Genomic DNA, 115,282 nt, shown 5'->3' with positions numbered 1-115,282 from the left:
TAGAGTTTGGGGACTTAAGTTATCTATTTGAAGGGACAGGACGTAGAGTTTGAGGACTTTAGTTACCTATTTGAAGGGACAGGATGTAAAGTTTGAGGGCTTTAGTTACCTATTTGAAGGGACAGGACGTATAGTTTGAGGACTTAGTTACCTATTTGAAGGGACAGGACGTAGAGTTTGAGGACTTTAGTTACCTATTTGAGGGGACAGGACGTAGAGTTTGAGGACTTTAGTTACCTATTTGAAGGGACAGGACGTATAGTTTGAGGACTTTAGTTACCTATTTGAAGAGACAGAAGGTATAGTTTGAGGGCTTTAGTTACCTATTTGAAGGGACAGGATGTAGAGTTTGAGGACTTTAGTTACCTATTTGAAGGGGCAGGACGTAGAGTTTGAGGACTTTAGTTACCTATTTGAGGGGACGGGACGTAGAGTTTGAGGGCTTAAGTTACCTATTTAAATGGACAGGACGTAGAGTTTGAGGACTTTAGTTACCTATTTGAATGGACAAGACGTAGAGTTTGAGGACTTTAGTTACCTATTTGAAGGGACAGGACGTAGAGTTTGAGGACTTTAGTTACCTATTTGAAGGGACAGGACGTAGAGTTTGAGGACTTTAGTTACCTATTTGAAGGGACAGGACGTAGAGTTTGAGGACTTTAGTTACCTATTTGAAGGGACAGGACGTAGAGTTTGAGGACTTTAGTTACCTATTTGAAGGGACAGGACGTAGAGTTTGAGGGCTATAGTTACCTATTTCAGGGGACAGGACGTAGAGTTTGGGGACTTTAGTTACCTATTGGAGGGACAGGACGTAGAGTTTGAGGACTTTAGTTACCTATTTGAGGGGACGGGACGTAGAGTTTGAGGACTTTAGTTACCTATTTGAGGGGACGGGACGTAGAGTTTGAGGACTTTAGTTACCTATTTGAAGGGACAGGAGGTAGAGTTTGAGGACTTTAGTTATCTATTGGAGGGGACAGGACGTAGAGTTTGAGGACTTTAGTTACCTATTTGAGGGGACAGGAGGTAGAGTTTGAGGACTTTAGTTATCTATTGGAGGGGACGGGACGTAGAGTTTGAGGACTTTAGTTACCTATTTGAGGGGACAGGACGTAGAGTTTGAGGACTTTAGTTACCTATTTGAGGGGACAGGACGTAGAGTTTGAGGACTTTAGTTACCTATTTGAGGGGACGGGACGTAGAGTTTGAGGACTTTAGTTACCTATTGGAGGGACAGGACGTAGAGTTTGAGGACTTTAGTTACCTATTTGAGGGGACAGGACGTAGAGTTTGAGGACTTTAGTTACCTATTTGAGGGGACAGGACGTAGAGTTTGAGGACTTTAGTTACCCATTTGAAGAGACAGGACGTAGAGTTTGAGGACTTTAGTTACCTATTTGAGGGGACAGGACGTAGAGTTTGAGGACTTTAGTTACCTATTTGAGGGGACAGGATGTAGAGTTTGAGGACTTTAGTTACCTATTTGAAGAGACAGGACGTAGAGTTTGAGGACTTTAGTTACCCATTTGAAGAGACAGGACGTAGAGTTTGAGGACTTTAGTTACCCATTTGAAGAGACAGGACGTAGAGTTTGAGGACTTTAGTTACCCATTTGAAGAGACAGGACGTAGAGTTTGAGGACTTTAGTTACCCATTTGAAGAGACAGGACGTAGAGTTTGAGGACTTTAGTTACCCATTTGAAGAGACAGGACGTAGAGTTTGAGGACTTTAGTTACCTATTTGAGGGGACAGGACGTAGAGTTTGAGGACTTAAGTTACCTATTTGAGGGGACAGGATGTAGAGTTTGAGGACTTTAGTTACCTATTTGAGGGGACAGGACGTAGAGTTTGAGGACTTTAGTTACCTATTTGAGGGGACAGGACGTAGAGTTTGAGGACTTTAGTTACCTATTTGAGGGGACAGGACGTAGAGTTTGAGGACTTTAGTTACCTATTTGAGGGGACAGGATGTAGAGTTTGAGGACTTTAGTTACCTATTTGAGGGGACAGGACGTAGAGTTTGAGGACTTTAGTTACCTATTTGAGGGGACAGGACGTAGAGTTTGAGGACTTTAGTTACCTATTTGAGGGGACAGGATGTAGAGTTTGAGGACTTTAGTTACCTATTTGAAGAGACAGGACGTAGAGTTTGAGGACTTTAGTTACCCATTTGAAGAGACAGGACGTAGAGTTTGAGGACTTTAGTTACCCATTTGAAGGGACAGGACGTAGAGTTTGAGGACTTTAGTTACCCATTTGAAGAGACAGGACGTAGAGTTTGAGGACTTTAGTTACCCATTTGAAGAGACAGGACGTAGAGTTTGAGGACTTTAGTTACCCATTTGAAGAGACAGGACGTAGAGTTTGAGGACTTTAGTTACCTATTTGAGGGGACAGGACGTAGAGTTTGAGGACTTTAGTTACCTATTTGAGGGGACAGGACGTAGAGTTTGAGGACTTTAGTTACCTATTTGAGGGGACAGGACGTAGAGTTTGAGGACTTTAGTTACCTATTTGAGGGGACAGGATGTAGAGTTTGAGGACTTTAGTTACCTATTTGAGGGGACAGGACGTAGAGTTTGAGGACTTTAGTTACCTATTTGAGGGGACAGGACGTAGAGTTTGAGGACTTTAGTTACCTATTTGAGGGGACAGGATGTAGAGTTTGAGGACTTTAGTTACCTATTTGAGGGGACAGGACGTAGAGTTTGAGGACTTTAGTTACCTATTTGAGGGGACAGGACGTAGAGTTTGAGGACTTTAGTTACCTATTTGAGGGGACAGGATGTAGAGTTTGAGGACTTTAGTTACCTATTTGAAGAGACAGGACGTAGAGTTTGAGGACTTTAGTTACCCATTTGAAGAGACAGGACGTAGAGTTTGAGGACTTTAGTTACCCATTTGAAGAGACAGGACGTAGAGTTTGAGGACTTTAGTTACCCATTTGAAGAGACAGGACGTAGAGTTTGAGGACTTTAGTTACCCATTTGAAGAGACAGGACGTAGAGTTTGAGGACTTTAGTTACCCATTTGAAGAGACAGGACGTAGAGTTTGAGGACTTTAGTTACCTATTTGAGGGGACAGGACGTAGAGTTTGAGGACTTTAGTTACCTATTTGAGGGGACAGGACGTAGAGTTTGAGGACTTTAGTTACCCATTTGAAGAGACAGGACGTAGAGTTTGAGGACTTTAGTTACCTATTTGAGGGGACAGGACGTAGAGTTTGAGGACTTTAGTTACCTATTTGAGGGGACAGGATGTAGAGTTTGAGGACTTTAGTTATCTATTTGAGGGGACAGGACGTAGAGTTTGAGGACTTTAGTTACCCATTTGAAGAGACAGGACGTAGAGTTTGAGGACTTTAGTTACCTATTTGAGGGGACAGGACGTAGAGTTTGAGGACTTTAGTTACCTATTTGAGGGGACAGGACGTAGAGTTTGAGGACTTTAGTTACCTATTTGAGGGGACAGGACGTAGAGTTTGAGGACTTTAGTTACCTATTTGAGGGGACAGGACGTAGAGTTTGAGGACTTTAGTTACCTATTTGAGGGGACAGGACGTAGAGTTTGAGGACTTTAGTTACCTATTTGAGGGGACAGGACGTAGAGTTTGAGTTATTACCTATCTGTTGAGTATGAATACCAAGCATGAAGCATTAATCAAACTTCATCAATTTAATCAAAAAACCATGTAGCGTTGATCTTTATCATCGTAATAGACAGTTTTTAGATAAATTGCAGACACTAAAGCAGGACAAAATATGTCTCATGTGTATGAAAAAGGGATATAAAAATGTCATCGGTGCGTTAAAGTCATTAAAAGGTTTGTTTCTGATCGACTCTGGAACCATAGAGTATCAGTAGAATTCTGCTTTATCCTCTACGAATGATACCGTCCCTTTATGGTTCCGTATTAAGACAAATCTGCCTCACCTCAATGATTTTTTCTTACCCTCCATTGTTTCATTGTATGACAGTTGGGCCTAACAAACCCACCTGGCAGTTTTCTAAAGCGTTCTTTATTACTTTAAACCACATGGTTTATCAGTATATAATTACATGTACAACAAGTTCTCACAGTCCTCACAAACACTCACACACCCACACTGATCCACACCCACCCACTCACACTGATCCACAGACAAACTCTCACACACCAATCCACACATGTACACTACAGCACATACACACCTATACCCACACACTCACACTGAACCACACATATGAACACCGGTCGGTTACATCTAGAATAGTGTAGAGGAATATCTCTCACACTTCAATAATTAAGTACATTGTTTTCACAAATTACAAATTCTGCCATGGAAATTACAAAAGTGCATAGGGGATTACAAACATGTTGTAGTTATATATTCTAGACATTTATATATCAATTACATATATATTAGCAAATTGCTCAATACTAAGTAATTTCGAAAATACATACAACACTATTCAATATTCAGCCTAACATTGTAACAGGCGGTCTCGTTTCTTATTACACAGTAGTTTAATAAATTTATACATGCTTGGTCTAGTAAAATAATATTTTTTTATGAACTTACTTCTCAACTCTTTAAAGCATTGACATTTGATTATAAAATGAAACTCATCTTCTATATCTCCGTTATTACAAACATTACATTTCCTAAGGTTACGTGATATATTATTATAACGTTCAACCTCTACTTTTAACTTATGTGATGACATCCTTATTTTAATTATTTCTTTTAAATGTTTTGAATCTATAGGCTTGCTAAGTATTTTTGTAGACAAAAATTATCACTCAAATGCATATACAAAGCACACTTGGAAGAAGATTCAATCTTTTCTCTGCACTCTTGTTGAAAAATATCATGTATCTTAAATTTAACAATATCGAAATCTCTATCACTCATACTGTCTTGATACCACATATATCCTAATCCCATTCGGAATAGTTCATTTCTGACGTATTCACATATCCCATTCTCATTATATAACGTTTCTTGATAACAGGCTTGTAATATACAATTGTCTGATTTTTTTAATTTAAACCAATATTTGATAATTCTTAACTTGTGAATATTACTTATTGGTATTCTTCCTAATTCATTATATATCATACAATCTGGTGTGCACTTCTTGACTCCTAATAAATTCTTACATAATTTCAAGTGTAATTTTTCTATATCGGGTGCTTTGTGCATTCCCCATACTTCGCAACCATAGTTTAAAATACTGGCAACATATGTATCGAAGACGTGAAGCTGTGTTTCAACATTGAAATAATTTTTCCTACATACATTGGCTACAGCGAAAAGTGCTTTTTTACCTTGTTCGGCTAACTTTTCTTGAGTTTTTCTGAATTTTCCGTTGTAATTTAACAAGACACCCAAGTAATTAAAGTTATCAACGTTATCTAATTCGTGACCATTATAAAACCATTTGTCACTTGACCTTAATTTCCCCCGTTTCTAAAAACTAACACCTTAGTTTTATCTGTATTCACTGTTAAACCCCATTCATTGGTGTAATTTAGCAATGCATCTAACATTTGTTGCAAGCCCTCGGGTGTTTCAGCTAACAATACCATATCATCAGCATACATTAATAAAAATAGGTTTAATGTTTGTAATTCGATAGAAGGGCATTCATTCGTTAAAAAATTCATTTCACAGTCATTTACGTACAAGGAAAACATAATCGGAGACAAACTTTCCCCTTGGAATAATACATTTTTACAACTGAAAAATTCTGTCATGATGTTATTATATTTCACACAACATTTCACATCATTGTACAATGACCGTATAATATTCAACATTTTCCCTGTCACGCCTTCTTTGATGAGTTTAAGCCATACATTTTGCCTGTTTACAAAATCAAATGCTATTTTATAATCTATAAAACAACAATATAATTTCTTTTTGTTTCTAAGCGTCTTGTTGATTACTGTCTGAAGAGCAAATATAGCATCAACTGTTGACATACATTTTGTATTTCTCTTAAAGCCAAACTGAGCGTCACTAATCATCGAATATATCATATCAAAATCTATAAGGCGTTTATTTAAAATTGATGTAAAAGTTTACCTAAGCAACTAATTAATGTGATGCCTCGATAGTTATTTGTATCATTCCTGTCGCCTTTTTAAAGACCGGAACTATATTGCCAACAGACCAAGATTTTGGATACTTTCCTGACTTAAAAATATTATTAAACAATTCGACTAAACATGGTATAAGTACATCCTTACCTTTAAGGAAATATTCGTTAATGAGTAAGTCCCTACCACAAGCTTTGGAACTATGCAGATTATTAATAGAATTTAAAATTTCTCCTTCAGTAAAGTCACAGTCTAATTCTTGATACACAGAACCTGCAATATCACCATCAAAATATGTATCTAAAAAATCGGTAACCATTTTATTATCAGGTAATTCAGTGGAAGATAATTCATGGAAATGCCTGAAGAACGCTTGTTCGTCTAAGGAACAATTGGATTTACTTGTTTTATTCCTTTTCTGAAACGTTTTGTAAAACATTTTTGGATTACTCCTTCTCATGAAGTTCATCATATTGTCCCGCTGAGTTTTGTATTCTCTTTTCAATTTGTATTCTAGTTTTTTATATGCTCGTTTTTTACATAAAAGAATGTATCTATTCCCCTCTGATTTGTTCGAATTGAAAATACTCAATGCCAGTTTATATTCATTATATCTTTGTTTGCAAACATCATTAAACCATGGTTTATCTTCCGTTTTAACCTTAATTCCTGATCGTGAACGTGATTTACGAGTACACGAATATAAAGGTAACAACAAATTATTCAAAGTATTAGTAAATTTGTCAACACAATAATCAATTCCTTTCTGAGTAAACTCACAATTCATACAAACATTTAATAATTCGTCTCTGTTACATTCTAATATATTCAAAAAAAATTCCGTATGCGCTTCACTCCACTTTACACTTGGACATTTTATGTTATGTTCTAAGTTTTTGTTCTCTGACTCATTGCTGACCTCCTGAGTTCGTAGAGAAATACATACTGGTGAATGATCAGAAAAAAACATTAAAAACTCCACTCTCAAAACAGGCAATGCTATCATAGCTATCATCAAACGTCATTACATAGTCAATCAGACTTGATCCTATATGATTATAAAATGTAATACTTCCATTGGGATCGTCTTTATGCCTTCCATTGACAATTCGTAGGCTAGTCGATTTACATAAAGATAAAAGCTGTCTGCCAAACTGATTAATTACTTTGTCCGAACTGTTACGTTTGAAATTATTTACATCTGGAGCGTAACATGATATATTTGACATAACATTCACAGGATCATGCCCTATAGTGTCATCTCGGATAAAATCGTCCTTACAGGAAGTCCTACTATTAAAATCACCGAAAACAAATATTTTACCAATACCTTTATACAAAGCAACCATTTCTTCCAAAGTCACGAACAGGTCAGTATCACATTTTTCATAAAAAGTGCTATTGATTGGAGGGAAATAGCAAGAAAATATATACACATCAGTGTCATCATTAGTACTAGTTTTAACGCGTTAAGTGTTTGACATGAACGGCCTTCTATACCTCTGCCTCAACTTCCGTACCTATATTTCAGTTTTTCGCAGAAAGTTGGTCATATATTGAACAACCGAAGAGAGTCACGTCTAATGGAGGTACATGTAATATAGTATATATAGGATGCACACTACTGATTTAAATGCGATTAAAATTTGGATGCGATACGTGACTTCACCATACAGAATTTCTATAACCGTGACTACAAAGGTGTTAAATCTGCGTAGGTTTTCTTTCTGAAAATTGTATTTATTAACACGGCTATTTTGAGCAAATGCATTCAACATCATATATAGAAGCAGGGGAGGCCACTCTTACTTATTTCGCATGAAAACCGAGCTTAAACCAGCAAAACCCTTGAAATTATCACAATCAGATATGCACGTACACTTGTACAACGCTCTAAGGTGTTTATGATATTGATGTATAAGCAATTACTGAGAAATTGAACCGTACTTGCTCGTTATCTCTTTTGTTCTATTTTCTACAAGATTCTTTGCATACTTTTTTTAAAAGAGGTCAATATAAATATATATACATGGCAAACAGGGTGAGATAGTAGTCGTATAATGGTGGTAAAAGTGGTACACTGTGTAATGTTATTGTATATACACTATGTAATGTTATTGTATATACACTGTGTAATGTTATTGTATAAACACTGTGTAATGTTATTGTATATACACTGTGTAATGTTATTGTATATACACTATGTAATGTTATTGTATATACACTGTGTAATGTTATTGTATATACACTATGTAATGTTATAGTATATACACTGTGTAATGTTATTGTATATACACTATGTAATGTTATTGTATATACACTGTGTAATGTTATTGTATATACACTATGTAATGTTATTGTATATACACTATGTAATGTTATTGTATATACACTGTTAATGTTATTGTATATACACTGTGTAATGTTATTGTATATACACTGTGTAATGTTATTGTATATACACTGTTTAATGTTATTGTATATACACTGTGTAATGTTATTGTATATACACTGTGTAATGTTATTGTGTATACACTGTGTAATGTTATTGTATATACACTGTGTAATGTTATTGTATATACACTGTGTAATGTTATTGTATATACACTGTGTAATGTTATTGTATATACACTGTGTAATGTTATTGTATATACACTATGTAATGTTATTGTATATACACTATGTAATATTATCGTATATACACTATGTAATGTTATTGTATATACACTATGTAATGTTATTGTATATACACTGTGTCATGTTATTGTATATACACTGTGTAATGTTATTGTATATACACTGTGTTATGTTATTGTATATACACTGTGTAATGTTATTGTATATACACTGTGTAATGTTATTGTATATACACTATGTAATGTTATTGTATATACACTATGTAATGTTATTGTATATACACTATGTAATATTATCGTATATACACTATGTAATGTTATTGTATATACACTATGTAATGTTATTGTGTATACACTGTGTAATGTTATTGTATATACACTGTGTCATGTTATTGTATATACACTGTGTAATGTTATAGTATATACACTGTGTAATGTTATTGTATATACACTATGTAATGTTATTGTATATACACTATGTAATGTTATTGTATATACACTATGTAATGTTATTGTATATACACTATGTAATGTTATTGTATATACACTGTGTTATGTTATTGTATATACACTATGTAATGTTATCGTATATACACTGTGTAATGTTATCGTATATACACTGTGTAATGTTATTGTATATACACTGTGTAATGTTATTGTATATACACTGTGTAATGTTATTGTATATACACTGTGTAATGTTATTGTATATACACTGTGTAATGTTATTGTATATACACTGTGTAATGTTATTGTATATACACTGTGTAATGTTATTGTATATACACTGTGTAATGTTATCGTATATACACTGTGTCATGTTATTGTATATACACTGTGTAATGTTATTGTATATACACTGTGTAATGTTATTGTATATACACTGTGTAATGTTATTGTATATACACTGTGTAATGTTATTGTATATACACTGTGTAATGTTATTGTATATACACTGTGTAATGTTATTGTATATACGCTGTGTAATGTTATTGTATATACACTGTGTAATGTTATTGTATATACACTGTATAATGTTATTGTATATACACTGTGTCATGTTATTGTATATACACTATGTAATGTTATTGTATATACACTATGTAATGTTATTGTATATACACTATATAATGTTATTGTATATACATTATGTAATGTTATAGTATATACACTATGTAATGTTATTGTATATACACTATGTAATGTTATTGTATATACACTGTGTGATGTTATTGTATATACACTATGTAATGTTATTGTATATACACTGTGTAATGTTATTGTATATACACTATGTAATGTTATTGTATATACACTGTGTAATGTTATTGTATATATACTGTGTAATGTTATTGTATATACACTGTGTAATGTTATTGTATATACACTGTGTAATGTTATTGTATATACACTGTGTAATGTTATTGTATATACACTGTGTAATGTTATAGTATATACACTGTGTAATGTTATAGTATATACACTGTGTAATGTTATTGTATATACACTGTGTAATGTTATTGTATATACACTATGTAATGTTATTGTATATACACTGTGTAATGTTATTGTATATACACTGTGTAATGTTATTGTATATACACTGTGTAATGTTATAGTATATACACTGTGTAATGTTATAGTATATACACTGTGTAATGTTATTGTATATACACTGTGTAATGTTATTGTATATACACTGTGTAATGTTATTGTATATACACTATGTAATGTTATTGTATATACACTATGTAATATTATCGTATATACACTATGTAATGTTATTGTATATACACTATGTAATGTTATTGTATATACACTGTGTCATGTTATTGTATATACACTGTGTAATGTTATTGTATATACACTGTGTTATGTTATTGTATATACACTGTGTAATGTTATTGTATATACACTGTGTAATGTTATTGTATATACACTATGTAATGTTATTGTATATACACTATGTAATGTTATTGTATATACACTATGTAATATTATCGTATATACACTATGTAATGTTATTGTATATACACTATGTAATGTTATTGTGTATACACTGTGTAATGTTATTGTATATACACTGTGTCATGTTATTGTATATACACTGTGTAATGTTATAGTATATACACTGTGTAATGTTATTGTATATACACTATGTAATGTTATTGTATATACACTATGTAATGTTATTGTATATACACTGTGTAATGTTATTGTATATACACTATGTAATGTTATTGTATATACACTGTGTTATGTTATTGTATATACACTATGTAATGTTATCGTATATACACTGTGTAATGTTATCGTATATACACTGTGTAATGTTATTGTATATACACTGTGTAATGTTATTGTATATACACTGTGTAATGTTATTGTATATACACTATGTAATGTTATTGTATATACACTGTGTAATGTTATTGTATATACACTATGTAATGTTATTGTATATACACTGTGTAATGTTATAGTATATACACTGTGTAATGTTATTGTATATACACTATGTAATGTTATTGTATATACACTGTGTAATGTTATTGTATATACACTGTGTAATGTTATTGTATATACACTATGTAATGTTATTGTATATACACTGTGTAATGTTATTGTATATACACTGTGTAATGTTATTGTATATACACTATGTAATGTTATTGTATATACACTGTGTAATGTTATTGTATATACACTATGTAATGTTATTGTATATACACTGTGTAATGTTATAGTATATACACTGTGTAATGTTATTGTATATACACTATGTAATGTTATTGTATATACACTATGTAATGTTATTGTATATACACTATGTAATGTTATTGTATATACACTGTGTAATGTTATTGTATATACACTGTGTAATGTTATTGTATATACACTATGTAATGTTATTGTATATACACTATGTAATGTTATTGTATATACACTATGTAATGTTATTGTATATACACTGTGTAATGTTATTGTATATACACTGTTTAATGTTATTGTATATACACTGTTTAATGTTATTGTATATACACTGTGTAATGTTATTGTATATACACTGTGTAATGTTATTGTATATACACTGTGTAATGTTATTGTATATACACTGTGTAATGTTATTGTATATACACTGTTAATGTTATTGTATATACACTATGTAATGTTATTGTATATACACTATGTAATGTTATTGTATATACACTGTGTAATGTTATTGTATATACACTATGTAATGTTATTGTATATACACTGTTAATGTTATTGTATATACACTGTGTAATGTTATTGTATATACACTGTTTAATGTTATTGTATATACACTGTGTAATGTTATTGTATAACTGTAATGTTATTGTATATACACTATGTAATGTTATTGTATATACACTATGTGATGTTATTGTATATACACAGTGTAATGTTATTGTATATACACTATGTAATGTTATTGTATATACACAGTGTAATGTTATTGTATATACACTGTGTAATGTTATTGTATATACACTATGTAATGTTATTGTATATACACTGTGTAATGTTATTGTATATACACTGTGTAATGTTATTGTATATACACTGTGTAATGTTATTGTATATACACTGTGTAATGTTATTGTATATACACTATGTAATGTTATTGTATATACACTATGTAATGTTATTGTATATACACTGTGTAATGTTATTGTATATACACTGTGTAATGTTATTGTATATACACTATGTAATGTTATTGTATATACACTGTTTAATGTTATTGTATATACACTATGTAATGTTATTGTATATACACTATGTGATGTTATTGTATATACACTATGTAATGTTATTGTATATACACTATGTAATGTTATTGTATATACACTGTGTAATGTTATTGTATATACACTATGTAATGTTATTGTATATACACTGTGTTATGTTATTGTATATACACTGTGTAATGGTATTGTATATACACTGTGTAATGTTATTGTAGATACGCTGTGTAATGTTATTGTATATACACTATGTAATGTTATTGTATATACACTATGTAATGTTATTGTATATACACTGTGTAATGTTATTGTAGATACGCTGTGTAATGTTATTGTATATACACTATGTAATGTTATTGTATATACACTATGTAATGTTATTGTATATACACTATGTAATGTTATTGTATATACACTGTGTAATGTTATTGTATATACACTATGTAATGTTATTGTATATACACTGTTTAATGTTATTGTATATACACTGTGTAATGTTATTGTATATACACTATGTAATGTTATTGTATATACACTATGTAATGTTATTGTATATACACTATGTAATGTTATTGTATATACACTATGTAATGTTATTGTATATACACTGTGTGATGTTATTGTATATACACTGTGTAATGTTATAGTATATACACTGTGTAATGTTATTGTATATACACTGTGTAATGTTATTGTATATACACTGTGTAATGTTATTGTATATACACTGTGTAATGTTATTGTATATACACTGTGTAATGTTATTGTATATACACTGTGTAATGTTATTGTATATACACTATGTAATGTTATTGTATATACACTGTGTAATGTTATTGTATATACACTATGTAGTGTTATTGTATATACACTATGTAATGTTATTGTATATACACTATGTGATGTTATTGTATATACACTGTGTAATGTTATTGTATATACACTGTTTAATGTTATTGTATATACACTGTTTAATGTTATTGTATATACACTATGTAATGTTATTGTATATACACTGTGTAATGTTATTGTATATACACTGTGTAATGTTATTGTATATACACTGTATATGTGTAATGTTATTGTATATACACTGTGTAATGTTATTGTATATACACTATGTAATGTTATTGTATATACACTATGTAATGTTATTGTATATACACTATGTAATGTTATTGTATATACACTATGTAATGTTATTGTATATACACTATGTAATGTTATTGTATATACACTGTGTAATGTTATTGTATATACACTGTGTAATGTTATTGTATATACACTATGTAATGTTATTGTATATACACTGTGTAATGTTATTGTATATACACTGTGTAATGTTATTGTATATACACTATGTAATGTTATTGTATATACACTGTTTAATGTTATTGTATATACACTGTTTAATGTTATTGTATATACACTATGTAATGTTATTGTATATACACTGTGTAGTGTTATTGTATATACACTATGTAATGTTATTGTATATACACTATGTAATGTTATTGTATATACACTGTGTAATGTTATTGTATATACACTGTTTAATGTTATTGTATATACACTGTGTCATGTTATTGTATATACACTGTGTAATGTTATTGTATATACACTGTGTAATGTTATTGTATATACACTATGTAATGTTATTGTATATACACTATGTAATGTTATTGTATATACACTGTGTAATGTTATTGTATATACACTGTGTAATGTTATTGTATATACACTGTGTAATGTTATTGTATATACACTGTGTAATGTTATTGTATATACACTGTGTAATGTTATTGTATATACACTGTTTAATGTTATTGTATATACACTGTGTAATGTTATTGTATATACACTGTGTAATGTTATTGTATATACACTGTGTAATGTTATTGTATATACACTGTTTAATGTTATTGTATATACACTGTGTAATGTTATTGTATATACACTATGTAATGTTATTGTATATACACTGTGTAATGTTATTGTATATACATTATGTAATGTTATTGTATATACACTATGTAATGTTATTGTATATACACTGTGTAATGTTATTGTATATACACTGTGTAATGTTATTGTGTATACACAGTGTAATGTTATTGTATATACACTGTGTAATGTTATTGTATATACACTGTGTAATGTTATTGTATATACACTGTTTAATGTTATTGTATATACACTGTGGATTGTTATTGTATATACACTGTGTAATGTTATTGTATATACACTATGTAATGTTATTGTATATACACTATGTAATGTTATTGTATATACACTGTTAATGTTATTGTATATACACTGTGTAATGTTATTGTATATACACTGTGTAATGTTATTGTATATACACTATGTAATGTTATTGTATATACACTATGTAATATTATCGTATATACACTATGTAATGTTATTGTATATACACTGTGTAATGTTATTGTATATACACTGTGTCATGTTATTGTATATACACTGTGTTATGTTATTGTATATACACTGTGTAATGTTATTGTATATACACTGTGTTATGTTATTGTATAAACACTATGTAATGTTATTGTATATACACTGTGTAATGTTATTGTATATACACTATGTAATGTTATTGTATAATCACTATGTAATGTTATTGTATATACACTATGTAATGTTATTGTATATACACTATGTAATGTTATTGTGTATACACTGTGTAATGTTATTGTATATACACTGTGTCATGTTATTGTATATACACTGTGTAATGTTATTGTATATACACTATGTAATGTTATTGTATATACACTATGTAATGTTATTGTATATACACTGTGTAATGTTATTGTATATACACTATGTAATGTTATTGTATATACACTATGTAATGTTATCGTATATACACTATGTTATGTTATTGTATATACACTATGTAATGTTATTGTATATACACTATGTGATGTTATTGTATATACACTATGTAATGTTATTGTATATACACTATGTAATGTTATCGTATATACACTATGTGATGTTATCGTATATACACTATGTGATGTTATTGTATATATACTATGTAATGTTATTGTATATACACTATGTAATGTTATCGTATATACACTATGTGATGTTATTGTATATACACTGTGTAGTGTTATTGTATATACACTATGTAATGCTATTGTATATACACTATGTAATGTTATCGTATATACACTATGTACGTGATGTTATTGTATATACACTATGTAATGTTATTGTATATACACTATGTGATGTTATTGTATATACACTATGTAATGTTATTGTATATACACTGTGTAATGCTATTGTATATACACTGTGTAATGTTATTGTATATACACTGTGTAATGTTATTGTATATACACTGTGTAATGTTATTGTATATACACTATGTAATGTTATTGTATAACTGTAATGTTATTGTATATACACTATGTAATGTTATTGTATATACACTGTGTTATGTTATTGTATATACACTGTGTAATGTTATTGTATATACACTGTGTAATGTTATTGTATATACACTGTGTAATGTTATTGTATATACACTGTGTAATGTTATTGTATATACACTATATAATGTTATTGTATATACACTATGTAATGTTATTGTATATACACTATGTAATGTTATCGTATATACACTATGTAGTGTTATTGTATAACTGTAATGTTATTGTATATACAGTACTGGGAGGGTGATTTGGTACTCAAACCCGGCGGGAGCGACGAGCGGCGGACGAGCGGTGGTGATTAAAATCACCCCGCGATGTCGCCCGAGCGATCTCGCGGCGACATCAACCCCGCAGCAATGACTTGAGCGATTGGTATTAACGATACGTGTATCGATGTGTTTGACCGCTAGCAGTTGAGACGATTGGTAGAATTTGTGACTTACATGCAAGTGTTCACTATTCCAAACGTAAGACTCGAGTTCAAAGTGATACGCTTCTCCGTGATGACCATGCGTATAACTAAATTAAAAAAACATCTGGATACCGTATAGTGAGTCTACGAAACTGGCGTAACGTCTCAATTGCTGCCGTTGTTAAATGATGTAGTTTAATGATCTGCAAATCAATGATTGTACAGTATATAGGCCTATGCATTTAGTCACTTAAGATTTAGCTGACCTGTTTATAGATGGCGCTTTGTACATGACCTCAGATGCCATGACCTCTGGGAGGCCACATAAGGGGTTCGTTTTTTTGAAAGATCACGGACTTATTTCTATGTGATCTAGCAAAGTTCTTGTTTTCATAGTTTAGTCATCACATATATCTGAAGTATCTAGCTAGTAACATGACTGTTTGAGAAATTGATCCATATACATGTACGACCCGTGAAGGAAGAAAAAACGTTAAAAATCAGATCATTACTTTTTGTAGCGGGTTTCATAGACTGTAACATTTGAACTTTTCGAAGTTTAAATAAAACGGCTTAAAGACGTTGCGTTTTTCTTACTATCATTATTTATGTTGATATGCTACTTGCGGTTTACAGGGACGGTTCTGGTGTGGCTAATAGCATAGACATGATACACTTCGGTGCGTTTATATAACCGGTAGATATCGAAATCCGTGTTCATATTTTCCAAACTTTATATATAGTAGTTTATCAATTTGAAAATCGATTGATTAATTAATTAATTGATTTCATGTGCTCTCCTTTGGTCAGCAAAGAAATAGTACAGCCTCCAATTACATGGCAGGATTGATCTAAGTGTGTATACTTGATATGTTCTCTTTTTATTGTGAGAAAAACAATACATTGGTGTCATCTGGCATGTGTATGTAATAAAAAAAATCTATAAAATACATTTTAACATATTTGATTAATAAGCATAATATAAGAATCTTTCCCGTCCCTTTTATTTTGGAAGCAAAACAAAATAACGTACTAACAAAGACGTCACCATTACGATCAAGACCTACCGTCCAAACAATGTGAACTATTTCGTCCTTCCTTTACCAGTCTATTTGGAACGATGATCTCCAACAGCAATGGGACATTACCTACAACAGCGAACGTGCATGGCTGAAACATCGCGGTAACGGACCACATCGACGTAACTTGAAACAGATATTTTGTCATGAACACCGGAAGTTTGACCGCCTAAACTGGAAGTGTAAAAGAAAATATCAGTTAGAGGAGCAAAATCGACTACACACCCTACTAACAGAAAACAAGTCACGAGAATTATGGAAAGAAATCGGCAAGCTAGGGATGGCAAACGAAAGAAAGTCACATATCCCGATGGAAATAAAGGATGAAGAAGGAAATATAGTGTATGATCATAGTAAAGTTCTACAGCATTGGGAAATGAAATATGAATCGTTATATAACGGTCACCTCCAAGATAACGATTTCGACGAACAACACTTACAGTACGTTAAGGGCTCCCTCCTTGATGTTAATACGGAACCCATGGGCAGAATTGACGTTTTTCCATTAAATACATGTACTCCAATTACGCGGGATGAGGTATCTAAAGCCATTTTTCGCGCCAAACTTCGTAAATCTACAGGGATAGACAACATCCCGACAGAGGTTCTCCGTAATGACGCGTGTATTGATATTCTTTTACAACTGTTTACTACCTGTTTTAAACAAGGTGTTATTCCCCGAGAGTGGACCTCGGGCATTATCCATTCTATACCAAAAGCGGATTCTAAGGACGCAACGGACCCACTCAGTTATCGCGGGATTTCGCTATTATCGGTTCCATGCAAGATTTATACGGATGTCTTAGGTCAACGTCTATCTTCTTGGCTTGAACAACACAATCTTCTGGCAGATGGACAGAATGGATTCCGAAAGAAAAGAAGCTGCTTAGACCATATCAGTGGCGTAGGAAGCGGGGGGGCAGGGGGGGGGCAATTGCGCCCCCCCCCCCCCCCCCACTTTTTACAGTGGGGGGGCAAACATATCTTTTTGCCCCCCCCCCCCCCCCCCCCCCCCCCCCCCCCCCCCACTTTTTGACATCGAAAATCTAAAAAAAAGGGGGAAAAACACGAATTTATATATTCATTTCGATAAATATCTGTATTACTATATTTTCGAACCGATAATGTTTTCTTGAAGGCAACGATAAAAACTTTATCTTGTACATCCGGAACATTCCGACTTTTATACTAGTATATCAATCCTCAGACCTGTGTGTCGGTCGTCTGCACTAGCCTGGTAAGTCAATATTTATATCTTAATACGAAATTTTGCTTAACTTCATCACATAGATTCAATAAGTTGATGATAATTTGTGAAGTTAATTGAGTTCATAATGAGAACAAGACAGAAACACAACATGAATAAGAATGCGCAGTTTTAACGTGAATCGAGTGATACTATTTACCAACAGGTACGAGGAAATACAAAAAAAAATCGGTTCGCGCCTACGGCGCTCGCTTTATCACTAAATTACTGCCCCCCTTTCGATTGCAGATCCGCAGGGGGGGGCTTCGCCACCCTGGTACCCGCTTGGCGGCCCCCAGACCTCTCGCAAAAAGGGGAAAAAAATCGACTCGCGCCTACGGCGCTCGCATGATCACTTCATTACTGGACCCCCCTTTCGAAAACTCCTGGATCCGCGCCTGATCCCGAATTATTGGAAATGTGCTATATTTCATTTTCCGCGGAGGGCTTCGACCCCCTTGAACCCCCTATCAGGGCGCTGCCCAGGACCCGCTGGGCGGCCCCTCAGACCCCTCGTTAAAAAAAATCGTCTCGCGCCTACGGCGCTCGCATTATTACTAAATTACTGGACCCCCCGCCCTTTCGAAAATCCTGGCCGGACCTGGTGATTCATGTTTTGCCATAAATGATATATCCTGATTTGCGTAAATAACTTATTTTGTACTACATAAATTATCAAAATCATCATAGGATGTTGAAATGATAATTATTGGCTAATTTTGCGGAGATGGCATACGATTTGTTTAGTGCGTAAAATTTAAGGTTAAAAAAATTTTGCCCCCCCACTTTTTGATGACTTCCTACGCCACTGTATTGTATATACACTATGTAGTGTTATTGTATATACACTGTGTAATGTTATTGTATATACACTATGTAATGTTATTGTATATACACTATGTAATGTTTAACAAATATTGCATGGCACTGAGGGCAATATGGGAGTTTATGGACTGGTCAGTCACCCAAATATATGTATATGGACCGAAGCGAAGCTGAGGTCCATATACATATATTTGGGTGACTGACCAGTCCATAAACTCCCATATTGCCCGAAGTGACATGCAATATTTGTTATATTATACCGAATATGACCAACATGACATGGAAAAAATATCGAAACAAGTTCGGTTTCGTCCAAGGACGCAAATCTATCACTGCCAGACGCCATTTCGCTCAGTGTCTGAAATGATGACGTCATAATATGACGACGTCAACTTGGTATTATGACGTCATTTTCATATAGCGTCGGCCCGGAGTCAAGGACTTCGGCCCTTGACTCCGGGCCATATACTATATATGGACCGGAGCAACTACTAGACTCAAATAGGCACTTAAATGAATGAGGTATAATATTATTGTATATACACTATGTAATGTTATTGTATATACACTGTGTAATGTTATTGTATATACACTGTGTAATGTTATTGTATGTGCGATATGTACAGTTGAATAAAAATGGTTTCGCCACGAAGTGTCAAAAATGATCATGACACCTCAATATTGAAATGCAAGTGAGAAGAACCTTTTGCATTTTTGTAAATCTTTATTTTTCTATAAACTGTAGCAATTAATACATATAATGATATTCTGGAACAAAACATGTAATCATAACGAAAACTGGTTATTTCTGAGAGAAAAAATCACTGTTTGTTTTACGCTTCGTGTTCTTTAAGATATATATCAAATGGGCATAACACATATTTTACTAGTTTCTAGGACAAAGCATGGTTTTAATCATACTCAATTTTGTACGCAAATATGATTACCAATATCATATAATGCTTTTAAAATGTACTGAGTTATCTTTGAAGTAGGAATCGATCGCTAATCACTGGTAGGTAATTTGTGTTGGTAAAACGATAACTCGAAATGCTATGTTCCTTGGTAAGCTTATCAGCATTGCGATCAGTCAGTGTGTACTAAACAGTTATACAGGTTCTTACAATCAGAGGGATGTTAAGTCCTTTATGTCAATGTCCGACCTTTTATCGACTAGACAGGACATCAGCGAAGATGTTTTGTGTACATCTTTGAATTAAACATAACTCCTTCATATATAATACGAACACATAAAACGCCTTTTGTGAAAAAAGTCACAGATCAGAATATACATGTGGGCAGGAACGTATTCATTTTAGTCATTCACGCAGTTTATGATAATGTGTGAATGGCTGGCGTGAATACATTCCTGCCCACCGCTATTTTCTGCTCTGGTGCATGTTGATGGGGAAAATGTGTCATTTGTCAGGAGTCCTTTGAGGCCCTTAAAATACGACACTGCTACACAAAGACTTATTCAAGTCATGAATATAGATTTAGTATGAACCAATATGTATATACTTAATATGATAGGAAACACTCATAAAATGCTACCCCCTGAGGAAAAGATTTCAAATCAAACGTCAGACTACATTTGAAGTACGTTTCACTTTGGTCATTAGTCTGATGAAGGTTACAGTGTAGTCATCGAAACGTCACACTCTAAAATATCATATATTGGTTGTGTCATATAACGTCTAACATATTTACTTTACCATCCTGAAGAAAGTGTTCCAGTTATAGGGACTATTTTCGTACTCTATTCATATAGTCATCAGTTAGGTCTGATGGTCATTTTGAGCTCAACTATAAAGAGAGATTTTGTTAATTGATGAAGTTTCGCATTCTCAGAAATGTTAAATTTTAGTACAGCTACTTTGATGCAAGACGAATTTCTAACTGCTTACCGTCTTTTTGTCTCGGAGTCGAGTGCCGAATTCTGGCATAGCGTTCGAATGTTACTGTACCGTGCACCCGTGATGTCAAAGCGCACGTCATCCAATATGGCACCACCCGATAGTAAACTGTCATATTCTTATCTACATTATCATACATTATTACAACTCATAAGATGTATGGACATAATATAGGTTCATACAATAATATATATATAACCTTACATGTATATTTAACTGAAAACGACTATTTTTTATAATAATGACATCTGAAATACGATAGTTCAAAATGTACCCATAATGGATTACCAGAGCAAACCAGTCTTTACATAACAGACGGAATAGGAGGAAAGTAGAGGAGGGAGATAGAGGGTTAGACGGAACGAGAATAAAACAGGGAAACAGAAAGAAGGACGCCATGAATTGAAAAAAGAGGGTGACATAGAGATATACGAAAAGGGAGAAAAATATAAGGAAGGAATAGATACATGGATTGCCAAAAGAAAATAGAGAGGAGAAAAAAGAGATAGATAAACTGGAAGGAAAAGAGAAGAGAAAAAAATAAAGAAATAAACAAAAAAGGAGGGAAATAGAGCAGAGACATAGCAATAGATGGAAAGAGAGCAAAAATATGAGAGAGATAGAAGGAATAGGAGGAAAACGGGGAAGACAGGGATAGACCAAAAGGAAGTAAATACCGAGAAGGCATAGATATAGACGGAAAGGGAATTGGGGTATAGGGAGAAACAGAAAAATAGACGGAATGGAAGCAAAACTGAGTGGAGACATAGAAAGATAGACGGAAATAGAAGAAAAGATGGAGACATACAATTGTAGATGTCAAGGGAGGAACAATTTTAAAAAAAAAGGCAGAGAGGTAGAAGGAAAGAGAGAAAAATTCAGAAGAAATATTAAAGGACGGACAATAAGAGAGACGGAATGGAAGGAAAATGTAGGGAGAAAAATAGAGAGATAGTCGGAATAGTATGAAGATGGAAAGGCGATACAGAGATAGATGTAACTGTAGAAACATATAGGAGAAAGATTGAATGATCGACAAAAGAGAGAAAAACAGATGCAAATGTAAAGGGAGGAAAATGAAACAGAGGGGAGATAGAGATAGACGGAATGGAAGGACAATAGTTATCGTTATTTTCCAGTACAAGAACGGAATAAGTTCATCTATACTGACTGGACTATATTTGTATTCTAAAATTTGTGTTTAAAGTTCATTTCTAGTCATGGTTGACTTATGATTATATGAAATATCCTGATTTTTCCATATTTCATCTATTTATTTTATTTTTGAAAGTGTTTGTATTCTTAGCAGTTACAAAAGAAGATTGTTCCATATTTGCACAGTTCTAATGGCGAAGAATTTGCTTCTCAGCGTTGTCCTTAATTGTTGAGGAAAATTACAACTTTGATTTTCCTCGGCCGCTTAACATTTTGTAGAGTTTGATCAAATCTCATCTTACCCGTGTGTACGATATCGTTGAAAGTTTTAATTTCCTAAGCCTTTCTGTATATGATACGTCGCTCATTCCTGGTAAACATTCGGCTGCCTTTCGTTGTACTGACTCTAACCTATCAATATACTTTGTCTTCCATGGAGCCAAAACCAAACTAGCGTAATCCAGCTGTGGTCGTACTAAACTTTAGTAAAGTAAATGAAGAATTTTATCATCCATGAAACTTCAATGTTCTTCGTAAAAGTCTAAAATTTGGTTAGCCTTATTAACTTTCTCTCTAATGTCGTTTAGAAAGGCAAGTTATCTATCTACTGTTTCGCCAATAGCCTTTTCCTTGTATGTTTTTCAAGGTTTGATTCCAAGTAATTTGTATTAACCAGTTGTTCCTTCCATAGTGTCTTGTGTGCGTCCGGTATGCATATGCTTGCATTTTTTTCCATGTTCATCTTTTAAATCTGGTAAATAATCCGTCTTCCTTGTATCATCCGACGCTACTTTAAATGTTTCCTTAGTCATTGGCCTCAAATTCTCCCTACCCCTCCGGCACAAATACAACATTACTTCGAACCACACCTTCTTTTGAAGGCCATAAGGAGTGTCAACATAGAACACTTTTGACTCGCCACTGTATAATCGTCCTCCTCTGAAATAGGAGGGTGGTGATCTATTTTCCCCAAACCCTGACGTTTGAAAACATCTGGGAACTCGACTTAAAATCAGAGTCGCTAATTATATCAGTGTTCATTTTATCCTTTGTATGCCTGTTAATACCATAACGAACGTTTTGCATCGCCGATTATTTTAACATTGACCCATCTGTCTTTCTAGCTCCACAAAAAAAACGCCTTCATAATGGCTGTGTGAAGTTAGCTCAACATACGACATACGACATACGACATTCAAAACTTCATATCTTGTGTTTTTACCAGCCAACGAGGTAACTTTTGAATGTTCAGCGGCTGAACATACGACATACGACATTCAGATTTTGAATGTTCAGCCGCTGAACATACAAAATACGACATTCAGATTTTGAATGTTCAGTGGCTGAACATACGACATACGACATTCAGATTTTGAATGTTCAGGGGCTCGACATACGACATACGACATTCAGATTTTGATTTTGAATGTTCAGCGGCTCGACATACGACATACGACATTCAAATTTTGAATGTTCAGCCGCTGAACATACGACATACGACATTCAGATTTTGAATGTTCAGCCGCTGAACATACGACATACGACATACGACATTCAAAATTTCATATCTTGTGTTTTTACCAGCCAACGAGGTATATTTTGAATGTTCAGCGGCTCAACATACGACATACGACATTCAAAACTTCATATCTTGTGTTTTTACCAGCCAACGAGGTAACTTTTGAATGTTCAGCGGCTCAACATACGACATTCAGATTTTTTAATGTTCAGCGGCTGAACATACGACAAACGACATTCAGATTTTGAATGTTCAGCCGCTGAACATACGACATACGACATTCAGATTTTGAATGTTCAGCCGCTGAACATACCACATACGACATTCAAAACTTCATATCTTGTGTTTTTACCAGTCAACGAGGTATATTTTGAATGTTCAGCAGCTCAACATACGACATACGACATTCAAATATTGAATGTTCAGCCGCTGAACATACAAAATACGACATTCAGATTTTGATTTTGAATGTTCAGCGGCTCGACATACGACATACGACATTCAAATTTTGAATGTTCAGCCGCTGAACATACGACATACGACATTCAAAATTTCATATCTTGTGTTTTTACCAGCCAACGAGGTAACTTTTGAATGTTAAGCGGCTGAACATACGGCATACGACATTCAGATTTTGAATGTTCAGCCACTGAACATACAAAATACGACATTCAGATTTTGATTTTGAATGTTCAGCGGCTCGACATACGACATACGACATTCAAATTTTGAATGTTCAGTCGCTGAACATACGACATACGACATTCAAAATGTCATATCTTGTGTTTTTACCAGCCAACGAGGTATATTTTGAATGTTCAGCGGCTCAACATACGACATACATTGTACGACATTCAAAACTTCATATCTTGTGTTTTTACCAGCCAACGAGGTAACTTTTGAATGTTCAGCGGCTCAACATACGGCATACGACATTCAAATATTGAATGTTCAGCCGCTGAACATACGACATACACTTGTACGACATTCAAAACTTCATATCTTGTGTTTTTACCAGCCAATGAGGTAACTTTTGAATGTTCAGCGGCCGAACATACGACATTCAGATTTTGAATGTTCAGCCGCTGAACATACGACATACGACATTCAGATTTTGAATGTCCAGCCGCTGAACATACGACATAAGACATTCAGATTTTGAATGTTCAGCCGCTGAACATACGACATACGACATTCAAAATTTCATATCTTGTGTTTTTACCAGCCAACGAGGTAACTTTTGAATGTTCAGCGGCTCAACATACGACATACGACATTCAAATTTTGAATGTTCAGTCGCTGAACATACGACATGCGACATTCAAAATGTCATATCTTGTGTTTTTACCAGCCAACGAGGTATATTTTGAATGTTCAGCGGCTCAACATACGACATACGACATTCAAAACTTCATATCTTGTGTTTTTACCAGCCAACCGAAACGGACAAGAACGACAACTCTTGCGAGAATCAGAGAGAGGGTCGCCATGGGGGCACGCGGTCCAGGGAGATATGATATTTGTCGCCCTGGTTTACGCGCCTCGGGGAGATATGATGTTTTGTCTCCCTTCCACGTGATACGTTTCGGCTAATCACAGGCACTGTTATAAACATGAGGTATAATAATTCGGATTGACTTTCCTCGACTTATTTTCGTATATTTGTCTTTGATATTGAGTTAATATAATTCCATATCGTGTTTGGATCCGTTGATTTCTTTTGCTGGAAGAATCGAACCTCTACCGTGTAGTATGTGTTACCTCCTATAGAAAATGCCTGTGATATCATACCAGGTGATCTAATTGTTGGTTTTATTACGTTTATTCTTAAAGATAGTTCCGAAAGTTAATCTTTAAGTTGATCTGCATTTGTGTAGAAGCAGCTCATAATTTCGAATGTTATATTCCTGTCTTTGGCTGTTTCATAATAGGATTTAGGACAATCTCGGGGAAGCAAACATGTAATAGAAGAGGAAATGATCATAATGCATACTTAGTTTATGGAAATGGCAAACAAAAACGTTTTGAAATAAGCAATAAGTTAACACATAAAAGGGTTTACAGAGTGACTGTGATTCTTTTTTATTACATAGATAGATTCTACGTTTGTATCAGTTTTTTTAAGAAATGTTTTATTTAATTGACTTTAAAGTTGTAATATTTTGCACAGACCAACATTCATTAAATCTTTAGTTATTAATTATCAAACATATTCTTTTATTTTCTGGCACATCTTCAACGAAAATTGCTCATGCATGTTAAGTAGGGATTCATTCAAAATTACACACTCATTCAGTACAGCATTCCAGGTTCACCTTCCACTACGAAGTGATTTAATGTAGCCTAGGCCTACATGAGTTGGTAGTACCAGGCCTAAGAATAGTTTTTTTTAAACTGATAGGACCTAGTCACTTTTGAAATACATAAATTTGTATAAAGTTGTACGTGTTGTGGTTATTAATATACCTATAATATAAGACTCGGAAAGTACATTTCATGATTTTTCACATTTATTATCGGATATTTTTATTTGTCCAACATCAAACCTTATAGACTACGGTTAGAACTGATTTCTACTCGTCAATAAAAGCAAATACAATAATTTTGTCTACTCGTAAATTCAATTATTAACCCTCTTTTGGCGAGTGTGCGAATGCAAATTTCGACCCATGGTCATACTCAATATCCCGAAAGTTGGCCGAAACCGAGCGCCTGTGCCGCCTATGGGACGCCTTATGCCAAATTAAGGCATGTTGTTAAATGATATGTTGTTTCTCAGTGAAAGCTCAACGTATTGATCAAATGGTATTTCAATCACTACTTACCATGCAGCTGCTGTTCACTAGTAGGGACCTGTCAAAGCCATCGGTCGTCTGCAGTGATAAATTTGCACTTGCGGGGAAAGAGTAAATGCCGGTACGGTACAAAGCCGGAAAACAAGTGCGCAATATGATTTAAAAGTTTTACCACATTTGTTTTTTTGGTGTTTTTTTTGGTTTTTTTTTGTAATCTAAAAATATAATAACTGATGTGTACAATGCATATTTTTTTGCTTTTAATTGTATTTCCGGAACAGGACTTTACCCGGTTATTAGAATCTCGGTGACGGCACTTCCTTTACTGGGGATGTCACAAACGTCATTTATTTATCTGACCATTGGTGGCCATCTCGGATTTTGACATTTTAAGTGTGTTATCAATATTTGTCAAAAATCATGTGTGAGTTCCTCTTGGTCCTAAAGTTTATCCCATTAAATTTTGATTCTGATCAGAATAATATCCATATTTTTTAGAAGTATTAAATTATACCTCTTGATGTATCACATAACTAATTCAGTGTTTCTTAGGTTAGTATAGTTATTTCCTGGGTAAATAACACATATAATGGGTACTTTCTATATACGAGAATAAAGTACTGGTGTGCTATTAAATCCTATTTAACCTGTCCAATAAAAGAAAACTTCTGGTAGGGAAATCTTCAAACTTTAATTTGATATCAACTTCACAACATTTGACCTTCAAATGATCAATTGAGGGGATTGAATCATTCGTAATAACATTTACTGAAATAACGCTGACCTTCGTTGTCCGTACAAACATGAACATAAAAATGTTATCATCCCAGGCTTCATGAAGGATATACAAGACCAAATTTTGATACTAACTCTATCTGGAATTGACTGGACACTGTATGTAGAATATGGAGGGGGGTAATGGGTAGACCTGAAAACTCAAAGTATAGAAGCGACAGCTAATCAATCTAAGAAGTGCATTCTTGAAGAGAAGGCGTGTATAGGTAGGCGTGTGATAGTCGAACAATCAGTATATAAGTTCAGATTAATTCAAATTAAATAATTCAATTAATAAATTAATCAAATTCTATCGATTTGAAGATATAGTTCCTGGGTATATGAATTATTGATTGATATTCATAATTATTAACTGAATCTAGCATATGGAATAACATGCAGCATGACAAACATAACATATTTTATGAAAATGAATACTGGTATTTGTTTGCAATTTCATTTCAAAAGACGTGTTGAAATGGAATGCATTGATTATAATGAACCAACCACAGAACTGTCCTATAAGGAGCCAGTGTATAAAGTGATCTAGGTCCATGTGTCAACACAGACTTCCCCTGAAACTGTGGACAGCTGTGTTGGCACTGAATCATAAAGATCTATTCAGACATATTCTTTGGGTTGTCAGACCTCCTACAATCTCGTGGTAAGAATATATTTTACCTGCAACTGAAATTAAGTATTGCGTAGCATCTCTTTTTAATATTTGATGTAGCCAATTAAACTGTATGAAAAGTTGAAAAGTTGAATGGTTTGCAAAATTTTATTATAATCGTGGTAATTGAATTTTAAATACATTAACCCGGGTATGCACCACTTGACCAATGTTGGATGCGTCTGTATAAACATGAAGTTTGACAGTTTGGAAGTCGCAACACTAGATTTTTGACTAACACTGTCTTCAGCGTCCGAAAAGCTTGTTCCTGCTCTGAATTCCATATTACATGATTTGGCTGTAATTTCTTAGTCAGATCCGTCAATGGCAGGACTATATCCGCAAAGTTTGGGACACATCTGAGATATTAACCTACTAATCCGAGAAAAGATCTTAACTGTTTCTTTGTGTGCGGTATACGCCTGTTGTAGTGCCTGGATCTTGTCCTTAAAACTCCATTCCCTACAGAATGTCCTAGAAAGTCTAACTCCTTGTAGCCAATCATACATTTCGACGGTCAGATAGTCAGCCCTGCTCTGGTTAGTATGTCAAACAGTTCCTTTAATGTATCAGGAGGGTCCTTCTATGCATCCGTATGTATCAAAATATCATCCAGGAAACTGTCTACGTTTTCCATCCCATTTAGTAGGATTCTCATTGACCTGTTAAAAGTTGCTCCAGGATTTACTAGTCCAAATGGCATGACCAAAAACTCGAATAATCCGTCAGCTGTCTGGAATGCTGTGAATTTCCAACACTCTGGTTTCATACTTGCCATCTGCCAATATCCTTTACTTAATCGATCTTGATGAAGAACTTACTTAGATAAATCTTTGAGAATATTTCTTCGGGATCCGGCATTGGTTCTGCACTGTCACAGCATTGAGTCGTCGAAAATCTATGAAAACCCTGTTGGTGTTGCCGGTTTCTTCATTAGGACAACTGGAGATACGTAAGGCGATTTTGACGGTCTTATCACTTTCATCTCAAGCATAAATTTTCCCTCTTTTCTCACGGTTTCCCACAGCGCATGTGACACTGGATATGGTTTATATCTGAGTGGCTCCTCAGTTGTCAATGTGATACTATGTTCCCCTATTTCAGAATGTCAGAGGTATTTCAAAGGTAAATCAGTCAACACTCCTGTGTGGTCCTGTAGAATAGATAAAACATCTTTAAGCAGATCATCACAAATAGTTGCATTGGCTGATCACGGCTGATTATACCTCTACATCACGTTCTCGCATCATGTATTTCTTAAGTAGATTGACATAGTAGGTCTTTACCTTTCCTAGATCTTCCACTTCATAATTATTCCGACCAGTCTGTCTCCTTACTGCGAAAGGACCTTTCCAATACATGGATAACTTGTTATTGTCAGTTGGTAGGAGGATTAACACTTACATATTGGTAAGTATTTTGTACCTCTGGTTTATCCACTTCATTTGTCCACAATTCCCTTGAAATAGACACGGGGCCTCTTACCGCTCGGCCATACAACAGTTCAAAGGGGGTGGGGGGAGGGGATCAAGTACTGTCTGGAGGCGCCTTTCTATATGCGAACATCACTACATCGAGATACCTATCCCAGTCACTAGACTTCTCCACACATAGTTTCCTCAACATGGATTTTAAAGTTCCATTAAACTTCTCCATAAGTCCATTGCATTGGGGGTGATATGGAGTGGTAGTAAGTTGCGACATAGATAATGACGACTGACCTCTTTTATCTAATCTGAAATGAACTGTGTTCCTTGGTCACTCAATATTTCCCGCAGAATGCCTACCGTGAATATATCTGTACCAAGGCTTCTGCTACATGTTCCGTATCAGTGGTCTTCAGTGGAACAGTTTCGGGATAGCGTGTTGCGTAATCCACCATAGTCAATATAAAACGGTGTTTCCTGTCTGTCATGGGATGGCTGGAGCCCACTAAATCTACAGCTACACGACTAAATGGCTCCTCGATTAAAGGCATTTGAGTCGAAGGAACTTTAGATACTTTACTCTTAGGAAATTTTCTCTGAAAAAGGTCAAACGACCTACAGAACCACTAAACATCCTCGTCTATCCTCAACCTTTAAAACTGTGTGAAGATTTTCTCAGTAGTTTTCTTTGCACCCAAATGTCCTGCAAACGTCGACTCATGAGCTATATCCATGATTGATCATCGGAGCTTCCGAGGAACCACAAGTTGAGTTAGTTGTCCGCTTTGGTTCTCCTTATTGGACTTAAATTTCCGTTTGAGGACAGAATTCTCATTCACAAACCACGCAACATTGTTTTTACCCATTTTTATTCTCACCTGTATGGGCGAAATCTCTCAACCGTTATAGAGATTGATCCTCATGCTGGGCTGTTTGGAATTCATTCTTCCCTATATTAGTCCCATTAATGGTAGGTACCCGAAGTATTTTTGGTATCTTTGAACTATTCCTCTGCTGTGCCATTGTCTCTATCGCTTGAGCTTCTACTAGGGTGTGCGTTGACCACTTCCTGTATTTTAGTCTGTGATATCTCTCTCTGGATAGTTGATATCTATTTCCTGACCTCCTGGAATGTTGCCAATAATTAAGTCATAAATAGGATTTTCTAAACATTATGCACCCGTCTTACCCTGGAAGAAGGGAGTATTGATGGTAATTACAGCTACAGGAACTTCTCTTACTGTTCCATCGATGAAGACACATGTTATGACTATTGATGTCAACTGTTCTGTATTCACTAGGTTCCTTTTAACTACCACACCAATACAGCCAGTATCTCTGAGAAACGACACCTCCATTTGCCCTATGTAGCGCTGTGTCACTGGTAAAATTATCTTATCTTTACTTCTTACCTCAAAAGGTCCACATGCTGCACTAACCAATGGAAGATGATGTCCACATTTAAGAACTACCTCCGAGTCTTGAGGACAGCATCCTCGTTACCTCGTATGTGAGGGAACTACAAATACCGATACTCTCTTTTTTCTTGACAACCTTTTTCGCTCCCTGTGACTTGGTTTTCTTCTTCTCCTTGTGATTACGACTACACGATTGTTGGACTTTAGACTGTTCTATCAAAGAGGCTGAAGTATGGGACGGTTATGCTTACAGTCTTATATTCCCCTTACCGCCACGTGCATAACATCTTCGTTCTTTCCCATAATCCTCCTCAGACGTATCAGAAACCGAGAAAGGTGGATCCCCGTTCTTGTCAATGTCCATTGACGAAGACTTGTAACTTCTGCCTTTTCCATAGGATTTAAGATTAACACCATTGTGTGCCTCTAAGTATTGGTCAGTCAGCTTTGATAAATTTATATAACCTACAGCCTAGGATACAGTGTAATTATTGTACAGGATTGACTACACACATGCACAAGTATGAGGACTTTTTGCCAAGGTCACACAGCCAAATATAGATCATATACCTTGATGTACAGACAAACTAGGTCATTGGCATTCAACTTGAACAGGTATTTTGAAAACATTTGTAAACCTAAGAATCAAATTACCGGTATGAGAAATTCTACTGAAGGATTGTATTGCATGACAAGGCTGATAAAAATTAAGCTCATCTGAGTAAAACTTTAAAAAGTACATTTTAATCAAATAAATTTTTAATGTTAAAAATGTAACAGTTAGTTGAAAAAAATCAATTATTTAATGCCCTGAAAAATCTTACACTTAGCATTGGCATAACACATTTTTGAACAATACAAATCAGGATCTGTGATTGGACAATTTTCCCAGCATTAGTTCCTCACTTTGAATATTTTCTGTCAAATGTAGTCAAAAATTCATATGGCATGGAACTAGAAGGGCTAAATCGTGGACTGCAGTTCTTGACCAATGAAGGCATTTATGTTACAGATTTAGTAACGAATCGAACAATCAGATCAAGAAGTACATGCGAACAGATCATCCAAGTATCAACCATTCGTTGATTTGATGTTTGGCATGTAGCAAAGGTATTCAAAACAATGAGGATTAAGCTTTTTTAAAGCAATTTTAAGTGAATCTAATGTCATATAATAGGTTAAAATCTTAAGAAATGAATATTTAGGCATCAAATGCATTTAGAATCATTCTATCCTTTATCCATATTTACATTTTAGTGTAAAAGTTTGGTTGCTTGGTCTGTAATATCAGTCTATATATGTACAAAAAACTGTCTATAAAAAATAAGGGACAAAGTCAATAAGTCTTGATAGGAAGTTTGTGTACACACTGAGGTAAATATGAACAAATTTAATTACATACTTATGCATTATATAGAAATGTATAAATATATACATGTATTGTACCATATATTATATTTTATTTTCAGACAGCAGGCAGTGCAAAGAGGTAGAACAGGTTGTCCTTGGTAGACTTCTACTGTCTGATATTCAGAAGTTGCCCGCTGGTGAGCAGACTTCCAGTTTGGAATCAGTCAACAACATTGTTTGTTACTTTGCTCCACAGGCTGGCATCCAACTTCTATGACCAGATCAAAGCCAGGTAAGCATGTGATGCAATTTTATTTGATAGTTTTGTAATCAAAAATTAAATCGCTTTTGACACTTAATTGAAAAATCATATTTGACCTTCGAACTCTATGTACAGGTACATTTGTATAAGGTTAGGTTGTAAGACACAATGCTGATTTGGAAATAAATCATTTACATGTACCGGGGGTAACAAGTCATTTTATAAGATGTTCATTATAACAAGGTAAAGGCAATATATGGCTGATTTAATCAAATTACGTACATGTACATATTGTCTGTCCATGATATACATGTATAAATCATTTGATTCATTTTCAGACTATGTCAATGAACTCGTGGAAGAAGTGGCATTGAGGAGAGAGCTTTTCATAAGTTGCTCTAAATCAAGACAAGCCGCGAATGAAGAAATGGAATGTTCCCCATCATCCGTAGCATCAAGACATCGCCAAGTCTTTCCAGAATTTGATGCAAAAAGTACTGTAGAAGGTTCAACAGCAGCGTTTGCATTCCTATCATTTAGGATATTTAAAACCTGAATATGTCTGAAGGAAATACTTTCCTTATAGCTGCTTCAGAACATGGTGTTCACAATAGTTTAAAGGTCTCATGTTGATCGACGGTAAATCAATGAGCTGTGAATTAAGGCCTTACCTTAAGGGGTCACGACGGATAAAAAAATATACCCAGCGTTTTGTAAAAACGTCCCTAATGACTAGCACGTTCCCTCTGCCATCCGACGCTTTCTCTGTGAATTACACCATCAGGTATTGGTATCATGACAATAAGTAACATTAAATGTGAATTACACCATCAGGTATTGGCATCATAACAAGAAGTAAAATTAACTGTGAATTACACCATCATTTATTGGCAATATAAAAATAAGCAAACTAAACTGTCAATGTAAGGAAAACAAGGCGCATGAAACCTTGTATAAGGAATCAATATTTCGTATTCTGAATGTAAATAATTACTGGTAACATCCTGCATATATCACTGTCACATCATGTATTAAACGATGTAGAAAAACAGGTTTCCTCCTAGTCGAATGGTACCCTGAATCTTACACTCGGTTATGTTTATAGTGAGATAGTTATCGTCAGCGGTAACGCAAAAAAAGATGTAATTTTGGGACATCCCTAATTCGTACCATTTCATCATTAAAAATCATTGATAACATGCATTAATAAAAACGTCGTAGCTACAAGACTGCTCTTTACTTAAGTCTCCAAAATTAATCCAGCAGTTCCTAAAGATATTCATAACACCGACGATCAATTAGACTCTAAAATTCCCACAACTTGAAATATTGAATAAGATAATTCAGGCAACAAACAAGGTAATTACATTCAATTCATTTAACATCACTCTTATGCCTTGTTCTTGATAGGATCTTATACGTTTCTTAGATTTGGAGAATTAAAAATCAGCCATAATGTATGTGTTGTCAACTTTAAATGTAGAAATAAACATGAATCACGTCTAACCGGATGTGACGATCACACATTCTAATTATAAGTATAGCGATCATTAACATTGAAATTGAAGAGAAACAAGACTAGAATTACCTGCATCTAAGCGGTCACCAGAATGGATCATTGTTTCAGTTCGCCGATAGGTCTCCCGTTTTATTTTTTTCATCAAAAACCTTAAATATAACTTGCGCTTGAGATTATGGATACAGATCTATAAATATGATAAATTGAGAAACGTGGCCGGAACTTCCGCTACTTATCGCGAGCTCCGAACGAAATGCTTTTTAAAAATGGAAAGATGTAAATATGTTACAGTGAAAACAACTATATTTTCTGAAGTATCCTGTCTTTGTGTCCATTTTCCAAACCACAATAATTATTGACTTTAGCGAAAACAATTTGAAACCTAGGACACCCTGTTGAATATGAACATGCTTAAATGTCAATCACAACTACTTACAACATTGTACAGTATCATATTCGAGTTCAGTAATGCCTGCCGCAGTGTACGGTATCATATTTATATTTCAGTATAGGCGCCTCATTGTACTGTATCATAGTTGTAGTTGAGTATAGCCTGTCACAGTGTATTGTATTATATTCGAAGTTCAGTAAAGCATGCCATAGTGTAATGTGTCATATCTTCATTTCAATGTATCCTGCCACAGTGTATAGCATTATAGCATATTTGTAGTTCAGTATAACCTACCACATTAAACTGTATCACATTTACAGTTCACTATAACCTGCCACAGTATTCTGTATCATAGTTGTAGTTCAGTATAGCCTGCCACAGTGAACTTATCATATTTACAGTTCACTATAACCTGCCACAGTATTCTGTATCATATTTGTAGTTCAGTATAACCTACCAAAGGAAACTGTATCACATTTGCAGTTCGCTATAACCTGCCACAGTGTACTGTTTTATATCTGTAGTTCGCTATAACCTGCCACAGTGTACTGTTTCATATTTGCAGTTCACTATAACCTGCCACAGTGTACTGTTTTATATCTGTAGTTCGCTATAACCTGCCACAGTGTACTGTTTCATATTTGCAGTTCGCTATAACCTGCCACCGTGTACTGTTTCATATTTACAGTTCGCTATAACCTGCCACAGTGTACTGTTTCATATTTGTAGTTCAGTATAACCTACCAAAGGAAATTGTATCACATTTATACTTCACTATAACCTGCCACCGTGTATTGTATCACATGTGCAGTTCGCTATAACCTGCCACAGTGTACTGTTTCATATTTGTAGTTCGCAAAAGCCTGCCACAGTATTCTGTATCATAGTTGTAGTTCAGTTTATCCTACCACAGTGAACTTATCATATTTGCAGTTTAGTATAGCCTGGCACATAGTGATGATTCTTTTTTCTTGGACATTATAGCTGGCCACATTGCAGTTTTTGTTTTTCAAAATACTTTACATATGTATAATATAGTTTGATATTTTACTGTGTAATGACATTGCCACTTTCGTAGCGCGGTCTACCGTATCATTATTATACCATCGTATTTTGCATGTTTGAACATACATTAATCCCACAATTACAATTACATGCTATGTTTTTTGGCAATAACACAACAAACACTTTGATTGTCGAAAATTGAGCATTTATTCAAATGCCAGTTATTTGTTAACAAACCAAAAAAGATGGGGGTTTCTTACTAATAAAACGCCATAAGCTTGAAATGAAACTTGATTTCAAGTGCCCCAGCCAGAGTAAGTTGTGTGGACTAAAATTCTACTAGTTAATAAGTACATGTACAACAAAGAGTAAGACAATACAAATTCTTCTGCAATGGATTCTAGAACCACAATTAAACAAAACAAGTCTGCCCCACACAGATATTGAAAGCTGCCTCAGACAGTCCTTCAAATAATGTTGGATAATTGATATATTAATCTGTTGTAGTAGTCGATCTATGCCTAGGCATCAGAAATTGAATAAGGCTAAACATGAATTGAAAACCGCCTCAGACAGTCTTTCAAATATATTGGATACCTTGTATGGTAGTCTCTTTTAGCATTTATGCCTGTGCACCAGATAAGATATGTCCATTGTTGATGTTGTATTTTAAAGATCAGCAGGTAATCATTATCGGTACGCCAAAAAGTCGAATGATAGTCCGCCCGCATTCATGTGAACTGGAACTGACCCAATAGCTGCACATGTGTAAGCAAACTATATTTGACAATTTCGTTGTTGACAAAAGTTCCCTCTGCTCTCTGCATATTTGATTTTCATGTTTGAATAAGTACATTTAAGTATAAATTACACACATGATCATCGCTGAAGTCATGTACGTCTAGCTAGCAATGTTATGTCAGCGCTCCAGCTTCTGGGATGTCATCTGTTTATAATCAATTAACTTTTTATCATTTGGCTGAAAACTATTGTCAATATCTCGTCAATATCGATAATGTCAGTAAAATAAATTACTGCAAGGTAATTGTTTATTCATTTATTTAATCTGAGAGTCCTTTTCCTAACACCTGGGCATCATTTAACACATGGATGGATATATTTTAACGAATGATTATTAAAATAATCTATGCTACAATGGTTTTTGTTGCAATTATACGTATTTGATGACAGCAGCATCAAGATGCAGGCTCTAACTAAGTCCGACTTATTTAAGTAATGTTTTTGAAAATAATTACTTTTCTTTACCAACCCGTGTTCCAACAAGTAAACAAATTACTAACATACATAATCAATTTATAGAAAAGATAATAATAATCAATACATACAATTTTACATCCGTTTGTGTTATATCGATACACACTTTCATTTAAGTGAATCAAGTAAACAATTCCTATTACACCATAGTTAGACAATATATCATTTATTCGATCTTGAGTGATTATTTCATGTCCAAAAATCATTAAACATTAAGTAGCAAACATATTGTTTTGCAAGTTGCTTTCATGACCAAACATATCTGCTTTGGACAATTTGCAAAGAAAGAGTTTGTATGTGCGCTGCATTTGTAGGAAGTCTAACGGTACAGATGAGTTTTCCCATCAGACTGTGTCACTTTGTCATATATGAGGAAAAAAAAACAAGATTGAATACATCTTTTGATGCCGGGATGTCTGTGAGTAGAATAGATGACTGTGACTTCACAAAGTAAAAACATAACTTAACACATCTCTGAACATACTTTTTAGAATAAAACGTAGTGCAGTGAATTATCTTTGCTTGATAAACTATTGATGAAATAGTGTTGAAGCATACTATTTAAATCGAGTATCTATACAAAGAGATTCGATGTTGTAAAAAGAGATCCAGTGTCCCTACAGCTGATGAATTATACATTTTTAAACTGCTTTGGTATACACAACATGACTTTCACTGAATTTTGTAGGATTCATGTGGTGTGAATTGAACCAGACTATACAGACTAAGCACAGACGATGTACATACCAGCCTGCTATTTAAAGACGAGTGCCCAAGCAAATCGGATCTGTTCAACTCCATTCGGAACCATTAAAAATAACACAAACTCGCACTCTTATTTCTCTGGCATTTACTTTACACAACGATTGAAAATTATACGTACATGACTAAGAGATAATCTTCAGGTAAAATAAATCAGAAAATCGTCTTCATAATAAAAAGACATTCATTCAAGGTAAGGTCATTGACAACACCTGCTTAGAAGTAGATCAGTTGTTGGCTAGGTCAAATTGGGGTTTTTATACGACTCATAGTCATGTTTGATTACCTACATACATATTACTACTTTATTTACTATGAAAACCCGAATAAAGCGAACAAAAACTGATTGTATAGGAATCGACGACTTTTCTGTTAATGATATCGTAAAAAAATGTACCCCATACTTACATTCTGGAAACGATTCTATTATCTTTTCATAAGTTCATAAGTAGCCTTCAACAAAATGAAGCCAAAAAATTGCTTCAATATAATATGAGTTAACTCTCCGTTCAAAACCGAATATATTTAACACTATTGCCCGTTTCATTTCCTATTCATTGGTACTATCTGTGTTTTATGCTATTTTATTATTGTTCCGGAATTTCTAGTTCTGGATTTTTTTTCTTATCCTTGCCGTACTTAAGATTGACTATACATGAATTATAGGTTAAACACGATGGTATAATAAAATAGTACTCAAAATGTGAAAATAAGTTGTGCAAAATACTGCGAATCCTCAAAAATGCTGGCTACTCCAAGATAATTGGATGTGTTCAATGTCTGAGACCGTTCACAAAATCTTGTCACTGAAACAATTCACTGGATAGCAAAGATAGTAATTTTTATTTGATAACACCACTTGTCTATGTGTTTAACTACGACACGGATACATGGAGGATTCGTTTTTATAATGTAGCGTTAGCTCAGTACAGCTATTTACAAGACTATATATAGAATAATCAACTAAAACTGATAAATGACAAAATATGCAAGCATGCATCACATATACAGGGCAAATAGTTAAATAGCACGTATTAAGTGGTGATGTAAACGTAAATATCGTGCAACATGTAAATCAATATCATTCGCTTTTAAGTCTGATGTATATGTATGTCAATATTAGAAAAACTAAACATAGACAGAATAGAAGCTATTATAGCATAATCTAAAACAAAAATACAATATTTATGAGAAATAATAAGGAATTAGCAGCATTAAAATTTACTAACACAAGGGAAATTAATCAGCAGTAAGAACTAAAACTGTCAAATTACCTCAGGTTGGCATTATAGGAAAACTCGCAGCATGAAGCAAAAGCTAATACTCTCAGTCATACTGAGTCGGACAAGATAATGGATTCAGCCTTTGTAATGTTGGTAGATATACTTTTTCCACAGTCGGACTGCCTGGAATTCTTGCCATACGAAAATTGCTACCATCAAATAACATAAAGGTGTTTTCCAAATGGAACCAACACATCTTCCGTGTTATAGGCAATAAACATTACTGAACACGTTTAAGTTCACTTTTGCGACAACGAGAAATAACAGACCAACTTTGATTATGAGACAATCGGTGTATAATGTGTGTTCCAACGGATTGTGTTGTGTTAAGTCGCTTGTATGGATTTATATTGCATGTGAATACACAACTTGACGTTCCATTCTCTGTGTTGACTGAATTATACAATTTTTTATGAATATTTGCAAAAAAAAGTGTACAGTTGAATATAAGTCCATCATTATTTAGTTAATTGATTATCACCTGTTGAAAACGACAAGCCACCATGAAAATATTTACTTCATTTTCCGGATACTGTTTTAATTTATTAAGTCACTGGGAAAACGTCATACACAAAGTGTACTGCCTTTTACATTTATGACATCTCTGTCTTGTACACGAGCTAGGTGACCACAGCTAGTTTGCTGTTAAGAAACATAAGAAATTGATAATGAAGACATAATATGTGTTGAAAAGGTCATTTATTAATGACAAATCAATTACAGATATAAAGATATACCCCCAAGTTATAAATTAGAGAAATTATGACTATAACAGCAAAGATGGTGTAAAAAAAATAGGCATGACATAATACCCAAACAGTACATCCATAATATATTTAAATCAATATAAAGATTATATAACCTCAAGATTCCATTTTCAACATGATGAAAAGTTGGTATATGCATATTAGCAAGTATAAGGAGTCTAAAATTGACAGTTCAATACATGTTACACTGGGAGGGCATAATGGTGGGAAATCAAAAGTGTTAAAAAACTTCCATCAGTGGAGATAAACTTTTACACTTGATTTTCCCAATGGAGGTGACGCTACTGAGGGTCAATCTCCTCTGTGATAGGTCCGGTGGCTGGGCTACGTGGCTGCTGATTGGCTGACCAATCACACGCTTATATCCCTTAAGCCAAAATGACCAGAGGTCAGTCAGGTCCTGGGAATTTTCCATCACGTGGCCCAGATATGGACCTCCTTCTTGACCCCTCAATGTTAGCCCATTTACATAAAAACCAGAAACAATGGGAGATGCGAGTGGTGCCAATGTCCCCTCTCAACATATAATAAACAAACAATTACAGACTGACATAAATGTATTTATTTATACAAATATAAATAAATGTTATTTATGACATCTCTGTCTTGTACACGAGCTAGGTGACCACAGCTAGTTTGCTGTTAAGAAACACTAGAAATTGATAATGAAGACATAATATGTGTTGAAAAGGTCATTTATTAATGACAAATCAATTACAGATATAAAGATATACCCCCAAGTTATAAATTAGAGAAATTATGACTATAACAGCAAAGATGGGGTAGAAAATAGGCACTGATGACCTAGTCCAGATATTGTATAGAATGAATATATCTAGGGCAAGGTCATCGCCCCATCCGAGGTCACCAAGCTCGAGTAAGTGAGATAGTTGATATTTTCCTGATACAGATGATAGGAAATAGGTTATCAAATGACCAGAAGAATAAAATGGATACGCAGCAACACATAGCATATTTTTGATAAGCTCAAATGATTTAAACCACATGATATAATATGACCGAATGTAAACAGGCAGAAACAGTTCGTGCACTGTGACATGATCACATGAGTTACATAAAACAACATGATACAGGTCGCTCTGTCAGATAACATAAAGCGTTCGTAAATAACACAAACTGATGTGGACTGAACTGACCTTCCTCAAACTAATATAAGTAACCGCGGAGCTTGACAAGTTAATAATAAATTTAAACAACAATGTTATAACTAGAGGAAGCAGGCAGTACTGACCTTCCAATTATAACAAAATATTAAAATAATGTATACAAGATATTGAAAATTTAAATAACAAGAACCGTTACAACTCTAGGAAGCAGGCAGTACTGACCATCCAATAACCAAGTGGCAAATAATAGACATAAAAACTGCAAATATAAATTGACCAAACAATGTTACAACTTAAGGAAGCAGGCAGTACTGACCTTCCCATCATAACAAAGTATCAATATATACACATAATAATGAAAACATAAAATTCTCAAAACAATGTTACAACTTGAGAATAACACAGTACCAATATATACACATAATAATGAAAACATAAAATTCTCAAAACAATGTTACAACTAGAGGAAGCAGGCAGTTCTGACCTTCCCATCATAACAAAGCACCAATATATACACATAATAATGAAAACACAAAACTCTCAAAACAATGTTACAACTTGAGAATAACAAAGCACCAATATATACACATAATAATGAAAACATAAAATTCTCAAAACAATGTTACAACTAGAGGAAGCAGGCAGTACTGACCTTCCAACTCGTTCAATTCTAATGACAAGATGCAGACCAATGGACAGATGAATTCATGTTCGGAAAAATAACTATAACCTGATCTTTTATCCGTATTACTTGAATATACTGATACGAATATACGAGCGAACTGCATCAGACTTCCAACGACCATACTTCTGCAAAATAGATTGCGGAACACCGAGCTGTGTAGCCGTAGTGGCAGCCCCGATTCTGAAGGAATGACCTTTATATACTTTTGTGTCAAGTTTTAAAAATTTCAAAACTGATTAAAGAGATTTGCAAAAGGAGGAATATGTAACAGGGGCACCATCAGCAAATTGAAATAATGGACCTGTGCTATGTTTGGTTGATTCAAGGTATTTGCGTAATGCTGATACTGGGCAGTAAGTCTTATCTGCTTTAACAGGGATTTCCAGCGTTACAGGGTGATTGTCACAATGTTTGAAATTTGTGATTTTGACAGTCATACCTTTAAGTAGGGAAGTATGGTTGTCATACAAAAACGTTATATCACTTGTCTGTAAAATAGTAGACACCGAGTTATTATGGTTCAGGGTAATTTCGCCAATGCGCAAGAATGCGTGAAAAGCCAAAAGAAACATAGCTCTGCAAAGACAAGCCTTAAAGTGCGGGAAAATTGTTTTACCAGTAGCATTGATTATGTTTTCCAAAATTTCTAAAGTAATTGGAAGTCGACAATATGAAGAGCACCTACTGTTTTGGACACCTTTTAGCATTTTTTTTATATAAAATAGGTCAGTGGGATCTTCCATGTTTTCCATCTTGTGTATGAAACTGATAGCTGACATGTATGAATAAATAGTGGCCAAACTTAGATTCTTTGCGAACAGGTGTACAATAAATTTTGCCAACACATTCTGTGGAATAGGAAAAACAACCTGTGTTGAAAAGTTTGACCTATGAAAATCCATGAATGAAGATAACACACGCTTATAACCAGATCTGGTGGATGGTGCTAGGGAGGCTGCCAAAAGCTGAGATGTTAAAGAGTCGTAAGAAGAGGAGGTATCGAGACCGGGTGCGGATCGAGCCACGGTGCGATTTTGTGCGCCTCCTGAAATTGGAAACGAGACAATTTGTCAGCCACCACATTAGTGTAACCCGGGATATGTTTTGCACGAAAATGTATGTTAAACTTTAATGTGGATAACACCAGTCGCCGGACCAGTTTCATTAAAATGGCATCCTTAGATGATAATTTGTTGATGATATCTACAACTGCTTGGTTATCACAAAGAAACAGAATCCTATGATTTGCTAACTTTTGACCAAACATCTCCAAAACAATCACAATTGGAAAGAGTTCTTTCACTGTTATGTGTGTAACCCTCAATTCATCTGTCCATTGCCCTGTAAACCAAATGGCACCAAGAACAGCCGCATAATCACCATGTACCCCAGCTGCATCAGAATACATTTTGATTGTATCTGACGATATCCATTGGTCAAATAAGAAAAAAGCCTTCCCATTGAAATATTCCAAAAACAAAGACCAAGCCTGTAGGTCAGCTCGAGCCTCCTTATAAAGCCTAATAAAATGATGCGCGAGTTTAACGCCCTTAGTTAGGTCAATAAGACGTCTTAAAAAGGCTCGACCGGGGACGATAATCATAAAACCAGAAACAATGGGAGATGCGAGTGGTGCCAATGCCCCTCTCAACATATAATAAACAAACAATTACAGACTGACATAAATGTATTTATTTATACAAATATAAATAAATGTTATTTGTTTTGATTTCATGAAAATATACTGAATGTCTATTTAACAAGAAAACACATCATAAATTATACCTCTGTACCGAATAAGAAGGCAAAGCGTGGCGATCTTTCTCAAATTATGGAAATAAAACAATATAACCTAACGAAATGGAGCAGGCAATTTCAAGGTTATCGTAGGACCGGAGTGAACGTGATCAACTTATATTAACAGGTAGAAACAGAAGTATGGAGACTAGGAAAATGCATGCAATAAATCCTGGAACTCAACACTTTGTTTAAATCGTAGACATTGTAAATAAAAATGTTATAACAATATTAGCCTTACAGTGTGTGGTATTGTCAATCACCTCGTTACCACAGGTAATATTCTCCGCCGTCTGATTTTTTTTCTGCTCGTATTCTTTTAAATAAACGCAATCTGTGTAATATTGACGGTCTTCTAAATGTTCAAAAAATTAAACTCACTCCAAAAATCTCACACAATAAATATTGTAGACGGACATACATTTTGTTTGTGTTGTTGTTATGACGGTTGCTAAGACCATGCCGAGAACTGTCTGACACTTTCCCGCGAAAACGGCTGTTTTATCTCCGACGTCACTCCCAGGTAAAAACATGAAAAAATGCATTATGGGGTGTTTTTACAGATAACATCGAAATGATCTTAATGTAAATATAAGGAATGAAATGTTTTTCATCAATCATAGGGTCATGACAACATTGACTTTCTGGACATATTTACTTTTTATTGGAAAAAATCCGAGAAGTTGTGATATATAAACATCCGTCGTGTTGAGGTCCGTATGCAAATGGCAGATGTGTTTCCTAGTAACACCGCTAATTGAAAACCGTAACACATCTGCTTTCCTGTTATATCTATACGGGAGTTGATATTTGTTTTTCTGTTGTTTCTATGAACTGAGATTGATATAATCATAATTACATGTTTACTTGTTATTGTTAAGAATTCAGGTCTGTAGGGCCTTTGCAGACGTGTTTTCCTCCCGGTGAAATGTGCCAAGCTGCAATGTCACGATAAACACGTCTGTAACTCTCAGGGTTGTGTAATCTTTCACATATTCTGCAGAATGCGGAATTCCATTCGGTATACATATCTTCAGTGTAGTAATGTTGTTTCCATTGAAGATATTCCAAATAGGCTGTTTTGTTTCCAGCCAACAGCTTCATGTGCTGGGCTAGCTCCTTCACAGAACTATAATCGGACGTGTGGAGATAAGAGTGTGGGGGGTGGAACATTGACGCGTTCCCTCCATCCCGTATCACTGGAATTATTGGATATTGCATAACACGATGAAGAGATTTTTCCGTTGTGTAATCTAAACAAAGAGAATTTTCTAAAGAAAGGAAAAATTTATACTGTAAAAGAACCTTACTGAAACAATCAGCTCCCAGTTGTCCAGATACGTTGAAGCTCACCTGATAACGAGCTGCATTATTGCACTGTTTAAGTGAACGTCCACACGAACCGAAGACATCCACTTGTATACCATGTGACTGTAACACTTTGATAAACTGCAACCGTTTACCAACAGTGGGGCAATGACTGATGAAAACCACTGCTGTCTTTGTTTTCTTCGCAAAAATATCCTCCAGATCCTTTTGACTGTATAGAGGTTTGTTCATTTCCCTAAAATAACCATGTGCGATAGGGAAATCTGCATCACGTCGATATGTCATCGTCCAATTCACTTTACTTTTCAGATCATGAAAACACTTACTTTGATAATAATAGTTTGGTGTCTCAAATTCAGCAAATATCCACACCTGTCCGGGAGGCTTGGTTGGCGGACAGTATCCCATGTCTCTAGGTTTAAATATTATGGCGTCGATTTCCTCTAAAGAGACATTACCCCTTGTTACAATACAATTAGGGATCGCACATTTTTCAAATTTCTTAGACGTCCCCCAAGTATCTAAAATCCAATCACTGAACACATGAAAAAACTGTGGGTTGTAGAAATAGATATTTTTTACCCTTTTCTCGACTGCACTTGTCACATTTGTTAAATTGGGCTGATATATATATAGATTTGTTCCTGATTTAACAGTTCCTTTGATCGCCCCTTCATCGTAACTCTGAAAATAGTATCTTCCCGTGAGGACGTAGATGAAGATGAAGGCAACGATAGAAACGATGGTCACCTTGTAAAACCTTTTGGCGTTGGTGATCATATTCTCTAAAACAAAATTATACGAAAAGTATCAAATATTTGCAATAGAAGTTGAAGTGAATATTTTTATGGTATATTTAAAGGCAAGCTAGTCAAGCTATATGTGTGTAAAATATGATATATGATGAATACTTCATTAAGTAGCTATCCACACCTACATACTTCAAAGATTAGTTGTTTTCTAATAATGATACACGGATAACTCAAACATAGCATGTTTGAATAACGCCGCTCTTGAGGAGATTACACTGTTTTAGAAAGTACAAAACATCTTTCTCATTTTGAAAATGTGACATTACTTCGATATGATATAGATTTACATAGTGGGTGTGATAAAGCAGACCTACAGATACACAAGGGCAGTGTAGTTGTCCTAACAATAGGGGCCGCAGTTATCTATATTTTAATGCGGTATGATACAGGAAAACGACAGATCAACGTTAGCGCCTCATTTCCCTACCCCGAACCTACATATGTCATTTCTACTTTTATGCATTTTCTACAACTTAGTTCTTCCTAATGTCTCCCTAAGTCATCAAGTTATAATGTTTGCTTAAAGTTATTGTACAGTTTAGAATTAAAACCAACCAGCCATCTTTTAGAACACTCGTGAATTATCGTTAGATCATTCAACAGGTACACGGTCAGTTCCGGTGACTCAACTACGGTATATAGAGACGTATCACCACAACCGGACTACATTGGGACTACACTATTTGATGACGCCACATTTTGATGAATCCGTTTTAGACAAAGTCCCATGTGTAACAATTGATGTTTTAAACAAGTTATTTGTAAATTTAAAAACAGCAATGGTCTTAATATCGATCCCTTAACTACTGGTTTGCATAATGTGACGGGGCTGGTTTTTCTGGTAGATGTCTTCGGCGGTATGCTTCAGCGAGGTAGCACTATAAAGTTTCGTCCTATCTCAAGGAGGCATGACATAAACATTCACCACATGCATGTATCTCTCATACAGTGGATACCTTACTTGTTTATAGGACGTTAAACATTACAAAACTAAAATCATCGTTTGGTTGATATTCAGTTAATTAATTTTAAAGAATGCATATTTTAATTATTGTAACATTAATGGCTCTATCAGATTATTGAAGTGAAAATGATGTAGTTTCATCGATAAAAATAGACTTTCCATAAATGACTGCGGTCAAGAAAAGCTGTAAGTCTCAAAAAATAGTACTCGGGTAGCTTGCATTTCTGCAGTTTCTTAAAAACCATTATTATATACTATACAATCATGCAACATCGTCAATTTATGCAAGTGATGGTCAACTATACATATATATGTCATACTAATACTATCAGCTATACATAATTCAACAATGGTACATTTTTATCTTAATTGTTCAATACTGTATATTTATTAGTCATTAAACATTGTTCAATATATATACATGTACATATACATTTTCTAAAATGTTATATGCCTTATCACTGACACCTTTGATGTTCTTCACAAAAACGATATTGTGTTGCTGTAAAACTGTATCTATAACTGATGCTTTTTCTATTTATATTTTTGTACTCATAATATGCAAAAGGATGAATAAAAAAAATTATAAACTGAAAAAAAAGAAAAGCTGTCATTTGCGATTTAACGTTCAATAGCAACATTTGCTTACAATGGAAACAATTTCAGAAAGTTTTGCAAAATTCTCAATGTATTAGAAACTACTCTCTAGTAAAAACATAATGAAAATCATGCCAATACATATCGCGTGCCCCGCAGTGAAACGTGACATGGTTTTGAACAATAAAAATGTTGATCATTTAACTTTTGGTTTATTTTGTTGTTTAGTTCGATACTCTTGGTGCTATTTCGAGGGAAAATATTGTCTTTCTCGAATTAATCATTTTACCTTGTTGGTCGTTTTACCTAAACTCTATATTACTATAGTGACATTATATAAATCGACTGTCGGTAGATCGTGACTAGCCGTTTTGTTCCCGCACTTGGTATAATTAAGTTGACCTTTATAATAACCGCTCGTTCATGCTAACTAGCGCATGACTTGATTCTAATTATACACAAAAGGCTGACCATTGTTTCCTAAGTCACTATTCGGTGTATAAAGCATGTAGTTAAATGGTTAAAAAGACATTTCAAAGGAAAATAAAACACCACACAAACAAATGTAAATAACACTCTTCGCGTGCTTTCTTCCAATTTAGACATTCCTTATTAAAAGAAGTTGATTAATTGCTTAGTGTTAGAAAAAATTGTTCAAATTTTTTGGGTTTTAAATAACCATTGTATGGTTCAATTCATGTTTGTTTTTGTTTAACGTCCTATTAACAGCCAGGGTCATTTAAAGACGTGCCAGGTTTTGGTGGTGGAGGAAAGCCGGAATACCGGGAGAAAAACCACCGGCCTACGGTCAGTACCTGGCAACTGCCCCACGTAGGTTTCGAACTCGCAACCCAGAGGTGGAGGGCTAGTGATAAAGTGTCAGGACACCTTAACCAGTCGGCCACCGCGGCCCCCGATTTATGCAAAGCAAACTCCTGTAGATACACTTGAGTATTACCCACATTGTCTTTTTCAATAATCATTGACTGTTTATATCGGCTTCTTAGCACTAGATGTAGTCTGATACATTTGTATTTCATCTCTGTTTGAATACTAGTCACTTTCGTGGACAATAACATATCAACTAACAGGAAAGTATTAAAGAAAAGGTCAATATCAGTTTCATAACATAAAAAAATATTTCACCTTATTTTTTGTACATGAAGTTTAGGCACGAGTTGGTTTAGTATTGTTTAACGTTCTATCAATAGCTATGGTAATACCCGACAAAGTAACGATCAACACTAAGATTTACAGCACATTAGGATATCAAAGAATAAATATATTTGAAAATGTATGTTGTATGTAGTCGACTATATTTACCTTTCGCGTTCAGTTTCGAAAATAAGTCCAATCGAACAGCACCTGGTCGTGTACTGGTAATATTTGTGTACTCACATACAACCAGTCCCGCTCCGAATGAATGCTAGTTGACTAAATCGCTAGCTACACATATGATTACTACCGCAATTACGCCATATACTGTCTACTCGGTAAAAATGGCAGTTAAAGGGTCAATACTGGATAGTTTAAATATATGTTGATTATGTGTAACCACGAAGACTACTAAAAACAATATGTGGCAATGTGTTCTAATTCACCTGTTAAAAGAATACAAATCATGTATCAATCATAATTCAACATTGTGATATAGAATATAGCTGACTGAAATCTGGCTTAATGGCGTAAGCTGTAAGCGCAACAGCGCCAATACACATATCATAGTCCACTGTTCACAACCAAATCGGTCTAGGTATGGGGAGGGCCATGGGGCGGGGTAAAGACCATAAGCGCACTGTATGACAGCAAAAGCTCACATTAGTTGTAAATCCGCACCACAGTACTCGGCATGTTTTTGGACTCGAGCGTGAATCACAGGTGTTTTGAATATGTCAGATTACAATTGGTCTCATTTGAATATTGTCGTGAGCACAAACAGTGTAATCTCAAATGTTGATATATATATATGTCCACTTTATTTCTTGTTTAAATATTATCCAAATTCGTGCATATTCACAATTTTACATGTAATTCAATATGTTACAACCTGTACCGTCACAGCTGTGTGTAAACGATTGTTTTAGTTTTTAGTTTGTTAATGCTCAATGCACAGCTATAGTCATTTGCATAAATATTGTGATTGTGTATGCTTTGGAAGGCTGCGGAAATACAATTATTGATAAACGTTTGGTGTGTGTTTATCACTACAGTCTACCTGTCCGACATCAGCGCACGGTCATCATGCGGCAATCTATATGCCATACTACAGTGTATAATAGAGCAGAACTGTACGCTGGTCCTTAGTGCGGTTCAGCCAAACAAAGGCGAGCGGAAGTTTGATTATTCATACAATTTACAGACGGAGGAAGGACAACACCATACCAAAATACTTCCGACAAAATTGTTTTACGGGGCATATAACAAAAGACAACATTACAATGTAATTTTGTTTATTTATTTACTTTTTTATTTTCTTCAATCTTTTCATGTTACTCATCTGAGCTCGAACTAGAGCTCGAATTAGAGCTCGCACTAGAGCTCGAACTAGAGCTCGAACTTAACATTTCTCTCTTCCCCTTTTTTTAATTTTTTTCTCAATGATATATTTCAAAAGTTTATGTTGAAACTTTTCGTTTTCTTTTCTTAATTCCCTTCGTGTTTTTTCTCTTTTACTCTTCTTTGTCTTTTTCTCTTTTTTTCCCCCAATCGCTTGGCGATATTTATCCGAATATCGTTCTCCGACAAGTCGCTGGTCCCACGCGTTCCGGGATTTGGATTCTTAGAAGGGTGATCCGGTTCTGTGGCTAATTTCGTACTGGTTACATTTTTTGTCTCAATCTTTTTTATTTCTTCTACCTCTTTTGACTAAATTTGGGACCTTATCTTTTCTCTTCTTTCTTAACAACTTTCTTCTTCCTAACGTCTTCCTTGACACTGCCTCACTTTTGGCCTTTAGTTGAGCGTTCGCCCCCGTGAGGAAGGCTTTGGGTTCTGTCCCCTGGCCGAGACATACCAGAGTCTTTAAAAATGGTAGTTGCTGCTCCTGCTTAGCGCTCAGCATACACGGAGTGGGACGACTGGTTCGCCCGTTGTCAGTATAATGTGACCGGGTGGGGTGTCCTGCTGGGTGTCTTCGGCAGTATGCTTCAGTGAGGTAGCACTATAAATCGGCAAAAGTTCCGGCCTATCACAAGGAGACTTAAATCGAACATACTGCAGCCTCCCAAAACACACATACGCACTCAACACAAACATGCATATCGCACGCACGGGAGGCCGTCCTTAAATGACCTTAGCTGTTAATAGGACGTTAAACAAAATAAACCAAACCAAACCATCTACCTCTTTTCTGTCAAGTAAAAATGGTTATTCAAACATTAGTAAAATTAAAATGATGGATGGATGGATGGAGGGAGGGATGACTTTTGTTCTTTAAATTATAAACGAGGGAGGGAGGGATGACTTTTGTTCTCTAAATTATAAACGGCGATAATAAATTAAATTAAATTCCGCGTATACCTTATTTCTTCATCTTCTATTGACTTGTCCATTAGAAGACGGCCGATCTTTTCCCTGATCCTCTGTATGAGTTTCTTTTTTGGATGACTCCCATAGAAACTCTGTACATCTTTGGGTAGTAAATTAACATTTGCTAATACCTCATCCAGGATCTCCGAATAGCATCCTGGATGAACCTGATATGACCTCAAGATTAACAATTTTTCCAGCTTGTGAATTCTAACTTTCTTCTTAGGCAGCTCTATTGAAAACGAATGAAAAATAACATAAATACTTATGTAGATATACAATTTCATTATCTTGGTAATATTAAAAACAATCTACTAAAAAATCAAATTATTTTCCTTTTGTTTATTGTCCACATTTCGAACTAGTAACGTGATATCTCAAATAGAAATTATAGTGCAATGCCCGATACACAGAAGATAACCTGATCACTACAAGCACGTGCAGTTCTTTGCTGACCACACTCTTACAGTGACATAACGAGTCATCACTGAAACAACCTTTTCAGCAATTTAGTACAGAAAACCATGGATATGGTATGTTATATTATCTTACAATTTTTCCGATAAACATTTATATATATACAGGAGTTATGCAATTATAAAATAAATGCATGTATGTTAAGAAATTTACAAAAAACTAAATAACTTACCTTTACTGAGTCGAGGCATGGTGAGTGTTTATCGGTCACGTGATACGTATGGAAACGTATACGGGCCCTATTCAATTTACATGGAAAATGCAACATGTATTGTTAATAGTTCACGGAAGGACGAGCCTTTTTTCACGAAAAAAAATAGTACAGTTTGCTACGTAATTTATTTTTAAAAGTAACGTCATCACTTTGTGCAAAGCAATATCAAAATAACATACACTAGTACTGTATCAGTTTCTATGGAACGATAACTCTGCAAAATGAAATGACTCAATTTCCGCATTCGTGACGTAACGTCGTTATTCATATTATGACGTCAAAATGAAACTCCTGATCTACTCAACAGATCAAAGCTACCCGGGAAATATCACACGATTGATATACACACACTTAGGTATATATACAAGATGTTATATATATATGCAATAATTCATACATATGTATTAATATAATGCATATAATATATACTTTTTCATATCATATTCCTCCTAATTTTGTTTAGGAATGGAATAGTGCAACGACGTCGAAATCGTATCCCTTTTCCTCTGCTACTGACTATATTGCAACCGCCGTTTCTGCTGCTTTGTTGACTTTCGCAAAGTTTTTGATTACGTGGACAGAGCAGTCTTATGGTTTAAGCTGACCAAGATCGGTGTTAGACGAAATTTTTTAGCAACGGTAAAATCTCTTTATACTTCTGTAAAAGCTTGTGTTTTAACGAATGGGAAATGTTCAAACTTTTTCCCAAATAATGTTGGTTTATTACAAGGGGAAATATTGTCTCCCTTACTGTTTTCTCTGTTTATAAATGATTTTGAAAATAGTTTCATTGAAAACGGTGCCACTAGTTATGGTTTTGGAGAGTTGAGTTTATTCCTATTACTATATGCAGATGATTTAGTTTTGTTTTCTGAATCAATTGAGGGTTTGCAAAGTCTTTTGAACAGTTTAAATACATATTCAAATGAATAGAAATTGACTGTTGATATAGAAAAAACAAAGATTGTGTTTTTCGAAACGGTGGTATGGTTAAAGATAACGAAACGTGGACTTTAAATGGAGAAAACATTTCTGTGGTCGATGAGTTTTGCTATTTAGGCACTCTTTTTCGATACAACAATAAGCTTAGTTTCATGTCTAAGCATGTAGCTGATCAAGGGAGAAAAGCTCTTTTCGCTTTACGTTCAAAATGTAACAGTTTGAGTTAAAATATCAATACAATGCTTCATCGTTTTGCTACTTATGTCGGCAGCATTGTTTTTTTATGCCTGCGAAATTTTGGGAAGCCTTAAAGCAGTAGAAATAGAAAAAAATCATCTGGAATTTTGTAAACATCTACTTGGGGTTAAGAAATCTACTTGTAACGCGATGGTATACATTGAACTTGGTCGTCAACCTCTCTTAAATACCCAAATTTTTAGAATGATTAAATATTGGTTTAAATTATTAAAATCCGATAATTGAATCCTAAATGAGGCGTATGATTTCCTTTACAGTGAAACTTTAAAGGATCATCCAAAGCATAATTGGCTAGTTTATCTAAAACAGAAGTTATTTGAGCTTGGCTTTGGATATGTCTGGATTCGTCAGTCTCATATGGATGTTAATCTTTGACCTTTAATTAAACAGAGGATTATGGATCAGGCTAATCAATCCTTGTTCAATTCAATTAATATGTCGAACAACTGCGATCTTTATAAGCACATGGTTGACAAGGTAATGTTACAATCGTATTTAACTAAATCTCTTTCAAAACAGCGAAGAATTATGATAACCAAATTACGACTCACATCACACAATTTAGCAATCGAATCCGATACAGAAATATTGATAGACGTTTTAGATATTGTTTAAACTGTAATGTTTTAGATGTTGAAGATGAATATCATTTTCTTCTTGTATGCCAGTGCTACGCTGATATCAGGAAAAAATATATATCAAAACGTATTTCTGGGATAAACCTTCAGTTTTGAAGGTTATTGAATTATTAAAATCAAACAATCTAAAGGAATTAAACTTGTTAGGTAAATTTATTATTGAAGCTTTCAAGCGTAGAATAGTTTAACTGAATCCGTCAATTTGTATTTTATTTCACATAGACACGGCTCTCTGACCGATCAGTAATATTTAATGTTCTCCTTCCGGACAGACCACTATTTATGGAATCTTAACAATAAAAATGTATGGTTTAATTGTTTATGATTCTGTTATTACATGGTTTTATACCTTATGTTCTGATTATGTAGATGTATTACAGAAAATATTGAATGTAATTTTTGTACGGATAATAACTCTAAGTAACATTCGTCTATACATTTGACTTAACTAATTTTTGTCATATTTTGTGTTCTTGTAAGTCATATTAGTATAGTTACTGCATGTCATATTTTGTATTATCGATGTTACAAATGAATTATGTATATACTGATCGAAAAGATAGTACTATTTATATCGTTAGCCTACTGTAGAGCTCAGCCTTACTGTTGGTTGTGTTTAAAGACCATTTACATTCCGAGCAAATATGAATTATAACAATTATACATATATATGTGAATATAAATATCTACAAATATTGATACAAATATTGATAGATATATAATAAATATATTTATCAAAAATTATATAAAGAAACCTACGCCGCTGAGAATTGAACCACGGCCTCTACGGTGGAAGCCTTTGGCTTCACCTACTGAGCTATCCGGGCATTTTACCCATTAGTGGATAATTTATAAATACGAATCTGTTTAGTCTAACATTAGTTTTCTTTTCTTTCAAATTTCATCTTTATATGATATTTTTATTGCAAAATAAGTTAACGGAATGATAACAAGCCTTACAGTGTTGCATATTTGTGCTAATTTGCCACCATAGATATCACAATAGTGAAGTACATTTGTAATTTTTACAAAACACCAAGGGGGGGGGGGGGGGGGGGGGGGGGGGGGGGGGGGGGGGGGGGGGGGGGGGGGTAATAAAAGCGCGTTGCGTGCTCATCTATCAAAAGCGGTGACATTAGCGCTAAAAATGTAGATTGGAATATGCATGCAAAAGTTATTCCCCTTTTACCATTTCAGTACTTTGACTTATTGGCTTTATACTCGTGATATAAAGTTGTGGTTTAGATTAGACAACATTTTTTCAAAAGTTATTGTCCTTTCATGGTTGTCTCTATCATCCTCAATGTCAGGTTTTTAACTAATTTCCTTCAAACGTTTTAGAATTTGATATGGAATGAGACTTCCCTTTCTCAATGGTATTTGATTAAATAAAGAATCTTACAATTTGATATCTATAGTTACTTGATATTATGATGCATGTCATTTTGGCATGAGACAGGCATATATTATTCCCCTTTTACGGTAGTGTTTTAGTTTTTAGGAGGCAGGTTGTAAAGCAAACATATGTGTTATGGTCAAGTGTCATTTTCTATCCAAAATGACTATAAATAGTGTTGTCTATATAACACCCCATAACAATTCTAAATGGTAGTGGTAGAGGTGAAAGACGCCATCAAAGAAGTCACTGACTTGGGAGTGTATGGGACTATCGAAAATCTTGTGCCAAGAGTACTTACCGGATTGGACTGTAGTCTCCGTTGTCTAATATGCGATTCATGTACTATCATGCATTAATTGGAACCATTATCAATCAGACAAAAATACGAGACAAGCTGTGTCCACTGGACGAATTCTCTCGTTTTGGCCTGGTTCCACATGGTCGGACAAGTGACCTTATACACTTTCACCACAGAGAATTGAATTCCTGCTGCTTAGGTGAAAGTGTGTTATTACTGTGCCACCTGATTACCCACTGTGGAAAATGAAAACTTCTTCATAACTTGTCTAATCACACTTTTTTATTTTAATTAATAGGCTTCGCAACGTTGGTTAGCATTCGACATACGACATTCAACTTTCAGAATTCTGAATGCTGAACATCGTATTTGGAGCTGGCTCAACATTAAAATCCTGAGTTCTAAATGTTATGGAGAGTAAGAGCACTGACTGGTGCCAGGGGTTGGCACACACGCTACTGATTTGGATCAGATGGTTACTCTTGTGTAAAAAGTTCTGGCTCCTGTGACCAGTGTATCATCGTAAAGTGATTTTTTAGTTCGTCATCTCTGTGGTTCTGTCTCGACTTTTATGGCTGGCTACAGATCAATGAAATGACAAGACTGTTTATAAAGTTCAACATTTTATTATATTTAGAATGTAGAAGTGATATTAGAAGGTGAAACATGATGAGTGAATTTATACACAATGTTCACTTAACCCTACTGTGCGTCCGGTCCCATATCTCATATGAAAACTATCCACCCCTGTCCCTCCCTGGGGATAAATGTACACAAAAATACCACGACTATAACATGCCTACAACGGGAAAAGACCACCCACAGTAATAACGGAATTACTGACTATATCATGCCTATAATTGAGAGAAAAACACCCAACCCGGGATAATTTAGAGGTCTAAGTCCGAAATATACTACATACCTGACTCTATGAAAGAAGAAGACGAGCCGGCCAGCTACATGTAAGCCTCTGCCAGACTGTAGTGTAATACTAAAATTCCCAGCTATATAGATAAATTTAATTGTATGCCTCAAAATGGACGTGCAGTTTATCCTAAGACTATATATAGACGATACCTGAGCGTGGAGTAATGTTCATGTAAGGTGATTAAAAATAAACACATACCCCGAACATAAGACAATCAGAAACGTCGATAAATACAACCGAAAGGGATTCCCCAACGAGAATACCCCGGATAATTTGTTTGTTTTTGTTTAACGTCCTATTAACAGCCAGGGTCATTTAAGGACGTGCCAGGTTTTGAAGGTGGAAGAAAGCCGGAGTACCCGGAGAAAAACCACCGGCCTACGGTCAGTACCTGGCAACTGCCCCACGTAGGTTTCGAACTCGCAACCTAGAGGTGGAGGGCTAGTGTTAAAGTGTCAGGACACCTTAACCACTCGGCCACCGCGGCCCCGGATAAACAATATGGACCGATGATCAGAACAACACGTACTCTGGTTTACAGGATGTAAATATGGAATTATAAACAACATGTAAGTGTTCAAAACCCAAATCTTGTACACTTGTTTAAACGGTATTCACACAAACACCGTCTGTGATAGGACAACAGAAATCATTGAAATATAGTCAATAATGATCAAATAATCCAGACAAATACAATGAACACATCATCTAAGAATCATGTCAAAAAATATCTATCGATAAAATAAACTTCACATTTCCTCCCGAAAAATGACCAAAGGATAGTGTGTTTATGTCTTAAAGATATATTCTTGCAAGGGATCTAACCACTCACAGAACAAACCGGATAACTGATGGTTGCGATATATTCATGGAGTCTCTCATTAGCTGTTAGAAAGCCACTGCTGCCAAGATCCTAAAACAAATAAGGACTTGCAACAGGTGCGGAAGGGACGTGGTTCTTAGCGATCTGTGAGAAATGCCATTATGAGCAAAACCAACGATGCATCAGATTGTGACCGGCCAAAATCGAAGAAGGTGGGAACATATCTTCTTCTGAAAGGTGCTTCAACGGCCCATAGTTAATCTTGGCATTGGCATGATATCATATCTTCCTCTCTGTTGACAAAGCCTCTTGCCGCCGTGATGATGGAAAGTACCCTGCGTATGTCCAATACAATACTTGTGAACGTACTCAAATCTTGAGCATAAAACATTTCATGAATACGAGTTGAGCATGAGACACAAATCGGTGTGTACAATGCTTTATTTTTAAGCATTTCGTGTTAGAATACGAGTAGGGTGTCCTGATTACGATCGTTGTACTTTTAATGTCTTCCATGTGTATGAAATGTGTCAGAGAATATTGATGTATTGTTTAGTTTTCAACAGTTCTGATCTCTGTTATACATATTTCATCGTGGATATGGACAGCCATCTCATATCCGGCGATGCAAAGTCAGGCCAATGGTATTGCCATCAATACTACTTATCACTAGCTTATTACAATTTGAGTTCGGGTTTATATATATGTGTGTATATTTGTGTCATAAGATGACTGCATGCTTTTGTTTTTCAAACAATGGACATTACCATGATATTACTATTGCAAATAAACATAAGCTTAGTACAGCAGATTTGTTATCGACAGTCTGGACTTGACGAGTGTGTTCTCAGTTGTTTACATCGACACCTTGGGGACACTCTCAGAAAGTCGAGACTGTCTCGGTTGTGAGAGGATGTTCCCATTCGAAATGTATACGTCATAATGTTGACCAATATGAGATGTTAAAAGTATGATTTTTGTTTAAAACTTCTTATTCTTTAACATATTAATTGTTGCTCAAAATGTTGAAAGCTTAATTTCGATATAACTTTATATTAGAAGGCAGATCCTATTGAACAACAGGAAATCAGAAACAATAGTTAAGCTGACTTTCTGTAAGAATTACATGTATGTCACTTTGAAGAAATTTTGAAACAACAATGAGTACCGATATCATTATGATGCCATAATTCGAATTCATTATCGATGAAACGAGGCCAAAATGTAAACAAAAATATAGATTTGCATTTGCACAGAAAACCTAACTTTCATCAAATTATATGATCTTCCCGAAACCATAAGGCTATGTGTCCTCACGTGAGCCATTGCAGCCTATATAATGTAAGTCTTTATGCTCGGAAGCCTTGATATTGCAATATATCTGACATTTGCACAAAACATCTTTCTAATGTGCACCACGTATATTTATCTATTACCAAATGATGTTTCAACATCCAGCCGCTGACATTCTCATACACAGCAATCTTGTCATCTCGGCCAATTCTATCAAACCTCTAATTCATGTCGGCCCATCATAAGGTAACAAAACGTTTCATTTCTTTCGGTGGAAGTAACCTTTTCAGATTTACATGTGCATTTCTAAAGATAATAATAAAGCGGATCTAAACATTGTAAATGTCATCAATCATATGACCATACCGTTACTCAAACTAGCGAACCTTCGTTAATAGCTCTACAGAATAGTTTATTTTCGGCATTATTCCTTTTTGCGTTTCCGTGGACATCGCCAGTTTTATTCTTCTCCATTTCTTTTTTTTATACATTTTAGATTTACTGGCTGCTCAATCAACACCGATTTATGGCTTGATTCCGTACCTTGATAGAATTGACGTCACTTGTGACGATCTAAGTAACTTATTGCACAACTACCTCCCCTTTTATTGTTCTCGGAAACTTCAATGAAAACAATAGTATGAAGTAATATCTTCATCACAATGAGAGGGGCCGCATTATCGAAAACTTAATAACTTTATGATGATAAATCGTACGAAATTCTTTGCAGATCATACTGAGCTGAAAATAACCTTTAAAATGTTATGTTACCAGATTTATTGAAACCATCCATTGTAATTCGTTTTAATGTAACAGATTCATGCATTCTTTGATATTCATCTAAGTCACAAAGTCAAACTTTTTGATCAACCAAGAGTGTGACAAAGCTCGAAAGGAAATTTAAGCATTGTCCTATTTACTAACCATAATCTTAATATATTCTAGATACGAAGAGCAAAGTCACATTCCCTGATAACTTCAAACTTTCTTCTAAAACATGTTAGGACGATGATAAAAAAAATCACTGGGATAAAAAAAAAACTCTAACCTCCTTACAGCTATTTTCAAACAACAAAACATCCTCGACAAAATCAGACAAATATCAAATAACATAAAACCCAACAGGAAAACAAGCATTTGAATATTTAATCAAATAGAAATGAAAATTACAATGCAGGTGTATATTAATTTTGATAAGCCAAAGGTTCAATGCAAAATATCTCGTGATACTGCAGCCTAGCCAGATTAGATCGTTTAAAAATTGCCTTCAATAAAATATATTATCAAGGTTAATCTCCTGATTCATTAAAATAGGACACAGTGCTTTCTTTTCCTAATCCCGGGTAGGATTCAACCCACTCTCAACATTATCGTCTTATATCATTATCTAGTGGTCGATGTAAAACTCCGAGAATGATAAGCTCACGACTCATGTTAAACTTTGAATATAACAACGTACTTTCTCCTCTACAGCGCTGTTTTAGGAACATAACTGATTATCTAATCTGGCTTGAAAATAACATCCGTAAACGTGCTACAAATATAACACTTTGGTGTTGTCTTTTTACCTTGAATAAGCTGAGGTTAACACATGACAGTGTCATGGTATAATCAAAGCTCAAAAGTAAAAATTTAATCAATGTTTTTGATTTTATTAAGTAAAATCCGGTCAAACATGTCCCTATTGTGTGATATTAAACATTACAACATGGTAATTTTCTGCAATATATTTGATCCACATTAGCTTATCGTGTTCTGAAACTTGCTTCTTTGGATGTTTTGCCAAATTAACAAACAGCTTAACAAATGGCATGTCAACGGTAAAGCGCATGGTTAGCTATGATTCTGTTAGATCGCAATAGAGCAGTGATTTATCATATTGTTAAATATCACTGGATTTACTACTGTTGAGATTACGCTTAATATATGCATCGTTATACATGCAATTGATTATTTACATGTAGCATACCTCTACCATACGAATTTAAGTAGAATGTGACTTGCATCCAGTTTGTTTTATTGCAGTGATTTTTAAGCTTTCACATTTCAACATTGAACATTATAGTTTGAGATGTTTATTCATTGGAACGTCATTTTTGTCTCGCAATAGTTGGCCCTTTGATAAAAGTTTTCGATGGGCAGTGAAAAATAATATAATGAAAATATAACAGAAAGGATAAGTTAAACTATCAATTAATGTTCCTAAATAAGGGAAAGACAATACAAGCACACGCCGATAAAACATGTGAAAGAAAAGTGGGAATGTCTTTATCAGACATGGAAATGTTCACAAACACCGTATATGATTACTGAAGATTTAGACAGGATGAAACATGATATGTATCCATTTGTCATACGGGTTATCACAATTATAAATGCTAATACTCAAAAATAGAGTCAATATATAAACTTCATTTCTATTACAAACCCCTGTGATATATGTCGTTGGTTTGATAGGATTCAAAGTTCAGGTATGAGTAGTATGTGTGCTTCTTTAATTTCAGAAAAATATTTTTGTTTCGGAAGGGAGACAACTCTACACAGAATTGAAGGATCGCCATAGGACACATACATCTGTCATATATGAAGTTTTGTTTCCCTCACGAGAGGAATTTAAAATCCCTATCACGTTATGCGTTTCAACTAGTTACGGCCACTAACAAAAACCTGTGGTATAATAATGTACTGTATCTGTCATACGGATTGACAGCACTATAATATACTATATAGGTCATACGGAATATCGCAATTATTATAAACTATATGTAACATTAAGATTAACCCCATATCTATACACTATATAAATCATATTTATTATCATAATCATTATGCAATATATATGTCATACGGGTTATCGTCATTATTATGTATTGTATATGTCATAAGGATTATCATTATTTGAATATATTATATATGTCATATGGAGTATTGCCATTGTTACAAACTATATATGTCATGCGGATTATTGCCATTATCATACGGATTATTGGTATTTGAATATATTATAAATGCAATACGGATTATTACCATTTTTATTCACTATATACGTCATACTTATTATCATCATTATTATACAATATACTAGTATATGTTATACGGATTATCACCATTGTTATGTATTTCATATGTCATACGAGTTGTCGCCATTTGAGTATGACACAGGGACTTGTCACGAATTTCCAACCACAATCTATATACATATATGTATTATTGTATCAAGGGTATTAACAATCTGGAGCAGAAAAACGCTCAAGGATTATTTAAATTATATATTTTATATATTACGGGTCGTGACTCCCACTTCACTATTTATCAGCATAACGAAAACAAAACTTTCCAACAGGTGTTAATACAAAGGATTTGGCCAAGTATACAGCAAACTATGACATAATTAATACGAAAACGTAGGACGAATAGGTTTTGTAGACATTTCCCTGTCTGATGAAATTACATCCCGGTCGCTAATAGGTAGCTAATTATCAAATGCAAATCCGCGGATTAGGTGCTTGTGGTGGAGCGTTTAAATTCAAAACAGAGTTCGCCTTACTGAGATGTTGTCATGACCCATCTGTGGTGCGAAAATGTGATCAACAAAGTATATTTTTGACCTACGCCGCCATGTTGACTTTCTCTTCCAATTATACGGCCAGATTTTAGTCTAACATAAGATTTTAAAAAAAAAGCATAATGTCTCTTTATGAAATTTGAACATTGAACCGTCGTTACTATCCGATTTATGTTTAGCTTATAATTAAGGTTCTTTGATATCATTAAGTTGAATTATTGACAATTTATCAATACTTATTGTTTCTAACAACGCTATCTAACTAACGTTGTATAGACTTAATTCGATTGTATTTGTATTGATAAACGTCCTCTTAACAGCTATGATAATGTAAGGAATACCTCCCATGCTTATAAGATGCGCGCAACGAGTGTGTGTGTTTTAAGAGGCTGCGGTATGTTCATGTTTGTCTCCTAGTGATACATATTTTGTAACTAATGCTGACTTTTAGTGTTACCGCACTAATGACACCCATCAAGACAGACTACCTTCTCGTATTATACTGAGCAAGGACAAACCAGTCGCCCCTCTCCCAGTATACTGACCAAGGACAAACCAGTCGTCCCTCTCCCAGTATACTGACCACGGACAAACCAGTCGTCCCACTCCCAGTATACTGACCAAGGACAAACCCGTCGTCCCTGTCCCAGTATACTAACCACGGACAAACCAGTCGTCCCTCTCCCAGTATACTGACCACGGACAAACCAGTCGTCCCTCTCACAGTATACTGACCACGGACAAACCAGTCATCCCTCTCCCAGTATACTGACCACGGACAAACCAGTCGTCCCTCTCACAGTATACTGACCACGGACAAACCAGTCATCCCTCTCCCAGTATACTGACCACGGACAAACCAGTCGTCTCTCTCCCAGTATACTGACCACGGACAAACCAGTCATCCCTCTCCCAGTATACTGACCACGGACAAACCAGTCGTCCCTCTCCCAGTATACTGACCACAGACAAACCAGTCGTCCCTCTCCCAGTATACTGACCACGGACAAACCAGTCGTCCCTCTCCCAGTATACTGACCACAGACAAACCAGTCGTCCCTCTCACAGTATACTGACCACGGACAAACCAGTCGTCCCTCTCCCAGTATACTGACCACGGACAAACCAGTCGTCCCTCTCCCAGTATACTGACCACGGACAAACTAGTCGTCCCTCTCCCAGTATACTGTCCACGGACAAACCAGTCGTCTCTCTCCCAGTATACTGACCACGGACAAACCAGTCGTCCCTCTCCCAGTATACTGACCACTTACAAACCAGTCGTCCCTCTCCCAGTATACTGACCACGGACAAACTAGTCGTCCCTCTCCCAGTATACTGTCCACGGACAAACCAGTCGTCCCTCTCCAAGTATACTGACCACGGACAAACCAGTCGTCCCTCTCCCAGTATACTGACCACAGACAAACCAGTCGTCCCTCTCCCAGTATACTGACCACGGACAAACCAGTCGTCCCTCTCCCAGTATACTGACCACGGACAAACCAGTCGTCCCTTTCCCAGTATACTGACCACGGACAAACCAGTCGTCCCTTTCCCAGTATACTGACCACGGACAAACCAGTCGTCCCTCTCCCAGTATACTGACCACGGACAAACCCATCGCCCCTCTCCTAGTATACTGACTACGGACAAACCCGTCGCCCCTCTCCCAGTATACTGACCATGGACAAACCAGTCGTCCCTTTCCCAGTATACTGACCACGGACAAACCAGTCGTTCCTCTCCCAGTATACTGACCACGGACAAACCAGTCGTCACTCTCCCAGTACACTGACCACAGACAAACCAGTCGTCCCTTTCCCAGTATACTGACCACGGACAAACCAGTCGTTCCTCTCCCAGTATACTGACCACGGACAAACCAGTCGTCACTCTCCCAGTACACTGACCACGGACAAACCAGTCGTCCCTCTCCCAGTATACTGACCGGGGACAAACCAGTCGTCTCTCTCCCAGTATACTGACCACGGACAAACCAGTCGTCCCTCTCCCAGTATACTGACCACGGACAAACCAGTCATCCCTCTCCCAGTATACTGACCACGGACAAACCAGTCGTCCATCTCCCAGTATACTGACCACAGACAAACCAGTCGTCCCATTCCCAGTATACTGACCAAGGACAAACCAGTCATCCCTCTCCCAGTATACTGACCACGGACAAACCAGTCGTCCATCTCCCAGTATACTGACCACGGACAAACCAGTCGTCCCTCTCCCAGTATACTGACCACAGACAAACCAGTCGTCCCTCTCCCAGTATACTGACCACGGACAAACCAGTCGTCCCTCTCCCAGTATACTGACCACGGACAAACCAGTCGTCCCTCTCACAGTATACTGACCACAGACAAACCAGTCGTCCCTCTCCCAGTATACTGACCACGGACAAACCAGTCATCCGTCTCACAGTATACTGACCACGGACAAACCAGTCGTCCCTCTCCCAGTATACTGACCACGGACAAACCAGTCGTCCCTCTCCCAGTATACTGACCACGGACAAACCAGTCATCCGTCTCACAGTATACTGACCACGGACAAACCAGTCGTCCCTCTCCCAGTATACTGACCACGGACAAACCAGTCGTCCCTCTCACAGTATACTGACCACGGACAAACCAGTCGTCCCTCTCACAGTATACTGACCACGGACAAACCAGTCGTCCTTCTCCCAGTATACTGACCACGGACAAACCAGTCGTCCCTCTCCCAGTATACTGACTACAGACAAACCAGTCGTCCCTCTGCCTGTATACTGACCATGGACAATCCAGTCATCCCTCTCCCAGTATACTGACCACGGACAAACCCGTCGTCCCTCTCCCAGTATACTGACCACGGACAAACCAGTCATCCGTCTCCCAGTATACTAACCACGGACAAACCAGTCATCCGTCTCCCAGTATACTCACCACAGACAAACCAGTCATCCGTCTCCCAGTATACTCACCACGGACAAACCCGTCGTCCCTCTCCCTGTATACTGACCACGGACAAACCAGTCGTCCCTCTCCCAGTATACTGACCATGGACAAACCAGTCGTCCCTCTCCCTGTATACTGATCACGGACAAACCAGTCGTCCCTCTCCCAGTATATTGACCATGGACAAACCAGCCGTCCCTCTCCCAGTATACTGACCATGGACAAACCAGTCGTCCCTCTCCCAGTATACTGATCACGGACAAACCAGTCGTCCCTCTCCCAGTATACTGACCACGGACAAACCAGTCGTCCTTCTCCCAGTATACTGACCATGGACAATCCAGTCGTCCCTCTCCCAATACACTGACCACAGACAAACCAGTCGTCCTTCTCCCAGCCTTCTTCCAGTACACTGACCACAGACAAACCAATCGTCCCTCTCCCAGTATACTGACCACGGACAAACAAGTCGTCCCTCTCCCAGTACACTGACCATGGACAATCCAGTCGTCCCTCTCCCAGTATACTGACCACGGACAAACCAGTCATCCCTCTCCCAGTATACTGACCACGGACAAACCAGTCATCCCTCTCCCAGTACACTGACCATGGACAAACCAGTCATCCATCTCCCAGTATACTGACCACGGACAAACCAGTCATCCATCTCCCAGTATACTGACCACGGACAAACCAGTCGTCCATCTCCCAGTATACTGACCAAGGACAAACCAGTTGTCCCTCTCCCAGTATACTGACCACAGACAAACCAGTCGTCCCTCTCCCAGTATACTGACCGCGAACAAACCAGTCGTCCCTCTCACAGTATACTGACCACGGACAAACCAGTCGTCCCTCTCCCAGTATACTGACCACGGACAAACCAGTTGTCCCTCTCCCAGTATACTGACCACGGACAAACCAGTCGGTCAGCTCCCGACATATTGAGCGTTAAGCAGGAGAAACGACAATGTACTATCCTTTTTAGAGACTCTGATATGTCTCGGTCAGGGGACAGAATCAAATCACCGCACTTTACTGACATGACCGAAAATTCAGCTATAGGCCAAAAGTAATGCAATTTCATGGTAGGCATCAGGAATATAAACGATGTTAAGGAATAAAAGATAAGATAAGATACCAAAAGTCGGCCAGACGAATTATGAAATGGTAAAAAACAAGATGAAATGAACGCCTATTCCATTGCAGGAAAACAAGTAAACAATGTCCTGCGATGGAATGGGTGTTAAAATTGGCTTAATTCCAAATCGGGAAGCAGATGAATGTTTAGATTCATTCACGGTTGTTCCAAAAAAATGGTTGGTGCTAAATTGTGAGGAATTAGTTATATGGCATCAATTTAGCATATATCCATGTATGGTTTTAATGACATGAATTGGAATTAAACTGAAACATCGTGGTACGGTGACAAAATATGGTTATCTTTTTAACGCCAAATATATCTCGGGACCATAGTATAATGTCGATCAGCGAGATAAATATATGTACATAAGTTATCGAAAGTCAAGCTATTTTATGTAATATATGTGCACGGACTATAATTAAAGGTACCAATGAACTAGCAGTGACTAAGGTGGGTACACCGTCACAAATATACAGTCACGTGTCTTGTCTAATTACCCTAACAATCTATGGTACGTTTAGATTACTTTCCTTGTAACTCAATACGATATCGTAGACCTTCTCATCTGTAGGAAATGTAATTGGCCATAATTTAGCGAATGCAAGTTTAGATAGCACGTTTGATACATGTGAATGTAAATCTTCCGAGCCTGACCATACACACCGATATCTAGTAATCATTCTGTACCAAATTAAAGGATTATATAACCTATCGTGGAAATTAATCCAAGGTTATACATATTCTCTTTAAGGACTGTCATTTAACATGGAAGGTAACCGCACGATTTACGACAAAGTTTACTTTAACCAACCACGTTGCGATAATAGCGAGTCACATGGGATCAAATGATCAATCCGGTCGCCAATCAAATGAAAAGGTACTTCATACTGTAGGCAAACGTCTATATTGATAGAGAACCAGTATTTCACTAATAGCCCGGTGTAGTTGTATTTATAAAAGCGGATCATCTTCACTAGTACAAATTTACACGGATACACGGGATACTTTTATACTGTTGTGGAATACAAAATCTCAACGTATTGAGACCGGAACGTACGTGTAACTGGGCGTAACTTATAGGTAAGAATGTGTAATTGTTATACATCAAATGATATAATGTACCTTTTGTTAAACACTCTTAAATATATGAACACATTATAGTTTCATACATTTCTTTAGTAATGTTAGAGGGGCCTTGGTAAGTTTATTAAATTTACCGCTCGTAGATTTACGTCGACATTTTACATTTTATTTTCAAATTGCTTGACATTGTATAATATATCAAAAACGACAAATTGTGTTGATGATTTCTTTTTTTTAATAAAACAACAACATATGATAAGACTATCAATAAATGTACAATTGATAAATAATTTGGTCAATGTTCCTCAATCTAGAAACAAGAAAACGTGAAGCATTTATTCTGGAACCTAACCTAAGCACTGGGATTGATTTTATCATGATTGTTGATAACTTTGACCGCTATTTCACACGAATGGAGAATTCACAATGGGGCAATATATATATATACATCTATTTATAAATGAATGCTATCTAATCGATTTGGGGGTCTCATTATCGTTTGATACAAAATCTGTACATTAACGATATCCACAAGGACAATGGAGTAAATAACTTTCCGGATCGATTCTTTATATAATATTCTATCGTCATAAAGGTCTATGATACACACACCAGCTCTGATACCATGACGTATATAACAATTATAAATGTTCGAACTCCTCTGTTGAACGAATAAGATCAACCTCACAGTGTGTGACACACAAAACATTTATAGTTTATGTGATCAAATATATTGATTGATTATAGCATAACATAATATATACAAAATATATGTAATATATTATTTTTATCAGCCTATTATAGATTTTAAGCAGGTGGGTAGAGTGTGGGAGTTCAGAAATAAAGTCTTTGTTATTGTGACGTTTGGTAACAATAGTAGACATATTATACAAAATATATATTGTTCTCGAACATTTTCTTCAGGTTGGTAAAGTAAATATGTTAGAAGTTATATGACACAACTAATATCATATTTAACGTTTCGATGACTTTTGAATGTCATATTGGTTGGAAACAATGTTAGATATAGTATACAGAAGATATATTGTTGGTATGACGTTTAGAAACAATAGTAGATATATTATACAGAATATATATTGTTATCGTGATGTTTGATTACAATAATGGATATATAATACAGAATATGTATTGTTATTGTGATGTTTGATTACAATAATGGATATATAATACAGAATATGTATTGTTATTGTGATGTTTTATAACAATAATGGATATATTATACAGAATATATATTGTTATCGTGATGTTTGATTACAATAATGGATATATTATACATAATATATATTGTTATTGTGACGTTTGATAACAATAATGGATATGTTATACATAATATGTATTGTTATTGTGATGTTTTATAACAATAATGGATATATTATACAGACTAGGTATTGTTGTTGTGACGTTTGGTAACGTTTAGTTATAATAGTAGACGATTTCTAATGTCACATAACGACGATATATTGTTATGGACATATATAAGATTTTGTTTGATTAAGTAGAGAATAGAAAGCAGTTACAACGTTATATTATGCAATGATGAAATATCATGTTGAACGTTTTAATGTTTTTCTAGTATGGTTATCTCATCACCGCTCAAAGTATCGCATATCTAAACGTATCCTTCACTCGATACGTATACAACTTCGTGTTAAAATGACTATAGATACAAACAACTAAATGAACAGGCATGTTTACCTGATTCTAAACTTGTCACCAAAAACAGCATTAAAGTGACAGGCTCCAAAAAAATGTCTTTAAAAAAAGAAAATTAATAAGATAAATAAATAAATAATGCGTTTTCTAAGTGAATAACAGATACAAAGGTACAGCTGGTCTGTTTCTATTGAACGGGACAATTTTTAACTACGAAATACGAGAAGGATATTGAGGGCTCTATATCACTGCGCTGTTGTCTGCATGAAGAGTCTTAATTCGATTCACATTCTTACGTCGTTCACTAGAAAAGCGTTAACTCTAATAAGACATACACGAGGTGTATTTATAAATGATTCAATCAAGATCGATTATGATCAAGCTATAAATAAAAATGTCGCCGTCGTGGAGCATATTGGCTAACTTTTTATCATAAAAGTTGTCTGTACTATCCAATAAACCCCACTTGTCATTATAAATCTTATTTGAAAGTTATTGTCGAGATTCCGGGGTCACACTATCAGATTGCATGCATTTTACCGTTAGACTCGTCTCGAGTGAATCTTACGCCACGTTCTGAAAGCTTTCATTCGATAAATGCAACTTGATGCCTGTAGACTTACCTACATACCAGGTTATTGTAATGCTAAGCCTACCATTGGTGTGACCCATTTAGAAATCTTAACGTCTTTTTAATCGTTCTTACTTTGGTGGTTTACAACGGCACGTTAAGAGGTAACAGTGACACACATTATTTTTGTTTTCTGTTTATCGTAATTTGTTCCTATTTGATATAGTCAGAGGATATACCTGATAGGTATATAAACACCTGTATAGACTCTTACCTGTCAAAGGCTGTATGTGACATAGGTACATGTTGATCTTGTCCACCGACACTAATTAGTCGTTGACGACCGGGAACAGTGACCGAATTTAAATATTTTGGTTAAAGGAAGTCCTTCGCCAATTCTGGATTAATCGAATACGGTGTCAGAACATTTCAATTATCGTCCATGGAATCTCATTAGATGCTGGATTATTGATGAGTTTGTAGCTGGTACAGGGTAAGTGATGATTAATGCATGTATGATGTGTACATATTAAACGGAATGATCAATTAACAGCTCAATCCAGCTAGCATTCTGTGATTAAAACAAACATTCGTTATATTAGCTGTTAACTAAGTTGTTGTAATTGCTCTATATTTAAAGATATTCGGCTAGGATTCTTGTAGTGTTTATATATTTGTTTCAGTATATCTAACAGAATAAGAAGATATACCGATTATGTAACAAATGGTGTTCAATTTTGATTAATATGTTACAATGTAAAATAATATCCAGGGAGATAAGTAGCCTTAGCCAGCTTCAACAATTACTGTTAGTCACATATATACGTGGGAGATAAGGAGACGAAACATAAATTCTAATAAACCACTGCCACGTCGTCACAATAAGTATCTGTACTCATCAATGTATCGCTGTTATCATTGCTATCATATTTATGTTCTGATGTGACGTCATAAAATATAGCTAGATAAGGGAAAGGTTTAAAAAAGATTGTCTTTTTTTAGTTTTTTGGGATATACATGAAGTGTGAATGCGTTTTATTGTTGTATCTCTTCCTTATGATATTGTGTTTATTTCATCATAGAATACTATTTCATATAGAAATATTTCTTTATATTAAATTGTTTTATTAGTAACGTGTAAAATGCTCTTATCATAAAATAGATGCTTTGCACTTTGGAACCACTGTTTCTTTACGTAATTTTCAGTATTGTGCCTTTTCACTTTTTTAAGGTCATGACTCTAAAAATCGATTGACCACAAACAATGCAAAGATAGAAATATATTGGCATACTAACAAGAAAAAATATTTCATTTACGTAAGATACATGTACTTTAACATGTTCATACCAACTGAACAAAACTAGGAAAACAGATATGCAAATATCCAGGGACATCTTCTGATACAACCATAATGATATTATACATTGCCTCTTTGATTCTGACAATGAAGTATGCTAGTTGACTAAACATGTTAACTTTACTTTTGTATGCAATGTGAACGACACCAGCAATGTTTGCCAACGTATCAATGCCCCATATATCTTAATATTAACATTTAACTGGAATTTTGTGATAATTATATGTACATAATGATATTAAATGTTATTTAATTAAATGTCACATAATTCGAAGTGTTATTATTACAATTTGTATAGGTATAGAGGAATGATTACAGACATCAAGATTGAAATCATCGTATGGGCTATATATTTACTCTTAAAATTGACTTTTAGGTTAATTCGGATGGACAATATTTGTTAATAACAAACTTGACCTGAGGGATCAAATATGTTATGAGCATGCATTCAGTACTCTATTTCACATCACGACTTATGGTATTGTTGGTCAGTTTGGAGAGCTCTCTATCCGTAATCCTCAACAAACTGGACCAGGTTAAATCCTATAAATACTAGCATTGACTTCGTGGTAAAAGCTAATCTTATTACTATGCCAGCTAACACAAACCTCGTGTAATATATACATATTTATTACAGCTTATCTTCACGTCCAATCCCTGACCCAGTATGACGAATTAAACTAACCACAACCTGTCCCCTACCACCATTAATAGGCAAACTGTAACCTTATTTTATTGTTGCATATTAAAACATTTTTAGATACAGTCCCGTACACTTTATTCAAGTCAATCTGGATGTTTCGTTTTGCACTTCCGCTGTCTTAATATTATATCGGAACACGATATCTGGTTGTATGTAAGAGCACTGGTGTTTGAAATAGGTGAAGTCACACAGAATATGTTTTATAGAAATAGAAATACAAAGTGATGAACTTCCATGCCCTATAAGTTAATCCTTTTTTTTCTTTTTCCTTCTTTCTATTTTTTACACGTCGGAAGCTATGGTTGGTTGTACAATGTACCTTACAAGTTCATATAGGTTTTTTCTATATCATGGTATGTTTTCAGCCATTTACAAAGTACGGAACCACATACAACAGGCAGGATTTAGATAATCAATATTAACATGAAAACTTCGTCGAAAACTCTTCGAATACGAACTCTTAACCGTCTTGGAATTAACAATTCATCAAGTGTGTGTTCCAACTTCATTAAGCATATCCTTTTCTTTTCATGTCGTAAGTTCCTTTATCACCGTAGTGATCGTCAAAATGGTTTAATTGCCACCATGGGGCCTTATTGTCTTTCACGATAATGGAATTGTTAAACATATCTTTGTTCTGTGTGACCTTCGTACTAACTATGGTATATGTCGACACATTATGATAAAACAGATGCCAATACCGATGTTGTGTTCTGGAGCAATAGTTACGACATAGGCAGTAATGGCGTCTCCGTGTCCCCATCGATTTGTTATTTTGATTTTTTAGTTACGATGATCCGTCTGCTTTAACTGACATTTCTGATTATTCGGTTAGGCAGCGAACGATGTTTGGTAACGATGTGCCATTGTAAGATTTTGACTAGGTATAACATTCACTATATTAACTTGTATTAATCACATGTAGGCCCTACTAGTGGAAGCTTAAGGGGTCCTGCTTTGGGAGGAAATCGAAGTACCTTGTGAATACAGAACAGGTGACTATCGTACATACTCGAGTTTAATCGAGAACTCAGTTATGGGATCACGGTGGCCGAGTGGTTAAGGTGTCCCGACACCTTATCACTAGCCCTCCACCTTTGGGTTGCGAGTTCGAAACCTACGTGGGGCAGTTTTCAGGTACTGACCGTAGGTTGGTGATTTTTCTCCGGGTACTCCGGCTTTCCTCCACCTCCAAAACCTGGCACGTCCTTAAATGACCCTGACTGTTAAACAAAATAAACCAAACCAAACGCAGTTATGGGTAGAACGAATTGAATTGATAGGATATGAAACATTTTTCAAACCACAGATAATAAGAAATTTTGAAGAGCAATCTGATCAATTGTATACCCTTTAACATTAAATCTTTCTTTTTCAATCGTAAATGAATACATTTTTTATATGTTGATATCTTATGTTTCAATAAACAGCATAGCATGCCATTCCGATATTCACACAAAACATTTCTATTCGAACTTAATTACGTATTTCCGTGTCACTCCTCGATAATATCCAGTTATATCGTGATATGTAATTTCTTTTTAATGTTTTGCCACATATTGACAACTCGGCGTGTATTTAGATAATTTGGGGACACGTAAGCCGGTAATGAGTCGTTAACCGTGAATAAATATGTGTAATAATTCTTGTAGATAAGGGCCATATTAATCTATTGCATTAGACACGTAGTCCTATAAGGTCATAAGTGGTTCTTACAGTGACTACACTCTGTATTTGACTCCCATAGCTTGGATTTGGGTATCTTAAATTAGCACCTGTTCATTAACGTAGTCAACTTTACATGTAAATCGTGCCGAAATCACGAGTAGCATTACATGGAACTTTTCCCCTGGTATTCTGATTTCCTCTGAAGGTAAGAAACCCTGTGAAGCCTCGTCCGATGAGTTTTCGTCAAATGTACCTGACTTCTTTAAACCTTTTCAAAAGTTTGCGTACCTCTGGGTAGATTTTAAGTTACGGTATTATAAATGCATCTGACACTATTAATGTGTAACAGATTTTATCTTTAGAATACAAACTTAACTTTTTATTATAAAATTTCGATATTCAATAGTATTGTAGTTTATATATATATGATAGCTCAACGATGTTGTGTTTCCCTCATACCTAACCCGAGATATTTAACAGATCTTTATTTAAACTTCAAACATCACTTGAGTCACCCAATATTGGTATATTTTACAGTGCATATATTGGTTTATGCAAAGTCAATGCAAATGTATTTTCATCAATCATTGAACTTTTTGTGGGATTTGCTCTACGTTTTCCACTATTTTATTTGTATTTTCTGTAAAGGTAAATAAGAAACCGGGGTACGTTTTTCAATATACATTAACTTGTCATTAAGGGGTGTTTGCTGATTGAAGTGTCTCGTTTCTGTTGTGTTGAACCATGATACATGAAAATATCGCACCATTGACATTATCCCTTATAACCGAAAAAGGTTGTACAAAACGTCAACTTAGAAATAGATAAAAACATTCTCATATGTCAAAAAAATGTATTACTACACCATACAGCTGTTTCCCAATGGGTATAACAAGGTTTAAATATTTAAGGGGAGGTATAGAATCTGAATGGGTATTAACAATGTTTAAATATTGGAGGGGAGGTACAAAGCCGAAATGGGCTTAACAAATGTTTTAGTATTGAGGGAGAACTGCAACGTTGAAATGAATATAACAGAGTTTAAGTATTTAAGGGGAGATATTGAGTCGAACTGTGCCAAAACAATGTTGAAGTATTGGAAGGGAAGTGCAAAAGTCGAAATAGGCGTTAACAATGTTTAAGTATCGGAGAGGAGCTACGAAGTAGAAATGGGTATCAACAACGGTTCAGTATTGGAGGGGAGGCTCACTCGCGCATTTATTTATCGTCGTAAATCGTGATTATTTAGATCTATAAAAGGAATATGAGAGACACTAATATATTATATTATTATATATATAGTTGGGCATATGATAAAATACCTAGCGGTCTTTTATCTCAAATACATTAACTGAATAAAAACTTCCGTATCACGCTACAGACTTTGGATGTTAAGTATGTGAGTAGAGCGAACATATTGAATAGACGTCTCGTTAATCAAATACTGCTCATTCTTCCACCTTGTGTGTGTGACATCGATATTTAGCACAGCATGGTGGATATGTGTACCAGGTGCCTTACACGAAGACTGTTCTTTGGACATGCATTTTTATAGATATGTATTTATCCCATTAAATAGCCATTCAGGATGGAATATTGAGTGTTTTCATATCGTTACCAGGTTTTCTGTTTTCATTTGAATGCATTTATTTCCGCTAGAAGGTCTATTTGCATTAGGAGTGTTATTTTGTTTTTAATTGATAGTAACGATATATCACACAAGAATAATATGTATGGACATTTAAAGTAGTAGCTGCAAGCGTTATGCTGATGTGCTATATCCCTGTAGAGACAAATTTTCAAATTGATGTCTCCGAAAATACATTGATGGCTATCGATTCATGGTGATCTGTTTTGATACAACCAAGTTCAGTCGGGTCGAAACTTGGCCAATATGAAAAATGTTAATAAGAAAATGGTTTTTAACCACATTGCTATGCTCACAAGTCTCAAACATCCAGATCCTTACATTGTATTTTCCGTTACAAATACATAAAAGGCTATTTTCCAAGTTGTATGGTTACATCTCTGTCTGTTAATTAGATACTAGACATATAATGTACATGTAATCTATACTGACATTCATGAAAGCCCACATGTAAATTGAAAGTAATATCCTTCCAAGTTAAGAAACGCAGATTCATATGACCACATTTCTGTGAGTGCCAGATAATGTGAAATAGATGAAAAGGCCTTGATGGGGTATACATTTACAACGACCTTCCAATCATAAAGCAAAAAGGTATATTCCCTGTTAATAAAATCGGTAATGACTTTACGCCCAGTCAGAATATCGATCTTGATGACGACGTCCCATTACGGCTCGTAAATGTATAAAGCGCTGGTGAAAATACGTTCACCTTTTAACCACATAGTAGTTGACAGCACTGAGAACTAATATTAATGGATATATGAGAAATGATATTTGAGAAGGACAAATACAAAACCGGTTTTATACAGCGTTCTCTATAGAGCTTTGTACATCTTTAATGTGACGTTTTTACCAGTTTCACATATATTAGCAGTATATGATAATGTTGCTTGCAACCAATGTAAATTCATTTGACCTGAGTTCCAACCTAAACATGAAAACATATTAAGTGAGACTATCTACGTAGAAGCACATACTTAAGGGGTTTTACTTTCTTATCTGAACGGATTTTCATACCATTGCAGTGTTCATGTCATAACAGCATATATTACAATGTATAAAGATATACAAGTAAGTAAATGGATCAATTTTAGTTCCTAAAATAGCATCTTAACAATCGATGTATATTCGAATTCTTTTGGCGTCGCATATTAGTCGTAAGCTCGTTTGATCCATTCTGCAGGTTTAAACACCCACGTCCAACATGACGATGCTGATATTTACATAATATAAATATCATGTATAAAATACAAACGAAAAACATCACCGCATATGCTTTCATTTTAAGTACTTCCCTATTCAAATGTGTCTTAATTAGGATTGTTCTTGGCTGATCAGTAATTGTGCAGATTGTCTGTCCTAAAGCGTCATATCACAATCTGCCGTCTTTTAATTATCTTGTGATTATTTTCATTCTTTTAATTAAACTTTAATGCATTAGGGAAACGTTTCTGTTTTAAAATGTCTCAATGTAGATATTTTGGTATGCCCTCTTGGCTTTTTGTAGAGGGTTTGTCTTGTGGGTGAGGATTTGGCTTCTGTCCCCGGCCGAGACATACCGGAATCTATTACTACTCCTACTTTAAATTTGGCGAGTGGTTCTCCGTTGTCATTATGCCATGACCTGGTGGGGTGTCCTGCTGAGCGTCTTCGGCAGTCACCTCAGTGACGTAGCACTATAAAGTCGGCATCAGTCCGTGGTATCAGAAGAAGACAAAAACGATTATGCCACCTTATATGTCCTAGCTGGTGATAGGATGTTAAACAATACCAAGCAAAACTAATCCATCCTTTCTTCAATCGTCTTTGTCAAGTATTTAGAACGTGTTGATGAGTGCTCTCTGGTTACGTTCATTTGTAACATCTACTGTCTACATTTTAACAGTTGGTCGGGGTAGACATAATTATAGTTAACATTTATGTTTAGAATATGTTATAATATATTTTCAATACGAACATTATCATGTAAAGTATCCGTAAACATTTTCGTTTAGAGATTCTTATGAGACATACGATTAAATAACGATGCTGTAGAATACAAATGCAATATAAATGCTGTGTGTTACCTGAAATATATACCTGTTTAACACATGCCATAATGTGTTTAGCGTCATACAAAAAGACCTGTATATTACGCTTCTTTACGCATTGAAGCTTAAGTAATGGTCTCAATGCATCGCATGCAATTATCTATTAACAGTGATTTACAGCATACAACACACTGTTTCTATACCAGTTAACACGTATAAATTTTGTTTTATTCGAAACTGTTAACAAATATTGAAGGTTGAACTCTCTGAAAGCTGTCTGTTTAAACCACATGATATTACTAACCATAGCCATATTCGCCATTTGAAACTATTAATATATATATATATATACATTTTTGTTCTATTTTGTTAATACCCATTTTAATGGCCATTTATTTATAACCTTTTCAGTGTTAATAGGCCGTCCAAAATTTAATAATAATGATTATTGTAATGTGTTTAGAGTAAGTAATCGGCTTTGCTTTGATGTATGTCTTTGTCACGGCTAACAGATTTGGTGGCATGTTAATTATATAGTATGTTCTTAATAATCAAAGATAGCAGTATTTGAATTATGTTTGTGTAACGTTTGAATGTATTTGTAATCAATACATACCAATGAGTTATTTCTCCTTAACTGTTCTATTTCATAATTTTCGTTTCAAACTTTAAATGTTTGTAATTTACACAACGTCAATCTATTACTTCAGCCACGGTCGGAGACCTTTGTCTTTTATTCGATCCTATTGACATGAAACATATTTGTCAATAAAATTTGTCAAAATAGAATGAACATATTTGGTGTACAGATACATATAGTGACTTGCAAATTTATGAGTTACAACCTGATTGATCACGACCTTATGGATTACAAAATGATTTATTACGACCTTATGAATTACAACCTGATTGATTACGACCTTATCAATTCAGAAATTATTGTTTACGACCTTTTGACGATTACGAACTTATAGTTTACAACCTTTGATGATAACGAGCTTTTGAAATTACAACCTGATTGACTACGACCTTATCAATTCAAAAATTATTGATTACGACCTTATCAATTCAGAAATGATTGATTACGACCTTATGAATTACGACCTGATTGTTTACGACCTGACGAATTACAACCTGAGTGTTTACGACCTTATGAATTACAAAAGGATTGATTACGACCTTGTGACGATTAAGAACTTATAGTTTACAACCTGCATGATAACGAACTTATCAATTCAGAAATGAAGACCTTATCAATTACAACCTGATTGGTGAAGACCTTATCAATTCAGAAGTGACGACCTTATCAATTACAACCTGATTGGTGACGACCTTATCAATTCAGAAATGACGACCTTATTAATTACAACCTGATTGGTGACGACCTTATCAATTACAATCTGGTTATGACATGATATAACTGGTGGTATAGATATATATAATGTAATATAGTTTTAAAATGAGAATGGTTTAATTACATAACAGCTCATTCATAATTTTCAATGCTTTGTTGTTAAACGGTTTTTTAGGTTTGTTCTGTTGTAAGGGACATAACTGCAGCCTGACTTACCATTCATTTTCAATAGATTTACCTGGAGTAGTATGTACGCTGAGAGAATAGAACAATTTAGATAAAAAAATTTATTACATAGATGTAATGTGATTTCAAAAAAAAAAACAAGTGTTAACCATTTTATCGACATAAACCATAAGTAGACAAAAGTGTCTAGCATTAAGATAAATTTTGGTACTCCTTATACCGTATACATGTCTTTATTAAAGTCCATCCCTATTTCAATAGTTATTTACAGATCCATCAATATGATCATTTCAACTCGCACCCGTATATGCATATGTATTGCGCTCTAAGTATCCATATCATTAAATAGACGATTTTTGCTAGGGTCATGTCAAAGTATCGGGTCGACCATCACTAAACCATTGAAATGTTCCTTTTAGAGAACGTGAATTTAATGTGTTGCAGTAAGCTGCATGTGTTTTCCACATTCTAATTAGGTGCAACAGACCGTGTGCTCGATGCCCGACCAGGCACGGGTCATAAAATATTGTCTTCCTTCGTCTTTTGTGTTACCATGTTATACATATGCATTGATGTACTTATTATGTACCTCTCATATGTACCTAGATAGTTCCTCTGATATAACATAATTGTTTGTATGTCTTGTCAATAGACAATGTCTGTTGTAATAAACAAAACAACACAAATACACAACAGTGTGTTAATGTCAATACTTAAATATTAAACGTTTGCCCGCTTAGTTGTGTATTATGTACTTTAATTGACAGCTTTGTCAGATTCGGACAATACGTCCATTGTAACCTACATCGGTTAGTCGTTCCGCCAATGTGTAATTTTTACCTTTAAACTCGTAATGCGTATATTGTCATCATACCCACTGGCTGGTTTTGTCTCTAAGTTGTCACAGAGGCAACGAACGGGTTTCTAATTATTTCTGTGCATCATCAGGAGATACTTTAACATTATCGCATTCATGTTATCTTCATATTATGCGGAAGTTTTCGATAGTAATGTAAACAACACCGAACATGTAGTGCTTTTTGTATTGGCTATGTGTATTCATTTTTTAAATAATTTCCCCCTTTGATTACAAGTATACGGTAGCATGGCGCTCCGGAAACATAAGAGGAAGTTTGTTTGTGTATGTAACTTTGAAGTATAGAGTTCGGGTTAGGTGCGTGCAACACTTGTACTTTAAATGTGTGTGTGGGAGAGAGGTGTGACGCAGTGATACATGTACTAAGAAGTTAGATTGCTTTCAATGTGCGTTTAGGATCGCCAACTTACTGTTATATTGTCATTCGGTAAGATAAATAGAGTTTACATTCGGCATGTATCATCTTAATATCAACATGTCTATTTCATTTGATTTATATTACATATATCATTCAGCTGCTGTCTGTTTTCAGTGTTAAAGCGAAGAATGCATGACAATATTGACTCCAGTACCCACAGCACACAATGAAGTTGCTGTGTTTGATCTGTTTCCTTTTTTAACCAGACAGTAATGTATGTATTCGGCTGGTGTCACATGTTACGACTAACATGTTCTCGTTACATATTTTACAGATATTTTAGGAGTCGGCATGTGAATCTAAAAGGAGCAATTAATTGGTAACTGCAAGCATTTCGACAACTTCAACATGGCAACCATGACAATGAGGAAGCTCCGACGTATCCAGTTTGGACAGCTGCTGGATCCAGGTAAGCCCATCACACCACCTATAACATAATACATAATTATGGACCCAGGTAAGCCCATCACACCACCTATAACATAATACATAATTATGGACCCAGGTAAGCCCATAATAACACATATAACATAATACATACATATGGACCCAGGTAAGCCCATCACACCACCTATAACATAATACATACATATGGACCCAGGTAAGCCCATAATAACACCTATAACATAACACATACATATGGACCCAGGTAAGCCCATAATAACACCTATAACATAATACGTACATATGGACCCAGGTAAGCCCATAATAACACCTATAACATAATACATACATAATGACCCAGGTAAGCTCATCACACCACCTATAACAAAACACATACATATGGACCCAGGTAAGCCCATCACACCACCTATAACATAATACGTACATATGGACCAAGGTAAGCCCATCACACCACCTATAACAAAATACATAATTATGGATCCAGGTAAGCCCATCACACCACCTATAATAAAATACATACATATGGACCCAGGTAAGCCCATAATAACACCTTTAACAAAATACATACATATGGACCCAGGTAAGCCCATAATAACACCTATAACATAATACGTACATATGGACCCAGGTAAGCCCATAATAACACCTATAACAAAACACATACATATGGACCCAGGTAAGCCCATCACACCACCTATAACATAATACATATATATGGACCCAGGTAAGCCCATAATAACACCTATAACATAATACATAATTATGGACCCATGTAAGCCCATAATAACACCTATAACAAAATACATACATATGGACCCAGGTAAGCCCATCACACCACCTATAACAAAACACATACATATGGACCCAGGTAAGCCCATCACACCACCTATAACATAATACATATATATGGACCCAGGTAAGCCCATAATAACACCTATAACATAATACATAATTATGGACCCAGGTAAGCCCATAATAACACCTATAACAAAATACATACATATGGACCCAGGTAAGCCCATCACACCACCTATAACATAATACATGCATATGGACACAGGTAAGCCCATCACACCACCTATAACATAATACATACATATGGGCCCAGGTAAGCCCATAATAACACCTTTAACAAAATACATAATTATGGACCAAGGTAAGCCCATAATAACACCTATAGCATAATACATACCTATGGACCCAGGTAAGCTCATAATAACACCTATAACATAATACATACATATGGCCCCAGGTAAGCCCATCACACCACCTATAACAAAATACATACATATGGACCCAGGTAAGCCCATAATAACACCTATAACACAATACATACATATGGACCCGGTTTTAATTGGTTAAGAATATGAAAAACATATTGATAGCCACTTGTAAGGCTTAATAGGAAGTAACTGCTGGAAGTCGTACCCTTGTTCTACAATGAGTTACCATTCGAAAACGATAGAGGACCCAGGTAATCAACGTGCATTCAATATATCGCGAAGGGAGACAACCTGTGTTACCATACACTTCATACGCTTTACAACATTCCGATCTATAAATATCACGATAAGTTCTTAACAAAACACATAATTTTACCTATATAAAACCTAAATCAATGTCAAAATACTTCATCTACAAAGATTCGTATCAATCTTATCAATATTCTCTATCATCCGCTAGTGTTTATCACCTGATCTACTGGACGACTTTGGTTATATTTTTGATAGACGCATGTGCTGGACTATAAACTATATTAAGAGTACTACAGGTTATATGCTACTGTGATAAAAAAAAATACTTACTATATACAGACTGGTATGCAAACCTGTATTAATAAACAATGATACGGACTTGTAAGTTTAACATTTTTAGAACACCGCATCCGGTTTTTTTCCTTCCTCTTCACAAACTTTTCAATCATTGCTTTTTCATGACATATGTACTTACAAAACCGTTTTGGTGAAATAACATTTCCGGCAGCAAAAGTTATGTTACTGTCATTTATAATTTTTCGAGCCATAATGTACTTTTTAATTAATACGTCTATTATCCTTGGAATCTCTTTAAATGGCTATGTAGACTAATCAGCTAGTTCGATTGCGGTTTTGTTTTAACCTTGTAAACCTTTTGTTCACTCTTTACACAATATACATTGACTGTTATGGTTCGTAAACAGAAATTTCAGAGAATAAAATCAATTCTCGCGTGTCGCTCTTTTAAAATAAAACACCAATATCGCTTAATTATTCACCCTTGTCCAAGTCATTCCTGTTTTCCATATGAGTAAGGAAAAGTCTGACTACCCAGGGAATACTCATACTTACATTCTGAGGAACTGCAATGATATACAAATCTGTCCTAGATCGGAGAGGGCCTCACAATCAAGGAGAATTCCAGCATGCAAACAAAATCGAAATTCTTACTCATATTTGGAAAAAGAACGAATGCAAAATATGAACAAAATAAAAGTTTTGCATGGATACCTTTTTGAAAGGTTGAAGCGAATAATATCAGGTGTTCCAGTAGGGTAAACGTCTTCTTCATCGATGGAATCCTTCATACAAATTCAGGTCATTTTCAGGTGAAGAGCCTTATAGAACATCTTGTCTGTATGGTGTGCGATAGGAGAAAGACACGGCCCTAAAATTGATAAATAAGTATAATGAGACATATTTAATGAAATGCAAGAACAGTGTGAAACATACTGAGGAGGACGTCCTTAAGCAGAAGACGTGTGGCCTTTATGGTGGACGCGTCATCTTATTTCCTTGTGTTTCCCAAAGGTCTAAACCATCTAATTTTTGTTAATGTTGGTTTTTTTTCATTTTAGTAAGACTTTAATTTTCAAGCTGATAATTTCCTCCTTCTTGTCATTTCATGAGATATCTGAAACCTGAAACAGAGGGTCTGTTCTTTATTTACAGTAAGCATGGATACTTTTGCAAAAAAAATCTACCCGTGCGAGATGTAATTATAGACACGCATTTCATAGTTACCATGATATTTCCGAAATAATTCCGTCTCCTGATCAATATAATTTTGCTGAAGAAAACATATTAGAAAAGGTTCGTAAAATAGTTTTAAATTGCCTGCAGTAAAACAAACCGCCAATATACATTCCAAAATGAATTTTACAGCACCTGGTCGTGTTTTATAATTGCCGACTAATAAATATTTTATACTAACTTGAACATTAATTCTTGAACCGTTAAGCCTAATAAATGATGTACACATCTGTCGATAAATTTTAGACACCGTCAATGTTGTTTTGACTTATACCACGCCTCTCGCCACGGTCAACGACGTAGACACGCTCTAAATCATAGCAATATGTCCCTGAAAGAATCGAGGAATGTTAAGGTAGAATTGGTAATCAATATCTGATTCTGTATCCTCTGTAAACATATGAGACGTGGTGTTTCTCGGTACACTACAGACAAAGGTCTTGGCGTAAGTCGTATAGACACGACTTCGTTGGTTGACTAGTTCAGACACTGTTAGTGTTATGTCACAGCGATCCAGAAACAACGGATATGATGATAAATATCACAGCCTAGGTTTTCTACCTGAGGATATTCATTTCATGCTGCTGTCATATTGCAGTCATCATTATGTGCTTTTAAACGTTTCATGGGTTCTCTATCATGATGAATGACATTTTCTGTCAATGTATTGGCTACTACACATGTACTGAACCTCGAAATAGACAGAGGGGCCGCGGTGGCCGAGTGGTTAAGGTGTCCCGACACTTTAACACTAGCCCTCCACCTCTGGGTTGCGAGTTCGAAACCTACGTGGGGCAGTTGCCAGGACTGACCGTAGGCCGGTGGTTTTTCTCCGGCTACGCCGGCTTTCCTCCACCTCCAAAACCTGGCACGTCCCTGGCTGTTAGTAGGACGAAAAACAAACAAATCGAAATAGACAAAGGTTTATTTTTGTGTCAGAGCCCTGAACGTAGGAACGAAGAACTGTACCTGCTACCTCCATCGCATGACATACGACTAAATCCGTTTCTCTTCTTTATGAAAATTAAAGTGACCGAGCGTGGTGTCATGCTGGATGTCATCGACAATATATTTCTGTAAGATAGCACTATAAAATCATTTACACACTTTCAAAAGGAGACTCACAAAGTATTGGGTGTTCATTATAATGTCTTTCTTTACTGTTTCTATTTTAAAGGGGCGGAATTGTTCATTGTACAATGTATGTGATACTCGATGTCGATGATATATCAAAAACAAGCAACTCCAATAATCGGTTCACTCATTCTTTGGGGGAACTTGTTATTCATCAAAACATTATCTGCTTTGGTATCTTTTTCATACCAATATTCTTTATGATGCTATGAATTTATTATCATTTGCATTGCCAAGAATTATCTTTGAACTGAAAACTTAAAATATATTTTTTTTTTTAACGTGTTTCTTTTCCGGCAGTGCGAAACTTGCATGTATATTTTCTATAATAACATTTAGTCGATATATAAGACAAAATAGGCCATACTTGTCCAATAATGACTATGGCTATATGGTTAGATCGGTAATGTATTCGGCGCTGTAGACTTTCCCAACACCGAGAAAGGCACTGTATTGATATGTACCATCATGCCTTTACTGATTAATCTTTGTATATCGGCTCTACACACGTGTGGCATCACCTATACTGTACCAGGTGTTGGACTTTAATTACAATCTCCGTGCTATGGCCGTAACGCCCAATAACCTACACTTTAATAACTTCGCCTGAATAGAGTTCTCCCTATAAGTACCGATCATACTTAAAACGAATACACAACCTTAATTTGCTTGTCGTATGATACGCTAGACTCCCGCCACTACACTAATGTAAATAGAATAACTGTTATGATCGTAATTGTGTACACGTCTTTATATCTAATATCTCTGTACATCCGTAAACAGTTCGCCCAGGTATGATAGAGTGTAGATTACCCCATCAGGTTTTTTAATTTTCCTTCACTCATTGACGATAGAGTCCCTGTGTCTATTATGCCGTGGTGGAAGTAAGTCTATATTATTCAGATTGGGTGTATACTGTGTAAACCCTTTGGAGAGGTAGACAAGGTGATAGATAATACCGGGTTAGATGTTTACTTATGTACCTGGCATGCTACCTGCCATCCCATGCTGTGAATAAACTAGTCATTAATTCCCTATGATAAATTCTTATTTAAACATACGTAATCCCAAGTTGAATTAATAGTCGCTAGTACTAACCCAATTAACAGGTTTTACTCTCCGGGATAATTTTCACCTGATCAGTCTTAAGTCCTTCACCTGTTCCGGCACCTGTCGTGATTTAGAATGAGATCGGGATTTAACTCTGGACGTAAAATCTTTATCAATACACATTAACTATATCCGACTCCCTTCGGCCAGACCGTGTGCTGAGATACCCGACTAGGCAGCATATTTCTACCATCTATCTATAACTCGGGATACCAAGGGTTTGGCTAACAGTCAACCCACGTATAGTATACAGAATTAAGAACCAGTCGCTAAGGGGAGGAGTCACTCTGCACACTGGAAAACATATTGAGTAAAAAAGTCAACGTTATATCATATGAGATGAAAATTCTAGCTTCACAATCGGGTTTGTCGATGATTTAAACTGTTAATACACAAAATTGAGCTCATTCGTTTGGCACAAAAGACTTTAATCAATTACATTGAATATTTAATTACGCATGGAGTATTACTTATATCCATTATACTACAAATATACCATCAGCTTAGTCGTAAAAGAATAACAATGCCGGTTAAACGAAAGGTTTACCTGAGAAGGCGTTAGGGGTGGGAACATATACACATGGAACGTGTATTCCCCATGGGGTTGTATATTCGTACACCTTTCATAAACGCGAGACAACTGTTTCAATTAGCCGAAGACTTCACTATACGTGTTCACGCCACCAGAGGGCGCGTTTAGGTTACCGGCAACGTGGTTTTAGCCTGAGTCGTACCAAACTTCATACAGAGAGTCGATCTGACTAATGGAGTCAGGAAAGAGTGTGCTATTTCACGGGACAGTTTGTGTATCTGGCAACATACGTGATTGATTTACGGATTAGTCTTTCACATGTACATGCGACTTTACAGGAATGATATTTCACCAATGTGTTTGATGTTTGTACCGATTTCCAAAGCTAAACTATTTTAAGGACCAGATATATGTTAGTGTAAACAAATTGATGTGTATTTAAGGAATTAGACCACAATGATTTATGAGCAGACTCGACAGGGATATATTTGTGACCTGGTTAAAGCTGATTTTGTTTGAACCAGAACACGATTAAAGATTTAAGTATGACAGAGCGGGGCGTAAGGGCGCCTCGGCCCTGGAATACCCGTCTGTATCATAGCAACCTCAGCATCCCAAAATCTCTCACTCAATATGACTTTATCTCCTCGTCAAAGAAGAGTTCCTCCATGGACGCTCTCCATCGTTTGAAAACTACGTTTCCTACACAACGACAACGAAGAGACCGACACCGGAAGGGATTGATCAAACAAGAGGACGGAAACCGACTTCCGCTTATTTTACCAAAATTGGAACCAGATATAGATATAGATTTAGATGTAACTGCACGAGATGCTAGTGCTAAGGTAAATGAAGTGTCAATGTCAGACAAAAGTGAGGATGAACATATGAGTTACGATGAAGAAGTTGCTAACGACGCTGACAGCGAGGGCTCCGATGATTATTTCAACTTTGATGATGACACGGCCACAGCTCGGTCAAAATTGGAAAAAATCGGGGAGTTCGAAATGGAACATAACTGGTTGTTACAGGAAGACTTGCAGCGTAAACGCGATGAGTTTAATACACAATCCAAAAAGTTACGTGTTTCTCTTCCAGAGGAAGATCCGGTGGAAATGATGGAGAACAGGATGGAGGAGGTCCGCGGAATGATGAGACCAAAGGCGGAGTTGGGCCACTTTCTGGAAAAAATCGACCCAGCGCAAAGGGCGACGATCATGGTGAGTATTATTTTTATCTTATTTTATCAGGAAACAAATATCTGTACAATATAGAGTCATTGGACAGATTTCTTTATTCGGTATACAATTACATGATAAAACGTTGCGAGTTTCATATCAAACCTGAACTTACGACAGTTATTGACAAATCATGCAATTAGTTTTTTTGTTTTTGTTTTTAAGTTTAAGAAAATACATTATTTTAAGTTCGAAACGGATGACTATACGTATAAATCTGAAACCGGACATATACTATCCGGATTTGAATTGGCGGATCAGATAATAATATCTTTCAAAATACCAGTCCGTGTTACCATCATTTACGATAAATAGATTGAATTAAAACACTCCTTCTGAATAAAGTAGGCTGGCGGTGACGTAATCTGTCCATAATTACAGGGCCATGTCGCTGTCCTGTACCACTCTCTAACAGTTTGTGGATATGTTCTTTAAATTGAGCATATCTCGCATACATACAGTATGCATTAAGCCCCGTTTGCTTTTAAAATCGGGTAAGCACTGATGTTTTGATTATAATGTAATAAATAATTTTCATTCAGTGCATCAATTAGATTTGAAGAATACGGTAACAATGTAATTTCCTGAGACGTTATTTACGTTGAATCAACATATCCGGTTTCTGGTTAAAAGGTTCACCAGAATAGGACCAAATTTATCATAGCGGGCGCAACAAGCATCCTGCAAGCCGGGTATCCATATACATCCACAAGAGTACTTGTGCAATATTTTATACAGTATCCAAGAAATATTATGTATGTATGTCCCTGTATCTCGACACGATTACCTGTAGTTACATATATCGAGAGATTCCTGGAGTATGTCCCTGTATCTCGATACGATTACCTGTAGTTACATATATCTCGAGATTCCTCGAGTATGTCCCTGTATCTCGATACGATTACCCGTAGTTACATATATCGAGAGATTCCTCGAGTATGTCCCTGTATCTCGATACGATTACCCGTAGTTACATATATCGAGAGACTCTTGGATTATGTCCCTGTATCTCGATACGATTACCTGTAGTTACATATATATCGAGATATTCCTCGAGTATGTCCCTGTATCTCGATACGATTACCTGTAGTTACATATATCGAGAGACTCTTGGATTATGTCCCTGTATCTCGATACGATTACCTGTAGTTACATATATATCGAGATATTCCTCGAGTATGTCCCTGTATCTCGATACGATTACCTGTAGTTACATATATCGAGAGACTCTTGGAGTATGTCCCTGTATCGCGACACGATTACCTGTAGTTACATATATCGAGAGATTCCTCGAGTATGTCCCTGTATCTCGATACGATTACCTGTAGTTACATATATCGAGAGATTCCTGGAGTATGTCCTTGTATTTCGACACAATTACCTGTAGTTACATATATCGAGAGATTACTCGAGTATGTCCCTGTATCTCGATACGATTACTTGTAGTTACATATATCGAGAGACTCCTCGAGTATGTCCCTGTATCTCGATACGATTACCTGTAGTTACATATATCGAGATTCCTCGAGTATGTCCCTGTATCTCGACACGATTACCTGTAGTTACATATGTCGAGAGACTCTTGGAGTATTTCCCTGTATCTCGATACGATTACCCGTAGTTACGTATATCTCGAGATTCCTGGAGTATGGCCTTGTATCTCGACACGATTACCTGTAGTTACATATATCGAGAGACTCTTGGAGTATGTCCCTGTATCTCGATACGATTACCTGTAGTTACATATATCGAGATATTCCTCGAGTATGTCCCTGTATCTCGATACGATTACCTGTAGTTACATATATCTCGAGACTCCTGGAGTATGTCCCTGTATCTCGACACGATTACCTGTTGTTACATATATCTCGAGACTCCTGGGGTATGTCCCTATATCTCGATGCGATTACCTGTAGTTACATATATCGAGAGATTCCTCGAGTATGTCCCTGTATCTCGATACGATTACCTGTAGTTACATATATCTCGAGATTCCTGGAGTATGTCCCTGTATCTCGATACGATTACCTATAGTTACATATATCGAGAGATTCCTCGAGTATGTCCCTGTATCTCGATACGATTACCTGTAGTTACATATATCGAGATATTCCTGGAGTATGTCCCTATATCTCCATACGATTACCTGTAGTTACATATATCGAGAGACTCCTGGAGTATGTCCCTGTATCTCGATACGATTACCTGTAGTTACATATATCGAGAGATTCCTCGAGTATGTCCCTGTATCTCGATACGATTACCCGTAGTTACATATATCTCGAGACTCCTGGAGTCGGTCCCTGTATCTCGATACGATTACCTGTAGTTACATATATTGAGAGATTCCTCGAGTATGTCCCTGTATCTCGATACGATTACTTGTAGTTACATATATCGAGAGACTCCTCGAATATGTCCCTGTATCTCGATACGATTACCTGTAGTTACATATATCGAGAGACTCTTGGAGTATGCCCCTGTATCTCGATACGATTACCCGTAGTTACATATATCGAGAGATTCCTCGAGTATGTCCCTGTATCTCGATACGATTACCTGTAGTTACATATATCGAGAGACTCTTGGAGTATGCCCCTGTATATCGATACGATTACCCGTAGTTACATATATCGAGAGATTCCTCGAGTATGTCCCTGTATCTCGATACGATTACCTGAAGTGATACTCATGTATTTCGAGTCTTTTTGTCCCTGAATCTCGATACGAGTACATCTAGGATATTCATGAATATCGTACCAAGAGATTGATTTCCACCACACCCAGCAGAAATACCCAGTGGATATCGTTGTAACCCAAAGACATTGTCTTAAAGTTGTTTCTGTTATCTTTGGTCTTAAGGTTACCAGGTTCAATCGCGTTTACCTGGTATTACTTTGGCTTCATTCCAAATCGACAATGGTATCAATTAATTTCTCTACATAACTACAAAGATCTCATTAGCACCAGTCAGATTGAGAATTTTCTTTGTTGACATGTGTGTCTATGTGGTAACTACCCAGACATGTCTATAGGAGACTGGATTAATTATTCAGAAGCATAGCCTTATTTCTAATTATGATTAGCACCGACATATCATATATCTGGTAGAAGTGTTGCTGACTGTTTGTATTCAAATAGTGTGTACTGCTGAATGCTTGTCATAAGGTTTTTGTTTTAAGAGGTCGATGTTCAATAAAAGTTAATGACTTTAGTGTGTCTATTAACGCCATATAAATTCATTAATTACAAGATTTGTCTTGACAATATTGATTAATAACACAACACAAATATATAAATTACAGGGTCTCTTATGGCGATATTGATAACATAATCGATTATGATATAGTCATGTTGTCAGTGTCAATAATCCAAGAAGTTAGATGTTGACTCAATAAAAGTGTTATTTTCCTATGAACCCACATGAAATCTGCCATTTTGAATAGCAAACGATATCCTGGTGACTTAAATGAATCTTCCTGCAAAAATATGCTAGAAGATGTTCATGCTGTTGACAGGAAAATCAAATCAGTTTAATTTTACAACTTGAGTTATAAGCAATTATAAGTGTACACGGAATACTTTAATTGTTTATCCTTTTTGATATGTTAAACCGAAAATCTGAAAAGGAAACACAAGATATGTCGTTTAAATGCATTTGTTAAAGTAGAGGTTCTACCCGAATCCCCAGTGACTATCACCTCCGGCATTCAGTTCATTGAGTTTTGGGTGAAAGCCTCTGCTTAGATGCGAACTGGATACCAGAGGAAGCTGCCTCTACAGAAAGAAAATAGTGAAATACAGTCTAGTCTCTACAATATGCATTTTCACTATTTTCTAATGGGTGGGTGGGTTGGGGGAAAAGTCGCCCATATAAACCGTTTCAAGGTATCCGACTAGATATCCCCCTCTCTCCTGCTGTTGAAACCATTCCTGGGATGTTGAAGATGTCTATGACGTCACTTCCGCTTTCAGTGACAAGTCACTGAGGATCGAATCCAGTCACGATAGCATACAATTTAACTAGAAGATATATATTACAAACCATTATCAAACTACGAGGTATATAATCAATATGATAAGTGGTTGATTAATGTTCCGTGAACACCTGGTAACACGTGGTTATTTAATGTTTATTAACGATCATAAAATTACCACGAGTAAACAATTACCTGATATAACTTTACTGAGCAGTTAATAACATATAACGATCAGTCGTCGACAATTTCAAACCGAAAGATGAATTATGTAATGATCACTTCAAAAACATATCTTTTGCATTAAAGTATGTATAGCTACATTAATGTTACCCATTAAAACACCAGTGTGCCGCTAATATTACAGCAGAGCAAAAGTGTGTACGAATCACGTCACCCATGTTTGTTTAGTTTGCCTTTATACTAGGCGGTTGGTTCTGTTGTATTTTATTCCATCAACTTTTTGCATGCATATGCACAAAAATCTTTTCATTATAGAACAGTTTTCAAACTGTCAGTTAATCTTTAATTACATTAGATTAACCTAAGATATTTTGCTAAGTTGATCCAAAAGTCGATTTTAGATGAGTATTTATTATTTATTTCAAACAAATCAGATGGTTGGTGGAGATAATAAACATAACATTTTTAGGAGATGTCTCAAGACATCCATACTATTAAGGTTATAACATTCGTTTTGTGTTATTAACATTAAGTTCAATTGCACACAAGTTAGCTGTAAAATCGTCAAAATGTTTCAGCTGAGACATCAAAACTTTGAGATGTCAAGTACATCTACATGCCAAGCTGTCTATATTGTTGTGGTAACATCATGGAAGTATACACACAAATATCAGCAACATTAATCTGTATTTGATCAACGAATCAGTTTGATGTATGGTTTACGAAACGTGGATGTTTCTTTATTTTGTCATTTGAACATGCTGGTAACATTCTGATAGAAATGAATTTCGTCTTCATTATTTAACACAATCATAAAATCTTATTTCGGACTACTCCCTTTCTCTAAGTAGAGATTTATAGAATGTATAGCTTATATGGACCGTTCACAACTATCTATATCAATAATAAACATATCTCCAGAGCTTATATTTCAACAAAAGCTATAGAAGTCTTGGAGTAGTTTGTTGTCATATATGATGTGCTTGGCGCTATTACACAACAGTAAATACTGACGCATTATAGTCGCATTGTCCTGAGTCGGGTGTACGGGTCGACAGCATTTTACGATTGAGAATGAGAATGACATTCAATAGAGATTAGAATATGTTATATATATATTTGTCCACACAAAACATGCCATGGTCTTAACTCTTAATCAGAGGATTTCATAGCCTTCCCTATGCTCTCGTGTAGACCGACTGGATTACCCGGCGTTAAACAAAGATTTCGCCACTCCTACTGCAAGCAGTGAACAAACTATAAACCAAAGTGGTGTTCGTTATGACGTATACTCGCTTTATATTTATCTAACAGCTTAAAGTGTTGATTTCAAGCATCAAGGGAACGGTCAATACTGTTAAACCCAAACCTAACTTAATCACCTGTCCAATCGCTTAACTACGGGTCAATGATTTGGTCTGGTGCGTGTCCGAATGACAGGTGTAGTGGTCAAACCTTGTTTACATTCCATTTTGTGTTAAAATAAATATAACTTTGATGTAAGATAGTGATTCAATAATATTATGATGACCATAGCATAGGTGAGCTGCGTGATACTGTTGGAATAGCATGATAAGTAGGAATGGGTATGTCAACATTCAGGATAATTCGGAATCATTAAGATTGTAGTCGCGAAGTAATGTTGGTTTGATGAATAACTAGAGACAGAATGTAATTAAACTACGTGTATTCAAAATGATAACCGTTACACCAGAAAATGGAAATATAAAGTAATAACACAATTTTGCTCTTTGGCACAGAAATACGCGTAATTGAAATAATTGCTTGATCCACTCTGCCAGCATCCATGACACGTTGTTCGTTCGATGGATGGAAAGAATAAATTATATGGTTGTGGATTTCTATATATTGTTTGTACAAACGTCACCACAATGTAAAACATGTGAATCTATTGATTTCATAATATGCCGTTCTATAAAACAGAAATAAACCAAAATGAAAAGCGAAGAGTTCGTCAGGGAAAATATAAAGAACAACAAAACGTAATGAAATTCATTTTCTTCTCAGCGAGTATGCTATATTAGCATAGTAATACATTGTAAACTAAGGTGGGTTTTAACAATATAGAGATAGGTCTACAAATCTGTAAATCATTCATCCATATACTCCGCTAAGCAGGTGCTAGTCGTACGTACAGTACATATTATATTAAGCCCCGACGTAAAGCCTACCTTCAGCAGAATCACGCCATATTTGTTTACAGGACCTAATATGTATCGTCGTGTAGAACTATCGTGTAGAAACAATAACAGGTATACGTTAATTCACCTGGGAGATTATTCCATTCTACATTAATACATTCCTGTAGGTTTTACAACCACTCTCATCCCTTGTTTATCTCTTTGGATACGGACAACCAGCAGGTGATCGGTGAGCTTACAGTAAAGCAGATCGGTATCTGTACCATCAGTACCTTTGTGGAGTAAACGAACTCACCACATCAATGTTCAATTTATATCAGGAGGTTCAAGCGAGTTTCCGATATTACCTTCGCCATTACTTACGTATACAAATATATTCTTATATACAAAATTTGAGGTAACCCAGGATGCAATTCCATGTGAATTGACACCAACAAACAAAACTTACATAAGAATTAATATTTTGTTACACTTTGTTTATTTCCATTGATATGTCAACAAGTTGAATTACATTCATTTTTCCAGAAAGCTCTATGTTCGAGCGTTACTTTTGTGATGTAGGAGACAAGAAACTCTTTTAATAATTTAATATCCAAGTTATATTTGTATTAACACACTAAGTCACGTTAATCAATGTTTATAACCTTGTCACCAATGATAATGCGATGAAGCTATAGAGATTAAAAAAACTTTCACTCTAAAGCATTTGCGAAATATTATTTAAATATTTACTCCCCGTCCAGGGTTTGACCTTTCTGTCTACCTATTTTCAGAATGCGTCTCCCGTTTAACCCCTTCTCTCCTATGACCTCTGCTGATTTGCAATTATTCCCAAAGACAGTTGAGCTGTGGATATTCTTCTCAATACAAATAACAAAACAAGCATTAGAATTCTATTGTGATGTGTGTTGAAAAACAATGTTCGATACGAACGTGCATTTATTATGGTTGGTGTAGCTATTAGACCTTCTATGATGGAATGACAATTGTGGATACCAAAGAAAACATATGATAGTGACTAGGCCGAGGTTCTTATCCAATAAACTAGTATCCCCTTTTTTCCAGCCTCAAATGGAAGGATATGATCTATTTTTCGGAACGATTAGCAGAAACTAGTGTATTGCCATTTGTAATATAATACTCGATAATGTTATTATTTCAGAGATAACAATATATCTGTCATACTATTTTGTTCACTAGGGCTGTAGGTATTGTAACGTTGACAGAGTGAGATCATGAATCGATACATGTCGCTCGGACCTTTTTCATTTCTTATAGATCAACACATTTATAAACTGAGTATAGTTTATTATTGATCTGTTTTATTAAACATGGAGACCGGTCTTTGATAGATGTCTACAAGACTACCGTCTTGTTTGTGATGAGTCATTGTACTTATCTTCAGTCTAAATTAAAGCCTTTATAAAATAATTCTAAAGATCTGATATGCATTGTGCATGCCATTCAAATAGACAAAAAGTGAAATTCCATTAAATCAATTTTACCATGAATAAGAATTTGTTTCTTAAAACTTTTAAGTTATACCTGTAATAAAAAATGCGTGTCAAACCACACTTGTGTATGGAAGGTAAACATTGCTGTGGTACAAAACGACGGGTGTTATATTTCTTGGATGACATGATGGGACCCTAATATTATTGTCACATGATCGGCAGTGAGACCCTTTCACGACTTTACCTTCAGTAAATGTAAGCAGAAGACGAAATAAACTTAGTAGATATCGCCACGAACCTTTACAAAACAGGATTTGAGAGCATGCGTGAAGACCTGCGGTAATCAAACGCTGACTTTACGGCTCCAAATCTCTATCAACAGAGGAGAAAATATATGGTATAGAACAATATTTAACTCATAAACGTCCTATAGCAAATCATACACCGCATCGAGATGGAACCGCATCGGCTCACGGGAATCCTTACACGGATTTCTTTATTTGATGATCTCTGTGATACCAGGTTGATATCCGTACTCGGTAATAAGATATTATATACGACCAATGCAGTTCTCAATACTGAAGGGAGGAAATGGGTCTTACGATCAGACCTCAGGCCTTGATTGTGTGTAGATATTCGACCTAGTCTTGGGTTAGTCAGTATATCATATTAATCGTGTCAAGTGTGAAGAAAAAATATCAATCTTAACACACAGGGACTTGCCGCAAATTTCCAACCAACGGTATTAGATATATGTAATACATAGGGCCAAGTCCCTCTGTTGAGAGTAATATATATAACTGTACGATAGTTCATTATGCATATATTTACCCTTGTGAACACATTTCATGTCTGGAGTCACCCCTGATCAGGTACCACTAAATTATTCTTGAATAAGTAAATCTGTTTACAGCCAATTTCTGAAACACCAAAAGCTATCTATTAGATCACTTACATGATTATCACGTAAACAACCCGTAGAATATATCCCTATTAACGATTCCATATCACACCAGGTACATAACGACAACAAGTTAAATTATAATTTATTCTGTTTATGTCGATAACTTAAATTGCTTTAAACGCAAATTATCATCAATCTAAATATTCTTTTGAAACTCTTTAAATTCCTGTAGAACGATTTTCGCCGTTTAAATATGACTTGTACAAATAGACAATAGTTTTAAGTGTCATTCCATTAACTTTACTATCGGGATTGACGGAAATTCAGTCCTACTTCAGGTGAATTCCTGACTATAGAACCCTTGGCAGCTTGTTATTGTGTTCACCTGCCAGACGATTGAGTATGTATCTGATAGGAATCTATTTAAAAGGACTGCCGCGAACTGGACTATTGAAATCTGGCCGTAAATCGGTGGTTATGTCATAAGTCTCTACCGGAGATCAATTTCTAGAGCAACAAGGCCGCAACACCTGGATCAAAAGAGTGTCAGGGAAACACCACGGACACAATACAACGATAGTCTAGCACCTTTGGATACGAAAATAGACACACTATCTTTAAATATACAGCTTATATAAAGTTCTTCGCTGCTATATATAGAGCTTATACAGGATTTCGAAATGACCATATTTATAGAAATATGATAATAGACATATCAGAACTAAAATAGAAACCTTCGATTGATATCGTACCAACGGTTATATACCGGCCAATCCTGTCATTTATCAACATAAAAACATATTCAAGTATTCGAAATTGAAATACAAATATTACTTTTTAGGAGCTTGTGAGATCATACATACATTTTGTATTCAATTACCTGTTTTATAAGACATAATCCATTCGTGTAAAACTGTAAGTTTCCTAGGTGTGCCTTACCGACATATACTACTTTGGAATCCTTTCGAATAGTGGCACCTGTTAAGAATATGCACCAGTACCTCATGATCTTTTCAAATTATTCAATATGCGAAAATACGAAAATGATTAGGCTATTGGGTAAAATAGCATTCCCTTTTTATATCCATGACTTCCCTTCTGAAATTGTACAACTTTGGCCATAAACATCATTGACGATTGACCACTTATTATTGTTGACGATTGCCAATTAACTTCATTGACGATTGCCAATTAACTTCATTGACGATTGGCCATTAACATCGTTGACGATTGGCCATTAACTTTATTGACGATTGGCCATTAACTTTATTGACGATTGGCCATCAACATCATTGACGACTGGCCATTAGCGTCACTGACGATTGACCATGAACATCATTTATGATTGGTCATTAACATCATTGACGATTGGTCATTAACATCATTGACGATTGACCATTTACATTATTGACGATTGACCATTTACATCATTGACGATTGCCCATAAACGTCATTGTCCATTGGCCATTAACACCTTGACGATTGGCCATTAACATCATTGACGATTGGCCATTAACACCATTGACGATTGGCCATTAGCGTTACTGACGATTTGCCATTAACATCATTGACGACTGACCACTAACGTCACTGACGATTTGCCATTAACATCATTGACGACTGACCACTAACGTCACTGACGATTTGCCATTAACATCATTGACGATTGGCCATTAACACCATTGACGATTGATCATTAGCATCATCGATGTAACACCATTGACGATTGATCATTAATATCATAGACGTAACATCATTAACGATTGCCCATTAATTTCATTGACGATTTGCCATTAACATCATCGACGACTGGCCACTAGCGCCACTGACGATTTGCCATTAACATTGTTGACGATTGGCAATTAAAACATTGACGTGTCCTTGAAGGACGAAACATGTGTATGATCATGATGTAATTCTATACCCCGAGTATATTGTATCTGTTACTGAATTAACATAAAAATGTGCTGTTCACGTACGTCTCATTTGTACAATACATTCAACCATTCGGTACACATTGCGTATGTCGTAATTAATAAAACGTTATTGGTTTCAGCGCCTGGACTCTCAGCAGGTATAACCTGAGTGATAGAATGCTTAGTTGTTTTATCTAGATTTTTGGTGCTAGTATTCATTTATTTATTTATTCATTTATTTATTTATTTGAAGCTTATAGAATACAAAATTGGCAGCTAGTTCGTTTTGTTAATATATTTTAAATGTATATTTGACATTAACATTATTAAGGTGCGTGTACTGATTACGTACTTTTTCTCGAGTAATGATGGTGTGTGTTAATGGTCTTGTCTCGTCCTTTTATTAACTGTTTGTAAACAATTATGTTTGTGGTTATCGGAAGACTTCAACTATTTATGAAATAAATTAACTCGAAGTCAGGACATATACAATTGTTGTTTGTAATACTAATATGATTTCGTAATATTGTGTGTATTTATATATCACTCAAGTAAGTTTATCATCTTAAGCTGTCATATCGGTACAAAAGGTTACATATACAAATTACTTAGAAAACGTGCACTCTGATATTTTTTTAGATTAAAAAAAAACATTTAAACGTAACACCTAATCTATTGATTTGTTTGTACAAACTAGTTTATCTAATATGCACTTAAACGTTTCAAAAAGCATTGTCCTGCTAATGGAATGTGTATTTGTGAATTGACATTTAAAAAGGTTTTTAGTTTATGTGGCAAATAGCTATACAAAATCATAACGCATTAGCTGAAATGAATACCGGGTAAGCAATGTACAGAAAATCAATATCAGACAATAAAGCAATTAATGTACAGCCGTTCCGCATTCCGAAAATGAACCTCACTACAACCTCATACTCTTAACTGCCGTGTTAGGGGTTGTTCAAAGTTTGGTAGCGTTGCTTGATAGGTGATATTGACAGTTACCAGAAGATAGAACTGGCCCTGATGATAGAACTGGCTCTGCCTTGTTTGTGTAGATATCGGTTATCAATATTATACAATAAGTGGTATGAGTTGATAAATTTATAGTACTTTAAATTATACACTTAGCAAAATAGATAACATTCAAATCGTAAGTGTTATGTTATCAGATGTGCAGAGCCTATTTGCATAATAAAAATAATACAAGATTAGCACACAAGTACAAATCTTAGAATATAAGAAACGAAGAAAACGAAACATTCACCGGGGTTCGCAATGGAGTTTATAGATCGGATTAGAATTAGGTTTATCGAAGTTTGTTAGCATCTACTGTACTTACCGTTTCGGAAAACGATTTAAACAAACTTGATATGTTAGCTAGTTATATATATGTGTGGAATATACCGTAGGGCTCGCGCCTTTGTGTTTTTGGTAAAGTTGATGGCTTTTGTCTCGATGACATCGATCAGGTGAAAAAAAAACTCCATTTGATCTGGCCTTATATCAACACAATCTATTTAAATACCATGTCAATGCTATCCTGAGACAGTATGGGAAGGGTAAGGCAGGGTGAAATAGTTACAGTCGTAGTGGAATATTTCTACATTGTCTTACTGGGATGTTTTATTTTATTGTAGAAAGTAGCCCAGATGGACGTAGGGGCAATAAAGAAACAACGCTTCAAACGAGGAATGAAGGTAAGCGAACAGTATTCAATGATCGGGAAAAAATTTAGTATCAATTATGAATGCTCTTTATAGTAATCGTAATATACATTATTAAAGGAAGTGTATTTAAAACATCAGTTATTTATAATATATCAATTATGATTCCAGGCTATTGAGAAGTTTAAACATGCTGTAGAATTGGTACTGATACTGGCGCGGGCATGTATTTCAAGGCGGAAGTAAGTACGCAGCGGAAGTGACATATAGGGTGGTCTGTAATGTTCATCATATGTTTGATAAAGTTATACAAGTCATTGTTTAATGCTAACAACGTCACCTATGGGAAATTATTTCTAGTTCTCTCAATGTAAGCTTGGCGTGTAAGTATTAGGTAATGAACATAATTTGTTCTTGTTTCCTGGTTTGTTCATTTTTGGAGTCTGATGATTTGAGAGGACATACCGATGTTTGGTACGGTGTGCTGTGCTAATGCATGTCCAGGCTGATAATTACTGATTCATCAGCAGATGCCAATTTACTGTACGACATGTATATAGGGAATCGTTATGATCAATTACCCCCCGAGGACTCAAGTACGATCCGACACAAAGAAAATATGCATCTATTGATTTCCTGCAAAATATATCATCACCGGTATGTTGTTAATACCAGGAAGAATGCTATATATCTAATGGATTCTTATAAAGGACCACCAAGATATAAGGAATGTGGAGACTGTTGCGTGTACAATTGACTTTAAACGATGATTATGATGACGGGCAGGAGACCTGATATGTTATTATCGAATGTGTGGCCAGAATTATTGTAAGGATGTTATAAATGGATATTAGAGAAAGCCATTTTAATAACGGATATACCCTGACATTCAAATATCGTCATTCGGCATGCCTCAGTCTTCTTCATCTGCTTAAAACCGGAAGTATATCTCATCGATATTTTCATTTGCAAGAAATTTTCCACGAGGACTTATTATTGTATTAGTCTCTCAATTATCTGCCTGTAAGGTAATATACTACAAAAGGCTATCAAGGTCGGGAATGATAAGAACACACCTCAGTTGTCACTGAACACGGACTATATTTGGAAACGTTGAGCCTTTTCAGGTAGCTTAACAGGAAATACACATTGCATTACCCGTAATTGGTATTCTCTGTTTTGTGAATCCTATTGCGTCATGACAGACTGTCATTTCAAAGTGGATCGTCATTGCTGTAAGCTTTGATGTCAAAGATAACAGAGCTGCATCACTCAATGTTAAGTTCTTCTCATTTTTTTCTGTTCGATAGGCGATATATTGGAACTGTTATGAAGCCTTTTTTACTTCAAAGAATACCGTTTTAATTGTTTTCAAGGATTTCCATTTGTTTGCGGGATGCGAAAAAAAGAAATAATAGCATATTGAAAGTAATGATTTTAGAAAAGAGAATTGTGATGCAGATTTTTTATATTCTTGTTTCGGTACTGTTTCAATTACAACATATCTGTCTCATGGTACTATTTACATCTATGTCTTTTGTGCAAACCTAGCAAACGTTAATCTATGGAATAACTTGGTATACTGGTATTATATGAATTGTAAATCCTGTTCCTATTTACCAGGAACATTGTGATCGTTAATCAAATGTTGCTATGCAATAAATGACATAACGTTCTTTAAGGTACTACAAGGAAGTGAAGCCCGACACAGCCCTTGCTGTCAAACGCCTGAAACAAAAGGGGAACAGGGAGGATAAGGATACTTCCCGATCTAGTGTAAGTGACCGATCTAATGTAAGTGACCGATCTAGTGTAAGTGACCGATCTAGTGTAAGTGACTGATATAGTGTAGTCACCGATATAGTGTAATTCACCGATCTAGTGTAAGTGACTGATATAGTGTAAGTGACTGATCTAGTGTAAGTCACCGATCTAGTGTAAGTCACCGACCTAGTGTAAGTCACCGATCTAGTGTTAGTGACCGAATAGGTAAGTGACCGATTCTAGTTGAAGTGACCGACTTAGTGTATGTCACCGATATAGTGTAAGTCACCGATCTAGTGTAAGTGACTGATATAGTGTGTGTGACCGATCTAGTGTAAGTGACTGATATAGTGTAAGTGACCGATCTAGTGTAAGTGACTGATATAGTGTAAGTGACCGATCTAGTGTAAGTGACTGATATAGTGTAAGTCACCGATCTAGTGTAAGTCACCGATCTAGTGTAAGTCACCGATATAGTGTAAGTCACCGATCTAGTGTAAGTCACCGATATAGTGTAAGTGACTGATATAGTGTAAGTCACCGATCTAGTGTAAGTGACCGATATAGTGTAAGTCACCGATCTAGTGTAAGTGACCGATATAGTGTAAGTGACCGATCTAGTGTAATTGACCGATATTGTGTAAGTCACCGATCTAGTGTAAGTCACCGATCTAGTGTAAGTTAAACATCTCGTGTAAAAGTTGATGTTAATTTATTCATTCATTAGTTGCTGTCAATATAATTTCAATCAATACGTGTTCATTAGCAGAAGGTAATAAAGTAACATCATATTTATCATTCTCCTTTGTTTCTTACATTTTTTATTATTGTAGTACCAATGTCATTTAACACTGTGGATCATCCTTTATGTCATCCCGGTTATATTTTATCTGACGACCACATACTGCCAATCTTTGTCTTGAAACGTTAGCTTTCCTCAGTGTCCTATTGATAGATTTATACATAGTTTTAGTCTATTTCTAAGCTGAGTAATTTTTGTTTATATTTGAATATTGTTTAATAAAAGTTCAAATTAATAACACCCTGCAATTCAACTCAACGTTGGTAATGGATTTATGATCTGATGATCATTCATACAATACACAACATTTGCATTACAGATGTTGTAATTATTGCTTTTCGTTTGCGCTTACATACCCATACATGCATGCATACATACGTACACAAACAATCAATCACTCACACCAAATAAACTTTGGTATTGCAATTCATATAGTCCATGTAATCATCGATATGTTTGAGCAATTATTGTATTATTTTCAACTTAAATTAAATGTATTATTCATTATTATGCAGCTTGCCTTTGATATGCAATTAGCATTTTCAACGGAGCCCAACTACCGAAGTAAAAGTGATATTAAAAAGGTAAGGATCTTAATCGTTATCATTAAGACTTTTATTAATAGATTTATCTAAAATTTACCTAGTAATGATTATCGGTTTATTACTTCAATTCATAGAGCTTCGAGCACAGTGGACCCGCGTCATTTTCACTTATGTGATACTGCATTATATGACATCATACCATTGTTACAAGAAAACAATTAGATGACATTATTTTTTTACATGAGTGATATAACCACAACTTGTAGTTGTATTTTAATCTCAAAGACTGGAAATTCTAAAATTGAATAAACGTATTTAATATCGTATACCATGCCTGTCTGTGCATGATGCAACCATCATTCAGTCATGTATATTCATGTTGACAGTTCATGATTATGTCTCATATACTTTTGATGATTATATATTTATTAAATGTTAAAAAATGTGTGTGTAATTTAATGCCAACCGATCAAAGTGGACTTTGAACAAATATGCCATTTGATGTTTTAGATCATTTGGGTTCTAAGAGCAACGAAGGCATTTAAACAACTGTTCCCAGTGGAAGTGGAGGCCGACTTAGCGAGATGTGTTGCGTATGAGAGGTAAATGCCCTTACGGTTGAGAGAGATGACGCAGATGTGATTACTACAGCATTAAAATGACTCTATGACACTATGAAAATTGCATTGTCTTTATCATGTGACATGATTAAACAATATCTAGTTCCGATATATTGTTCCATATAATCCTATGTACAAATACTTCGTGGTCAATTTCGATTTCTGTAATTGCAAATATGAACGTGGAGCGTAAATGTTCATAAATCTTGCGCATTGATGAATTGGTCTAGCTTATTATATATCATAAGTGTTCTCATAATCAAGTGCGATATCTTTAGAGCGAAAACAAAGTTTACTACACTGTTAATATGTACCTTTACACTGTCACTATATATCGAACCTATTAATATGTGTAAGTCTGTTTAATTATGATTACGTCTTCTTACGCTAGACAAAAATAGTAATATTGATAATATTGATATTAGATGATGAACAAACAAATGATTAGTAAAAATTAACTTTAATTCACAATGATCTTGTGATCCCTGGCTTTTACAGGTATGATTCCAACAGGATCATAGCGCTACAAGAACGAGATCCTGAGAGATTTTACTATATCATGTCGGGCAAAGGTATGCATCCTGCTGTTATTCTTACCATACCGCTATATTCCAGTTTCTAAAACTAATCTTAAATCACGACTCTCCATAATAAACTTAACAAAATGTCTTTATTTAAAGTTCTTCATTTTTCAATTATGAATGTTAGGATAACTGTCATGAGGTCGGGTTTAATCAGATAGTTACGTAACGCCACAACAGAAGTTCATCGAATCAAAATCATGATCCCAGATATGCCCTTTCATCTCGATTCTTCATCTTATTCCGGATATGTTGCAATATGACAGATTGATTGATCTGAATATTTTATAGTGAAAAACATTATAAGATCCCTTTTTTACATATTTTTTGTTGATCACATGCGATACAACGTGCCTTTTGATTACTACTAAAGTACATGATGACATCTTTGTATTGTTGAGGGATCTTTGTAAAATCTCAGTCAGGCAGGTCATCAATACCGCCATTGTCTTGCTGTAAACATCCCGTGGTTCTGTATGATTGTTTGTGTATCTCGTCTTGGAAGGTCATATCAGACACCGTTACACATGATCTGTTTGTTTTAACGACTAAGTCGCGTGACATCATTTGTCTTAAACATCTCAATATATTCCTGTTATCCGGGGTAATTGTTTATTTTGAATATCGTTTTCTCATGTTGTGGAATGTTTTTATTTGGATTGATCGATCAAGGTTACTCTAAATATCGTGCCATGATTAAATATCAATAAACAGAACATTTTTTTGTGCTGAATTATTTCAATGGTTTCCAAAACAACCAGACAAACACTCTTGACACCTTATTTAAATAGATATATCAACCTTTGTTGGTGCTTTATTGACTACCCTGTTATCATATTACCATTGGTGCTGTGTCTTTTAATGTTAATTGCTGTTGACGTTGTCTTTTTATGATAACAATTGACATGTACTTTTATTATTACAGTGCAAAAGGTACAGGAGTATCGTCTCAGTTCTGGTCTGGTGACCAGGTCTGAAGGTTACATTGAGAAGGGCACAACTACTGATGTAAGTGTAGAGACTATCACACATATGCATTGTTCTATTCGATTCTCTGATACATCATGGAAGAGTGAGACGATTGTTCCTGAAAATCTAACTGGTGATCTCTACTCTAGTCACAGCACATGTTATTGTTTTCCGTCGTTGCATGGCACTGACATTGTGTTTCATCAAACTCATCCTCAATAGTATATGTCCTCATCATGATTTCGACACCAGCATATATCACGTGAAGACACAGATTTAAAAACTTTATAATTCAAATACGTTACCAGATTATGTTGAAATTGTCTTTACAGTAATATGAGGTTGCGAAGCGAGCTACGCTTTACCATTCAAAAGACCATTATGGCTGATTCCCTGATCAAACTACTTTGGTGACAATAAAATATGCGAATTAATCCTGTAACAGAACATATGTAACAACATTTATACCTGGTTAATCCTGTAACACAACATATGTAACAACATTTATACCTGGTTATAACATCATCGGTTTCCCTCTTTCTTTATTTGGAAAGTTAATTGTACGACTTTTTTAGTTCGAGATATTCCATCTTATCAAAAAAGCATAAAAATGTTATTTCAGTGTCTAATTAATTGCAGGCACACGAGCTTGAGATGTCCTGGCAGAGAGAACATCACCTAGTGTCACGGGGACAGGTGGAGGTTCTCATCATACATAGAGATGTACGTAGTAAACCTTTTTTATATACGTGTACATTATCAATTTAAACGCAAACATGGGGTTATATTACTACACTTTCAAAATAAACCTTCATGCAAATCAAAACTCAAAATCGAGAAAACGAACAAAATATATCGTTTTACATGGAGAACACTGAAAAGTACAGGGATAATTAGACTTGAGGTTTAGTAAAGGTAAGCGTCCTACGCTTCATGCACGACTCCTGCCATACAGATCTAGGCCAAATCACAGTTAAGTCACATCCACAAAATACACATTGCAGCATCGTTGTAGATATAGCAAAATTGAATTCCAAAACTACAAACAAATTATAAAAAAAAAGATTGAACCCTTGTTCACAATCTTCTTTACGCATACGAATAAGCTTGCAATGTCAAACATGGATTTTCATCCGAAAGGAAGCAGACAATATGAGGAAACGAACATTATTAGAGAATCGCTATTTAATGTTGATAGGTATGGAATAAAGCGCGGGAAATATAATTGGCCTTTGAATTTTCGATGATACGAGCATTCAAATAACCTAAGTAATAATTAAATACAGGTTGAGCTCTGAAAATTTTAATTGGATTTCTGAATTTCCTTTACAGGACTTTTTACGGTTACGAAACAGAACATTAGGACCGCCAATAGACTTTTTAAGGTAAGGATGTTTACTTATATTATACAATAGGTTTACATCTACAGCTAATTCAAGTTTATGTACATAGAAAACATTTTAGTGTTGCACCGGATCAAACATTTAAATTTAAAGCGTAAACACTAAATCCCGAAATAGTGTTCCACAGAACAATACATATAGGCCGTGCGTGTATGTTGATACAAGGTCGATTTATTGATGAAATATCATCGGAGGTCTCTCAAGTCTCAAAACGAAAACCGCTTGAAATTGTATTTAGCAAACACACTTGAACGTGTTATGCAAATATAGGTAAAGAGTGTGGTTACTTATAGACTAGAATTTGATTTTACTCCTAACACTTGCCACTCCATAAATATTTCCGCACACTGCTGCGCCCTTGACCTTGATCTACACCTGTTGAATATTTGACTGTGGTGATGTACATAAACTTAAAACTGTCTTTAGATGAGGGAGTGGCCTATGTATTTACATTCCAGACATAGTGAGTAATAGGTATTTATTCTGTTCTCTCGAAAATTGTTTTGCTCACATACAATTATACAGTTCACTTTATTTAAGTCTCATTCAAGTTTATATTACTAAAAATAACTAATATATGTCAAAATTTAGTTTAATACATAATCTATTTATTCTGCAGAAAATTAGATTTATTTCTGGAATTTCCATGTGATGTATTCAAGACAAGTCCAGATTCAATACACCTCAAATACTATGGGTAAGTGTTATAATTGTAATATACTGGTACATGTATACTTTGTACCATGAATGTATAGCGCTCCAAGATAGTACATATAAAAACCTAACAGATAGAACATCGTTGTTTCATCTATAGTATTGTAACTTATATTGTGTTTATTTCCAGCCAGGATGTGACAATCGTCGAGGACACTAATAGAACACCGTGGATTCACATAGTGAAATCTGTAAGCATAAATCTTCATGCTGTTGCTTTGAAATGCCTAGGTTCCGTTTTAGTTTGATTTACGAATAACACTATATTTTCTATCTGAAATCAATAAAAACCATAGCCATGAAAGTAATTTCTTTCACTCCGTAGGGGCGAGTAAGAGTTGTTCGAATTCAAAGCGTCATCGATGTAGAGACGGACCGTAAGTTCATGTCACAGAGTATGGAGGAACTGGGGTGTGGCCGATCCTTTAGCCATGCACAAGGTTTGTAAATAAAATGTTACGTAACATTATTTAATACAATCTCAATTTCAGTGTTATATAACCAGACGATTTTTCTTAAATTACCAAAACGAGTCCCAGACATCCATCATTAAGTATTCTACTGTGGTGTTTCAGTGTTCTTTTCGTCGTGATTGTTTGACCTTTTGTACCATTTGTAATAATCCAGAAGTTTTTATGCAAAGTTTTAAAGGTGTTGCATCCCCAACACAAGATTAATTATGATTGAATGATTGGCTGTTGTATACAAAACTGGAAGTTATCGCTATTGCCATCCTCTGAAGGTTTGAGCTTATTGTTTTAATCTTTATTTTACAACGAATTAATATTTAAATATATCCCAAAAATATTGCTCCGCTACTGTAGCACTTCTTATAAGCGATATTTCTACAATGGTTTTGTTGTGTTTGTTATATTTCTGTATTACTGGGTGTAACCTTATGCATCTAATTTGTCTATTATTATATTCTAAACAGTCCTTAATTGGTATTTAGGGTTAAAAAATGGCGAGCAACAAAAAGGTTTCAACTGAAGTTTACACACTCTAATATTCATCTAGTTAAAAATCGCCTTTATCTTAACTTCTCGCAAATAAAAGCTACATATGTATAATCTGTTGTGCACTTCACGATTTTCTGAATATGTGTTTGTCATATATTTTACCTCGATTAAAACTGCAGGTATTATCAACGGTACGTGTATATGTTTTCCGAAGATCAAGCCATTCATTTGATATGGTTTATTTCATGTTATTTCTCCTATAGAATTGTCCTCTGAATATTTCAGCAATGATTGGAAGTCTGATGTCACAGAGGAAAATGAAAGCTCTCAGCGGCAGTAATTTGTCACTTCCAGAGGTACGTTTGAAAACAGAAATTAATTTACGATTAATATCTTTAGGTAAACATCTGCTATGAACTGATGTTAACGAACGTTTAACAAACAAAAAATATGGCGGATAATCATTTAGGTGTCAGATTTTACATTCTTTACTGGATTTAAATTATATTTGAATCACTATATATTTACCGATTAATCATATAAAAGACTAATTCTGATAAAGCATAATTAAAAATGTGTAAACAAACGACCTTCTTTTCTATGAGATTACTGTATTTTGATTATACTTTGCGAATGTGATTTTCACTGTATATTGACGGCATTGAAAATATTCACAACATAGACTGCACTTATTTATTTCGATGTTGATAATGTTTGTATGTTGATGGTGTCGCTCGAAATTGATACTTCCTTAACTTGTCCCTTCAACTTTAAGGAAAGTGTTATTGTTATTAAATACAACGGGAAAAAAACAGATATTTGTTGTATGAAGTTCCATTTTCTAGATAATTAATGTTGAGTCCCTGTTCATTTCTTAGATCAACACCCCTGAAGTGTCCAACCCGTTCGTTTCAAGTATGGGTTTTAGTAGGAGTTCTAGTAATTCTCACGGCAGAAAGAACAGCACCTTTGCCGAGGGCATGGGTATTCTTTCCAACGTAAGAGGTCACAAGGTGTGAACTTATCCGCACTATTTTGAAGCACGTTTTACGAGAATAAATAATAACAACTCGTCAATGAAAAACTAACACGTTAGAGTAATGACTGGACTCTGGTTTTGATTTGCGTGAGTTTGGACCTTGTAATCTATTTTGTTTGCGTTTAGACCTGGGAACGGGTTTTGGTTTGTTTAGGGTTTAGTTACAGCATTGTTTTGTCATACTAACATGTTTTAAAATGTTTGCATCACAGCATTGTTGGTTTATTGTTTGTGTGTTGCCAATATGTTTGTATTGCTTGCAGGTGATTGAAACTAGCGTTACTGTGTATAATGTATGAATTCAAATATATGGTATATAGTTGATTTTATAGGCTAAGAAGCTGCTATACACATAACTGCCGGTGTTAGCTTGATATGAATCAAACTTTGATAAGGATTTAAAGGATACTTTATTGAAAGCAATTGTACAATATATACAATATTCCCCTTTTTTATCATTTCGTTTTAATTTTTAAAAACATAATCACTACAATTTCTTTCTATGTCGAAGCAATGTATATTCCAAAAGTACCGAACGTTCCATTGTAAAATGATATTAGTGTGTCAGATATGTAGATTGTATATATCATATACACATATCTCAGCATGTTAAACTGTCATCTGAATAAAATAAATGCGTAGGAGTGCAAACGTAAGGTGTGGATTCAATGTAAATTTTCAGATAACGAAACGTCACAAGCCTAGTGTTTCGACAGTTCCTTTGCAATCGCCAATGGAACAGGATGAACTTAAAACCGAGACCATTGAGAATGCGGCAACAGGGAGACAACTTTCGAACAAGCGGAAAGCTAAATACGTCAAACCTCCTATTGTAGGCAAGTGACAAAAAGTTGTCTTCGTGTAAAGAGGGAGCAGGCACCATTTGCAGTTCTGGGGCACCTGCTTGAACATCCACGTTATGATTAGTGTGTTTTGTGTACTTTAATATTTCTCTTACCTGTCTATATTTGATTGATTTATTTCCGTCTTTTTCCCGATTATGCTCTTTTTCTTTCATATTGATTTTCATGTGTCAACAATTTCGTCTGATATCACTCGGTTCACTATCGGAACATACTTTGCCATTATATAATTGTTATTATAACTAATTATGTATATACGTATGTACTTTATAATTCGCATATAAAACTAATGAGCCATGATGAGTAATTTTCTTTAACATTCGCAGTTGAACAAGGGGTAGACAACCCATCCAGCGGTAGGGGATCTCGGGCGGACATCACACCCGATACTGAGCTTCCAGACATACTGATTACAAATGGACATGTACGTTTTGTTGATTTATGGGTTTTATACGTAATGACTAACTGAAAAGTCTCTAATTGGTACCAAACAGACGGATTGAAATTTTCATAAGTTCACGAAGATGAAATACTGCTTTCTTTTATCAATACTAAAAAAATGTTTTTTCACCTAACATTTGTTTATTTTCGTGTTTTAAAAATCGTTCATGCCTATAGGACTCACCTATAAAGAAGAGTGACAAGAGAACATCCTTTCCTCCGATATCGAACTCTACAGAGCGTCCCCATACTAACGGCGAGCTCCATCCTCACGGTACCTACCTGACAAGGGAGATGACCGAGTTTGATCCCGTATATGCAAGAAAAGCCACAAAGGAAATCAAACTTCGACCTGCGTATCTACAGTTGGATGTACTTAATCCAGGCGATATTTTTGTACGTAACTTTTTATTTCTCCTGAATTATTGTATCATATATACACTAACTAGGGTGACTCGTTTGGTTTTACCGTGTGATACTGTACATTTCTTGTGTCTGTTTGATTAATATATTTTCTGTATGCTGTGTATTCAATAACAGTACAGAATAGTCTACATAAACACAAACCATATGAACTCGGTCACATTATTTGTTTTGATATTACAACAGTAGTTAATATACACGATCACATATTATATATCTCTATTTAAAATCGTAACAGTATAATAAGTATGTACGATTGCTTGGAAAAAAGAATATCTGTCGCTTTTGAAGTATTAGTTCTTGCTTTTGCTTATTTTCATATACACTGTATGTGATATCAATTTATCCGGAGCAATGCTAGAAAACATATTTTGCTATAGATGTCATGTTTGGACATGCTTAAATTTTATTTCTAGGCTTCCATTATTTATAGAATGATAAATACTGGCATTAATAAACAATGAAAATGAGAACAGAAGAAATTTAAAATCATAGTTTCCTGGTTAATTGAACGTAATCATGTCAAAAACATACCGGTTGCTTATTAATTTTATGTGATGTGACATAACGCCACTCTGTCTATCATACCTACTGTTCTATTGTCTTAACATTAAACAAGACTAATATATACAGGAAGATGTTGAACAAGTGGAGCATCATCCGTTTGATTAATCAATGTTTGTGACTAACTTTTGTCTTCGTTATCACACGATACTTTAGGGGTTGGACGCTATTTCTAAGAAATTCCACAGTCAACTTAGGCGGCCGGGTGAACAGGTGAGAAGTGTCTACGTACTCCGCATGCTGCTTTAGCGTAGCAATTAACATGATATTAGTTTCAGAACAATATGCTTCGTTTTACAATTAATGGTACGTATGCAATACCGTTATTTTCAAGAAAGCGTTAACTGTTTTTATTTCAGGATAGTTCCTTAGTAAATTTTCTTCATGTTATCAAATAAAATTATCTTAATCGTTTATCACGTCTATTGCACTGACACCACTGATTCGATTCATACGATAAAATAATGCATGCGCAAATACCATCCCATCTAAACAAGATTTTTTTCTGTTTGTGTTTTCTTTCAGATAGCAGTTACTTTTCCCCAACTAATTGATTAACACATGGTTATAGTTTAATTAGATTAAGACAATTTTGTTTCTGATAAAATTTGATTAACCTCATATTCGATCATTCAAATTAAATAGTTTAATTGTTTTTTTTCCTTTTAATATGGCTTAACTAAATGGGGAAATCGATTGAAAATAATCACATCTAATAAAGTAGAGTTTCATAAATTTATGAAATAATCAACAGAAGGACATAATCAAAAAAAAAAAATATTGAAACTATAGAAGTTTATATGTTCTACCATGCTGCAATTATAACTAAAACATTATATCATGTTTAAAAGTTTTTGTTACATCGCTAATAGTTGGTAATTACCTCCGTTTTCATTGATAAAAAGCTATAATAATGCTACTTTATATCGCAACAATGATATACAGTGAAGGTCGGGATTGTCATTGTTTACTATACTTTATGTTTATGTAAACCAGAAATCTAGCATTGGATTGTTTTCCTTTACAGGGACTAGAACACCTACAGCCACCAACCGCCTCGGAGGCCAAGGGAGTCATACTAGTAAGTCAAAAAGAAAGAAAAGCAAATAATACATTTTCATTATTTGTTTAAAATCTCGATAAGTGATTCTCACGTCTGTACAGTGTGACAAATGTATCTTATTGGGATTGAAACACTCCTAAAATGCTATCTCTCGAGAAAAAGATATCCAATCGAATATCAAACCTACATTTGAGTTCAGTTCTTAACATTTCTCCCTTAAGATCGCTGATACATATTAGATGTAGTCAGTTGGCGTTATATGTAAAAAGAAGAAAATACCAAATAATGTGTTATTGTTTGTATTGCAATGTAAGCCCATGTTGTTATTTTCCCATAGTCATCTTGTCTTACTGCGAGAAAGGTAACATGATCTATTTTATGACATTACAGGTTGTTGGGGGGGGGGGGGGGGGGGGGGGGGAGAGAGAAAAATCGAACTCTCGTATTTTTGTGAGAAAAATGCCCTACAATAGAATTTTTACTAGTAGGTAAAGTTTTCTCTAAAATAGGATTCTCCATGTAAACAATAAAATTTTGCAGCAAATTGTTGATTTTTTTTCATCCTCATTTGAAAATATTCTCTTTTTTCACGTTCTCCAAAAAGGCTAGATATTGATAAATCTATCACAGAAAGGCATGGCAATTCTTTGCAACAAAACAAATGGTGGCGCGAAGATCACTCTTGTCATTTTTCATTGACAATGGGTCATTGTTTTCTCACCCTACCATATCCCATTAAATGACTTGCATTTGTCACGCGATAATTGCGTCAACAGCAATCGAAGTGAATATAATTTTGGTTTTATAGTCAATATTCATATTTGTTTAGACTATGGTATGCAATGAAAATCACAGTAATATGTCTAATGATATTCTGTTGTTTATTAGGCTCTGTGTCCATACATGAAAAAAAACATTTCACATTGTAACAATGCACTTATACTTGCACGAGGCAGCAGGAGATTGGTGTGCACCTGCTTGATGTTGTAGCTTGAAAGCAGTTCGAAATCAACTAAAATAGCAAAGCTTGTTGACAAAAATATCTTGTAATTTTTCAAAACTATTTTGATGACATATATATTTGTGTATAAAGTTATCTCCAATATAAACGAAAAATAAACACCCGAACAAACAAACTATTTATAGTACATTATATTGCACAGACCATCTGTGATGTCGAGGTAAGACAATGCTTTTCGGATTGAATACGCATGGCAATGTCTTTTGGCTATTACGTTAGCAGAAGAAGAAGAGGCACTGACACCTATTGAATGTAATTTAATATATTCATTAATTATTTATGTAAAATATACTAATTTTCTGTTTGCATTCCTACCTTTATAGGTTAGTGATGGCGCTGAAGTGATAGAGATCAGTAAAAGATTTTTCTTGGAACATGCGCAAAATAATACGATGCTGCGTGTGGAAACAATGGTACGTATACCCAATACTCGTTAAAATATCGTCAGACAGGACACGGAATATGGCACTTTAAACGAATGCAGAACTATTTAATGGTTAATTTCGCAGGGCTCAATTTTTCAAAAGTTGATTAAAAAACAAATTAAGTCTTTTAAAATCAGAGATAATGATTGTCTTTTCCAAAATTTTCATCAATCTCCAAATTAATTGAAACATCGAAGTTAATCTTTATTACCATGATACTATTTATGTACAACATTCGTGTAATCTTAACACATCCAACTAAAACAGATGCAGAGCTTAAGGATTGTCATCTTATAAACTGTTGAACTGCTTATGTAATATGTGTACCTTATTGTTTTACAGCAACGAGAATACATGAACAATGACGAAGCAAAAGATATTCTATACACCAAAGAGACCTGGGACCAGTACAAAAGTGTGCTCATGAGAAGACTCGTGCGAAAGAAAGTGACAAAACCAACGAAAAAGTCGTGATGGCAGTTAAAAACAATTATCAGATACTTACCATATCGATTATCAATGGGATTGTTAACATATTCAAGTTGTTTATTACATTCTCAGCAGCTCGTTTATAAACTATTTGTAACTCTATAAAACAATAACATCGAAATATCTTTTTTTTTTATATCTCGAAATTAACGAATGTATTGGTTATTAAGTATACAAGCGTAATCCAATCAGAAATATACTGCAAACAAATTTATTTTCGTGGCTATTGCTTTTCGGGATTATACTCTCTGAGCGAAATGAACGATTGTTTTTTGGTTTTCACTTGAAAGGTTATCTAGCATACACGTTCCAAATATGTGAACATCGCGAACATAGATTCCTCGTGAATATTTGTTGTTTAACAGTTTGATATTTTAAAATTGCATATAATCATAATCATCTATCAAATCAACATAATGAGGTGATATCGGTGCTGCCAGTAGACAGAATATATAGATTAACTTGTTTGATTGAGTGTTTAGGGGAAGAGTTGTACGTATAGGTAGTTCTTAACATATTTTTTTTTATTTATTTATTTCACATCAATTATGCATAGCATATATATAATAATATACAGGTGCTCTTAAAACATTTAACGACATTATAGGTATATAGAATGTTAGTATTCAAAAGGATTTCGTCGTAGGCTAAGCGTTTACCAAGTCATATTATTTCAGACTTGTCGAATATTGATACTTGCTCAATATCAGCACGTTATAAAAAGTAGTGAAATGAATTTAATGCTACAAAAGTTTATGTGTCCAAATTAGGTATTACAGCATACATTCCATTATGCATCGTTTTCGAAACTTTATGTGTAGAATAATCTTGCGTTACCCAGAGCAGTTAATATATATGCAGTTTGAAAGGCATTCCTGGGTAATTTCGTATTGGTTGTGTGAGAAAATCGCAGTTACTATTAATTTTAATCATTTTGCTGTCGTCCTAATTATTGAATATTAATCACATACTGCATTTCTTTTTATAGATTTCCAACTTATTTTGTCAGTTACGTTTTATTTATATGTATGTTGTTTTGTTTATGAACGTTGATGTTTGTTTCTGTGTTGAACTTTAAAAGTTTGCTCTGCCAGCACCCTTTGATCCGTCCATTGATTGTATACGTATACCGCCAGTGAATGTGTCGCACACGAATACAGTGCTATTTTTACAAATCAAAGTGTCTTTGTTGTCGTTTATAGCTGACACGATACCCTTCCACTACCCTTCCACTAAGATAATATGAAACGTGATCAATTCCTTACCGGTAACAAAAGTTTATATTCTGTCCGTTAGTCAATCAATGCGTTACTTTTCCTGTGTATATTGCAATGCATCACCTTTAAGTCTGCACTAGTGGAGTGTTCCATACAGGGATACTGTGTCTAGTGCCAAGTATCAACAGAGTTTTGCCCCTTGCTTATGTTTTTACTGCATTATGCCGAAGGGTATATAACCTTTGCTTTTTATTTAATTCACGCGAAATGTGTCTGCTACATTATTGATTTGCTGTCCACATAGCGACACTTTCGTCATTTTTGCTCTTTAACCTCTTACAAATAGTCCATTTAAAACTTTTTCAATAATATCGAAGGTTTTTAACATATATTTTTCCTGATTTGTCTTGAAATAATTATATTTCGAGAACTACTCGGTACACTGGTACTTATACCTCAAACACATCTTTAAAAACTTAGATTTGTAAATTTCAACCTTGAATGAACATATCATTCCCACCTTTAT

General features: G+C 35.2%; 2 protein-coding genes across 7 annotated transcripts; one reads left to right on the top strand and one right to left on the bottom strand.

Moving 5' to 3' along the window:
- Nucleotides 1–43,244: 43,244 nt before the first annotated feature.
- LOC117330046 (alpha-(1,3)-fucosyltransferase C-like) lies at nt 43,245–45,540 on the bottom strand. Its single transcript, XM_033888266.1, has one exon. It carries the CDS (start codon nt 45,538–45,540, stop codon nt 44,308–44,310), a length of 1,233 nt encoding a protein of 410 aa, XP_033744157.1. The 3' UTR covers nt 43,245–44,307.
- Nucleotides 45,541–66,516: 20,976 nt separating this feature from the next.
- On the top strand, nt 66,517–114,719 carry LOC117329022. 6 transcript variants are annotated; one of them, XM_033886708.1, is made up of 24 exons: nt 66,517–66,671; nt 79,439–79,573; nt 86,452–86,573; nt 98,828–98,887; nt 99,026–99,096; nt 100,537–100,630; nt 101,936–102,004; nt 102,476–102,567; nt 103,084–103,157; nt 104,092–104,174; nt 104,775–104,858; nt 105,468–105,520; nt 106,158–106,235; nt 106,383–106,443; nt 106,578–106,692; nt 107,497–107,567; nt 108,090–108,224; nt 108,933–109,086; nt 109,440–109,537; nt 109,732–109,950; nt 110,698–110,754; nt 111,569–111,622; nt 112,949–113,038; nt 113,393–114,719. In XM_033886708.1, the coding sequence occupies exons 2-24, from the start codon at nt 79,513–79,515 to the stop codon at nt 113,522–113,524; spliced, it is 2,127 nt and encodes a 708-aa protein (XP_033742599.1). In that variant the 5' UTR covers nt 66,517–66,671; nt 79,439–79,512; the 3' UTR covers nt 113,525–114,719. The 6 variants fall into 6 exon arrangements, with proteins under 6 accessions (XP_033742599.1, XP_033742598.1, XP_033742596.1 ...); XM_033886707.1 differs by lacking the exon at nt 66,517–66,671 and adding an exon at nt 69,078–69,412; XM_033886704.1 differs by lacking the exons at nt 66,517–66,671; nt 79,439–79,573 and having other exon boundaries at nt 85,450–86,573; nt 108,090–108,209.
- Nucleotides 114,720–115,282: the final 563 nt, after the last annotated feature.

This window comes from Pecten maximus, chromosome 6, assembly GCF_902652985.1.
Source record: "Pecten maximus chromosome 6, xPecMax1.1, whole genome shotgun sequence".
Classification (NCBI taxonomy): Eukaryota; Metazoa; Mollusca; class Bivalvia; order Pectinida; family Pectinidae; genus Pecten; species Pecten maximus.
The sequence above is the reverse complement of the archived record's forward strand: the minus strand, read 5'-3'. Positions and strand labels throughout refer to the sequence as shown.

Excerpts from the sequence above, each read along its gene's own strand:
- LOC117330046 (XM_033888266.1), bottom strand. The coding sequence starts at position 45,540 with ATGATCACCAACGCCAAAAGGTTTTACAAGGTGACCATCGTTTCTATC.
- LOC117329022 (XM_033886703.1), top strand. The coding sequence starts at position 85,899 with ATGACAGAGCGGGGCGTAAGGGCGCCTCGGCCCTGGAATACCCGTCTG. Across the intron at positions 98,888-99,025 it reads GCTTCAAACGAGGAATGAAG|GCTATTGAGAAGTTTAAACA; the intron begins GTAAGCGAACAG and ends TTATGATTCCAG. Across the intron at positions 106,236-106,382 it reads ATACACCTCAAATACTATGG|CCAGGATGTGACAATCGTCG; the intron begins GTAAGTGTTATA and ends GTTTATTTCCAG.